At 64.0% G+C, this 112,633-nt stretch overlaps 2 protein-coding genes across 16 annotated transcripts; one reads left to right on the forward strand and one right to left on the reverse strand.

Annotated features, from left to right (window-relative positions):
- Positions 1 to 9,918: 9,918 nt before the first annotated feature.
- Positions 9,919 to 94,008, forward strand: NRXN2 (neurexin 2; the record flags this gene model as incomplete). Of its 15 annotated transcripts, none has more annotated exons than XM_084252542.1 (22): positions 9,919 to 10,648; positions 21,251 to 21,268; positions 25,434 to 25,463; positions 27,565 to 27,636; positions 31,470 to 31,771; positions 36,643 to 36,687; positions 43,489 to 43,650; positions 44,321 to 44,753; positions 48,242 to 48,628; positions 48,761 to 48,964; positions 53,546 to 53,572; positions 54,709 to 54,828; positions 55,133 to 55,514; positions 56,035 to 56,225; positions 57,552 to 57,725; positions 58,044 to 58,163; positions 69,753 to 69,934; positions 73,867 to 74,038; positions 77,148 to 77,237; positions 80,259 to 80,584; positions 82,548 to 82,626; positions 93,122 to 94,008. In XM_084252542.1, the coding sequence occupies 22 exons, from the start codon at positions 9,919 to 9,921 to the stop codon at positions 94,006 to 94,008; spliced, it is 5,133 nt and encodes a 1,710-aa protein (XP_084108668.1). The 15 variants fall into 15 exon arrangements, with proteins under 15 accessions (XP_084108668.1, XP_084108671.1, XP_084108669.1 ...); XM_084252545.1 differs by having other exon boundaries at positions 93,704 to 94,008; XM_084252543.1 differs by having other exon boundaries at positions 36,643 to 36,666.
- A 4,762-nt stretch (positions 94,009 to 98,770) lies between these two features.
- On the reverse strand, positions 98,771 to 105,297 carry SLC22A12 (solute carrier family 22 member 12; the record flags this gene model as incomplete). Its single annotated transcript, XM_084252465.1, has 9 exons — positions 98,771 to 98,978; positions 99,181 to 99,289; positions 99,593 to 99,807; positions 100,283 to 100,398; positions 100,531 to 100,654; positions 103,128 to 103,290; positions 103,504 to 103,658; positions 104,172 to 104,275; positions 104,899 to 105,297. The coding sequence occupies 9 exons, from the start codon at positions 105,295 to 105,297 to the stop codon at positions 98,771 to 98,773; spliced, it is 1,593 nt and encodes a 530-aa protein (XP_084108591.1).
- Between the last annotated feature and the right edge of the window lie 7,336 nt (positions 105,298 to 112,633).

Raw genomic sequence — 112,633 nt, forward strand, 5'->3', positions numbered from 1 at the left:
TCCACCCCGCCCCTCGCGGTCTCTCCCGCCCCGCCGCCTCCGCCGGATCCCAGCAAAGACCCCCGCTCGGGTCTAAGGGCGACCGGGGGCCTCGGGCGGGGGGAGACCGCGGCCGGCCCCGCGCTGGAGGGGCCCCGGCAGCCCCGCCCGCGACGCCTCGGAGCCGGGCCCGGCCCTGGGCGCAGCCGGCAGGGGGCGCTGCGGCCCGGCCCCGCCGCGGCCCGGCCCCGGGGTCCCGAGCGGGCGCCCACGGCCTCCCCGGCTCGCCCGGCCCCGGGCGCGGCCACCGGGCTCGCCGAGGGGGTGCGGGGCCCGAGGGCCCGAGGGCCCGCCCCGGTCGGCGAGAGGCCAGGGCGCCGGGGCCCCGGGACAGGCGCCGGACCGCCGGGGTCGGCCGGGCGGGGGCCCGCGGGCAGGGCCGCGGGGCGCGGGCGAGCGGACGCGGGTCGGGGCGCCTGGGTCCGGGCCGGGCGCGCGGGGCGGGCGGAGGGCCCGGGCCGGGGCTGCCGCGCCCCCGCATTGGCTGCGCGGCCCGCCCGTCACCGCAGCGCGGCCCAATGCGCGCGCCCGGGGGGCGGGCCCGGTGCTGATGCTGCCGTCAGCCGGTGTTGCAGGGATGCGGCGGCGGGAGCAGCCGCCCTGACGAGCGCGCATCCTCCGCGAGCGGCGCCGCGGCGGGCGGCGGGCAGGCGGGCGGGGACGCGGCGGGAGCCGAGCGGCGCGGGGCGATCGACACCGCTGGCCGGGCTCTGCCGCCCGCCGGAGACGGGGCGGCCTTGGGGCGCGGGTCCCCACCCCCAGCTCCTGGACCCCCAGAACCAGGTACTGGGGGGGGCTGCGGCGGAGACGGGCGGGGGGCGGGAGTGGATAGGGGGAGGGGAGCGCCGGAGGGCGGGGGAGGCGGGGAGGATGGATCGGGGGGCGGGGGCGCCGCCGCGCTGAGGGGGCTGGCTGGGTGACAGCGAGGAGGCTGAGCGGCTTGGGGGGTGGGGGTCGGAGGTTCCCCGTGGAAGAGGCACTGGCTCTGAGTTGGGGTGCCTGGAAGGGGTGGGAGGGAGAGTCACTGGGGGAAGGGCTGGGGGGAAGGAGGGGCATCCGGAGGGCCGTGAGTGAGGCTGTGAAGAGGGGGTCCCCGGTGTGTGCCAGCCCCGGGGCTGGAACCCGCTCTGGCTCTGCCCGGGGGACCGGCGGTCAGGGTGGCAGGGAGGGTCTGCCCGGGAGAAGCCAGGGAGGACCTGGGCTTCGTGGGAGGAGAGGCGAGGAGGCTGCAGGGGAATGAGGGACCTGGAAAGGCAAAGGGCAGGGGCCAGGCCGAGGGCTTCCTACTGGGGGGCACCCCTGAGGACCCGGCTCTGCTGGGGGATGGGACCCAAGGGGAGAGGAGGTGATCGGGAGGGAGCAGAGGGGAAGGGAAGGAGGTGCCCCAGGCAGACATGGGTGTCCGCTGCTGGAGAGCTGGGAAGATGGGGGGCCTGAGGGAGAGTCGCGGAAGCTTGCGGGGGAAGCTTGGGGTGATGAGAGAGGGAGACTGGGAAATCGGCAGGAGGGGGCTGTGCTGGGGAGGGAAGGCGCGGGGGGCGGCTTCGGGGTTATGGCCAGAGAGTGCTGCAGGGAGAGGAAGCTGCAGGGCCCTGGGCTGGCTCCCCCACCCCCGAAGAGGAAGGGACCATTTCTCATGTCCCAGCCTCCTCCCCAGCTGAGGGAGCCGTCTGCCCTGGGTGCCGGGGGCTGAGCATGAGCCCGGGAACCCCTGATGGGCCCTTGGAGGCAAAATTGGCTTTGGGGGACTGTTGTCTCCGTCGAGCTCAGCCCCCTCCTGAGTCCTGGGCAGAGGCAGGCGGTGTCTCGTGAAGCAGCCGGGGCTGGGGGCTGGGGCGGGCAGCTTCGTGGTGCCCGGGGTGCCGGGGGAGGCTGTCCAGGCCCGAAGTGATGACATGGATTTAGGGGGTGGGTCTTGGGCCTCCAATCCTCTGGACTGCCTTGGGGGTTCTGGCTGTGTGTGTGCTGGAGAGGTGGGGTGGCTGAGGATCTCCCACTCATTCCTGCCCTGCCTCTTGTCCACCTGCCCTGTGTCTGGCTATTCCTTTGGGGGGGCAGGGAGGACCTCAGCGCTTTGCGTTCTCTCGCTTCTGCCGGAGAAGTAGACAGAGGCCGGGGAGACGGAAGGAAGGGGGCGGGAGGCGGTGGGCAGGTCTGTCCACCGCGAGGTCTTCTGTTTTGTGAGCGCTCCAGCCGCCCTGGTCCCTCGGTCCTTGTCTCCAGGGAGGCCGGCGGCAGCTCCTGGGCTGGGTCTTCCCCAGGGCCGGGGAGAAGGTCTGACCGGGTGTCCCTTCAGCCTGCGCGGCAGGGAGGGGTGCCGAGCCCCATCCTGCCCGCGACCCCACAGGGAGTGAGTGGGACTGACCAACAGGCAGGGCTGGCAGCCACGGGGTGGCCGGGGAGCTCTGTCCAGAGCCCAGGGCTCTCCTGCTCCCGGGTGCCTCCATACCCGGGGCTCCTGACAGAGGGGCGCGGGTCTGGAGGGGCTGCTGGGGCCGCTCTTCCTCTAGGCTCTCCGTCTCCACCCAGGTCCACGGCTCCCTCCTGCCTGCCCTTGCCCGTGACACAGACAACCTGACACTGAGCCATAGGCTCCGTGGCACCCGCCCAGACACACACCTCCACAGGCACACACACCTGCGTACACAATCCTCCCCCCGCGGCGCGCCGCCCACACGCCCCGCCCAGAGGTGCCGCCTCACTGCCTGCCTCAGAGATGCCGCCCCCCACCCTGCCCGGCACATGACACACACAGGCTGCTAGGCGGCCCCCAGGGCCCCCACACCGCACCCTCGGACGTCCACAGCCCCCATCCGGCCGCCCGCCACCGCAGGCTGACACGGCCGTCTCGGTGCATGGAGACTCAGCGCCAGCGCGTGCCCTCCGCTGCCTGGACACGCTGCCCCCAGTACACCTCGCCAGGTCCACCTTCCGGTCCTGGCCCTAGGCACTCCGTCCTGGGTGTTGTGTGTGCACACGTGCACTCATAGCACACGCACATGCGTGCTTACGCCCCCTCTCTACCCTGGCTCACCCCTCAGCACCTCTCTTCCCTTTCATTCACTCGCTTCTCCGCTGCTCTCCTGTCTCAGGAAGCCCCTCCCCAAACCTCAGGCACACCCGCCCCAGCATCTACCCTGCCCAACACCCTGCTGGGTCTAGCCTGGCTGGCAGTCACTCCTGGCCTTCCTTGGGCCCTCTGGCTCCGGGTGCCGCACCCCCACGGGCCTCATCCTCGCATGTGGGGGCCCTCCCTGGCCTGGCCCTGGGGCCACGCTGTCCATTCATGCCCAGTTCCTGGGCCCAGCCCCCTTGGGGACACCCTGGCCGTGTGTCTCACACGCCACCCACCCTGCTGCTCCACCTGCTCACGGCGCCTGCAGGCGCGCAGACTCAACACCTCGCCGGGCACCCCGGGTTAGGTGGAGGGCTAGAGCTGACTTTCCCCTCCAGCCCCACCCACCACCCCGGCCACTGGGGCCACTCTGCTTGGATCTGCTCCTCAGTGAGCCTCAGTTACCTCATCTGTGAAATGGGGTCCTTACACCTAGCACTTGGGGTCCTGGCCGGGACTGGCTGAGCTGAGCGTGAGGACACCCTTTGTGCCGGCTCTGTGCTGAGCACCATGTGGGCTTTCTTGCATGAATGTGTCAGGCCCCTGGAGAGCCGGGGCTGCGGCAGCCACTTCCAGCATGATCACGCCCTTCCCCAGCACGCACACACCTGTCACGGATGCTCCAGGCACCTCATGCTTACGCACGGGCTGCCCCGGAAACCATCTGTCCCTCCGCATCCCTGGGGTGCGCCCACCCGGCTTAGTGTCCCCAGATGTGCACGGCACGCGGGTAGGCATAGGGTGAGCTCACCCCTCCCACCGCTTCCCCACAAGCTCCCAGGCACCTGTGCTCGGCCCCCACTCTGCCAACTCATTCCATCGCACCTCAATCCCCAGCCCACCCATTTCCTGAGCCCCCCACACCTGGCAACAGCCTCGTCATGCACCCCTTGAGCCACGCCTCTTGCGCTCCGGCCTGCTGCTGCCCCTGCACACATGGGGACCTGCTTGGGGCCCTCAGCCTGCCTCACATCCAGTGGGTGCTTCAGGGGATCCCCCACCCCCAACTTTCATACCCCTCCTCCCTCTCCACCTTCCCAGGCAGGAGAAGTTTCCAGCAGAGGGGAGGAGGGCCCAGGAGGTTGAACTTGAGTCCCAGCTCTGCCACTTTTTTTTGTTAAAGATTTACTTATTTATGCACACAAGAACTGGGATGTAAGCCAGAGGTGTGGGGGGGTGGTGAGAAGATTCACCAGGGAGAGTGGGGAGCAGAACAGGCAGATTGAGTGAAATACACTGCTGGGGGGAGCAGCGGGCGAGACAGGAGAGGTCTGCTGCGCCATGTGGGTAGCTCCCTGGCTGGCCGGGGATCGAACTCTTGCTGCAGTGGCTGGCAGTAGCTTGATAGCGCTACTTCAACCCCTGCACCACCAGGGAGGCCCAGCTCTGCCACGTTTAAGCACTGTGACCTTGGGGGTGGGCTTTCTTCCCAAGGGTCAGTTTCCCCATCTGCAAAACGGGACAGTGATGAGACTGCCTGGCTGGCTTCTGTCACCAGGCCCGGGCGGGAATCAAAAGTAACACGAGACAGGTGGTCTGCACACTGCAAGGTGCTGAGAGGAGCTTCTCAAGTTATTATTAACACAACAGCCACTCCTGTCTCCGTGGGGTGCCGGGGCGTTGCCTATATTAACACTAATTGTGACAACACCTATTTTACACAAGGAAAACTGTGGCCCAGAGAAGCCAAGTCACTTGCCTGAGGCCACGCAGCTAGAAAGGGGGCGAGCTGGCATTGGAACCCAGGCCCCCGTGTCAGTGTCTCTCATCATCGCTGAGGTGCTGATGAATGTGGACAAGCCTGAGGTCCCATGTTTTTTTCTGGGTCATCAGCCTGGAAGGAGGGAGCAGGAAGGGGCTTAGGGGTGGGAACTGTTCAAAGCCCACCAGTCCTGCTGAGATTTCGGGAAGTAGAGGGGAGCCTCCAAGGAACACGCATCCTGTGACCGGAAGGCACCTTGGGGCTCAAGGAGCCTGATGTCCCCCACCCATGTGATGCCAGCCCCGCTCCCAGCGCCCCTGAGCAGTCATCATCCGCTTCAGCTCACACACCTCCACTGACGGGGAACTCGCCACCCCCCCGGAGGCAGCCTACTCCACTCTTGGATGCCAGCAAGTTTTTCTTTAGCTCGAGCCAGAATCTCCCCCCATAGCACACACTTCTCCCACCTGTCCACGGGCTGCCTTCTGGGGCCACCAGAATGTGTGTAAACCCAGCTCTTCCTCTCTGGCGCCTGGGGGAGGCCCCTGCTGTCACACTCCCAGCTGGCATGAGAGGGAGCTGGCGTAAGGAGAGGAGAGCCAGAGGGAGCTGGCATTCCCGGGCTGGAGGTGTGTGCGTGTGTGTAGCTGTGGTCAGGGAGGGGGCTGAGTCATGCTTGGAGAGGCCCCCTGGCAGGGGCTCTGCCAGCATGGGCGGGGCCTGGCTCGCCCTGGAATTTGCTCTATCGGTTGGCACTGTGGTGTGGGGGCTGATGAGGCCTTTGGCTGGGTGGGAAGGCCCAGGTCTGGAGTAGTGGGTATGGAGGGAAACATCTAGAATGGAAGGTCCGTGACCTTGGTTCCAGCCTCATTGCGCTGGGGGGCCTAGTCAGAGCTGCATGAGCTCCACATCTCCGTCTCCCAGACCCAGGGCAGGCTCCGAGTCGGGGTCCTCTGCAGAGGGCAGCACCCCTGTGAGGCCCAATCAGAGGAGGGTGGCATGAGCCTGACACCACCTGCTGGCCTGGGGTCAGAGAGGGTAGAAGAAAGGCCACAGACATTGGAGCCAGCTCACCTTTGCTCCCACCTGGGCAGGTGGGCTCCCTGTGCTCAGCCTGTCTCCAAGCCGAGGCTGACAAAACCACCTCCAGCTACTGGAAGATTTGATAAAATAGTGCACACGGCGTTCTGGCCGGGAGCCCGATGCACAGCAGCAGCCCAGAGGCCAGGGGTGCTGGCCTGGAGCCTGGCAGCGGGAGAGGAGGAGGGGGTGGAGACCCGAGTGAGTCTGTGGGAGAGGAGGGGGGGGAAGGAGTAGGAGTGGTCCTGAGAGCTGCCTGGCTACCCCAGGCCCCTCCAGTGCCCATCACCCCGGCTTGGAGTCTACCTGTCAACAGGGGGGCAGTAGGGGTGTAACAGGGTGGTCCCCAGGAAAGGGGGAGGTTCCCTGCCCCTCCCAACTATAACAGGGGGTCGACTGGCTTCAGAGTCCCCATCCAGGTGAGAGGCCAGTTCCCCAGAGGGGCAGGCCCAGGCCCACAGTGGCGGCCATGGGCAGTGCACGATGTCAGCCCGCAGTCTGGACATCCGGAGGCTGCTTGGCCAGTGTTCCTGTACCGGTGTGAGAAAAGGGGGTCTTGGGGAGCAGTGCCTGGACTCTGTGGGTGCAGGGGCTTCCACCACACCGCATGAGCTTGGGGAGGGGCCACCATCAGGTACAACTCCAAGGCACACCGCTGACTTGGGGTAGTTGTGCCAGAGCCAGGGATGGGGAGATCTGAGGCCAGGTGTTGCCTACCAGAGCTGCCCTCAGCAGCTGAGGCAGGAGAGGGCATTCTGAGGCTAGCAGGACCCCCCCTGTGTCCTGGGAGCAAGGGTGGGTTGGAAAAGCTGGGTCCTGGATGGAGGGGGTTAGGGGGCAGAGGCTGAAGGGGGGAAACAGCCATGAAGAGCAGAAGGTCCTCTGGGACATGTAGGGAGGGGTGGGGGGCAGGGACCCAGGTGTCCACTTAGTTCACACTCCCCTTGGGGCTCTCTCTGCCTCAAAAGCCTGAAGCTGCCCCAAGAGTCCTCCGAGTCCCTGGAGAGGACCCAGGGAGGGCTGGGCTTCCTCCTGGCCAACCCTGCAGCCTCTATGCCGGGGGGTGGGGTGGGGTGGGGGGGGTGAGGGGGGTGAGGAAGTGGGGGGGGCTTGCTAGGGGCCACCAGCCCCTCTGGCCTGCGCAACTGCAGCGGGATTGGGGAGAATGAGTAATGATCCTTGAGGGGTTGCAGGCCCAGACCATGCCCCACCCCTCCTGGAAGCCCAGCCTTTGCCCCACCATTGCCCCCTCCAGGGCTGGGGTCATTCCCGTCCTGGACCTCCACCCATATGCCCCCTCCCTGCCCCCCAACCTAGTATCAAACCTTCAGGCTCTCAGGAGCCAGGGGTCTCGCTCCCAGCATCCGGAGGTCTCCCCACCACCCTCCAGTCTGCTCCCCCCCCCCAATTCCTGCCGCAGGAGACGCTGCCTCCAGACTTTCTCAGCAAGAGCCCCCTGCTCTCTCCCCAGAGGGTCCCCGCCCCCAAGTGTGACCGAGACACGGGGTGGGGGTGGGGCGGGGGACCAGATCCTTTCCTGCTCCCAAGCCGGTGGGGGTGAGTAGTGGACAGAAGCACGAAATCCCATTCCCTCTGCCAGTGGAAATCGATAGCTAATTAATTCCCTCCCCAAAATAGTGTCCGCAGGTGGGGGTGGGGCCCGGGATGGAGGCAGAGAGAGGCCCGGCAGGCCCAGGCTGAGAGGAGACCCCAGCAGGGGAGGTCGGTGCTGTCCTTTCCGGAGGAGAGGGGGATTGGCCTTTCCTTCCCCCAAGACAGAGGGTCCCCTCCCCTGCCCTGGGGTGGGGCGGGGGTGCATGTGTGTGGGGCAAGGGCGTCAATCAGGCTGGGAGCAGGTGCTGCATTTAATTTGATTGGCTAATTAGCCCGCGCATGTTAATTATCTCCATTACCCAATGAGGAGAGGCAGTGGCAAAGCTATATATAACCCCACCAGTGTTGGGGGGGCTGCTGGATAGCCTCCTCTCACTGGGAAGGGGTAGCTCTTGGAGGGACGCTGGGGCTGGACACTTAGGTCCCTGCTGCAGCCCATAGGACTGGGGGGGCAGGTGTCAGAGGAACCGGATGGAGGACCTGCAGGCTGGGCTCTGAGGTGGTTCCCCAGCACCACTGCCCGTCTCTGGAGGCCTGCTCTGCCCGTTTCCCTTCTGCACACATGTTCCTCCGACCATTCCTGCTTAACCCCCATCCTGCTCTGGCTTTTCTAGGGGGTTTCTTTCTCTCCCTCCCTTCACACCCCAGCGTCCCTCCATGTGACCATTTCGTGGCTCCCCACACCCTTCCAACCTTCTCTGCGGGTCACCCGCTCCTCTCAGCTTCCACCTCTGAGCGCCACCTGTGGCTGCCCCCCCTCCCTGGATGGGCCGGAGGTGGACAGTGTCTCAGTCCCGGTGACTGACTGTGCGACCTTGGGCGAGTCCCCAGACTTTCTCTACACGGGCTTCCCCGGTGGTTACTGGGAATAATGTGACTTTTCAGAGTGAATCAGAAAAATGACATTTGTGAAACTGCCCAGCACGCAGGGCCTTGGCAAATGCTGTTTGAATTTGGAATTTCATTTTCTCTGTCTCCTCTTCCCCTTTCTCTCGGCCAGGCCGCCTTTCTCCTTCGTCTCTCACTTTCTGGGTGATCCCTTTCCTTTTTCTGCCCCACCCCCTTCATCTTCCTTGCCTCTCCCTAAACTCTGGCCCCTCACTGTTTCTTTCCCAGGCTTCTCCCCACCCCCTTCCCTACCTCCCTCCCCAAAATAAAATCAATGCAATATTCAGGAGGGTTGTTGGATATAAATAATTACGACTCGGAGTTTAACGAGATGCAAATTCCCCTCCCCGGCGTGGGGTATAAATTGCTCTCTGACAGCCCGTTACAAGGGTAATCATTTCAGAAAGGCAATTTTATGCAAATGAGCCTGCCTGCCTCCTGGTGGCTCCCCCAGCCGTGGATGGGGCTGGCGGTGGGACTGAGGGGTGAAGAGAACCCAGGTATGTGGGGCCAGGCCCGAGGCTTAGGGCTGGGGCCTGGAGGGGAGGGCGACCGACCCTGAGGTTCCGGAGGGAGGCGGCTGCTGAGCTGTGTGGGTGGGGCCGGGCAGGGGTGACTGGGTTGTGGGGACGGGAGAGAGGGACTTCCAGCCGGGTCCTTGCAGGGCTGGGGAAGGCCTGGGCCTGGACGTCTGGGTCCCACGGGCGCCTCTTTCTTGCCCCTTCCCAGCCAGGTTACCCAGTGATACCATCGACGAATTGGCATTTAATTAATCCCAATGAATTATTTAGCAACTTCATTATCCAGCATCAGGAGCTGATGAGAGAGGGAGCGCGGGAGAGCGGGAGAGGGCTGCGGGCGCTGGTGGGGGCCGGTGGGGGCCAGCGGGCCCCGGGTCGGGTGGGTCGCCAGGTGGAGGAGTCTCTGCGTCTCCTGCCGAGGGGGCTGGCCCTGGTCCTGACCAGAGTCTGGGGGGAGGCCTCTGGTGTGGGCTCCTCCTGCTGGACACCAAGGTGTTACCTGTCCACCTGTCCACATCTCAAGCAGTAATGCCCCCAGTGAGTGCGTCTCGCCCCTAGTGTGCGGCCCCAGCACCCCCGCCCCTGCCGGTGTCTCCCCTCCCGGGGGTCGTGGCGGCTGCTGTCCAGCTGTGGGCGCCCCAGGGGCGTGGGGAGACGGTCGGGGAGGGCTGCACGCCCCCCACCGCCTCACTGACCCTTCCTTTCTTTCCCACCCGCAGCCGCCCCTCCCCCTTCGTCCGTCGGAGCCCGCAGCGGGGGAGGGGCGCCGCCGCCGCCGGGGGACGCCCGCGCCTGGGCCTCCGAGCGCCTCGCCCCGCGGCCGGGCCCATGGCACAGTGAGGCGGCGAGACAGCCCCGCTCGGCGCGGGGGGCGCCCCGCCCCGTGCCCGCCCCATGAGCCCGCGGCTCTGAGGCCTGCGCGGGGCCGGGGGCCGGGCGGGGCCGGGGCCGCCGACGGCATGGCGCCCGGGAGCCGCCGGGGGCCGCCCGCGCCGCTGCCGCTGCTGCTGCTGCTGCTGGCCCTGGCGGCGGGCGCGGCGGGCCTGGAGTTCGGCGGCGGCCCCGGGCAGTGGGCCCGCTACGCGCGCTGGGCGGGCGCGGCGGGCAGCGGCGAGCTCAGCTTCAGCCTGCGCACCAACGCCTCGCGCGCGCTGCTGCTCTACCTGGACGACGGCGGGGACTGCGACTTCCTGGAGCTGCTGCTGGTGGACGGGCGCCTGCGGCTGCGCTTCACGCTCTCGTGCGCGGAGCCCGCCACGCTGCAGCTGGACACGCCGGTGGCCGACGACCGCTGGCACATGGTGCTGCTGACCCGCGACGCGCGCCGCACGGCGCTGGCGGTGGACGGCGAGGCCCGCGCCGCCGAGGTGCGCTCCAAGCGGCGCGAGATGCAGGTGGCCAGCGACCTGTTCGTGGGCGGCGTGCCCCCCGACGTGCGGCTCTCGGCGCTCACGCTCAGCACGGTCAAGTACGAGCCGCCCTTCCGCGGCCTCCTGGCCAACCTGAAGCTGGGCGAGCGGCCCCCCGCGCTGCTGGGCAGCCAGGGCCTGCGCGGCGTGGCCGCCGACCCGCTGTGCGCGCCCGCGCGCAACCCCTGCGCCAACGGCGGGCTCTGCACCGTGCTGGCCCCCGGCGAGGTGGGCTGCGACTGCAGCCACACGGGCTTCGGCGGCAAGTTCTGCAGCGAAGGTGAGCTCGGGCACCGGCCGGCGCGGGGGGCGGGGGGGGGCGGGGCGGGGAGGGCCGGTTCCCGGGCGGCGCCCGGCTCGCGAGTGCACCGGCCCGCGGGCTCGCGACTCACTCGGGCCGGGAGGGGCGCGGGAGGGGCGGGCCCTGGAGCCGCCGGCGCGGGGTCCTGTGGGCTTACCCGGCGGGGGGGGGGTCCCTGAGCTGAGGTCGGGGCGCAGGAGGCTGGGGTGAGGTGCGCCCTGGAGGGAGGGGCGGCCGCCGCGCTGTGGGCGGGGCTCTGGGGAGTGGGTGGGGCCTTGTGGGTGGGGCTGGGGGAATGTTAGGTCCGGGGGTCCTGGGAGCGAGTCCCGACGACAGCGGGTCGGGTATGGCGCGGGCTGTTCGGGGGTGATGAGTCTGGGAGGTGGGTCCCGAAAGGGCTCGCCAAGGGCCAGGCTCTGGGCCTGCAGGGGCGGGGCCTGTGAGGAAAAGCTCCGGGCAGTGGGCGGGGCCTGCTGGCGGATGGGCGGAGCCGGTGGGCGCATGGGCGGGGCCTGCGGGGGATGGGCGGGGTCTGCGGGGGATGGGCGGGCCTGCGGGGGGATGAGCGGGGCCTGCGGGCGCATGGGCGGGGCCTGCGGGCGCCTGGGTCCTGGAGGCCGAGGCCTTGGCCGCTGCAGCCGGGGGTACCGCGGGCGAGACCCAGTCGGGCGCAGGGCTGGGCGCGAGGGCGGCGGGCATGAGGAGAAGGCCGCGCGGTGTGGGGAGGGGAGTGGGGCCCGCCAGGCCGTGACAGCGCGCCAGGGGGGCGGGAACCGGGGTTTCTCTCTCACCTTGGGCTGGCAGAGCCCCCGGAGAATGCAGGGCGCAGCAGGGAGAGGGTGGCAGAAGCTTCCAGGCGCGTGATGAGGAGGAAAAGGTTGGGTGACAGGCCAAAAAACGGCTGGGGGTCTCCCTCCGGTGAGAGACCGGGTGGAGGACTCTTAAAATCGGAGCCCAGGGCAGCCCGGCGGGAGCCGGGCGGGCGGGGCGGGGCTCGCTCGGATCTGGAATGTGGACTTGCGTGTGGAGCGGGATTTGAGAGGCAGATTTAAGGGCACGAGAGGATCCGCCAGCCGCCCCGTCTCCCCCCTGCAAGAGGCAATGGGGGGTGAAGCCAGGGACAAGGTCGTGGGCTGTGCCAGTTCTGGGGCAGCTGTGGTTTTGGTGGGGATGGGGAAGAGAGAGACCCGCAAGGCACCTGTTGTTCTTGGTCTGCCTGGGGAGTGGGGAGGCGCCCCATCATCTGGGGGGCGGGGCATGTGCAGCTCCTTCATCCCTGCCCTGGAGAGGCAGTTTTGGGGACAGGTGTGTGCAGACTTGCTTTCCTTTTCCCTGTACCCCTAGCAGCTGTGGGCCACTTAGGGGTGTGTGTGCATGTGTGTGTGCACGTGTGCACGCGCCCCTCCAAGAGGGCGACCCTGGGACTGCTTTGGGGGTGGGTGTCCTTGTGGCTGGGAGTGTGTGGCAGCCACCAGAGCAGCCAAGTCTGCAGGTGTGTCCCTGGCTTTGGGAAGTCCCTACTGTGCTGGTGTTTTGCTTGCGTATCTGCAGTTGTGGTGGGGAGTACACAAGGCAGGATTAGGGGTTGCTTCTGTGGGGGTGTCTGTAGGAGGCTGTGGATGCTAGCTTCAGCAATTGTGTGCATTAAGTGAATCTCACGCCTTCTCGCCTCTTCCCCAAGGAGTTCAGGTGCTCCCTAAGCTGTGAAATGGTGTGTCTGGCTGCGTGTGGAGGCCCGTGAGTCTGGCAGTGGGTTTGTGATGTGTGAATGGGCTTGTTTGAATAGTTGTGTTTACAGAGCGATGTCCAGTGCCTACTAGAATGGGGAGTGCCAGTGTGAGCCGTGTGCCGGCGCTGAGTGCTGAGGCCAGGCCTGGCGAGACACCCCTACTCTGAGGAGCCTTTCCCCCCATGACCTTTAACTCCATTCTCTGTGCCCCCGGGCCCCTTCCCTGCAGGCCGTCCTAGGGAAACAGGACAAAGCACTCTTCTAACTTAGCGGAGGGGACATGTCAGCCGCTGAGAGGCTACCGTACCGGCTCCTGGCTGGCGGGGTCTTAGGTGTGTGTGAGGATGGTTGTGTGTATCTTCGGGGAGGGCTGGAGGCGTCTCAGATGAATGCGTCAGCTGTGTTGGGGCTGCGGAAGGCAGCTGCAGATCTGACCCAGCGTGTGTGTGATTCATGAAGCAGAGGGAACGGGAGCTCGGAGGTGGGTGCCGGGAGCTGCTCGGGCAGGTTGCCTGTGTGCCGTGTCTGCTGAGGGCGTGGCGCTTCGTCTGCGATAAAGGGCAGGGACGTGCATCTCCATATTCCCTGCACCTAATATAGCACCTAGCAGGCACTTGGTGGGTGTTTGATAAAGATCGGTGGGGTGAATGAGAGATATTAATAAGTGTTTGAGAGAACAGAGGCTTGGGGGTGAGGCGTATGTGTATATGAACATGTGTGTGTTCTCAGGTCTCGGCGGGGGGCACAGGAGCTGTGGGTGTCTGGAGGTGACAGGCACAGCGAAGGTCCTGCTGATTCCCCTCCCCACCCGTGACCTCAGTCCCTCTCTGCCCCCTTACTTCACCGGCAGTTTTTGTAATAGCTGGTGCTCATTACGCTTCTAGTGCATTCTCCTCCAGCCCGGGAGGACAGGGACCCGGGAGGAGAGGGACGAGCTCCGATCCCTTGGGTACTGGGGCTGGGGGAAGCCTGGCTCCTGGTCTCTGAGGCGGAGCCTGGGGTCGGAGACCTCAAGTGTCCTTGGAAGTTGCAGTCACTTCATTACCATCTGCTTTGAGTGCTGCTCAACATTTTCCGAAATTGAGGACTTAGTAGAAAGTCAGTAATTCACAGCACCCCTTCTAAATAGTAGTTCTTTTCATGTCTGTTTATTGTGAAAATAGATGACTCAAAGCTACTACGAATTCAGGAAGCTTTTAGATGACTTTGATGTTCTACTTGCCGTGGTGGTGAATCAGACGCACATTAGAACAAACAGCTTCACTCTCTACACACGACATACCAATCTGCCTTCAGGTATCAGGGTGACTGGGCTCCTGGGCCCTTTGGAAGCCTCGCTGCCTCCCCGGGGCTGTGGGCGCCCTCCCCCCCCAGTGACAGAGAATTTCCATGTTAGGAAAGTGCCTTTTTCACTTGGGGAGGGGGCGTTGGCACAGGTAATTGAAGACAGAGCTAAGTGGGATTAAGGGGCCTGTGTACCCACTGCCGATCATCTGCCAGAGCTGGGACAGAGGAGACCGGATTTTGTAGCAGAGTGCCTGGGAGCTCCACCCCATGCTGCTCACCTGTGAGCTAGGACTGAAAAGTGGTCAAGGCAGGAGGGTGTGCAGGTGTGCGAGGGCCACTTTCATTAAGGGGGAGAGATCTGTGAAGCTGGCGGGCATGGGTGTGCTCGTGGGGCAATGGCTCAGGCGTTGTTGGTGTGTGGTTTTTTTTTAAACTTTTTTTTAAGATTTATTTATTTATTTATACAAGCACTGGGTACAGTCAGAAGTGCGGGAGGGTGAGAGAATTCACCAGAGCCAGAGCGGGGAGCAGAGCAGGCAGAAGGACCGAAGCACACTGCTGAGGGGAGCAGCGGGCACGGCAGGAGGTCTGCGCGCCATGTGGGACCCTAGCCAGCGGCCAGGGATCGAACTGGCGCTGCAGAGGCTGCGGGCAGCTTTGCAGCCCAGCGCTCAACCGCTGCGCCACTCGGGAGGCCCTGTAGGTGTGTGTTTTGTGACGCTGTGGGTAATTTATTCAACGGGTAGTTAGTTACCAGCGCCTTCACTGTGCCGGGCCTTGTGATGGGGGCTGAAGGGTGTCAGAGATGAAGGTACAGTTCTGGGATTTGACCGTTTCATTGGGGAAGCATCTCGAAACGCCAGCCGGTGTGGGGCTGAGGGGAAATTCTGCCGCCAGACTGCAGTGACCTTGGGTTTAGCGTTTCTGCCTTGATTTCCTAATCTGTAAAATGGAGATAATAGTGGTACTTGCCTTATAGAGTTGTTATGAGAATTAAAGTCACATCAAGTGCTTGGAACAGCACCTGGTGTGTAGAAAATGCTCAATAAATTTAGCAAAAGAGCAGCATGAAAGGGAGGTGGCAGGGCAGTGTGGCTTAGTGGTTAAACCACAGGCTCCCGAGGCTCAGATCCGGGCTACCTCTGACTCCTCTGTGCCCTGAGCCTGTGACCTCAGCAGGACCTGACTTGCAGGCTGATGTTTCCTTCCCTGTAAAATGGGGCTAAGCCCTCCTGTTCCCCTCGCTTCTTTTGGGAAGTAAACAAGTCTGGTGCTTAGTAAGTGGGAATGGTAGTTACTTTACAAGCCAAGTGCTCTTGGGTTTTGAGCAAGGGGAGAGTTTATAAGCGGGGGAGTTGGGTAGCAAGCGCGTGCTGTTTAAGACTGACCTTGAAGGTTGATTTGTAAGCTTGGATAGGGGACGTCCCCTCAAGCAAAGGAAACAATGAGAAGGAAGAGGGGGTGGGGTGGGGGTGGGGGGAACGTGTGTCATGTTCGAGGGGACCCTGGGGATGACGGGGAAAATGGTGGGATCTGAAGCGGGAGCAGCCGTGGAAGCCAGGGCTCGGCTTTTTGACTTGACTCTGTGCTGGAGGCTGTGGAGAGAGCCTCGGCCCGTGGGCCACAGAAGAATTTTGGGCAGGTGTGTGGGTGCGAAGAGCTGTGCTTCGGAAGCTGGGGTGAAATGTGCTGTGGATGCTCGGGGAGGATAGCTCAGGAGAGGGCTGGAGGCCGGGGACTGGGGTTGTCTCTGGCGGTGGTGAGGAGGGGTGGGGGTGATGGTGGGGAGAGCCTGCACCCAGGCCTAGGCTGCGGCCTCGGCCTCTTGGGGCCCGTGGGGGACAGCTCAGGGAGGAAGAGGTTTCAGGCCAGAAGGATGGAGTTGGGCAGGAGAGCAGGCGTGGCCGCTGCTCAGCACACGTCGCGAGTTGCGTTCGCGTGCCCCTGCCTGTGTCGTCCCAGCCGAGCTGCCCGGGTTTTTAAAAAGGTGAGACCAGACTTTGAGCTGAAGGCGCAGCTGTGCTGGAGGCCTGGGTGCCACGTGCGTGGAGAGGTAGTACCCGAAGCCCTGGGATCCGATGAGATGGCTGAGGAGAAGGTGGGCAGACTCCAGAGAGGAGCGTGCAGTTGGGAGGAGGGGGGCGAGGTCTGGCCGCAGACTCAGAGAAGGAGCAGTTGGAACAAAAGGAGACTTGACGGCTGTCAGGGGAGAGCACGGGCTCACCGCCAGGGCTCTTTTATCCCTTTTAGGCCTCATGGCCCCCGGCCCGAGTCGGAGTAGCTGGTGTCTGAGCCCCGAGCTGACCCCCGGCCCGATGCCCCCCTCCTTTCTCCATGCTGCCTCCAGAAAGGAAAGCAGTCAGCTGTGTCCATTGATTACCTGTGTCTGTCCATTACCTGAAAACATCAATTACCTGCATTTGGTTTATTGGGGGGATGTAGGGACCCCTTTCATCAGAAACCAGTAGCCAGCACTTCCCTCAGCCACAGCGTCTCGCTTCAGCCAGTATGGGATGGGCGTGCTCCTACCTGCCGGTCAGTTGTCCCCGCGCCGAGAGAGCGCCCTGGAAATCCACCAGTGGAGTCTCTGTCTTCGGGAGCCCCAGGGAGGAGCTCACCCTGGAAAGCGGGGGACTTGCCCATAAGTGAAAACACATAAGTCACCGACACTGGAAACATTTTGGGTGGAAATTTTTCTCAAGTATGTTGCCTCCGTCTCTGCCTCCCTGAGCATAATATTTGGAAAGTGATTTAACCTTTTCCGGATGACTCAGGGTGTCGTGATTCCCCTCAGGTATTGCCCGGGACTGTCACGCAGTGGTTGCTTCCTTGAGGTTCCTCCCCGCCTGAAACGGAGCCGAGCGTGGTGCGTTGGGTGTTTGATCGGCTTTTCTTAGTTTCTCCACCCCCACCCCAAGGAGGAGTTGTCAGGTAGCGACCGCATCCATCTGCCGCCTTCCCTCCCTCTCCCTGCTCGTGGACTTGGAAACCAGCCTCCCCGCTAGTTGGATTCGAGGCTCCCTATGAGAAAACAGCAGCTTTTAGCGTGTAACTGTTAAAAGTTGGTTTCGACTGCTCAGAACTTGTTCTTTTGCTCTGGTCTTCGCCACCGTCCCTGGGTGGCGTCCCTGGTCACGCGGGCAAAGCTACACCATCGATGCCTCTGCCAGGTGGGTCAGACCTGCGTGTGACAAAGCTGAGAAATGAGAGCCACAAAAGCCGCAAAAACTCTGTCAGCTCCAACATCCCACATTTGGGGGCCTTGCTGTTTCCGGGGTTGGAAATGGCTCCAAGCAGAGCAATATGGGTCACTCAAGAGAGAGCACCCAGGGCCTCCCCTGGTGGTGCAGCGGTTGAGCGCTGGGCTGCGAAGCTGCCTGCAGCCTCTGCAGCGCCGGTTCGATCCCCAGCCACCGGCGAGGGTCTCACATGGCGCACAGACCTCTCCTGCCGTGCCCGCTGCTCCCCTCAGCAGTGTACTTCATCAGTCTGCCTGTTCTGTTCCCCGCTCTGACTCTGGTGAATCCTCTCACCCTCCCGCGCTTCTGACTGTACCCAGTGCTTGTATAAATAAATAAATCACTAAAAAAAAAAAAAAAAAGAGAGAGAGCGCGCACCCAGGTCAGTGCTCCCGAGGGGAACCTCACCTGGCAGAATGGCTGTGAGAAGGGCTGCCTGGCTTTGAGCCGCGGCTCTTCTATGCACTGGCCGTGTGAACGTAGGCGTGTTACTCAATCCCGTTGTTCTTCAGTGTCCTACCCCGTAAAATGGAGAATCTAATGTAGTGGTAAGGATGTATGGAAATCCTTGACAATGTGCCAGGCACTATTCTAGCTGATCAATAAACATGGTTACAATTATTAATCCTAGTGATCAGGGAAGGCTTCAAGGAGGAAGTGAGACTTGGCTGGATCTTGAAGGATGGCTGAGTGAGATTTGTGGAGGCCAAAAGGAAAGGGCAGGACTCCCCCTTCAGGAAAACCTCCTGCACGAGGAGTCTCGGGGTGAGTTGAGTTTATCGGGGCGGGGGTTACTGGGGAGACCAAGATGGTCGTGCTTTGTGGGAATCACCTCAGAACCCTGAAGTCAGCTTCTAGAATTCTTGACTTCAGGGCCCAGAGTGCAGCTCATTGGAAGTTTTAAAACCAGACAGCTGTGGGTGCAGGTTTTGGCAGCCCCTCACCAGCTGCCTGCCCTTACTCCGTTCTTTCACTTTCGGAGCCTTGGTTGCCCCTTCTCTACCGGGGACAAACAGTAGTATCCACTGATGAGGTGGTGGCGATGTGATAAAACAATGGGCGAAGTGAGCCAGGCACACTCGAAGGACTCAGTGTGAGAGGCGTCGTCTGTCACTCATTCAGCAAACACAGGCAAGCCTTTCTCGGAGCCAGGACCAGTGCAAACAATTGCAGAGATGAATACGATATTGTCCTGGCTCTGGGGTGTCTCGCCATCCAGCCAGGAAGCAGGCATGGGAACATGACTTGAAATGGAGATCTGATCAGTGAAGTGATCACACTATGTGCACACGGACACGGGCACCAGGATGGAACGGCCGCTGTCTGGGAGGGCCGCTCAGCACACGGACCTGGCTTCCAGGAAGGGCCAACTCTCCCGGGCAGCTGGGGGTGAGAGGAACGGGGATGCCGAAGAGCCCTTCAAGTCGAGGGGACAGTAGGGGCAGAAATGTGGCCCACTGGGAATCTGGAAGAAGTCGGGGGTGGCTGGAGCCTGGATTGTCCAGGAAAGGAGGGTGCAAGGAGGCACGTTCCAACCTGGGGCGGGCTTTCCGGAGCTCGCCCTGGAGCTATAGGGTGGTGACGGGTGGACCATGTTGGCGCTTGGTGGACTAAGAATAGCAGGATGGAAGACTCGACTGAAGGGGGAGGACACGAGGTTTATTCATGCTCTGAGGAGCGGATCTGAGGAGGGGCTGGCCTAGGGGCTGTGCTGGTGGGGATGGAGGCATGGAAGGGTTTCTAGAAGTTTCATTTAGTTTTTAGAGTCCGAGAAGGTGAAATTGATAGGACTTGGTGATGGGTGTGGAAAAAGTACAGGGCCGGTTTCTGGCGCCCACCCTGACAGGAGAATGCAGGCAGGAGAGGGAAATTAGGTCCATTTTGGGCGTGTTTAGGGGAGAAGCCCCCAAGGACCCAGATGCACATCTCAGAAGCCAGGTGGGTGTACAGCTCAAGAGCACAGAAGAGAGGCGTGTAGTGGAGCTGCTGGAAAGTTCGGATCATGTGCACATGCGTGTGCATGTGAGTGTTGAGGTGCAGCTGACACCGGTGCTGAGCCAGCACGGGTATGGGCAGGGAGACCAGCTGGAGGAGGCTGTTGCTGCACTGGGGTGAGGGGTGAGGATGTGGCTCTGATGATGCAGGAGTGCAGTGGACAAGGCAGAGAAATTGCATGTCCCCGGGCAAGTTTCCTTTCCTATGCAAAGGAAACAGGTAACACCTCCAGTCTGGTAGCTGGCTTTGAGGCCGGCCCCTCCTGGCACAGGGCAGGCTGGTGGGGGAGCTCTCCCGAGTCTGGCAGAGTGGGAGGTAGGGGTAGGGGTGCGCAAGCAGTGTTGGTGGGAGCAGTGCCTTCGCTAAATGCAGGGAAACGGGCACCTTGTGGTGGGGGGTGGAGGAGAGGCTGAGGCCCTAGTGGTGGAATTTGGATGTCAGAAGCTGTCTGAATAGTTGCTGGGTGAGCAGGTGAGGGTGGGGAGGACTCAGGACTGGCACCTGGGGAAGAGCCCAGGGCTGCAAACATAGGTTTGGGAGTCCCTGAGCCACAAAAGTGAGCTATTGCCGAGGGAGGCGGGAGGAGCGTGGAGGGTGTAGGACTGAGCCTGCAGGGGCACCGATAGCCTGATAGCCTGAGGGGGGCACAGGTGCCGAGGCAAGAGCAGCAGTGGGGGAGCCAGCCAGTCTCCAGGTGCATCTCGGAAGCCGGGAGAGGCTGCCGGCAGCTTGGCTGTGGCCTCTTGAGCACAGCCGGGCCTCGTGGGCGGCAGGCGGGTGCATTTTGAAATGGCCGCCATGTCTGCTTCTCTGGAAACCACCCGGCCTCCTTGTTTGTAAAGGTGCCGGGGAGAGGCTGGTGCTGACCCATCAAAGCCTTCGTCCTGGGGCCAAAGAGACCCCACCCGAGACCCCAAGGGTTTTTGAGGCCCCGCTGCCCTCAATGCAGTGTTTCTGTTTACTTAAGACAGTCATTGTGCACACAGCTTTTAGGGGTGCAGCTGGCAGCTGGCAGCTCTGTGTTGTAGAGAAGTGTGTTTGTAACACATGGGGCTGTGTCAAGGCCTGTGTGTGTGTTTCAGTTTAGAAATAGGGGGGATCAATGGGTTGATTGAGGGGTAGGTGAGAGGCCGGCAGGAACCTGGAACTGTGTTCCTGGCCGGTGCGAGTCCCAGCTGCCGAGGGGGTGCAGGGACGTGGTGGCGTGTGCACCCCGTATTATGTAGCAGATTGCTGTGCAGCTATCGATTTCGAGTGAGCCGTGGACGTGCATCGTGGGGGTGGTACAGGTGTGATAAATGAGTGTGTTTCTGGAGTAGCGCTAACCTCCCGAGCACCGAGGCGCAAAGAACAAAATGAGGCAGGAGGTAGGAGCAGCCGTGCGGTGTGCGCTGAGTGGCTGCGTGTGGTGTGAGTCCCGGGCACCTGTGTGTGTGTGCGCCCCCACTAGTCCAGGAGGCCGGGAGGTTGTGCTGCTGGGGCTTCATCCAGAGGCCCCCGGTAGGTAGGTGGGCCTGTCGGACGTTTGGAGAAGGGGCGGACTTGAGCCTGGCCTGCGTGAGGGCTGGTCGCCAGTTGAAGGAAGTGCCTGCGCCTCTCTTCCTTCCCTCTTCTCTCTGGACACTCAGGGCAGGCCTGCAGGACAACAGTGGAGGGCTGACTGCCCTCAGGCTGGGGTGTAACCAGGGGGGCCAGCAGGCACGTGACCCCCCAGTCTGGGTGCATGGCCTCACCCACCAGCTAAGGCGCCTTTATCCTAGACTCAGACCCGGAGCCCAAGGGGGCCTCGAGCCAGCTCGTCCACCGCTCCCATTTTCGCAGGGGAGCGGTTGGGTGACTGGGGTGGGAGTCACACAGCCCTTGGGGGTGGGTGCTGGGTCCTGGGCAGGTGCTGGTGGCACGTGTCCTGGGTGCCTATGTGTGTCAGTGTGACACTGGGCGCCTGGCCCTGGTAATCTGGGTGCGAGCATCCCCAGCTGTCTCCGAGATGCCTGGGGGGGGGGGGCAGGGAGGAGTGCAGGCACAAGCTGGGGAATCTGGGCGCCTGCTGCCTTCTGGCCCTGCCTCCATTTCCCCGCGTGACCTTGAGTTGCACTTCCCTGCCTCAGACTCCTCGATGGAACACGAGGTGGGGGTCCTCTTGGCTGGTGTGACCTCGGAATGGGAGGGACTCCATGTGTCTGTCTTCACCCCAGCTGAGTCTTCCAGGGCAGGAGCCTCATGCCCCAGCCCGGGTGGGTCCGCCACACCCCTTGGAACCCCGGCTAACGACCCTCCTTTTCTTTCTCTCCTCCTGCCTCGCCCCTTCCTGAACCTGCGGCCGGCCTGCAGAGGAGCACCCCATGGAAGGTGAGTCCCCCGTCTGGCCGCTGGGGTGGCGGGCCTGTCGCCGTGGGGCTCTGTGCGGGGGGTGTGGTTGGCCACCTCAGGGCTCCCTCCTGCCCACGCGCGGGCCCCCTGGGTGGATGTCTGGTGTCCTCTTGGCCGCCTCGCCCCACCTCTGGCCCGGCTCCTCTTTAGTGCTTTGCGGGAGAGCTGCCAGGCCCCTGCCGGCGTGGTCTGCCTCCCTCCATCCTCAGCGAGGAGCTGGGGTGGGCAGGAGGATGGGCCGGAGGCTTCTGAAGTGCTGGCGTGCGTGAGCTCACCCTGCTTTGCCCGGCCTGCCTGGGAAGCTTAGGCCAGGCTGCTGGGTGGGCCTGGGGCCGAGGATGGAACTCGGGTCTGCAGTGCAGCAGGGTCCTGGGGCCAGGCGTGTGGGTGCGGCTGAGCGCCCCGCCCCAGGGGCTGCTGGGCAGGGTGGTCGCGTCTCCCTCAGCCCGACCCAGGCCCCAGGGAGCCGGCCTCGCTGGGGGCTTCCCCGCGTGCTCCCGCCCCCTGTCTGGTTGCCTTCTCTTTCTCTGGGTCTGCCTTTGCCTCTTCTCCTCCAGGGCTCTGTCCCTGCCCTCTCTCTGTCCCTGTCCTTTCCCAGCCTCTCTTCAGGCTTCCCTCTCGTCTTGCTCCTCCCGGTGCCCTTTCTCTCTTCAGGAGGACGGGGTCAGAGAGGGGGCCTGGCGCGGCCGGTCTAGGCTGGAAGGCTGGGAGGGCTGCGAGCTCGCACAGCCGCCTCGGAGGAGGCGGGCAGCCGGCGGGTGGGGGACGGCAGGGTCCACCCCAAACCTGTCCTCTTCCAGAGCAGGGGTGGGCGGGATTGGGCAGTGCCCTGGGCCTGCGTAGGCCCCGGATGCAGGTCCTGGGCAAGGGAGCAGGAAGGGCCCGAGAGTGGGGCTGGAACCCCGTTTTCCTCGTGGTGCCCACGGTTTGGCTTCTCTGTCTCACTGGCGTGTCCCCCGGCCCGGCAGGCAGGTGCGTGCGTGTGCGCGTGCGCATGGTGTCTGTCTGTCCCCGTGTGCTGTGTCCGTGCACCTGTGTGGCCCTCTGTGGGTCCCTGTGGCCTGGCCCCCGGCCCCGCAGCCTGCAGGGCGTCTGCATCTGTGTCTGCATCTCCGTGTGCCATGTTTACCTCTGTGTGAGAGACAGAGGGAGCGTCTGCCGTCTGGGTGGACTCAGCCTTCTGAGGCCTGGAGATAAGATTTAGTGCTGATGTGACTTTTACTTGCTCTTGATGTCATGTCTCCTCCGGAACAAAGGCCGAGAAGGAGGGAGGAAGAGAGAGAGAAAAGGGCGGAGGAGAGAGGCTTGGGGGAGGCAGATGGGCAGGAGGGAGGAGAGGGGTGAGTCCAGGAGGGACGGTGGGGTGGGGGGGCAGCCTGGCCGGAGCAGGAAGCAGGAGGGTGGGCTTGGGGGGAGAAGTGAGCTGGAGGTTGGAGGGGAGGAAACAGCCCCGCAGGATGGACGGGGTGGGAAGGCAGCTGGGCTGTGGGGAGCGTGTGGGATGGGACTGGGGGTGCCAGCTTGTGTTCCTTGGGGCAGCCTGGTGCTCTGCTGATTGGGATGTGGCGCTCTGATGCCTGCCTGGCAGTGGTGGTGCATGTGTGCCTGTGTGTGTGTGTGTGTGTGTGTGTGGTGTATGTGTGTGAGAGAGAGTGAGAGAGACACACGTGTCTGCTTGTGTGTCTTGAGGTCTTGTCCCCTCTCCCCGGCTTCCTTCTCCTGAGACTGGGCCTTGTGGGTGTGGGTAGGACAGTGGGGGACAAGACTGAAGGTTTGGCAGGTGGTGGTCTTGGGGTGGGTGGGGGCCCTTGGGGGCGTTACATCTGGACTCTTAGGCCCCCGGTGCACCTTCACCCACTTCTTCGTCCCCCCTCCTGTGCCCCCGGCTTCTTCCCTGGAGTCCTTCCCTCCCCAGGCCAGTATCTCATTTTGGGGATCCCTGTGGCCCCACCTCCTCTCCTCTTGTAGCTGGGAGAGGAGACCCAGATCCAATGCCTGGGGCCCTTGGTGATGTCGGCTCACTGCCAGCCTCTCCCCTGTGGTGGGGGAGGGCTGGTGCCACAGGTGGGGGAGGGCACCCCGAGGTGGGGGCCGGCGCCTAAGGAGGGAGCGGAGATTTCAGGCTGGGGGAGGCAGGCTCTGGGGAGAGCCCCTGAGGTGGGGTTGGGTCAAGCCTGGGGACAGGGCAGGGAGCCGGCCTCCCCTTCACCAAGATGGCTGGCGCTGTCACGCCTGAGAGAGCGGAGCAGCTGGTTGCCGTGGTGACAGAGGGAGAGTGTCGCATGCTAATGAGGCCAGCCAGCGCTGGGCAGTGGAGGGTCTGCCAGGGCCCGGCCTGCCAGGGGAGCTGGCCTGCGGGGCCAGTGGGCGGCCTCCAGGGCCCGGCTCCTGGGCCTGGAATCCAGGTGGGAGCCTGCAGCGAGGCGCTTTCTCTCAGGAAGGTGTGGCTGAGGGCTCAGGGCTCTGGGCTTAGGGGCCTTGGGAGAGAACTTTGGTAGTTCTTGGGGCAAGGGCTGGGGGCCGTTCAGTGAAAGGAGTAAGACTCAGTTGAACACCTGTGTCGCCCCAAGAGCTGTGCTGGCCCCAGGCAGCTCTGAGCAGCAGAGGCCCCTCCCTCCACTGGTCTCAGGCCCAGAGATAGGGCGAGACCAATGCCGGCGAGAGAAGGGAACCTGCCCACGTCCGCCTGGGCCCTGGGTCCTGCCCTCCCCGGCCCCCTAGCTGTCCTTCCAACCAGAACCCAGGTGTCCTGGCCCTCGGCTTCCTCCGAGACACCTGGAACCTCACCCTAGACACCCCATCCTGGTCTCCGCTTTCTACCCTGGGACCACGTCTCACCTCCGGGCCACTGGGTGGTCCCCGGGGAGACCTGGTCCTGGGGGCTGCCCTCTCCCTCCCTCTTGCCTAGACAGGCAGGGCAGGGGTGGGAGAGCTGAAGCTGGAGGCCTGTCTGGTCATCTCAGGAGCCCTGGGGTCTCGGCCCAGCTCTGGGAAGGAGCTTTCCTTGGCCAGGGCCCTCCGGGGGCTGGGAGGCTTGTCCAGTGGGCCAGAGTGTCTCCTCTAAGGCGAAGGAGCCCCGGGTCAGGGCTGGGCAGGCTCTCTCCAGAGGCCAAGGCGACCCTGGATAGAAGTTCAGCTGGTCTTGTTCTCAGACTCAGATGCGGGGCTTCTGTTTTCTATGTTCAAAATTCAGCTTCAGGTCACCTCGGAGAGGGCTGGTCAGAGCGGAGGCCCGCAGGATCTCAAGAGGCTGGACCTCTTGCCTGTGTCTGGGCTGTCCTGACCCTCCCTGGGGCGAGGACAGGTCTCCCTGGGGGGGAGGATCCGGCCCCCGACCTTGCTAGACTCCCTAGATTCTGTCATCTCCCACCCGCTTCTGCTCTGACTTGGCCCCCCCCGAACCCCAGTTTCCTTGTAGAACCCAGGCGTGCAGGATGCTTCCCACCCACACAGGCCTCGTGGGGGAGGCAGGCGGAAGGGCTGGGACTGGACAGACGCCCCCACCCCAAGCCCCCTCAACTGGGGTTCTCCTTTGAGGCCCACGGGCCCCCTCCTCTGCCAGGGGCCCAGGGGCGCGGGGGCCGGGGCTGGGGCGGTGGAGGCCCCTGGCCCGCTCAGCAAACGCTAACAGGACACGCTCTCTCTCTCCAGGTGGCTTTGATTTTTGTGTCGTGTTTTATTTTCTCCTCCATCCGAATCGTTTTTTCTCGTTGACCGTTTTTTTTTCTCTCCGCCTCCCGGAAGAAAAAAAAAAAGAAAAAAAGAAAAAGGAAAAAGCAGCCCCCCAGCCTCCTGCTTCTCCTCCTTTTCCTTTTTTTTTTCCGGCAAGAAGAAAAAAAAGAAACCAAAATCTCCTCTCCCCTGCGGTGCCCCCCCCTCTGGTTCTGCCCCCCCTCGGTGGCCCCCCTCTCTCTCCCTCTCGTGCCTCCACCCTCTGTCCGGCATCGGGCCCCCCTCCTCAGCTTCCGGGCTGGGGGTGTCCCCCGATGTCTGTCACAAGTTAAACAGGGTTTTTAAATTGTGGCAGCAAGAGCTTCTTCTCCCCTCTCTCTGGCTGATTTTGATGACTCGTTGTTTCTTTGTTTCTTTCTTTTTATCTTTTTTTTTTTTTCCTTTCTTTCTTTCTCTCCGCCCCCTTTCCAAGGTCCGGCTCACCTGACGTTAAACAGCGAAGGTATGGTTTGAAGCTCTGGTTTGGTTTGGATTGGATTGGATGGCCCCGACCTGCGCCTGGATTTTCTGTCCTCCTCCCTGCCCCTGCCTCCACCTGCCCCGCCCCCTCCCCGCGCTGCCGCTCCTCCCCTGGGGGTGGGGGGTCCCTCCCTGTCTGTGCTCCCCGCAGCGCCCTCCATCCGCCCTCATCTCTCCTTGGTTTCTGGCATCAAGAGATGTTTGAACTCCTGCCGTTGTCTGGTCTCCTTTTTCCGTTTTCCTGGTAACGTTGCTGGTTTATTTTGCTTTTTCTTTCTCATGCTGGTGTTTTATTTCTTTCCACTCATTCTGATCATTCTCTCTTTTCTGTGAACCCAAATGCAAAGAGAAAAGCGCAGGTCGGGGGAGCAGCCTCATCCCCCTCCCCTGCTGCTGCTGCTGCTGCGGGGGCAAAGCGGGACCGAGGCTGCAGCCCCCTCAGCCGGCCCACTGCACGCCTCCCTGCGCCAGCCCTCCCAGGGCTCTCGGTCCTGTTTCACAGAGAGGGTGTTTAGGCCCAGAGACGTGCAGTGACTTGCTGCCCATCCACAGCCTTTAACCTCGGCCCTGTTAGGCCTGCTCGGCTCTCTTCAGCTGACCAAGTCACTACCATCTTGAAAAGCCCTGGTCTTAAGCAAACCTAGAGACAGAGCCCAGGAGCCCTGGCTGGTCCCCAGCTCTGACCCCCCAGCCCCTCCGTCCCTGACTCCCAGCTCCAGCACTCGGCCTTCCCGACCCTTCGGCTGGCCCCCCGCCCCGGCCACCCCGCGCTGGCCACCCCGCCCTGGCCTCCACCCTCGGCCAGGCGCCTCTTCCTTGGGGATGGGGTGGCCCTTAGCCTAGAGACGGCAGGATGAAGATTGGGCTTCAGGGAGAGACTCAGACCTGGATTGGGGCTGAATTTAGGTCTGGAAGGTGGGTTCTTGCAGAGGGGTGTGAACTTATGGCCAGAAATGGGGGAGAGGATATTCCCCGTGGGGGCTTAGGGCCTGGTCGGTTTCCTCACATCCTTCTTGCCTCTCCATGCCTGGTTCTGGGGGTGCTGACTGGGCTCATTCTTGTCATAGATGAAGGCCTGATGGCTCCCAGGAAGGTGCCCCCATGTTCCCCACCTGACAGTTCCACGGCTCAGGAGTTATTCCAGCTCCAGTTCTGGGGCTTTAGGGTTAGGGTGGGTTTGGAGCCCACTAGGGACCTTCCAACTAATTCTCTGGATCCCCCCATCCCGAAGCCATCCCGTGGGTGTGGCAAGCGGCACAGGAGTGGGGCAGGTGCTGAGTGTACAAGGTCATGGGCAGGGGATGGACCTAGCCATGGCCACACGGGCCTGTGGGGGCCGCTGGGGAGGAGGCCTGGGCGGGAGGGCTGAGTAGAGGGTGGTGGGCAGTGCGCCCTGAGAAAGGCGGACCCCATATGTGCTGAGCTCCAGCCGGGCGGGCCTCCCTGGATGTGGGCAGCCTTGCCGAGGGCACCATGGAGGGACAGAGAACCAACAGAAACCCTGGCCCTGCCCTTGGGAAGCCCCACAGTCTGGCTGGCAGAGAAGTGGATGCAGGTGACACTTAGGACTCACTGTTGTGGGGGAGCCAGGGGCAGGCAGCAGACTGGGTTGGCCTCGAGGACAGGCAAGGACAGAGTGGGGGTTGGGGTGTGAACGGGGAGCTTTTGGAGGAGGGGTGCTTGTGTCAGGCCTTTGCACAGTGGAAGAACATGAACTCTGCAAAGGTGTGTCTGCGGGGCAGGGTGAGCAGGAAGCGGCGTGGGAGCCCTGGGGCCTCTGTCCTGGCCTGTTGCATGCTGTTGGGCATAAGGGGCTCCCGAGCCCGCAGCCAGGCCTCTGCTCCGCCCCCCAGTCCTCCCGCTTCCGCTTCCCGGGCAGAGGGTGGAGATTGGTAATGGTCTGAGTCTGATGGAGTCCGTGGGGCCTGTAGTCCTGGATTCCTTCCCTAGAGGCCCCCAGGCAAGTGAGAACCCACAGCATCCCGTGACCCCCGACTCTCCAAGCAGGACCCCCATTGCCTCAGGCTCGGGTGGGACTGATTGGGTAGCCCCCTGTGCCTGACCCCCCAATTCTGCTTCTCCAGTAGGGTCCTTACTGTTCTCCGAGGGGGGGGCCGGGAGAGGAGGAGCCGGCGAGGTGCACCAGCCAACAAAAGGTCAGTGACCCCACGCACCCCCCAGAAAGCCCATCCTCACGCCCCACAGGCTACTTGCACTACCTGGGGGGCTGCTGAGTCAACAGAGGTGCATCCCCCTGTACCTCTCCAGGCCCAAGGGGACTGGTGGGCCCCCACTCCCAACTGGCCCCTGTGTCGAGGGCCACTAGCCTCCATTTCTTTTCCAAAGCCCAGCTGACCCAAGGGCCTCTTTCTAGAACAAGGATGTCTCTGGCAATTGTCCAGGCCCGTGCCTATAAGGTGTCCGTTTTGCTGGTGGTGTGGCCAGGCAGTGGAGGCCCCTCCTCCATCACTAACTGTCAAGTACTGGAGCCAGCTCGGGCCAGCCCAGGGCCGTTCTGGCTGGAGACGTGACATTCATGGAAGGCGTTGCTCACAGGCACCCCCTAAGTGAGCTGCACCCTGTGTGGGGGCCCAAGGCCGGGTTATAGACGAGGCAGCTGACTCGTGCCAGCTCCAGGCTGGTGCATCAGCCTGTCCTGGGCTTCTTTCCACACTGAGGCTGCCTCTCTTAGGACACTGTCTTTCCAAAGAAGCTTCCAGGGCAGTTAGCAGCCCCTCAGCCGAACACCGGGGCGTCGAGTCCCGCCGGCTGCTTCAGGACGCTCTGTTCTGCCGGCCTGGATCCCCGCCATCCCGCCCTCTCCCCAGCTCTCTGCTCTCTCTTTGAGCTGACGCTTGAGAAAGCAACCACACTGGGTGTCTCCCCTGAGTTCCCCGGCCAGACCGGGCCCTGCGGTGTGTGCCCTGGCCCCACACATCAGTCACGTTGCCCATCACCCTCACCGTCACCGTCGCTGCCCCCGAGGACGGTGAGGGGCTTTCCTGCGTGTGCCCCGCGTCACGTGGGCTCAGGGAGTGTGTTCGGACTGGGCGAATGGCCTGTGTTCTCCAGGGCTCACTGAAGGTCTAACAAATAACCACCGCGAAGCGGGGCCCCGAGAAGTCTACAGACAGTGCAGGCTTTGTCCAGAGGAGCTGATTTATTCCTTGATCGAGAGAGCGAGGCCCTGCTCACAGAGTCACACACCAAAGGGCCATTTATTCGGGCCGCGGCTTACAGCCTCGGAAGCCGCACCCGTCCCTTCTCCTTCCAGATGCCCGCGGCACCTGTGAGGTGGCGGGTGATTAGCCCCTTCTCTGGAGGAGAAAGCTGGGGCTTAGAGATGCTCCGGGGGGCCAAGGTCGGGGAGCGGGTGGAAGAGCCAGCGCGCGTGGCCAGGTCTCCTTTCTCGCATCACACTTCCTCTCCGGGGAGCGGTACAAGATGTTACTAGGCAGTAAGTGCCAAACGAGCAGAACAGACAGCTGGAGAGCAGGGAGGGGCTGGCGGGTGCTGGAGGCCTTCCCAGAGGGGACTGTGAGCTGGGGGGCAGCTGCTCTGTCCCTCATGGCACTTGGAGACCCAGAGCCACAGCAACGGGCCTCTCGCCATGTTCAGCTGGACTGGGGACACTGTGGGCCTCCAGCTCCTCCCCGCTGGCCGAGAGAGAGTGTCAGCCCTTATGCCTCTTCCCTGGAGCTGTCACTGCTGCTCAGACGGGCTGGAGATGGAGTTCCAGGGTGGTCTGCGGGAGGTGGGGGACAGCGCCCCCTGGTGCTTCAGGCCCTCCCAGAGCTGGCTGGCCCCTGGCCATGCAGCCCCCATATCCCTGCCCCTAAAGGGCACACCCAGATCTCTGGTCCCAGGGGGCCCTGCTGCCCCCCTCCCCTCCCAGGGCCTCAGGTGTTCAGGTAAACATTTGTTCATCTCTTTGCTGTCCCTCTCCAGCCCCCTCGGGCTCCCCGGGGCTGCTCCCTGCCTCCGGGCCCGTCTCCCAGGTCTCCGGGCTGGGGTTGGCTCTAGGGCAGCGGGCTCTGCTTCCTTCCCCGGGGATCGGAGGGGGATCCGAGGCAGAGCGGGGCGCCCGGCCTCCACCCGCTTGCTGGGGTGGCAGCGCTGGCCGGCCAGGCCCGCCTCTCTCCTTTTCACTGCTGCTTTTGTTCTGTCCCAGTCACTTTTTCACGTGGTTGCCTTGTTCTCGCCTTTCTTTCTGCTTGACGCTGCCTTTAATGATATTTTCTGTGACTGCAGTGAAGGTGGGGGAACGGGAGGGGAGGCCTGACTTCGGGGAGGGACTCGGACGTGTGGCAAACCCAAGGTCAAACATGTTCCCTCCGCTGGTCCTTGAGACCCCGGCTCTGCCAGCGCCTGGGCAGCAGGCCTGGTTGCTATGGAAACAGTGGGGCCCCGAGGAAGCCTTGGCTTCTGTTCCCTAGAGGTCCCTGTCCCCCTGTCCTTGCTGGTCCTCGCCCCCTCCCCTCTACCTGTCCCCTCCCGCCGCTCCTGTCTTCCTGTCTTTATCCAGGCGGCCTCACTCCATCCCCCACGGCTCCTTGCAGCTCCGCACCTTCTCCACCTTCCTGATCCCCACTGGTCTATCTTTCGCCCCCTCCACTCCGCCTTCCCCTCACCTTCTCCTCTGCCCTCTGCTTGACACCCCATTGCTTTCTGACCCCCCACTAGGTGGGTAGGGGGCGGGGTGCCGCTGTCCCGACATAGCCTAGGCCCCCATGACGTTGGCCGCTCCATGGCCTCAGGAAACCGGCCCTTGCCAGCTGCAGCGAGTGCAGTGCCAGGCTCCGGGGCAGCAGCTGGTGCCTTGGCATCCGGAGGCAGTGAGGACGGAGCCTGTGGGCAGCCTGCCCGGAGGGAGAGAAGCAGGGCTGTTGTATGCTGGGGCGGGGCCTCTGCAGAAAACACGCCCAGAGCTGCCACCCTCCCCTGTGTGGGGCCCCCTGGGGGCCTGGCCCTGCGGTGGACCTTCTGGGTGGGGTGGGTGGGCACCTTGGCATTGCGCCTGGTCCTCCCTGGCCGGGGTCTGTGCTGAGAACTCCCGCTATCCAGGAAGGGCTGGTGCATCCGCCTGTCTCTTGTGAGCTTGTGCCGCCGTGTGCTGCAGCGAGCGGGTCCCGTCAGCCCACATCCTCCACGCCCAGCCACCACCCTCCCACCAGCTACCCCATTACAGAGGCTAAAACTCCCCCCACCAGTTATTTCTGCTTCTGCTTGCAAAGTGCGCGTGGAGGGAGCCCTGTGCCCACACTCACCCGCACAGTGCACGCACATGTGCACACGCAGGCACATACACGTGTGCTCAGGAACCAGGCCTGCCCCAGCCACCTGCCTGCGCCATCACCTTGGCCCATCTGTGTTGTGTTCAGGACAGAGTAGGAAGGCGGGGTGGGGCCGACAGCTGCCCGGTGGCCGCTGGTCCCGTCGCCTGCCCTGCGTCTCCCCTGCCTGCCCCAGCCCACAGCTTCCCAGTGGCCAAGCTGACGCTTGAGAAAGCAGCCACTGTGGGACATGCACTCGGGGCCGCACGACAGGCCAGCTCTTCTGTCCCCTGGGGCGAGGTTGGGAGCTGTCCCCGGGCACCGGGAAAGGTCAGCGCTGGAGAAGAGGCAAAAGTAGATGGGGTGCCCTTGGCACCCCATCTGTGGAGCCTGTGGGCAGCCTCCCCTTGGTTAGGGGGGTGGCAGTGGGGAAGGACACAGAACTGCTCTGCTGGCCAGGTGGCAGCTTAATTGTCAGCTGTCCGTGTGAGGGCCATTAGCCACCTCTCGCCGGGGAAATGGACATGGAGGAAGCTGCCTTCTGACGGCGGAGAGGGCAGGGTCCCCAGAGGCGGGCGAAGGGGCAGGGCAGGGGCTTGCGGCGGGGTGGTGGGCGCCCACGCCAGGGCCTGCGCAGTGACTGGCGGGCTCGCGGCGGGCCTGGGGCGTGCGACCCCACTCAGCTGCTCCCTTTCCCCTCGCCGCCGCCCGTCCAGGCAAGGAGGAGTTTGTGGCGACCTTCAAAGGCAACGAGTTCTTCTGCTACGACCTGTCGCACAACCCGATCCAGAGCAGCACCGACGAGATCACGCTGGCCTTCCGCACACTGCAGCGCAACGGGCTGATGCTGCACACGGGCAAGTCGGCCGACTACGTCAACCTGTCCCTCAAGTCCGGGGCCGTCTGGCTGGTCATCAACCTGGGCTCGGGAGCCTTCGAGGCCCTCGTGGAACCTGTGAATGGCAAGTTCAATGACAACGCCTGGCACGACGTCCGGGTCACCCGAAACCTGCGCCAGGTAGGGGCAGGAGGGCCGGGCCCCACGGGCTGAGCAGCAGGGCCGGCGGGCAGGGCGGCCCAGAGTGCGGGGGCTGCAGAGAGGCTTGGCTGAGCCTAAGGCCCAGAGGGCTGGCCTCCCTTTCGTGGTAGCCACGGGGTCTCCAGATTGGAGGCTGAGTGACCCGGTGATCTGACTGGGGGCGGGGGTGAGGCAGTGCCTGGTCCCGGGGTGCTCTGGGGTGGGGAGACACTGTCTGGTGTGGCATCCCTACAGGAGGGCGGAAGGCACACAGGAAAGCCTGCGGGCGTGGGGTGGATGTGGCTGCCCTCAGCGGCCCTTCCGAGGAGGGTCAGAGAAGGTGGAGGTGGCCCAGGACAGGAGCTGGCGCTTGCTCCCAGAGCCCTCTCTTCTCCCTTCTCATCCTTCAAAGGAGCGCAGTCCGCCCTCTCCTGCCCTTCCCCTGCTCCCCGGTCCCTGCGCGACCTCAGAGGCTCTTGAGTCTGCCCTGCAGGCAGGACAGGCTCCTCTTGGCCGGCTGTGCCCCACGGCTGGTGTTCCCAGGCTCGCCCCCTGGAGAAGCCCCTGCTCCTGGCATCGGCTCTGGCCTCGGCCTGGTGGTCTCTCTAAGGCCAAGGGTGGCCTTTGCAGGTGGGGCCCCTCCCCAGCCAGGTTCCCTCCTGCGGCAGGGTCCAGGCAGACCCGGCTTTAGAGCAGGACCGGCGCTGGGCCTCCACGCCAGCTCCCCCTCCACCACCCAATGCCGCTCCCTGACTCAGCACCTGGTGCCCAGGTGCCAGGCTGTGGCTCATCCTCTCTCTTGGATCCCTGCTCTCTTGCCGGTGGCAGGAAGCTCCTCCAGCGCCACCTCTTGCAGGCTAAATGCTCCAGAAGCGCGGTGCATCCCCGCCGGAGCAATCTCTTGGTCTGCAGCCCTTCTTGTCCTAGTTACCGTCTCTGCTGCCTGGGTGCCGGCAGATCTTCTGTTGTCTCTCCTCCCCCTTCCTTCCTCTGTGGGGTCAGGATTCCGGCTGATCCCGCACTCCCCACCGGCGAGTGATGATCTGATGGGGATTTCTCCTCACCTGGAGCTTCCCCCTCGCTGGGCGGCCGCGTGACTAACCCTGCACGCCTTCCCCCGCCTGCTCTAGTTGGGCTCCTTCCATAGTGCCTATTCTTAGTGCTCTGTGTACTGGAGGGTGGCGTGCCTGGTGGGGGAGGTCCCCCTCCAGGCGGTGTCCCTCTTCCTGTCACACTGGTTGAAGCGCCCAGAGTGTTGCCACCACTGTCTGAGCAAACCTGAGCGTGTCATGGACATGGGTCATAAGTTTGCAGGACACATGCCTTTTACGGTGGTGGGGGGATTTCCTTTGAGCGCTTCCTGCTGCCTTTCCTTCCCCAGGACTGGCGCTGCCACCCCACACTGCCTTCGGCAAGATGCTGCCGGCACAGAGTCCCTGCCCACAGGCCTTTGGTCAGCGACTCTGTGTGTGTGCTTGCTGGGTGCAGACGGGGGAAAGGGCTGGTTCCTGCTCTCCCCAACCTTCAGCTTTTGGGGAGACAGCGAACAGACCCAAGCCAGGCCAGGGCCAACTGAGAGGCAGAAACAGTAACCGTTTGAGGAGCTCAGAGATGGCCGAGGAGGGAGAGGTCTGTGGCTGGAGGAGACGCCTGGCCTCAGCTGCACTGGGGGTGGATGGCGACCCTGCTGGGCTGGGTTCTAGCCCTTTCCAGCTGTGCGGGCCATTTCTCTCCTCTCCTAGATGGCCAGCGCCCAGGGCTCCGTCGCCAGCAGTGACTGGATGTCTTTAGTGGCCTTCCTAGGTTTTTGGGGCTCTTTCTTGAAGAAGCCAGTGGGCAAGGTTTTGGACATCAGGATGACCAAGCAGATCTCTCATGCGGGCACCAGCCCTCTCTTGTCCTCTGGAAAGAACTGTTCACTTTCCTGGGCGGGCAGGCGCAGGCCTATTCCAGGACTTGTCCCTCTTTGACAGTTTCTCCCTGGCTCTGTACCTCTCCCCTCTGCCAGCCCCTCAGTTCAAGGGTCTCATTTCTCTTGTCTCATCTGATTTTCCTAAGTCCTGTGAAATGGGTGAGGGGGAAGGTGGGGAGATTCCCATTCTGCCTCTGAGGAAGTTGTCCAGGCAGCGCATGGTGGCACTAGAAGCCCTTCTGACTCGAGTCGCTCCATTTCTCTGCCTCCCAGCAGCTCCAGGTCACGCCAGCCTGTGTGGCTGGTGCAGCTGTGGCCACAGCTGGGCTGGCAATCCCAGGTCCTGAAGTCATCTGAGCGTTGGGCACCCCCCTCTGAAGCGGGGCCTTCAGAGTGGGTGGCTTGCCTCCTCTTGGTTTGAGCTTCTCTTGCTCAAGCGCCACAGGGGTGGCCTTGGTCGGCTTTTGTGATCTATGCGTGTCAGCTCCCTGCTGGCTTTCTTGAGGGGCCAGAGCTACACCTGGAGTTCAAAGTGAAGACGGGGGCTTGTCATGCCTGGCCTCTCCCACCTCTGCCTTGCTGCCCCATCGTGCACTGTCATTCTCGGGCTCCAGGTCGCAGGGAGAGGTCTTCAGTGCTTTTGGCGGCCTCAGCCTTCCGGAATGGCCTTTGGGGAGGCTGGGCCGCCAGGGCTACGGCCTGCTGTCAGGGCCGCCAGGAAGGCCGTCTAGCCTTTGTCCCCATGGCACGATCATCAGGGTTCTGGATCTGCCCTCCGGGTGGTGGGGCCCATCCCCCCCCCCACTCCAGCCTCCTCGGAAGACGGGTCCCTTGGCCCAGCGGTGGGAGGGAAGCCCGGGCCGCTCCTCCCTCCAGCTCGTGTTCGGCAATCCACTCTTCTCATTGAAAATGAAAGTTGAAAACTAGTTGCTTGCCTTAGTCTCCCCAGCGAGTTCAAATTAAAAACAAGTAGTTGGGTTCCCCCGTCTTACTCAGCGCGTGAGCCCGAGCAGCCCTGCCTTCCAGCTGTTCCGTCCGGGCTGGCCGGGCCGTCCTTCCCGGCAGCTTCCGCATCGATAATAATTAATGTCGGCCATTCAGCACGCCTGGCTGCTCAATATCAGTGTCTTTTGCCTTTAATTTTATGAGCCCCTAGTTAGCTGTCCTGCTGGGTCCGTCTTGGGTCCTCTGGCTGCCACCCCTCCAGCTCCATGGCGGCCCTGAAATACCCCTCCTTTTCACGTCACCCTCTCGGGGTGCACTTCAGGGACGAGCAGTCTTAAGCGAATGTCCCTCCATCTTGACCCCCGAGGGGAAGCTGCCTCAGTCCTTTTCCGCCTCCTCCCCGGAGACCAGGGTCCTTTTGCAGGTGCTGGTGGCTGCTGTTTTTGGCCACGCGAAGAGAAATTAAACGTAGAGCTATGTGGGGGTGAGGCCTCCTGAGGCTGCTGTAGAAAGCTGGTTTTTAGGGAACAGTAAGGGACTGGAGGCAGCTGGGCCTCTGTGTTTCATTTCATGGCAGGGGTGGGGGGTGGATTTCTGGTGCTGGCTGTGGGGAGTGGAGGTCAGGGGGGCGTGGGTGGGGGCTGGCTGGCTGGGAAGCCTCACCAATCCCAGCGACTTGCAGGGGTGGGGGATACTTAATTCTGGGAGCGGAGGCTGACTGGCCAGAGGAGCAAGAGGGAAAGAGTGTGGTGGTTAAAGAGCCCGGAGAATATTTGGGGGAAATGTGGGCTCTGAAAGGTGAAGTGAAGCAGGAAGGGGGAGTCAGCTCTGGTGGGAGAGGGTACGGAGAGGGAGGAGGGCTGGGGTAATTAGAGGTGATTTGAGAGCCAGCCCTTTCGAAGCCCACGGAGGGCAAGGCCTCTTTTTCCCCGTTCTGGTGGCGACTCACCCTCTCCTTTCTCCAGGAACAGAAGCAAATAAAAAGGAGCTCCCCTCCCCCCTCCATGGCCCCCTGAATCCATTTGACTCTTCCCCATCTCCAGGAGAAGCAGACACCCACACCCCCTCCTGTGTTCCTTGGGAAGCCCTCCCCATGGCCACCGAGTGAAGTGACTCTCAGTCTGGCCAGTTCTGCGATGTCCCAGGGGCCTTGGGCACTCTTCTCGCAGCCTGACAGCCAGCTGGCCCATCCCCAGTCAGTTAACCCATTACCTCGACATGGTCACTGGTCAGCCAGTTGGCCAGCACCAACCCACTCCACAGCCAGTTCTCTGGGAAGCCATCTGGTCGGCCAGTTAGCCAGCAAGCCCCGCGGTCCATCCCCCCAGCCAGTGGCCCACCCCTTTCTCACACCCTTGCCCCCACCCTCCTTCCCCTCAACTCCCTCACATTTCCACCTGTAGGACTTACTAATACCGCATAACTGGGTCTGCTTCTTAACCCCCCGCCTTCCCTCTGTCACCCTCTGTTGGAAAACCTGTGAGCGACTCTGTGTGTGTTACTAACACGCTTATAACCCAGGGGGCCAGGGGCTGGGCAGGGACAGGTGGGGCAAGGTATGAGTGAAAAACCGAACTAACCTTTCTGTTTCATCTGCGGAATGTCGGCCATCTTTAAGTCTTTGCTTTCTTGGTCCAGTCCTTTATTCTTTTCCTCTCTACTAACCAAGGTCTTTAACTGTTGCCCTTCTCCGCAGCGGGTCCTCCGGGAGGGGGCTGGGCCGAGGAATCCAGAGGGGCAGGGGAGAGACTGGGAGAAGGGATTCGATTTTCCTGTGTGTTTTATTTCTCCCTCCCCGTTCTGATTTCCTTTTCTTTGAACAAAAGCCTTCCGCTGAACCGAGGGGGGGGGGTGTGAACAAACAACCAAATATATATGGATATATATTTTTCCTCCTTCCTTGAGTTTTACAGTTGGTCATTTTATTTTTCTTTTCTTTTCGTTCTGTTCTTCTGTTGTCTTCGTTTTTGTTTTTTGTTTTTTCCGACCCCCCCCCCCCCCATCTCCGGTGAAGCACGCAGGGATCGGACACGCTATGGTAAACAAACTGCATTATCTGGTAGATATCACTCTAATTGTCTTACCGTTTGGTTTGCCGTGGGTTTTTTTAACTGTTCGATTCTCCCTCTTTTGTTTCCTTTCCCATTTGGTTTCGGTTCTTCTGCTTTTCCAACTGTTTTTTTGTTTTCATTTTTTTTTCCCCCGTGTCCTGGACAATCTGCAGACTTTGCTTCTCTCTCCTTCAGTTTTCGTCTTTCCCTTTTCTTCTTGTTTTGGTTCCAAGTCAAATCCAAAAGACAAATGGAAATCGAGGAATTTGGCCTGTCCCTGCCCTAATTCCGGACTCTTGGACTCAGATTCCTGGCGGGACAGGCCTGGGGGCAGGCGCCAAGCTCATCGGCTCTGGTCAGACCAGCCCCGGTGCCAGGCCGCTTGTTTCTATCGCTTTATTTTCTTCCTTTTAACCCCCTGCCTCGTTTTTGTTTTTGTTTTTTTTCTTTTGATTTGGTTTCTTTCTTGGTCTCCTGAAAATCCATGGAAAACGCCATCCCACGACATGCTGCGCTCTGCTCGTGGCCCCAGGCGGGAGGGGTTGGGCCCTCCGTGGCAGCCAGCCCAGCAGGGCAGGGGGCACAGCAGGGCCAAGGGGCCGGCGGCCTTGGGAGAGGCCTGGGGGCCTGGGACCAGACCAGACCCCCTTCGGATCACCAGCTCATACCAGTGCGGGGGCTGCCCCAGGCTGGCTGCCAGGAGAGAGGTCACATCCCCTCCCTCACCTCTTGGCCTTGAGGGCTCCTGGTTCCATCCCCCCACATTTTGCATGGCATGAATGGTCTCCCCCTACCAGGGACAGCGTCCAGCTCCCCCGCCCTCTGCTGGTCTGACTAACACCGTGTTTCCACGTCTCCCGCTCCCCCTCCCTGCCCTCCCCTGCCCTCCCCTGCCTGTCCTGCCTGGCCTCTGACTGGGTTGGTTTCCTTCCCCAGGAGGGGGTGAGAGGAGACCTGGCCGGGTGCAGTCGGGGGAGGCGTCCCCAGGCTCCTCTGTTTGGGTCGGCCTCGGTGGCGCTGCGTGACGGTGTGGGTGTCTGTGTCGGTGTCTGTGTCGGTGCAGCTGGTGTGTGTTGGTGTGTGGGTGCGACTGTGTGTAAATGTTGGTGTGACATTTAGGGGGTGTTCCCAGGAGCCTGGGCTGTGTCTGTGAGACACAGACTCTGCTGGTAACTGCGTGGACCCGCTGGCGTGCGCTGGCTGCATGCTGGCGAGCCCGCGAGGCTCTGGGCGAGGTGGGCGGCCACGCCTTTGGGGCCTGGGCGGGCAGGACCACAGGAGCAGGGATGGAGCTGGGGCTGGCCCTGCCCTCCTGGCCTCGCCTTGGCGTGTGTGCCGTCCCCTGGGATTCCCTCCAGCCCGCCTGGTAGTGGCTCTGCGGCAGCAGGCGGTTAGTCATCGCCTATTAATAATGCAGAGTGATTGAGCACCAGGCTGGGGACCCTGCCCATGGACGTGTCTGCTCCCGGGGGGCCAGCGCTGCTCGGGGCAGCTGACTGGCCTTCCTGTGCCCAGGCCTGCGAGGCTGCTGCTGGCGAGGAGGGAAGCATGATCACTGGGCTTCCGACCTGAGGGTCCCCCCCGCCTCCCCAGGAGGCTCTGCCTGTGAGGCCACACCTGTGCTGCTTTCCTGCACCCACAGACCCGTGGCAACCTGTCCCCCATCTGGTGCTCAGGTGTGCAGCCATCACTGCCCACCCCCCACCCCATTCAAGGCCTCCCAACACTCCCAGCTGCTGTCCCAGTGTCCGAATGGAGCCCGCTCTCCACGGGCCCTGGTGTCCAGCCGCTGCTCCCAGGACTTAGCCAGCGCCATCCCCAGGCCAGACTTTGATTTTGGGGAGAGAACGGAGGCAAGATAAATCCATGCTGTGTACCCCAAGCACCCGAGGAATTCCACCCGAGAATCAGGACCCTGCACGCCTCCCTTTTAGTCCTGCTTAGTTAAAAGCTGACAGTGTGAACGGAATGAAAAGTCCCTCGTCTCCCAAGTAGGCCGGGCTGCCCTGCAGGACCAACGTCGCGGGTCAGCGCAGAGGAGACCCAGAGGGAAGGGAGTGAAAGCGCCTGTGCTCTGAAAAGGGAATTATAATTGTATTAAGCTTTGCAAAATGTTACCTGATTACCTCCGTGTGTCCAGGGCAGGGATGTTTTGTAAAGAGGGATTCCCTCTGCATAGCAAGCCCTGGGGATGCCTCATCTGGCCCCACTGGAGACCCTATTCCCTTCTTTCTTAGGAATCAGCCCCAAAATAACTTCTTGAACACCCACAATGCCTCAGGAACGGGGCCTGGAGTCGGGGGTGGAGGGAGACGGTGGAGCGACTTGCTAGTTGGTGAAGAAGCCAGGCTCCTGTGTGGCGCAGCCCTGGGGGGAGTTCCCTAAATTCCAAGTCTCCAGTATCTGCGCTTCTCTCGGCTGTTGCTCTGAGCTGGTGGCCCCTGGGGGTCCCAGCAACCTCGGAAGCACCCTCTGCCTCAGGGATTGGCTCTTCTGGCTGAGACTGGAGAGAGAACGGAGCCCCAAGTCCCAAAAGTCACCGGGCTCAGCCTTTCAGATTCCTGGGTCTCCCTCAGCCGGGTCTGCTGGCTTTGTCTTTATATTACTGACTCGTCTAGGAACTTTGGTCTTGTTATTTGAGCGCTTCTCCTTGGGGGAGAGGGTGGAAACAGACCAGAGAGGCCTGCGGCAGGGAGGTTGTCTTAGGCGTGGTCAGGCTGGAGTTTTCTTGAAGAAATAATCCTAGTTAGTCACGCCCTGGAGTCGTGCTCACCTTTGGACGATCACTTATCTGCGCAATGGCTGTGTTGCAGGGTCAGGCAGATGCCTCCCAGGTGGCAGGTGGGCAAACGGGCCTGGAGAGCCTGGGCTCACCGGCGGTTCTGGATGTTGGGTGCTTTCCCCTCAGCTTCCAGATTTCGTCCTCGCAGAGAGCCTGGGAGAAGTAGGGGTGATGTTATACCCCTTTGACAGACGAGAGTCAGGCTGGTAAAAGGAGATGGTTCTGGAAAATGGCTCAGCCTGAATGGGAATGCAGGATATCCTTCCCCAATGCCACCGAGTCAGGATTCCCTGCAGGACCCCCGCGGCGAGGCTCTGCACCTGGGTCTCCACCTGGTTCTCTCCTCAGTCACTCCCCTCCACCCCCCCTGCCCCGGGCCCCCAGACTTTCCCCTGCTCTGCACGCCCACCCCAACCCTAACTGCCCACCCCCACCCTAACCGGCCTAGGGGGAGGCCAGGCCTTTCCCCTAAATAGTTGTTCTTCAGCCACTGGCTCATGGAGCCCTTTGAGGGTTTGATGACAGCGATGGGCCCTCATGGGGAAAAACAAGTGGCCGGTGATTCAGTTCCGCCTCCAGCGACAAGGGCCTTCAGGAACCCCAAGCCCATGCAGCCGGCCCACAGTGAAGACCCCCGTCCCTCAATCTCATCCCCCCCAAATAAATGCTCCTCCCAGGTCAGTGGCCTGTGATCACAGCAGCGAGCTGGGTGCTGCCCAGTCCCCAGCCTTCCTCCCTGGGCCACCGCGGACCCACAGTGCCCTTGTGGGGATGTTTGCACAGGGCCTGGTTTCACGTCCTACCAGCCTCCCTAAGGGAAGCTGAGCCTGCCAAGGAGAGGCAGGGCCAGGAGGGAGGGCTCCCAGCGCCCCTAGCTTGTGGGCTGTGCTTGCAGCCACCTCCCCCCTCCCCACTGGCACGAGTGGAGCAGAGCCTGGGCCCTGGGCCCCTGCCTCTGCTGTGCCCCTCCCCTCCGCCCAGGCGGCCTTGGCTCTTCCAGGAAGAGCTGTGCTCCTCCCTCTGGCCCACGCAGTCCCCATGCAGGGCCCGGCCTGTCTGTGTTGAGTGGGTCAGTATGGGTGGGGTGCAGCTCTCTGCTGAATCTGGGGGTCCTGATGGTCACAAGGATGCTGCTTGCAGGCGAGCCCTTCAAGACCTTTCCCTCTGCCCACGGCGGGGTGTGGCGAGTGAGCAGGAGTGTCTGGGTCATTGATCCGTGGCGAATGGCCGTGGGCTGAGTGTCTGGGTGCCCCTCTGATGACAAAGGTCCAAGCCCAGTGCCCCTTCCCAGTCTTTCTCAAGCCATAAGAGTCTGTCCTAGTGGGGGCTCCTCTCCCCTTCTCTGCGGAAGGAAGCTTCTTCCCGCACCCCATGGCGCTCTTGCCTCCATCTCTGCTCGTCTCCCTCGCCCCTGCCCTGCATGCTGGCCCGCCCCGGCTCCTAACTCGCATGGTCTGGCTGCAGGGCTGCTGTGTGTTGCATGGCCGCGGCCCGCCTCCTCGCTGGCTCCCACCCCTTCCAGAAGCTGTGCGGGGGGGTTGGGAGGCAGGGGCCTCACGTACCCCAGGGTGGAGGGGGACGGGGGATGACCCCCGTGTCCTGCTTTTACTAACTAACCTGCCATTTTTGTGTCTGGATTTTGATTTGTCTGAGGGAACAGTCGGGTTTACTAATCTCAGTCATCTCCCTCCCTGCCTTCCCCAGAGACCTTCCCCTGCCCTGCCCCCAGCATCCCCACCCAGTGCCCAACTCCCTCTCCTCCCCACCCCCTACCCCAGGCTGACCCCTGCCTTTGTGCACCTCCTTATGTCACCTCTGGCCTCCCCCACCCCCCTGGGCCAGGGCTGCTCTAGAATTGGGGGTCCTGACAGGAGGAGGCGCCACGTGGCAGTGGTTGGCCTGGAGCCCGGGGCAGCACGGTCAGGTGTGTGCCCAGGCTGGGGGGGAGTTGAGAAGGGCGCCCCGACCCCAAGTCAGGGCATTCTAACATGCCAGGGCGAAGGCAGGTGAGCGGGCTGGAGGGCGGGGAAGAGGCTCCAGTGGGTGCCCTGGCTGCCGGGGCTTGGTGGTGGGGCTCAGCGGTGGCCCCTTGGGCTGGAGGCCCAGCTTCCTAATGGAGCCTGGAAGAGCTTTGGGCCCGGAGGGCCCAGCTCCTGTGCAGAATTCGGGGTGTCCTGGTCAGGGCACCAAGGCTCTGTCACTGAAGGCTCCTGAGGTGCCGGGTTTACAGGTGAGACCCAGGCGGGGAGAGTGAGGTGTGGCTCTGGGCCCCAGGGGACCTGACACCTTCACTGACCGCGTGTCCTCTGGGCTGTGCTGGGGTGAGTGGGCCACAGGGCCATGTTAGCCGGGGCTGCCCGCCAGGAAGTGAGGCCCAGCAGAGGTGGGCCCAGGTCTTGGTCTCTCAGTGCAGCACCAGGAGGTGGAGGGTGGGATGGAGCTGACTTTGCCCAGGGGGGCCCCCTCACCCTGCCCCCCTCTTTGTCCCATCCCTGTTCCTCTGTCCCAGCCCCGCTCCCCTTTCTCCGGCTCCCTTGTTTGCATGCTCTCGTAACTAATACTGACCCTTCCCGTCCCCCCCAGACCCCACCCCAGCCTCTGGGGGGCGGGGGGAGAGGAAAGGAGACATGACCAGCAGCGGCCAGCCCACCCCCACAAGACTCAAAGACGGTCAAACAGCCCCTTCCACACAACACCCCTTCCCTTCTGTCCTTGAACCCAGTCCCCCAGCACAAGGTTTGATGGTTCCCAGGAGGGGACCCACCAGGCCCCCCGCTTTGCTCGGTCCCATCTGCTCCCTGGGAGGCTCGAGCCCCGCACGAGGGGTCTCGGGGCCTGCACTTGTCCCTTAGGTCCTCCTTACCCTGCCCCGGAGCCCCGCCCCAGGGTGCTGGCTGGCGGCAAGTGCATATGGATAGGTGTAGGTGGGCTGGGAGCCCCCATCCAGACTTTCCTGAGAAGGGGGTGCTGAAGCTTGTCTGGGGAGAGGAAGGTGGGGGTGAGCTGTGACCTGTGGAAGCGCAAGGCTGGTTTCCCTGTGAGTCAGCTCCCTGCCAGCCCCAGGGATGTCTGGCCTCTCTTCCCTGCTGACCTTCCTGAACCACAGCCTTTTGGGGGGGCTTGTTATGGTCTCCCACCCGTGGCTCTTCCTCCGCTGGGGGTGTGTGGCCCTCGTGGGCTGCTCTGTGCTTAGACTTCTCAGGGGCTGGGTGAGCCTTTGCCTGGAGAGGGGGGATCAGAGAGTCAGTCACTCCCCCCACCCCGCCAGGTCATGTCTGCTGTCCCCAGGCCTCAGCTGAGCCCCCTCACCTCCTCAGGACAGTGGGTTACCCCCTCCCCACCGCCACACACACTTTGCTTCTGTCCCTGACTCTTCACCAGGATCAGGGTACAACAAGGTCAGCCCTTCCCTCACCTGCCCTGAGCGGGGAAGGCAGGCTGGTGGAGAGGCAAAGGGTGTGACCCGAATACAGAGGGACCCAGCAGGAGAGGGACAGGCTCGGGAGGGGGCTGTACCAGGGCGCCCCAGGTTAGGATGGTTGTGGTGGGCACGGGCCCGGAGGGGCGTGTGCGGGCCCCAGGAGGTCCCAAGACTCCCCGGGTGTAAGAGCACCTGTTCTGCCCTTGCTCCCCTTCCCGCCCTGCACTGGGGCTGAAAGAGCCTCTCAGCGCCCCGCAGGGAGAGCAGCAGTGAGTCAAGCCCTGGGGCCCCGGAGATATCACACACGTGTCCAGAGAGCACCTGCGGAGGGGCGTTGCGTCCCCCTTTCGGGGGGCCCTGGCCTAGGGTCCTCGCGGTGACTGCTCCTCAAGCCCGGGGCCCTCGGCCACTTCCAGGCACCCTGCAACCATCAAATCTTGTGCTGCTCCTCCCCCCCACTGTTCCTCCTCTGAGACAAGCAGACATAAAAATGGGGGCCCCCTCCCCCGCTGCCCCCTGGCCCCTCCCTGGCCAGCCCGGGGCTCTTCCCAGGGAGTTGATGCCCGTTGTCTCCTTGTGTCTCCCCTCCCTCCCCGGGCTGGGCAGGTGACCATCTCGGTGGACGGCATCCTGACCACCACCGGCTACACGCAGGAGGACTACACCATGCTGGGCTCCGACGACTTCTTCTACATCGGGGGCAGCCCCAACACCGCCGACCTGCCGGGCTCACCCGTCAGCAACAACTTCATGGGCTGCCTCAAGGACGTGAGTGGGACCCGCGGGGGGTCTGGGGCGGCCAGGCACCCGTGGGTGCTGCCTTCAGTGCATTCGGTCTGACCTGGCCCGCCGCTGGTCTTCCATTCCTTCCGAGCCTGCCGTGGGACCTCTCCCCTCTCCCCAGCCCAAGGCCTGGCTCTACCTGGTGTCCGCTTCCCTCCCGCGTCCTCAAGCCTCGGGAGTGCCCCCCATCCCGCCACAGGCCCTCGAGGCAGCTGCGCTAAAGGAGGGAGGTTGGCACGCAGACCCGGCACCTGTGTCTCAGTCCCAGCTCGCTAGCTCTGTGCCCTTGGCCAAGTCCCTTGCCCCGTCTCTGAGTTTCCGCTTCTGTGAAATGAGTGGTCAGTACCTGCTTCCTAGGGGCGGGGAGGAGCAGATGAGAGCGCGACTGAAAACACCCAGTTGTTTGCAGAGCTCAGCCTGCTCGCTGTTCCGATGAACTGCAGTCCAGCGGGTGCCCAGGGTTCGTGCCCGGCTGGACCACGGGACAGAGGAGCTGAGCGGGCACGGGCCGTGCTAGTTCATGGCTCTGTGCCTGAAGTTCCGGAACAGAGGCCTGAGCCCAGGGCCCACGGGTGGGGTGGGTCCCCCAGGGCGGCGGCAGGGCCCCATGTCCCGCTGCTTTGCATCTTCATCCCCTGCCCGCTCATCCCTGCAGGTCGTTTATAAGAACAATGACTTCAAGCTGGAACTCTCCCGTCTGGCCAAGGAAGGGGACCCCAAGATGAAGCTGCAGGGGGACCTGTCCTTCCGCTGCGAGGACGTGGCTGCCCTGGACCCCGTGACCTTCGAGAGCCCCGAGGCCTTCGTGGCGCTGCCCCGCTGGAGTGCCAAGCGCACCGGCTCCATCTCGCTCGACTTCCGCACCACCGAGCCCAACGGGCTGCTGCTGTTCAGCCAGGGCCAGCGGGCGGGGGCCGGCGGCCACAGCTCCATCCAGCGGGCCGACTACTTCGCCATGGAGCTGTTGGACGGCTACCTCTACCTGCTGCTGGACATGGGCTCCGGGGGCATCAAGCTGCGGGCCTCCAGCCGCAAGGTCAATGATGGCGAGTGGTGCCATGTGGACTTCCAGCGGGATGGGCGCAAAGGTCAGCAGCCTCCGACCCCCACCCAGCGGCCACCCCCCTCCGTCTCCACCTCCCGTCTGGTCCCCATTTCTTCAGCTCTGCCTGGCCATTTCTCCCCGCCCCCGGCTCGGCCCCCAGCCCCTTCTTGTCCTGTCGTTGCTGGAAGGAGCACCAGGCTGGGCCGATCAGACTGGCCCCCACTACTGAGTGTGGCCTCAGCCCTGCCGCTCAGCCCCGTGAGCCTGTTTCCTTATCTGTACACCGGGCCGCGGCGGGGAGACCACACGGGACACCTCAGAGGAATCAGGCTCTAACGCAGCACGTCCCATTCGCCTTAAAAAAGCAGAAAAGCTTCCCAGCCACACCGTCCTCCGCTGGCTGCCTCCGGGCCACTGGCCTTTATTAGCTCACGCGAGCGTGTCCCCAGCACCGCCGCGGTGCTGGGCGCTGTCCAGGGTGCTGGCGGGGGCGCCTGGCCCCGGTCCTCTCTGTGGGGCGCTCAAGCTGTGGTGGGGGACGCCGGGCAATGCCCCCCACCCCCGTGAGGTTTCTGGAACCACAGAGTTGCAGGGCGGAGTGCGGGGTCTGGCAGCTCCTATTTCTTGAACACCCTCCCCTGCTTCCCTTTCCGTCCTCCCTCTTGCCTCTGCCTCCCGCCTCCTTCTCTCCTCTGGCCCCTTCTCCATCTTGCTGAACATGAACGAATTCTCCAGGAAAGAGAGAACTGATATAAATGAGAACTGACACGTCATCCGATTTCAGCCCTTACCAACGTCAGCGACATCCTCAGGCTCCCCCAGGGCCTCCGAGGCTACGTGGGGTGACCGTCCCCACACCCGCGAAAGGCGGGCAGGCGGTCGCTGGCTCCCGGAAGGCCTGCTCCAGGGGCCTTGCCTTCCTCCCAGAAGCCTTGGCTTCTCTGGGCTTTGGGTGAATGGCTTCACCCCCTGGTTTTGTCTCACCTGGGGTCCTCCCAGAGGGCTCGTTGGCCCCCGGGTTCCCACCCAGGTGGTCGGTGAAGCCAGGCCAGGGCTCGTCTCTGCCGTCAGGGGTCAGGAGGGGCCCTCAGCCTCGCAGGGGCCTCCAGGGCCTGCACACCAGGGCTGCTGGGTCTGGCCATCGTCAGCTCCAACCACCCTGCTGGCAGAGTTGTTTCAACAAAGCGCCCTTTGACCTCCTCCTGGTCAAAATGGCGGCGAATTATACAGAACGTGAAGCCTCGCATTTTAGCCATTACCAGGTGTCCAGCTCAGTGGCAGCAAGTGCCTCTTTCACATCTGCACCACCCCTCCCAGAACGTGTCCCTCCTCCCCGGGCAGCTCTGAACACTGACCCCGCCCCTCCAGCCCTGGTCCACCACCCTACTCTGGCCTCCCTTAAGTGGAACCCTGTAGCTTTGTCTGATTTCCCTGCTCTCAAGGCTTATCCACGTTGGGACGTGTCCTTTCTCTGGTTGAGTGACCTTCCACATTTTGTTTATCCCACACCCACGGAAGGATGTTTGGGGGGCTCTGTCTCCGTGTTTCAGTGGAATGAGGCCTATGCTCACCTTAATTTCCTCTTGCTCACTCTCTGTTAGATGCCCCCCATCCCCCGTCACCAGCGTTGGGCTCATCTGTTGAGTCCAGGGGGGTAGGTCTTGGTCCAGGGTGGAGCAGACATCTGGGGAGAATGTGGGTGGCCAGGGCCACGCGGGCATCTGGGGTGGGGTCAGGGAGGACGCGCTCGGCCTGGTGTCAGGCTGGGGCATGAGGAGCGGCCTCTCTGGTACTGGGGAAGCTGCTGTGAGTACAGGGCAGCCCCTGGGAGTCCCAGTTCTGCACCCCAGTTTCATGCTCATTGCTCATGTCCCACTGAACCCCAAGTCTCTGACTAGCCAGACTCAATGTGGACCAAGCCCTCCTCTCCTCTCTTTGACCCACTGAGATAGGCCGGCTCTGCATTCTTTTTTTTTTTTTTTAATTTATTTATTTATGCATACAAGAGCTGGGGTGCAGGCCAGAGATGCGGGGGGTGAGAGGACTCATCAGAGACAGAGTGGGGAACAGAACAGGCAGACTGACTGAAATACACTGCTGAGGGGAGCAGCGGGGAGACAGGAGAGGTCTGCTGCACCATGTGGGTAGCTCCCTGGCTGGCCGGGGATTGAACTCGTGCTGCAGAGGCTGCAGATTGCTTCATAGTGCAGTGCTTCATCCCTTGTGCCGCCAGGGAGGCCTCGGCTCTGCATTCTTTTTTTTTTTTTTTTAATTTGTTTCTTCATACAAGCACTGGGTATAGTCAGAAGCGTGGGAGGGTGAGAGAATTCACCAGAGCCAGAGCGGGGAGCAGAGCAGGCAGAAGGACCGAAGTACACTGCTGAGGGGAACAGCGGGCGGCAGGAGAGGTCTGCGCGCCATGCGGGACCCTCCTCCGGTGGCCGGGGAGCAGCCGGGGATCGAACCGGCGCCGCAGAGGCCGCGGGCAGCTTCGCAACCCAGCGCTCAACCACTGCGCCACCAGGGAGGCCTCGGCTCTGCGTTCTTAAGAGAGTTCTTCCACACTTGAGAAAGGAGGAAGGAAAACGCATGAAATAAAAACTACGGGCAGAGGGCTGCCCCCTCAGCAGTGTCCTTCGGTCCTTCTGCCTGCTCTGCTCCCCGCTCTGGCTCTGGTGAATTCTCTCACCCTCCCGCGCTTCTGACTTTACCCAGTGCTTGTATAAACAAAACAAACAAACAAATAAATAAATAACATGCCTCTGTTAAAAAAAAAAATTAAAAAAACAAACAAAAAAACCCAAAAAAACTACGGGCAGAATAAAGCTCGCCCCACCTGAAGCAAATATCTTTTTGAAGACCACCTGCTTCCCCTTCAACTCTCTCCCTGCTCCTCGCTCACGGGCAAGGAGCTGACCTGCCCACCTTCCCCGCCAGCCACGCGCTGGGCCAGGGGCTCTAGGCTGGGGGGAAGCCAGGCTCTGGGGTCCCGCTGCTGGGGTGCTTGGCACTTGACTCTGCTCCTCACTCGGGCAGGACCCTCCGCCCCCATCTCTCTAAGCTTCATTTGCCATTTCAAAATGGGTCATAAACACCAGTTCCATAGGACTCCTGTAACCTCACACACGGGGCGGCTCAGTGCCCAGCAGACTGGGCACTGTAAAAAAACTAAGTAAATGTTATTGGGGGGCCCTTTGGATTCAAACTTTCCGGCCCCCTTAGGATTCTCAGCTTTTGGCTTCTGGTCTGAGGGACTGGGGGGAAATGACCCCGGGAGGACCCAGCCCTTTTGGGGGGGGTCCACCTCCTGCCTTCTCTGAGGACTGGCTCAGTGGGGTGGAGGAACCTGGGCTGGGACTCCGCCCCCAGAAGGCCCTGCTTTGGGGGCCTTTGTCACCTGTTTTCTGCAGCTGGAGAGAGACCCTGCTGGAGCCGCGGCCCAGATGCTGACTTCAAGGGCCCGCGCCCCTTTCTGGCCCAGGGTGTCTCTCCCTCCAACTGCCCCCCTGAGCCACTCCCGTTGCTCCTCAGGCTCCATCTCGGTCAACAGCCGCAGCACGCCGTTCCTGGCCACCGGGGAGAGTGAGATCCTGGACCTGGAGAGCGAGCTGTACCTGGGCGGGCTCCCCGAGAGCGGGCGGGTGGACCTGCCCCTGCCCCCGGAGGTGTGGACGGCGGCGCTCCGGGCCGGCTACGTGGGCTGCGTGCGGGATCTCTTCATCGACGGGCGGAGCCGCGACCTGCGGGGCCTGGCCGAGGCGCAGGGGGCCGCGGGCGTGGCCCCCTTCTGCTCCCGGGAGACTCTGAAGCAGTGCGCGTCCGCCCCCTGCCGCAACGGGGGCGTCTGTCGCGAGGGCTGGAACCGCTTCGTCTGCGACTGCATCGGGACCGGCTTCCTGGGGCGGGTCTGCGAGAGAGGTGAGAGGGGCCCCAGGGCGCCCCTTCCCCCAGGGTGGGCCTCGCGTCCCTGTGGTGTCCTTCCCTGACTCTCTCTCCCTCCCGGCGTCCGCCCGCCCGCCCTCCGCCTGTCCTTCCTCCGTGCCCGGGCAGAGGCCACGGTCCTGAGCTACGACGGCTCCATGTACATGAAGATCATGCTGCCCAGCGCCATGCACACCGAAGCGGAGGACGTGTCTCTGCGCTTCATGTCCCAGCGGGCCTACGGGCTCATGATGGCCACCACCTCCAGGGAGTCCGCCGACACCCTGCGCCTTGAGCTGGACGGGGGCCAGATGAAGCTCACCGTCAACCTCGGTAACCACCGGCCCTGCCCCGGCCTGCCCCGCCCCTGCCTCTGCCCCATGCCCCTCTGTCTGGAGAAGCTGGTGCTGCCGCCAGAGTGAGCCGGGTGGGGAGGACCGGGGCCAGCTGGGTCCTGCCCCCAAGAGCCTGGACCACCGTGTCAGGGTGCTCCCAGCTCCGCGGCACTGAGGGCAGGCGGGCCCCAAGGATGGCTAGCGGCCTGCCGAGTGTGTCTGGGGGTGACGAGCACCCACCCAGGGCTCTTCTGGGGGTCTTGGCAGCGAGTATCCAGCACGCACGTGACCACATGGCTCGTCCTCGGCCGTGGGCGCCTCTGCCCAGTCCCTCACAGCTGGCTCCTTCGTGTGGGGAGCCTTGCGGATGCCTCTGGCCTCTGAGCCAGAGCTTGGCCAGGAGGAGAGCTGGAGGCAGGGCGCCTGCCCCACACAGCCGCCCCGCCGCCCCCTCCGTGTGCGCAGGTGTGCGACGCACACAGGGCCACGCTGCGCTCCCCTGCTGTGTCTCCTGAGACCCGGCCGCCGGTTCACAGCTGGGGGAGCCCCGTTCTCACCCCAGGAGCAGCAAAGCTAGCGGGGCTGTGGTCCCAAGTGTGGGCTTCCTTTCCCCCTAACTGCACGGCGGGGGGGGGGGCGGGGGGCGGGCGGCAGTGACCCCGCCCCATCCCAGCTCTGTGCCTCTGCCGGTGCCGGGAGCCTCAGAGGCGCCACCTGCCCTGGCAGCCCCTGGTGGGGTCTCGAGCCCAGCGGACCCTCCGAGTGGATGTCTCACGGTCAGGGGCAAAAAGAGAACAGCAGCTCCACGCGTTCAGCTGGTCCTCACGGCGCCACGTGAGCATGCAGCGTGCCTGCCCCCGGGCGGCAGTCGCAGACTCCATGTCCACGCCACGGAGCTTTCCGGAACACCAGGGGCGGGAGGCCCTGAGCTGCCCGGGCTGGGCCGCATCTGTCCATCTCGGACCAGCCTCGCCCGTGCTCGGCGAGGGCCTGCTGTGGCGGAAGATCAGGCCCCCAGGGTGTCTTGTCTGGGCCTCGAGGAGGAATCGGCTCCGAGCAGATTAGAAGCCTCCACACGAGCGAACTCAGAGCTCACAAGTTAACCATCTATCCAGAGTCTCTTGCTAACGTGGGCCTCCAGGGTGTCTGTGGCCCTTTGGGAGCCCAGTTACCTTGTCATAAAAGTGCACCACGACCTCTCAGGGGGGCTGGAGGGGGGAGGTGGGCAGGCGCCAGGGCCCCACAGTGGGTTGGGGTTCCTCAAGGTGCTGCTTCTCATGCCACTCCAATCTGCAGAGCTGCAGGCCACAGCAGCTCTGGCAAGCTCCCCAGTCTGCATGATGCCCCTGACCCCCTGAAACTGCCACAGGAGGCAGGGAGCCAGCCCAGACCCTGTGCTTCCAGCTGCTGGGGTCTCTGTGGCTGGTGAGACACCTCGGCCTGCACCCTGGGAGGTGTGCTGGGTGGGGTCCCAGCGGGCACACCTTCTGTGCAGGGGAGGCTGACGCTTCTTCCTTCTCGGATGTCTCAGATCCCCTGAGTTCAGCTCCTTTGCTTGGACAGGAGGCGCCGGTGTCCTTGGCCAGGGGATGCCTCTGGTGGGCCCTGGGCCTTCCACCCCCACCACCCTCTGCTTCCCAGACACCCGTGTTTCTTTCCGAGCCACATAACTACTTGACATTAGAGAATGAGGGGGCCCTGGGCTGAGGTGCTCCTGCTGCCTGCGCCCCATCAGCCCTGGCTGGGCCTGCCCGGTCCACAGAGATGCCGTCTCTTACACGCTCATGGCCGAACCCGGTGACAAAGGGCAGGGAGGCTGCAGCCACTGGGTGACCTGCCTCCAGCTGCAATGGGAGGAGCACTGGGCCTGGGGCCGGAGACCTGGGGCCGGAGACCTGGGGCCTGCCCTGGTCTTCGGCTGGTAAGTCTGTCCCTCTCTGAGCCTCTGTGTGAAAGGAGAGCCCTAGCCCCACTCTGCCTGCTCTGGGGGGGGCGGGGGTCGGGGGCTGTGGGGTCACAGGAACAAGCAGCAGTGCAGGGCCCAGACAAGGGTCTCCGGGCCAGCCGGAGCCGGGCCCGGGGCTGTGTCCATTCCCACCCCTGCCCGCGGGGCCTCAGACGGTGGACACCAAGGCCCTGGGCCTGGGCTCAATGCTGGCAAGCCCGGTGGCCTGTCCCGTGGGGAGGGAAGGCCGACTCCCACAGGCTGGCTCCCGACCAGGGAGCTGACGCCGCCTCTGGGCAGGCAGGGAGGCCCTGGGTTCCAGGCCGGGGAGACGCCGGACAGGAGCTGCTGCCTCCTCGCAGGCAGAGAACCCGGGGCCTGGGCCGCCCCACCCCACCCCTGCCTCCACCTCGTCACAGCCTGAGCAAGTTCCCAGAGCCACGCTGCACAGCGCCAGCGGCGGCTGATGTGTCCCGGGGCTCTTCACCCTGTTCCTGGGTCTCTTCTGCCCCGAGTCTGGCCTCTGGGACCAGTGCCCAGCCTGGCCTGGGCCTCCTCGTCCTCCCAGTTGGCTGCCATCGAGGCTGATGTGAAGCCCCCTTGCTGCAACCCCACTCATAGCCCGAGTTCTGCCTCCTGAGCCCACGGAGCAGGTGGGGTACCCAGGCTGACTGAGGCTTGCGCCAGAGCCCTTCAGGCGGGACCTGGAGGGTGGTCCCAGCTCCTCCATTTCTTTCTTACCCGTCCCACCACGGTCCGGCCCTCACCTGGGCTCTGTCTGGCTGGGGCCTTGGTGTGCCTGTGCACACCCGCAGGCCTCGGGGGCCACCATGGCCTCCTGCCCAGGCTGTGTCCTGGGCCCGTGTGGATGGCCCTCCCCGACGACACTGCCCCCCGCCAGTGCTCATCATCAAGAGGGGTTCGCTCTCCTCAAACCCACTGGAGTGGGGTCTTCAGGGGTGGGGTGATGGGGGTGGGCCTGGAGCGGACACCTCTTCTCTGGACAGACGGGCCCCCCCATTCCTTGTTCTCCTACTGGGGAGGGGACATTAGCTCCTTCCCTGCGCCTTTTCCCCAACAGGGCATCAGCTGCCCTTCCAGCCCCCTTTTTTCTTTTTTGGACCCTTCATTGGTGAAGATTCTGCTGGCCCCGAGAGAGCCCCCGTGACCTGACTCCAGGGCCTGGCACCCATCCCCAGCTTCTCCTTCCCTCTGCTCCCCTTTCTTCCTCTCTTCCCTCTGCACTCTCTCGACCTTCCTCCCGCTGACTGCTGACTTCCCCCATCTGCCCCTTGTCCTTCCTCTGCCCTCTGCCCCTCCCTTGGTGCCAGGCTATGGCTCAGGGTCCCGGCTGCTCCCCCCACTCTTCTGCTGTGGTTGACGACGCGTGTGGAGCTCAGCTGTACTGCCCGAGGGGCCCATGCCCCCCCGAGCCACAGGGGGTCGGTTTACAGTCCCTGCAGGAACCTTCAGGCGCCCAGGGATGCCAGGTGCCCCCCTCCTTTGCTTCCCTGGCCAAGGTGCACGTGGGCAGAACCTGTCTGGGGAGGAGCCATGGGATCAGGGAAATTGCTTACAGAGCCCCCACCCCCTTCTAGAAGGCAGGGCCAACCCAGGGGATGCCTGTTTCTTGCTCCCAGCTCAGGGTCCTCCTGTTCAGGCTCACTGGGAGGGAAGCAGGGCTCAGGGGGAGATTGGTCTGAGGTCATGCACTGAGATGAGGACCCAGTTTCTCAGGCCCCTGGGGCTGAAGGGGTGGCATAGGCCTCCCAGGGCCCTAAGCCCAACCTCATAGCGCCCTCAGCTCTGTCCCTTTGGCCAGGTTGGCCTGGGGCAGGGGGTGGGGGGCTGGGGCCTGGGCTGCAGCAGCTCTGCAGACAGAGGCCTCTGAGCCAGAGCTGGCCAGGGCAGGAGGCTGTGCTCGTGGTGCCTGCTTGTTCCTGGCGGTGTGTCCTCAGAAGTCATACTTGGGGTCTCATGGCGCCTCATCTGTGAGGTCTTGGCCCCTCCCTAGAAGACAGATTGACACCTGCTCCTCTTCAGGTTAAGGCCCCGGCCCCATGGTAGCAGCCTCCTCCAGTTATGGGGGGAAGGTTCCTGCAGAGGTGGTGCTGGCCCCCAGGACTCTGGCGGTGTATGGCCACGGGAGGGGGCTCTGGGGCGGACCCCGCAATTTAGCTCAGACACCCGTAGGGCATGGGGAGCCATGTGCCCCAGCCTGGGCTCTGAGAGGGAGTCGTCCCAGAGCGGGGGTGGCGGGGACTCTGGCCCTCCCCACACAGCTCCCCCCGAGACGGGGAGAGGTGGGGCCGGCCGGACCCTGGACCCCGTGTCCCCTGTACAGCTGGGGTTCTCAAGGTGCCATCTCCCTCAGACGCGAGCGGCCTGACTCTCTTCCCGCTGCCTGCCTGCCGGCCGCCCAGCTCTGGGGTGGGTTGGAGCCCTCCTGGGGCGGAGGGACGGGGTCCCACGGAGGAAGGGGAGAGGGCACCTGGGCACGCGTGGTCCCCGGAAAGTGGCCCCGGGGGGAACCCTGCCTGCAGACACCCCTCCCTGTGAAGGATGTAAAAAAAAAAAAAACTTGTTCTGCCTTTTTGTCTCCCCCCACCCCCGCCCGCCCCATGGCCCCCCCAGACTGCCTGCGCGTCGGCTGCGCACCCAGTAAGTGGCTTCCCTCTTCTGCAGAACCCCAAAGGGCCTGGGACGTTGGACGCTGGGATCTGGGGAGGAGAAGCCCTCACGGTTGGCTTGTGGGGGGCTTGGGCAGAGCGGGTGGAGGTGGGTGGTCGAGGAGGACATGGCCAGAGTGAAGGTGCCCCGGGGGGGCTAGCAGAGGCCGGGCCAGCATGCTCTCCGGGCTTGCTGGGGAACCCGGGGAACCTTGTCGTGACGAGTCCTCAGGTGGGGCCGAGACCCCGCAGCCGCTCAGCGCCCCCGCGAGGGCCGGGGGAGCCGGGCGAGCGGGGCTCTCCCGCGGCGTCGCCAGACGTGGCCACCAGGGGGCGCGCGAGGCCCGCGGAAAAGACGCTAAGGACGGAGCGGGCGGGCGGGCGGGCGTGGGGGGGGGGCGCGGGCGCGGCCAGGGCCGGAGTCAAGCCTGCACAGCCCTGTGTGGGGTGGGGGTCAAGTTTCTGCCAAAGGGGGTGCTTTTAGAGGTGACAGGCTCCCAGCGGGACCGAGATGGGAGTGGTGTGTCCTCACAGCGAGAGTGAGCGGGAGCAGGACAGTGGCTGGGTGCTCCCCGCGCTCCCCTGGGTGCTCCCCACGGTGTGTGCGCACAGTGGGGCCTGGCCAAGTCCAGCCCATCCTGAAGATAAATGTTTCATTCTAGACTTGGAAAGAGAAGTGCTGGCCTTGAGTAGTGGCCCCCACTCCTAGGACACATTCCCGCTGATCACAGCGGCTGGTCTGGCCTGCGTGGGATGCGTGCCCGGGTGGGGGACAGAAAGGCCTTTGGGCCCCTGTAGACGGGGGACCTGCGTCTGTCGGGGCTCCCGGCCAGCCACAGGCTGCGGGTGCAGATGCACGTTTGGGTGCATGACAGCGCTGTCCTCTGCTGAGTCCTTGGCCGTGCCCCTGAGCTGAGGACTTGGCAGCTGCCCCCACATGGACACAGACGGGCCCCGGGGCCCGGGGAGTGCATGCTGGGAGTAGGCCTGAGTGTCCGCTGCAGGATCCACTGCCTTGGGCGCGGGTGCAGCCAGGTGGGGTCTGGGCGCCGGCGGGTGCGGGGGCCCTGGGAGCGGCATCATGGGGGGGCCTGCGGTGCTGTGCTCACGCCCCCCTTGGTGCTGCAGGTAAAGGCCCCGAGACGCTGTTTGCGGGGCAGAAGCTCAATGACAACGAGTGGCACACGGTGAGGGTTGTGCGGCGAGGCCGGAGCCTGCAGCTGTCCGTGGACAATGTGACAGTGGAGGGTAGGTGGCGCGTGACCTCGAGCGGCCTGCGCGGGCCCGACTCTTTGTGGTGACCATGGCCCGGGCTTGCTGTCCGAGGGCGGTGTCCCGAGACCCGCCGCGGCCATTTCTCCCCCCAGGGTGTTGGACCCCGGGGCCCTCTCAACCTCCGCCGAGTCCCACGGCTCCTCCTGGACCAGGGCCTCTGCCTGCGGCCCGCACTGTGGGCGTCTCCCCCACGGGCGCGTGTGGGCGGGGGGGTTCTGGGGCCGGCCCCGGAGTGACCCTTGCTCCGCGCCCCCCGGCCACTGTCCCCTCCGAGCAGGCCAGATGGCGGGCGCCCACACGCGGCTGGAGTTCCACAACATCGAGACGGGCATCATGACCGAGCGGCGCTTCATCTCCGTGGTGCCCTCCAACTTCATCGGGCACCTGAGCGGGCTGGCGTTCAACGGCCAGCACTACATGGACCAGTGCAAGGACGGCGACATCACCTACTGCGAGCTCAACGCCCGCTTCGGGCTGCGCGCCATCGTGGCTGACCCCGTCACCTTCAAGAGCCGCAGCAGCTACCTGGCGCTCGCCACGCTGCAGGCCTACGCCTCCATGCACCTCTTCTTCCAGTTCAAGACCACGGCCCCCGACGGGCTGCTGCTCTTCAACTCGGGCAACGGCAACGACTTCATCGTCATCGAGCTGGTCAAGGGGTGAGGGGCAGGCGCGGCCAGACGTCCGGTCCCCCCCCCCCCGGCCACAGGCCAAGAGTTGGGGGCCTGGACACCAGCCAAGAGGGAGAAGCAACACCCCCTCCCTCCCGCCCCCCCCCCCCCCCCCGACTCCCTGTTATTCTTGGCCAGGCGCCTCCCGCGGAGCGCGCTCTCCGGGTTCTGCCCTGCACCCTGTCCGCAGCGGGTGACGGGGCTCGTCCCTGGGCCTCACTGGCCTCAGGGGGGCCCCCTGTTCGGAGCAGCTCTATCTCTGTTTCCAGAGGCCCCTGCAGCCCCCACAAACCTCTTCCTCCACCAGCTCTTCTTCAGGGGGTCCCAGGACCTGCTCTGGGCCCCCCCCAGCCCCCCCCAGCAGCCTCACGCCCTGGCTTCTGCTGCTGGTTTGGGTCCATCCACGTGGGTCCTCCCGCCCCTCTCCCGTGTTACGAGGGCCCTGCCCGCGCCGGTGCCGCTCCCCTCCGCCGCCCCCCGGACCCAGCATCTCTCCCTCCCGCCGCAGGTACATCCACTACGTGTTCGACCTGGGCAACGGCCCGTCCCTGATGAAGGGCAACTCGGACAAGCCGGTCAATGACAACCAGTGGCACAATGTGGTGGTGTCCCGGGACCCGGGCAACGTGCACACCCTCAAGATCGACTCCCGCACCGTCACGCAGCACTCCAACGGCGCCCGCAACCTGGACCTCAAAGGTGGGGCCCCGGGATGCCTCCCTCAGGGGCCCCTCCGCCTGGCAGCTCTGCCCGTGCTCTTTCCGCAGGCCCCGGCCCCTCCCTGCCCAGGCTTCCCCACCCTGGCTGACGCCTCCCTGTCTAAGTCCCATGGGGGGGCCTGGTGGTGGGAGGCCTCTCTCGGGGGGCTGGGGGCCTCCCTCTTGGCCGGAGGCAGGGAGAGACAGGGAGCCGGCGTCCTGGCAGGTGCAGCCCTGGGCGTGTGGAGGGGGCACAGTGGGGGGGGGGGCTGTCTCTGGGCACCGCCCGGCCACCTCGGGGGACTGCTTTGGGCCTGGGCTTCCCTGTGGGCTCAGTTTCACCCCAGGGCCAGGCAGGCCTCAGGCCTCTTCAGCAGCTACTGACAAGCCCAGGCCTGCTCCGTGGCCAGTGGCTGAGCCGGGACGAGGAGGATGAGCCCCTCGGAGACTGGGTGTTAGAGCAGGAGTGCAGACGGGGCCCGCAGTCCCCCCACCCCAGCCCCAGGGGTGTCACAAATGGCTGTCACGTGCCCAAAGCAGCCAGAGTCCCAGAGGGACCCCTGGGTGTCAGCGTGACGCAGGCTGCCCAAGCTGGGGGACGGTCCTTGGGGGCCTTGGAATCCGCCCCCCTCAGGGAAGGGCTGGGCTGCTCTCCTGAAGTCTCAGGCCGAGCTGGACCCAGATCCTTGGCAAAGAGCCGCCGATCCTCCCTGACGCCAGGAGGGGGCGATGTGTCCCCGATTATCCAAAGAGGCCGCAGCCCCGGGCTGGTCTGGTCTGGGCTGGTCTGGAAGGGCCTGAGCCCCTGGCCTGGGTGGCGGCATTTATGGGTCTTTCTGAAGCTCTGCCGGACTGGCCTGGCCTTCCAGGGTGTGGGGGCCCGTGTGGTCAGGCCGTGAAAGGGGATCAGGGGTCCCCGAGGAGAATGCCCGCTTCATGTCCCCTAGCGTCCTGGGTCAAGCCCTGTTGTGGGGGAGGCTGGGCTGAGAACCCCTGGAGCGCTCTGGGAGCTGGGCGAGGTCTGAAGCAGAGTGGGCTGGAGCGAGCGGGGGGGGGGGGGGGGGGGGTGGAGGGTGCGGGGTGCAGGGCTGTGAAAGGCCCTGATTACGGCCGGAACTGGAATCAGACGTGTGGGAGAGAGCAGGGAGCTGGAGCCTCCAGCTGCTTCCCCCCACCCCCAGGCATCTGGGCTTCTGGGGGCGGGGGGGGGGGGTAGAAGGCAGATGGCAAAGTGGAGAAGGAAGGAGGGGTGGGGCCCGCAGGTTGCAGGCCGTGGGGGTCCCGGCTGGGGACAGGGTGCGAGGGTCTGACCGCACCCCCTTTGCAGGGGAGTTGTACATTGGCGGTCTGAGCAAGAACATGTTCAGCAACCTGCCCAAGCTGGTGGCCTCCCGGGACGGCTTTCAGGGCTGCCTGGCCTCCGTGGACCTCAACGGGCGCCTCCCAGACCTCATCGCGGACGCCCTGCACCGCATCGGGCAGGTGGAGAGGGGCTGTGACGGTGAGTGGGGCGGGAGGAGCAGAGGCCGCAGGTGTCCGGGGCAGCAATGGCCTTCCTTGTCAGGCCTCCCAGGGCCCGCCCAGGGGGTGAAGGGCCACTCCCCAGCCTGCTGCCTCCCGCCCTGGGCCCTGATCACAGTCTTAGGCCGGGCCCAGCGTCCTTGAGCCCACCCGTCTCAGCCCCGGCCCCCCGCCGGTCCTCGGCCTTCTCAGCCTGGCAGAACGGAGGGTGGGACTCCGCTCAGGCCCCGCAGCTTCCGCACATCCTGGGAGGGAGGGCCTGACTGAGCGGGGTGTTCCTCCCTCCCGCCTCCCCCAGGCCCCAGCACCACCTGCACCGAAGAGTCCTGTGCCAACCAGGGCGTCTGCTTGCAGCAGTGGGACGGCTTCACCTGCGACTGCACCATGACGTCCTACGGAGGCCCTGTCTGCAACGACCGTGAGTGCCGGGGCTGGGCCTGGCTTGCTGGCCCTGGGCGTGCGGGGGGAGGGCAGGCCTCTACAGCCTTGCTGCTGCTGCTTTCTTGTCCTGGGGAGCCCCAGGGGAGCTGCTGGCTATGGCCCTTTCTCCAGGATTGCTGCAGCTTGAACCCTGGGGCCATCTCTGACCCCCATCTGGCCCCTCAACTTGCTCTGAGCTGGGGGGGACCCTGTTCCCTTCACCCGAAACCAAAGGCGTCTGCCTCTGCGTGCCCTGTGTGATTTTGGCAGTGACCTTCCATGTTGTACTCATAACTGACGCACAGCTTGGCGCAGGCTGGGGGGCTGGGGTCACCCTGCACCCCTCTCCTCTGGGGCCCTCAGTTGAGTGCAGTGCCAACCTGTTATTTTCTGCCTTGAGTGGACGTGCCCCAGGCAGAGGTGGCCTCGGGGAGATGGGGGGCAGGCCACTGGACACCCTGCGGGCCCTGGTTGTCTCTCCGGGATTCCAGCTGCAGGCTGCCCTGGGCCCACAAGGGCACTGCCCAGGAGGCTCCCTGGCTCTCCTCCCTGCCTGGGCCATCTGCTGCCATTTCCTCTCTTGTTTGGGGCCCAAGACGGCAGCTTTGGTGGCAGTGTCCGGTCCCTGGTGCTCGGTGGCCAGAGCAAGGGCAGCTTGGGCAGGAAGGGGGAGAGCTGAGCTCCTGCTGAGGGCAGCTTGGACCGGCTGGGGCAGTGGCTGCGAGAGCGTGGCCTCCTCGGGCCTCGGTGGGGTAGCCCTGCCAAGAGGCCATGGCCTGGGGAGGGACACATACTCACACAGATGCAGCTGCTTCCTTTTGCAAATATGGCAGCCGAGGCCTGGAGGGTCAGTGCATTTCTGGAGGCAATGGTCACTTAGCTCAGGCTAACCGGAGACCTTGGAGCCGGGGTCAGTGTCTTCGCTTCTTCACCATGTGGCGGAGCCTGGTCCCTGCAAGTCCTGAGTGGCTTCGGGGATTCCAGGCACTGGGCCCCTGGGCCTGCAGCTTCCCCTCACCTCTGGAGGGCCGGTCGGCCCGTGTCCCCAGCACCCACCTGGTGCTGTCCAGCGTGACTGGCCCTGGGGAGCCGCCATATCCCTGTCCTGCCCCCTGGATCTTCCTCCTCGGACCTGGCACTCTCTGTACCTTCCAGAGGAACCCGAGCATAGACAGCTTAGGGCGCCGGGAAGGGAGACCGGGCTGGGCTTGGGCCTCTCCGGCTCACTCGTAAGGGGAGCCGTGGCAACTTGGTCGTAGCAACTGCTGACTGACCACTTGCGTAGCAGGAGCAGCCCCCTCTGGTTAGGGTGGTGCCACTTGCAAAGCCCTTTCAGGCTGCTCCTAAGAGAAGGCGAACCATTCTGTGGAGCCGATGAGGACACTGAGGCCCAGGAAGAGGCAGGCCCTCGCCCTGTCTCTGGGGCTGCAGGCAGAGGTGCTTCCTCTGCTGCTCCTGCGTGGGGGCGGGGCTGGCGGCCCCATGCCCAGGGCATCAGGGTAAAAAGCTGCTCACGGTCACCACACATCACACCTGTGGAGCCTTCTGGAAGGGGCTTAGGGAACCCCACCACCTCTCAGGGGTGCTGGACTAGAGGCCGGAGCCATTTCTCTGGTTCCGGGCAGGTGGGGGGCAGGGAAGTGGGGTTGGGAGCAGGTATTTCACGGGACCGTTGCCATCCCTGAGCTATGGTGACACAGCCGGGGTCCAAGCAGAGCCATGGAGCTAAAGGTGGGTGCAACCTAGAGTCTCGGGGCTCAACATGCTTCTCCTGGAACACCAGCAGGGGCCCCCTGGGAACTCTGCCTCTGAAGGGCAGGGTGGGAATCTGGGGGGGCAGGGGCTCTGCCAGAGCTTCTAAAGCTGTGACCCCTTCCTCCCTCTGGTTGTGCCTCCTTCCACTTGACCCTCCATTCTGGACTGTTTCCCTTCTTGCTGTCTCTCTGGCTGATTTTGGGGGGACAATCTGCGGGGGGAACAGCCCAGGGCCTGCGCTCAGAGGGTGGAAGCTGGCGTAAGAGGGTGAGCTGAGCCCCACCTGCAGGTGGCAGCAGCGCCTCCGTCTGTGCTGTGCGGGTGGGACCGCTGTCCCCCCAAGCCCAGGGATCTCCGGGAAGGCAGGGGAGAGGTCAGAGGGCAGAGCCCACCCTGGCGGGGAGGGAGGGAGAGAGGGAATTTGAAAGGAGAGGAAGGGATGCCAAAAGGAGGGGCACTTGGTGACACGGGGCTGAAACCCCGGGGCTGAGGGTGGGGACCGGCGCCCCCACCCCCAAGGCCTGCTCCGCTCTGTCTTGCGGAGCCCATGGGGCCTGGCCGCCCGCGGGTCTCTGCAGCCCGTCTCTCACCTCACCCTGCTGGGCTGTCCCTGCAGCCTGTGCAGATCTCCGCACACCCCTGGCCCTTCCTTCCTTTTACCCTCGGTCTCCCCTCCCCCCAACTCTCTCCACTTCCCACTCACGGGTATTGATTGGCCTCTAGGCGGTTTCCCTTCCTCTCCTCTCGCCGCCGGCTCCTCCCTCCCTCCCGCCCTCCCGCGCTCCCTCCCTCGGGGGCCATAAATTTTCTGCCAGCTCAGAGCCTTGTCAGTCGACATTCCGGAGCTGGGGGCACAGCAATGGGGTGGAGAGGGCAGGAGGACGAGGCTTGGGGCCCGCCCTGCCTCCGGCCTGCCAGCTCCTCTCTGGCGGGACCCGGTTCTACCTTGGAGCCTTCCCGCGGGGGCCTCCGAGACCCCTTTCTGTGCTTCTCAAGGGCCGGCGCTCCAGCGGCCCCGGCGGCCATGGGGGGGGGGGGGGGGGAGCTGTCCCGGGTCCTGACCGCGCGCGGGCGGCCGCCGCACACGCGGGCTCTGGCGACCGTCGCTGCTCCAGAAAGGAGCTCGGCTCCTGCAAGCGGGAGCCGAGAGCTCTCCCTGCACCTCCCGCCCTCCTCTCTCCCGGCCCCCCCATCTCTGCACCCCCCTTCCCTTGCGCTTCCTTCCCACAGCTCCTCGCTCTGCTACGCTATTTCTCTGGCACCTGCAGACCCTGTCTCGCCTTCCTCCTTCTGTCCCTCCTCTTCCACCTCCGCCCGCTCCCCCAGGCCTAGAGGAGCAGGCCCTAGGGCGCGGGGTGGCATCCACATAGGAGGGGGGACTCCTTGCATTTACCTCTTGGGCTACGACAACTACTTTCCAGAGATCCCTCCCAAGTCTGGGGTGACGACTCCAGTGGGGGGACAGAGGGGGGCAGAGCCGCAGAGGTGGCTATCTCAGCTCCACCGGAGTGCCCAGGAGGGGTGCTGTTCTAAGTGGGGTTCTCGGTGACCGGATGTCCGGGAACCCCCAGTGGAGAGCGAAGTTGAGGCTGGGGAGGGGTCGGGGGAGGGGAGAGGAAGGATTAGAGGCGGGGGCTGTAGGTCTGTGCAGGGAGGTCAGGGGGCACCCTTTGGGGTGGTGGCAACACCCTGTGTGCGTGCGTGTGTGCGCGTGTGCGCGTGTGTGCGCGTGGTGTGTCTTGCTCTTGAGTACTGAGGTGCTGGGCGCACTGTCTGTACGCCTCTGGGTGACTGTTTTTGGAGGGTGAGCGCAGGGGGGCGCGCGCTCCGGACGGCGCCCATCCTTTGCGTGCGACCCGGCTGTGCGCGCGCAGGCCACTAGGAGCGAGGGTGCGCGCTGGGCGTGAGTTCGGGGCCGGGGTCCCCGGCCGCGCGCTGCATGTGTGTGTGAGCCGTGTGTGCGTGCGTGCGTGCGCGCGCCCTGGCGCCTGTATGGGCGCGTGGGCGGCCCCGTCCCCAGGCCGTCCACGTCCTGGCGCGCACGTGCATTCCGGGGGGCGCGTGCAGGGGTGGCCAGTGGCCGCAGCTCTGCGCCCCGGACCGACCAGTTGGCACTACTGGGGCCCGTCCGGGTGCGGGGGAAGGAGGTGGAAGAGGGCGGCCTCCGTCCCCGGCCTCCGTCCCGCTCCGTTATCCGGCAGGGCCCTCCTCGGAGGGGGCGGGCGCGCGCGGGGCGGGGGAGGGGCGGGCGCGCGCAGGGGCGGCGAGCGCCGGGCGGGCGGGCCAGGTGCGCGCGGCGGAGCTGCCCAGCGCCGCCCGCAGCTCGGGAGCCGCTCGGAGCCCTCCGCCCTGCCCCTCCTCCCCCCGCGCTCCCCCTCCCCCCTCCCCCTCCCCGCCCGCCCGCCCGCCCGCCCTCTCCCTCCCAGCCTCGCAGCCTCTGCAGCAACACTCCGCTGCCTCCAGCTCTCCGCCGGAACCTGCGGGCTCGCGCCTTCCCCGCGCTCGGCCCCGCGCCCCCCGCTCCCCCCGCTCCCCCCGCTCCCCCCTCTCCCTCGTCCCCTCACCCGGATTTGCTTCCCTCCCCCGCCCCCTCCCCGGCCGCTCCCTCCTCTCCCCGGCTCCGTCGGGCGGCGGCGGCAGCGCGGCCCGCCCGGTCCCCGCGGCGCTCCCGCTTCCCGCCGGCCCCTCCCCGGCTCGGTTTTTCCGCAGGATTCCCCGCGCCCCCGCCGCCCCTGCCCGCCGCCCGGCGCCATGCCCCCCCCGCCCGGCGCCCCCCCGGGCCTCTGACGGCCCCGCGCGGCCCCGCCGGCCGCGGGCGCCCCGCTCCGCGCGATGGACCCGGGCGTCCTGGACCTCGGCGCCGCCGCCCCGCCGACCCCCGGCTCCCCGGCCGGCTCCAGCTGATTCCGCGCGCTCCGGACCGAGGCCCGGGCTCGGGCTCCCTGCGCTGCACCCCTGCGCCCCTCCCGCGGCTCGGAGCCGGAGGGGGGCTTCGCGGGGCCGCGCCGCCCCGCGCCCCCGCCCCCGGCCATGGGGCTGTGAGGCGGCGCCCCGGGCCGAGATGCCCCCCGGGGGGAGCGGGCCGGGGGGGTGCCCGCGCCGCCCCCCCGCCCTGGCCGGGCCGCCGCCGCCGCTGCTGCTGCTGCTGCTGCTGCTGGGGGCGGCCGAGGGGGCCCGGGTCTCCTCCAGCCTCAGCACCACCCACCACGTCCACCACTTCCACAGCAAGCACGGCACCGTGCCCATCGCCATCAACCGCATGCCCTTCCTCACCCGCGGCGGGCACGGTAAGTGGCGCCCCGGCCCGGCCCGCCCGGCCTCCCGGGAGCGCGCCCCGGGCCTCCGGGCCGCACCCCACCCGCGCGCGCCGGCCCCCGGCCCCCGGCCCCCCGGCCCCGGCCCCGGCCCCCGCCCCACCCGCGCCCCCACCCGCCCGGCGCCGCGGCCGCCCTCCCGGCCTCTCCCGCCGCCCGCGGCTCCTCCCGCCCGGGCCTCTCCTCCCGCCGCCCCCCGTCCTGCCGGCGCCTACCGCCCCCCCGCCGCCCCGGCTCTGCCTCGGTTCCCCGTCCGCCTGCGCCCGCCGGCCCCGCTCACCTCCGGCGTCGCCCCCCGCCCCGTCCCATCTCTGCCCGCTGCACCCCACCTTCGCCGCGGGCCCCGCGCCCCTTCCTCCCGCGTTCCTCCCCGGCCCCCCACCCCCCCGCCCTCCCGGGCCCCTTCCCCAGCTCGGGGTCCTCCACACCCGCGCCGCGGCCCTGCCCCCCCCCCCGTCCGAGCAGCTCCCTGCCCTCCCCCCTCCGAGCAGCTCCCGCGTCCGGGGCCCCCCCACTGCGTCCAGTGTCTCTCCCCTCCCCGCACCTGCCCCCCCAGCTCCCCGCACCTGCCCCTCCAGCTCCCCGCACCTGCCCCCCAGCTCCCCGCACCTGCCCCCCAGCTCCCCGCACCTGCCCCCCCAGTTCCCCATACCTGCCCCCCCAGCTCTTCTCACCTGCTCCCCCAGCTCCCCTCACCTGCTCCTCCAGCTCCCTGCACCTGCCCCCCAGCTCCCCACACCTGCCCCCCAGCTCCCCACACCTGCTTCCCCAGCTCCCCGCAACTGCCCCTCCAGCTCCCTGCACCTGCCCCCCAGCTCCCCACACCTGCCCGCCCAGCTCCCCGCACTCCCAAACCAGGCTCCGGCCACCCCCCAGGCCCCACCGCCCCTTCCCGCACCCCCCACTCTCTGTCTCCTGCCCCCCAGCCCCTGACAACTTTCCATCTCAAAACCGAGCTCCCCTCCCCCTCCGGCCCGCAGCCGGTCCTTTCTGACCCTCTCTCCGCCCTTCTCACCTCCCAGCCCATCTCCTGTCTTCACCTCTGAGACGTGCTCCCTGCTCCCCTCTGTTCCTGCCTCGTCCGTCCTGTCCTCCATGTTCCGTGCCCCCAGCACCGCACCCCGTGCTTCCCGTCTCTGTCTCCCCGCCGCCTCCCTTTGCTCTCCTGACCCCTCACCTGCTAGTTCACCGCCGGCCTGGCAGGCCCCTCGGCCTGTCCCGCCCTCACATGCCAGGGCCAAGTTCCGCCCCTCCCCCCCAGAGCCCCCCAGCCCCTGGCCTTCCACTGAGCCCCCTTCTCACTTCCCTTCCGCGCGCGCCCCGGCCACCTCCCGCTCTGACCTGGCCGCCCCCACCCCCACCCCCACCCCCCATCCCTGGATCCCGTCCCGCAGCCGCCGCTCCACTGACTGCCCCAGCGCCTGCATCACCTCCCATCTGTCCCTCCGCAGGCCTGTCCTGCCCTCCCGTGCCACAGTTCCGCCATCACCCCCACTGGGCCCTCTGCCCTCCCCAAGCTCCCTTCCCCTTTGATCTGGACCCCCCACCTCCTCTCCCCACTGGGCCTTCACCGCTCTCCACTCAGCGCCCTGGTGCCTCCAGTCTCTGCCCTTCCCCACGTCCTGTTCTGTCCTGTTCTGTCCGCCCATCACCTCCTTTGTTGACTCCACGCTGCCTCCCTGGTCTCCCGTGTCTGCTTCACTCCCCCTCCGTGCCCCCACGGCCTCCCCTTTCTGCGCTCACCTTGTCTGTTGTCTGTCTGTCCATTCTTGCCTCCCCCCTTTGCGCCCCCATATCACTTCCAACTTTCCAGCCCTTTCTGTCCTTTTCTCCCGCTGCTGCTCTGTCTCCTCTCCATGCCTCTACTTTCTCTTCGCCCAGTTCCCAGCAGCGGCCCTTCCACCCCGTCTTTCTTGTCTTCAGTCCTTGCTCTGTCTTCCCAGCACGATGCCCCTGTCTGGCCGCTGCCTAGCTGGGATCCTCCCTGCACCCCAACTTGCTCCCAGTCCTCACTTGCTTCTCCCCATGAGCTCTGGCCCATGGAGGCCCTTGCTGCTCCCAAAGGGTCTCCGATAGGACATGGTCTTCTTGGGCCATGAGGAGAGGCGCAACGCAGTGACAGAGGGAAGGGGACCGGGGGTACAGGGGAGACTGTTAGGGGGTGAAGAGGAGAGCAGGTGAAAGGGGAAGGGACTGGAGGGAGCTGCCCTTGTAGCTGAGCAGACAGGCAGGAGCTGAAGGCAGGATGCAAAGGGCTGGCGAAGGAGGAGAGAATGTGGGGACATAGCCTTGGGGCACAGGGACTTCCGGAACAGTAGCATTGGGGTGGCCTCAGACATGGCCGTCCCCTTGCAGTGCAGAGGAGAAAAACAGCCACAGAGGGACACGGTGGCTGCCCAGTGCCAGTGGGAGGCAGAGGAGGGGCTGGAAGGTGCTGCAGGACGGTTTGGGGAGGTGGTGGCCCCTGAGACGGCAGCCCCAGGGGGTCAGGGAGGTGAGAGGAGGAGGCGGGTCAAAGGGCAGCTGAGTAGCAAGGAAGCCCCCGCTGCCTTAACCATGGCGGAGGCGCGGGATGGACTTCTCTTGGCCCTCTTGCTTGACTAGAGGGAGAGGCAGCTTGGGGGGCCTTTGTGGGCCAGGGGAGACCTTCCCTCTCCACCCCAGCATCTCCCCAGTGTCCTCAGAGTGGGGGGGCCTCTCCTGCATCTGCTTCCCTACCTGCCTGCTCATAGCTCTCTCCTTCCTGTCCATCCCCTCCTCCCTTGGCCCCCCACCCCGCCCCCTGTTACATCAAAGCCCTACAGACCTGCCAGACACCCACTCACACTCCTGCCCCTGATGTCGGCCTGGGCCTGGGAGCACCAGTCTACCTGGGTCTCCTAAAAATGGCCCAAGGGGTGACACTTTCCAGTCCTTGACCTCAATTCTGGTTGCAGCGTGCTCAGGGGAGGCCGTTTCAGCCCCTGGCCTTCACTCTGGTACCCCCTGAAGCCAGGAATGGTGGGGTCCGTCCCAGCTCCCTTCTGAGTCAGTGGCTCCCAGGGCTTCTGGCAGTCCTAGAGGAGGCTGGCGTGGACGTTGATTCTGGATATGGGCGTGTGAACTTGGATGGTTTATGGCCAAGAATGGCCAAGAGGAGAGGAGGGGCACTGTTCTGGGATTCTGGACGGAGAGTGAACTGAGGCCAGTGGCCTGGGTCCGAGGGGTCCTCCTGGCGGCTGGGGAGGGCCCAGGTACGAAGGGCTCCTGTGGGCTGTGGGCACGGGGGCTGCGCGGTCTGGACTGTGCAGGGCGTCTGGTCCTCTCTTGACTGTCGCTCTCCCAGGAGATCTCGGTCCTGGCATGTGACGCTGCAGCAGGCCGCCGGGGCTGCCCGCCCATGTCACCTGGGGTCATGGCTGCATGTGTGGCTTTTTACATGGGTTCACGGTGCTGTTTGGGTCTGGGTCAGCAAGTCATTATGTGTTCTGGAAGGCAGAGGTGTGGGCGCTGCGCGGATCATTCTGAGTGTTGACTGGATCAGTGAATTCTGGGTCCGGGCGGCATGGAGGGGCCTTGTGTGTGGGCACAAGGCCGGCCTTCCGGTGGCGGGCACCGGGGCCCGGGCGCCATGTGTGGACCGGGCTCTCGGCCGCCGCCCCCTGGGGTGCTGGAGCTGGACGTGGCTCACGATGTCTTCTGGGGAGGTCAAAGCAGTGGACCCGGCCCCCCTCGGACAGCCTTCTGGGCCTTGGCTGGAGCCTTTCCCGGACGTTTCTGAGGTTCTAGCTGCGGCGTCCGGCCGGGAGTCCTGCGGCCAGTGGCGAGGGCAGCTGGCGGGGTGAGGGGGCCCCCCCGGAGCCCGCGGCCGTGGGGGGGGGTGAGCCGGGCCTCCCCGGGGTGATTATCGCCGCCCCAGCCAATGAACTGTCCATCCTGCGTCTCTCCTGCCCAAGGGGTGTCTGTCCGCGGGTGCCCCCCCCCCCACACCGTAACAAACGCCCTCGGGCCTGACGCGCCCGCCTGGGGTAATGAGCGGCTGCAGCGCGCGAGCAGCGGGGGGTACATCCCGGGGGGAGGCCCCGCCGCGCAGGGCCCCGCCGGGGCTGGGGGGGCGGAGCGCAGGGGCGCCCGGGGCCCCCCGGGCCGGCGGGCGGGGCCGGTGCCGTCTGCTCCTCCCGTCGGGTCCCCCGTCCTCCCGCTGCCCCGGCGCCGCCGAGCTGCCGGCCTCGGGCCCCCTCCGCGCCGCCGCGCCCGGGGCCGCCTCTCCCGCCGCGTCTTTGTGCGCAGGGGTGGGGCGGGCAGGGGGCGGCACCGCCTGGGGGTGGGCCTGGGGGTGGGCTCTGCGGGGCGGCGCCCCGGGACGTGTGGGCTCTGAGCCCCGCGGTCGGGCTGCCCCGCCGCCCCGCCGTGCATCCCGGGCTCCCTCCAGGAGAGGGGCTGCCCGCACCCCCGGGTGCGACAGTGAGGAGAAGGCGCCCCCTCTCTCCTGGCCCCCGAGACTGGGGAGCAGGCGCCTGGGAGATGGGGCTTGGGTCCTGCTCCGAGGCAGGAGGGACGAGAAACGCAATAGGCCCCTGTCCTCCCAGGGGGCGCAGAGGCGGGACAGGGGTGTGTGGAGGAAGGTCAGCCTCTCTGCTCCCCGGCCCCCCCCCCCCCATTTGGACGTGCAGCTTGTGAGTGGAGGGGGGAAGGGAGGACCCTGGGTATTGCAGTTGCCATGGAAACAGCCGATTTTCCAGCGTGCTGCAGTGTTGGGAGAGACTGTGCCGCGAGGCCTAGCCAGCTCCTCCTTCCGGCCCCTGCCCCTTCCAGTCAGGTGACCCGCCGCGGTGGGGGTGCCACTCGCTGTGTACCCCAGTCCTGCCCAACTCTCCACCCCAATCTTGGGGCCCCATCCCGAGGGCTGAATCTTCACCCTGGGACCTGAGGAGACCCACAGGTGAAGGCACACCTGGCTCTGGAGGGACAGAGCCGAGCTCCTCTTAGGGGGTGCTCCCCCGGGGCTGGGCGGAGATGCCAGTTATTAGACATCCAGGCGGTTCTTTCTGGTAGGCCCCGCCCCGGGCTGGGGACGGGACAAGGAGGGCCTTGATGGCAGGTGTGCCCCCTCTGGGCCACTGCCTCTCACCGGCCCCCCAGGCCACAGGCCTCCCCTCTCCCCTTGCTCCCCGGCCCGCAGAGGGTAGCTCCCTCCACGGCTCTCAGGAGTCCCCACTTCTTTGGGGCCTAAGAGCTTCCTGGGATAGAGCCCCTTCTCCCTGACTGCCTGAAGGATCATGGGGTTCCCAGCCCCACCGTGTGGAGGGCCGTCTTGCTGAGCAGGGTGCCTCCCGCCCTGAACCCTCCCACCACCAGGGCCCCCCTTTTCTCCCAGCCTGCTCCAGGCCTTGCCCTCGGGCCCCAACTGCTCCTCTCTCTGGATAAGTCCTCCCTGCAGCCCCTCTTCCCCCACCCCCAGAAGCGCTCTGAGAGGAGTAGTTAGTGGGTAATTATTTAATTAAACATTTTATGAATCTCATCTGCTCCATTTATGTTCTAAAGAATGCAAGATTGTTCTCTTCCCTTCTGCGAGGGCCCCAGAGTACTACTCGTCCTCCCCGGCCTCCCAGACAAGCTCCCTTCCCGGAAACTGGGTGACCAGCCCCCCACCCCCACCCCCAGGGAGCCCAGTCAGCCGCAGGAGGGAACATGGCGACTAATGGGGTTTATTTTGGGGCTGAGATCGTTAGGGACCTCACACCCGCCCCCGGCAGCCGGATGGCGATGAGGAGACAAGGGGGAGAGGGTGGGGTGGGGGAGGCGGGGAGAGGCAGCCTTCGCTTCTGGCTCCTACTCTCCTGCTTTCTCTCACCTACACCTCTCCCTCTGTCCCTCTGCCCATCTGTCTCTGCCTCCTTCCTCCCGCTCAGTCTCTCTGCCCCCCCCCCCCCGCCCGTCTTTCAGGCCGGGCTCCAGGACCCCCTGCTTTGGGACCCAGGCCCCAGGCCGCCCCCTCGTTGGGGGTGGGAGCTGGGCGGCCTGGCGGGGCCCAGGAGGGGGCGGGGCAGGTGCTGGAGGGGCGCCAGCCTGCGGCGGTGAGTCAGACCTGCTGCCTCCCGCACCGCCAGGGGTCCCTTTCGCCTCGGTGAGCGCGCTCGCCAGGCCCTCCTGAAGCGCCCCCGAATCGCTCACCTTCACCAGCCCTGGGCAAGTGCTCTGGGCAGGCCGGCTCCCCGTCCCCGCCTCCTTCCTGCCCCCAAACTCTTCCCTCTTCTCGCTCCCTTGCCGCTCTCCCTGGGCGCTCTCTGCCGCCCTCCAGTCCCTCTCCGTGTTGCTGTAATTAAGGCTGGAATTCTCCACGAGGCAGCTGCATCTGTCTGTGCGCGCGCTCGGCCCGCACCCGGCCCCCGCCTGCCAACTGTTCCCGGGGCTGCGGGCGCGGGGCGCTGTGGTCGCCCCGCTGAACCTGGGCCCCCGAATTCTGGTGGTGGCCCCCGGAGACCTGCTGACCTGGCCTCCTCATGTCTTCTGTCCCTCTCTCCCTCTCCTCTCTGCAGCTGGGACCACATATATCTTCGGCAAGGGGGGGGCGCTCATCACCTACACGTGGCCTCCCAATGACCGGCCCAGCACGAGGATGGACCGCCTGGCCGTGGGCTTCAGCACGCACCAGCGGAGCGCCGTGCTGGTGCGGGTGGACAGCGCCTCCGGCCTCGGGGACTACCTGCAGCTGCACATCGTAAGCACCCAGGGCCCGCCCGGCCCCCAGCCTCCTGGCCCCAAGGCCATCCAGTGCCCGCAGTTGCCCTGGGATCAGCACCTCGTCTTTCCCTCTGGGGTTCCTGCTCCCCGCTGGAGGAGTCTCCCAAGCAGCTTAGCCTCTCAGGCCCCCTCCCCGGCTGGTCACTCACGGAGCGACACCATCAGTGTCCTCTGCCCCCCCAGCGCTGCCGCCAGGGGCCCTTTGAAGGGCCGTTCTCTTGCAGCCGGGGAAGGGTCCCCACACTGACCCCCAGGTTGTGCCCTTTCACTCCGGGACACTGTCCCGCGCCTGTTCCTGCCCTTCCTCCTGGAGCCTCCCCCGCCCCCTCAGGCAGCTTCTAGACTGAGCCGTCCATCCCGTTCCTGCCCCTGCTCTGCCCTTGACCTCTTCCTGTGACCGCGCGGTCCTTCCTGCCGCCCCCTTCCCCTGCCTCCTCTACACCCCCACCTCTGACCCAGCCCCACGCCCCCACCCTGACTGCCACCCCGCAGCTGTCTGCGCCCAGTCCCGCTCCTGCCCCAGGCCCTTTCCCCCACCGGGACTTCTGCCCCTTCCCTGCCCCGCCCGGCTCCTCTCCTGCACACGTTTCACCCAACGCCTTTGTCCCCTACCCGTCCTAGTCCTGCCCCACGCCCTTGACCCTGGCCTGCTCCATTTCAGGTCTGCTCTCAGCCCCCGTCTCGCATTCCTGACCCCTGGGCTCTGATCTCAAGCTCCATTTCCCATGGAGCACCCCACACGCTGACCCCCAGCTGGGGCCCCTGAGCGGGGAGGGCCGAGCGGGCTGGCCAGGCTGTGCGCTGGAAGGTCTTCATGGGACCCTGGACGGGGAGCCCCACGGGAAGCCTGGCTTGTTTGGCTCCTGCCCTCTGTTGGGACGCAGGCTGCTGGCCCCGAAGAGACAGCTCGTTGGGGCTCGCACTGCACACCCCTCCCCCGTGCCCGGCGCGCAGGAGGCCGAGGGAGATGGCCAGCGAGCAGAGGGAGCCGGAGTGCACGTGGCCTCTGAGGGGCGGATGGGCAGGCCAGGCAGGGACGCAGATAGGACAGGGGCGCAGGGCAAAGCGCACGAGCGCTGGACGTTGTCGGGGCGGGGCGACCGCGAGGGGCTGGGTGCGTGGGAGTGTTGGGAGTGGCTGTGGGGCTGTGGGGACCCCGAGAGAGGGCCCTCCGGCTGCGCGTGCCTCTGTGTGTTTCCCGGCTGAGCGGTGGCTGCTGCGGTTTCCGCCTCCTGACCCCATGTGGCAGGCGTGGCTGGCGTTCTGGGGCTCCCGGCCCTCTGGGTGGGGGTCAGGGCTGCGCTCCCTTGCCCCTTTGCCACGAGAGGCTACGTGTGACTTTGGAGCCCATGGTTTTGGCCCCGACTCCCAGCTGCTTCCTTGCTGCCTCTGTGCCGCCACCCCCCTCTCTGAGCCTCGGTCTGCTCCTCTGGGCGCAAGGGGCTGGGAGGTTTCTGAGAGCATATCCCGGGGAAATGCTCCGCACATCGCCCGGCCTGTAGCGCGCGCTGCGCCAGGGAGCGTCCCGTCAGCAGTGTGGCGGGCGGTCTGGGTCTGTGCGCCTGTTGGTTCAGGGGACAGGGCTCCCCTGGTGCTGAGGAGACAGGGTAGGAGGATCAGGGCGCAGAGAGTCTCCTCCTTTGCCCCCAGAGAGAGTCTCCTCCAGCCCTACGCGGTGCAGGGTTGTGGAGGTGTCGGGGCTTACAGAAGGCAAGGCGAGGAGGTGGAGCCTGGCGAGGCTGGGGGGCTCCGGAGGAAGTGTGGGAGCCCCGAGAAAGGCCCCCCGTGAGGGGGGAGAGGGCCCCAGACAGGCTGAAGCCCCCTGGGGCGGCCCCCCAGCCCCTCCTCCCCAGGTGACACATCAGCTCCCACCACAGCGTCATTAGCAGCTCTCAGAGAGCGGGGAGGCGGCAGCAAAATAAGAGAAAAGCAATTTGACGTTTCTAATAAAGCGTCGCTCCACTTTGCCAAATTAATTTTGACTCCCATAATTATTTGCTGTAGGAGCGGCCGCGTTCTCCCCACCGCCGCCTAATGAGGTAATTGGGGAATTAGGAATTAATGACTTTAACAGAAGTGACAACTGACTTCAGTCGGGAGCAGCTCTGGGAGCTGCTGCTCCCCCGGAGTGCAGGGCGGTGCCTCCTAGGAAACCCAGGCGTCCTGCGCCAGCTGCCCCTGCTGGCCCACCGCTGCGGCTGCGCCTCCCCTTGACCATGTGCTGAGCCCCGGGGAGGGGGACCCCTCAGAGGCGGCCAGGGGCTGATGCTATTCTGGGTGGTGTTATTACTAACAATAGTATGGAGGAGCCTCAACTGTTCCCCTTCACGTGCGTGGGGAGCTGATCACCCTGTCTCCCCGGGATGTTGTCAGTCTGTGGGTGGTGGGTAGGTGGGGTTTGCTAGTACGCCGCAGGCAGCCCAGCCTCAGTTTCCCAGCTCCAGCTGAAGAGAGATGCTGCCTGCATGTGTGACTCTGTGTGGCTTCCCCAGGTGCCGGAGGCGGGGAGAACGGGAACCACAAGTGGGGAATGGCCGGGGTGCAGGCCTCCAGGGCCCTCCCCCTGTGCCACCCAGCTTCTCGGCCTTAGAAGCAGGAGGTGGCCCCGCGGAGTGGGTCTGCACGTCCAGGCCAGGCTGGGCCATCTTGCAGGAAACCCCCTGGGGTGTAACACTTTCTGTGATGATCTGGATCCCAGTGACTGTGGGGACCCAGGAGGCTGTGTGCAGGTGCTGCTGGGAGAGGAATAGTGGGACGAGCGCTGGCTTCTCTGGACCCTTTGGGTCAGGAAGACAGGTTGACCTCACTAGTCTGTTACATCACTCCCCACCCACGGTGGCTGGAGTCAGTGTCTCCCCAGACTAGCAGGCCAGCAGGAGAGAGCATGGTTTTGGAGTCAGGGTATAGGGGTTGAATTCTGGGGTTCCTTTCTCACAAGCTGTGTGGCTTGGGGGGTGTTACTAAACCTCCCTAAATCTAAATTTCCTCCTCAATGATACGGGGGTGCTTTTAGCTTCCTTAGAGGGGTGCTGGGGCAGGCAGTGTCTAGAGAGCACACATACAAAGCACCCACAGAGGGTCTGTCCGCCATGTTTCAGGGGTTTGGGCACCCATGATGGGGCTCTTCCTGGCTGGCTTCTACAGGGCTCCCCACATAGGCCCTGTCCAGAGCCCGGTCCTTGAGGTTGCTCAGAACTTTGCTTCCCTTTGCCAGGCCTCAGCTCCCTGCCAGTCCTCCCCAGCCCCACCCTCGAGTCCCACCGCCCCATGCTCCCCTTCTAGTAAATCCAGGGTAGTCTGTCTTTCTCTTCCCATGCCCGCACCCCTCAAACAGGCTCCCTGCCCCCACCTCCACGACGCCCCTTGACTGCAGAGCGGCTGCCCCCACACTCACGCCTGACCTTTGTGAGGCCTGACAGACCCCCAGGAAGTAGCTATGCCCTGGGGTCCCCCCCACACCCCGGGGCTGAGGCGGGACTGCGCTGCTCCGGTGGGGACGCAGGCGGGGCCTGGCTCCACTCCGGAGACGTCCCCGTGGCGGTCACTCAGGCAGGTCTGGCCCTCTGGGTCGCCCAGACCGGGGCCCTGGGAATGTTTGTCACTGTTCCGGCCAGACCAAGAGAAAGGCAGGCGCGGCTCCCGGGGCTCCGGGTCAGGCTCTCACCACCGAGGCTGCCCCGGCCTCGAGCGCCTCGGCTGCGGCCATGGGGTCTGCTCCTGGGGCGGGGGGGGGGGGCAGTTCCGCGCCCCCGCCGCCTCCCCAGGCGCCTGCACAGGCCGCGGGGGGGGGCGGGGGGACGGGAGGTGCAGCGGCAGCGCCGGCCGGGGGTGGGGGTGGGGGTGGGGTGGGGGCCCCAGAAGGGTGCGCGGTGGCCCTGCCGGCGGCTGACGCCCGCGCGCTGTCCCCAGGACCAGGGCACCGTGGGCGTGATCTTTAACGTGGGCACGGACGACATCACCATCGACGAGCCCAACGCCATCGTGAGCGACGGCAAGTACCACGTGGTGCGCTTCACTCGAAGCGGCGGCAACGCCACGCTGCAGGTGGACAGCTGGCCGGTCAACGAGCGCTACCCGGCAGGTAGGCGGCGCGGGCGCGGAGGCGGGGCGGGGCGGGGCCGGGAGGCGGGGCGGCCGCTGATAGGAACGCGGCCGGGGGCGGGGCGGCCGCTGATAGGTGCGCGGCCGGGGAGGCGGGGCCAGGAGGCGGGGCGGCCTCTGATAGGAGCGCGGCCGGGGAGGCGGGGTCACGCAGAGAGGCTTCCGGTCGGGGGCGGGGCGCACCGCAGGAAAGGCGTGGCCTGTGGGGGCGTGGCCTGTGGGGCGGGGCTAAAGGGTGACGCCGGGGCGGGGCGAAGCGGTGGTCTGGGTTGGGGGGTTGGTCAGCTGGGGGGCGGGGCCGGAGCTGAGCAGGGGAGGCTGCAAGGCCAAGGTCCAGTTTGGGGGGTGGGGAGGGGAGGAGGGAGGGTGGAGGTAGGGAGTCTTACCTGGCTGGGGAAGGGATGGATTTAGAAATGAGGAACAGGCAGAAGCCAGGAGGCAGAGGCAGAACCCAGTGGGGAGGATCAAGAAGTAACCGGGCGGCACCTTGGCAAGGAGGGCCGTTCCCAAGGGCAGAGCCAAGGGCTGTACCAAGCGCAAGTTGAAGACACATCTTAGGAGATCTCGAAGGGAAGTCACCACGAAGGTCCAGAGGAAAGGCCCCCCGTGGCTCATGGGGTCGGGACATGAGAGGGAGACAAATAGGGTCTCTGTTTTCAGAGTGGAAAATAGGGTCAGTGCGTTTAACAAACCTGCGTGAGAACACACTAGGCGTCCGGCCTGAGGACACAGAGCAGGGCATGGCCCTCACTTGCCGGGAACTCCCAGCACGGGACTGCAGATGGGCCCAGTGCCGCTGTGGTTGGCCGGCTGAGGACAAACCAAGGCCTGGGAGCACAGGGAAGGATGGGGATGAGGACATGAAAGACAGGAGGAGATGGAGACTCTGCAAGATGCCGAGGGAGGCAGAGAGCAGCCTCTGAGCAAGAGGAAACCGGAGGAGTGATGGAGAGATAGGGAAATAGTTACTGACACATCAGCAAAGACCGGCGGCTCTCAGAGTGATGTGGAGAGATATATGGAGCCGCTGTTGTGTGGATGAGCCAGAGCCTGCGAGAGGAGAGGTGGACCCAGCTCTGGGAGGGAGAGGGCCCAGTGTGGGAGATAAAGAGGGAAAGGTGGAGAATCTGTGGGGGAGAACTGCAGAGACGTGGAGACACGGGCCAGGGACACTGCAGAGGCACATCCCTGGGGCTGCCTGAGGCAGCCGGAGCATCTGCAGCCTCTGCCCTCAGTTTTCAGTCTACCGGTCCCGCCAGAAGGGACAGTTGAGGTGGGGACAGGGAGCCTGCCTCAGGCTGGCTGAAGAGGGGTGTGGGCGGGACAGTGCAGGTGTGCACACCCCCGTGGGCCCCTGGGATAAAGATGCCCGTGGACACTCATAGCTCTCAGTCCTGGAGTTCTGTACCCAAACATTCTCTAGCAGCCCCTGGAGATAAAGAGAACCACATACACCCCTAATAAATATAGCAGCTGATGGACACACGGGCCAATCCCAGACACAGGACCACTGCACAGACTCATGGTCATCCATCCTATGCAGGGAAGGCAGGCCCTGGGGTCGCTCAAGTCCACAAAGGTGCCAGTGCTGAGTCCCTTTCCCCCCTGTCCCCCAGGGTGGGATGGCCTGTGCCACCTCTAATGGAACACAGAACACTGTTGGTCCCAGCCCTGCTGGGGGCCAGGTCCAGCCTTCATCTTTGTGTCCCCAGGACCAGGCACAGGGCAGCCACTCAAGAAGTGTTCGTTGAGTGACTAAATGAATACCAATCCATTTTTGACCTAAATAAACACAAGTGTCCTCAATCTGTAGGGAAGGCAGGTTTCGTCATCTAAGAAACACCGGCGGAGGCGCCTTCTTTGCACACGTGACACTGGGTGCTTGTTCATGGGAGGTGGACACAGGCAGGTGGGAGAGGGCACTGGTGCCCTGGGAGGTGGGAGGGGAAACCTTCTGCCCCACCCCTGCCCCCATGTACACGTTATTAAACAGCATGTAAGTGCTTTCAGTAGGAAGAGAGACCATATTCCAAAGGAAATGGTTTCCATTTTTACTGCTACAGACTCGGATCGCCCACAGCCCATGAGAGCAGGGAGGAGCACCCAGAACCCCCAGGCCCAGGACAGACCCCTCCCTACCAGACACACACAGACAGATGCATGCAGACACAGACATAGGTGGGTGCCCAGATGGGCGGGGAGGAGCATGAGGAGATAGGCTGTGGGGATGAGAGGGTGAGCGAGATGAGTGAGGGGGTTCAGAAGCTGCGCTGTCCCCCAGGGCAGCCGGGAGAGTCTGGGGGTCTTGTCAGGGAGCTGGGATGGGGAAGAGTGTGAGGTATGCCAGGCAGCGGCGGCTGGGGGTGCCTGCAGGGAAGAGAAGGGGTGGAAGAGGCGGTGAGGGGTGATGGTCTTAGTGTGCCTGTGAGACCGGGCGGGGCCAGGCTGGGAAGGCAGAAGTGACCTGAGCGCAGGGGGTGCTGGGGTGCCTGGGGGGGTATGGTGGAAGCCTGGTGGGGTCGGTGTGGGGAAGCTGGCGCTGAGCATGGAAGGTAAGGGGAGCTCAAAGGCGTGGAGAAGTGGCTTAAATCTCACTGTTAAACCTGTGCCGGGTCACCCCCTAAATGCCACATAAACCCCCGCTTAACCGGTCCCTCCCTTCTAAACCACCCTCTAAACCAGTCACCAGCCGGGCCGCTGAGGCCTCCCACCCCCTAACTTAAACCTGCTAAACGCCCCTCCTGGCCCCACCGCCCCCCTTTGGGAGGGGGAAGGAAGCAGGGCTCCAGCTTGAGCGCAGATAAACCCAGCTAACCTCTGCCCTCTGCCCTTCGGCTGCCTTTTCTTTCCCCCCTTTCCTTTCTCTGGTCCTCTTTTCTTTGGGGGGCACCTGCCCGGGGCGGGGCTGGCTCTGGCTGGGAGCCTGGGGGGGCGGCCTCGGGGCCCGGCTTCTCCTGCCGGGGTGGACGTTCCCCTTTCCGGTGGATGTTGCTGCTTTTACTCTGAGTCTCCGGAGAAACGCGTACTTGCTTTTCTGACTCCTTTGGACTTCGCCGCCTGAGAAACCTGTCTTTCTAAACTTTTCCAAGGAAACTTTGATAACGAGCGCCTGGCGATTGCTAGACAGAGAATCCCCTACCGGCTTGGTCGAGTAGTAGATGAGTGGCTGCTCGACAAAGGTAATTAACCAGAATTAATTAATTAATTAATTAATTAACTTTAAAAACACTATCTTAAAGGTGCAGAGCTCTCTCTTTCCCCATGGCCCGCCCCTAGTAAAGGGACGATTGTCCGCCCAGGGCCCTCCTTCCCCCGGGGTTGTGTGTTTTAGAGGGAGGGGGTGCTTCGGGGGCATGGGTGGGGGCTTTCCTAGGAGAGGGAGAGTCCTGGGTCTCCCTAAACTTGGGCCCCGCAGGCTGGGGCCGGGGGGGCAGGGAGCAGCCGAGGCCCAGGGCCAGCTCAGAGGTCTCCTGAAGGGCCAGCTGGGGGCTGCAGAGCATTGGGCCGGGAAGGCTTTGGGAAGCCAGAAATGCTGGTCGGAGGACCCCAAGAAGGCATCAGTGGCTTCCCCAGGGTCAGCTGAAGAGAAGAGGGAGTCTGGGGGCCTCAGATCCTACTGGAAAGACTCCCCCAAGAGAGTCATCAGGACCACGTTTCTGCGTTGGGCCCCTTCTGGTCCAGAAGGCCTTTTAGGAGCAGTGGAGACAGGGGGAGCCTAGAGGGGATGGGGAAGAGCTGGCCATCCCATTGGGGTGTCTGTGCCCGCAGGCTGGAGACAGGAAAGGAAGCATGGAGGCTGAATGAAGTGGGTGCTGCTGGGCGTGAGGGAGGCTGCTTGTCACCCCGTGAAGCTGGGGCCAAGGGCAAAGCCATCCCATTCCCTTTGGAGAAGGGGCGAGCTCTGTACCTCTAAGGCTAAACTCTAAGGGGGCAGTAGAACTGTTAAACCTCCACTAACCAGCTGATAACTGCTTTTAAATGTCCACTGGGGCCTTCCCCAATTAAAACCCCCAAATGTAATTTCCAGCCCCCCACACAGCCAGTGGGGACTAAACATGTTGCTAACCAGATGTGATAAATCCGTAACAGGACAAAAAGTTAAAGGGACTGTAATAGACATCGCTAAAACCTACAGCCCCAGCCACACTGGGCTGCCCTCTCCAGCGGGGCGAACTTTAACCCTTTGAGGAGTTCATGGCGGGTGGGGCCCCAGCCCGAGTTGGCTCAGGCTAGGCAGCTTCCGCTCCATCACTCAACTCCCTCTCCGGGCATCAGAGAGGCCAAGGGAGCAGCGTGGGCTGAGGCCAGGACAACTTGTGACCCCAAGGGTAGGAAGAGCTGGACAGGCCCCAGTGGGGGGGGATGGGTCCCTGGAGCAGGCCAGTGCTCCAGGGGGTGATTTGAAACCCCAGCTGTCCTCTAGCTGTGTGGCCCCGTTCTTGTTAGCCTCTGTCTCCTCTCGTAGAAAGTGAAGGGGGGCCTAGCTCAGTGTCCACAGCGTGCAGCAGGAGCACCCACCCAGTGCCTGGCCTGCCTGCGCCCTCCTCGGAAGCCAGGGTGGTGGATCCTCGCTCTGCCTACCTTGCGCGCAGTGGTGACAGGAAGACAGATGAGGTGAAGGAAGGAGCAGGAAGGAGAGAATGAGGCCTCCCGTTCCTGAAGGACTGTTCTGTGTCCTCCTGGCTTACGGGGGTGCTCGGCAGCTACTGACAGGCCCCGTGCTCCGCTCCCAAGCCGGCTGGTGAAACACAACTCTGGCCAGATGCTTCCCCATCAAGGCACCTGCAGTCCGATGGGTTTGGGGGTACAGAATCCATCTCTTCCTTGTGGAGGGGTGTGGGGACATCAGTTTGAGAAAGTCTCAGAGAAGGCCCTGCAGAAAGAAATGGGTGAAATGTTTGCCCCCCTGATGTCGCTTACCACCTTGAGCCCCCTCGTGGTCTCCCTCATAATCCTTAGCCTGGGGGTGGCCTCTAGACTCAGTGGTCCCAAGGGTCTCCTGTCTGACCTTCCAGCTGTCACTCATTAGTCCTCAGCCCTGTGGGCTCCTCCAGAAGGTTTGGGTTTCACAAGTTGGACTGTCCTCAACCCAGGCTTTGGGGGTAGAACTATGGGCACCTAACTCTAACCAGATCTCTAACGAGGCACTAACCAGAAGCTAACAAGGGCTAAGCCAGGTCTTAAACCCCCCAAGCACCAGCAGCTAAAGGTCTGGGGGAGCAGGGGACGACGTAGCAGTCCCTCTGCCCCTCTCCCCCCCAAAATAAGCAACGCCCAAACCAAAGTTAAATCTAAACTTAAACATAATAAATCTCTTTTCTAAAAAAACCAAAAAAAGCAACAAACTCAGAGGGTTAAACCGACCCCCAGATCCACTAAAACAAACAGAACGCCAAACCCCACCCAGGTGGGATTCTGAGGTGTAACTGCCAAGCGAGGAGTGAGATTGGAGCTGGAGTGGCTTTTTTTGGCTGTCAGCGAGCGAAGCAAGGTCCCTTTAACATTCCCCATCTCCGCTTGCACGTCCTGGCTGGGAGGAGGGCTGGCGCTGGGGCCCGAGGGAGGCCGCCAGGGAGGCCGAGACAGGGAGAGGGCGGAGGGATGAGGGCCTGGAGGTGCTGGGAGGGCCGACCAGGTGCGCCCGCCCCCCCCCACCGCCCCCTCCCCACGCCCGCGCGCCCGCCTCTGTTGGCCTCCCCTGCCCCGCACGCACTGACCGCTGGGCCTGGCAGTGGCCCATCCGGCCTCTGCCTCCTTGTCTCTCTGTTTGCTGCTTCCAGGGGCTCCATGGCTTGGGGCTGGGCACGGGGTGTGGGGTGTTTGGAGGAACAGAGGGAGAAGATGGGGATTAAACCGAGGGACAGAAAGAAGGGGGTCGCTGCCCCTGGAGCAGGAGCGGAGAGGGGTCGGGAAGGTCCCAGGCGTGAGTGGTGGGAGAGGGGGCAGCCCAGCTCCCTTTCCCACCCCAAGTGTGTCCTGGGGACCGTCCCCCGCGGCCCCCGCCTGGCTGGCTGAGGGGCTGTGGCTGATGGGCCTCTCCCTCTGGTGTCTGTCCTGTCCTTGCCCCCCCCTCCCCACTTGCTGGCTTCCGCCTCGACTCCTCTTCCCTCCCCTTGGCTCCTCTCCATCCTGCCTCTCCCTGTCTGGCCCCCCTCCATCTGCCCTTCTCTGCCTGTCACCCCGCCCCCCGCCCTCCCCAGGCCGCCAGCTGACCATCTTCAACAGCCAGGCTGCCATCAAGATCGGGGGCCGGGATCAGGGCCGCCCCTTCCAGGGCCAGGTGTCCGGCCTCTACTACAACGGGCTCAAGGTGCTGGCGCTGGCCGCCGAGAGCGACCCCAACGTGCGGACCGAGGGCCACCTGCGCCTGGTGGGGGAGGGGCCATCCGTGCTGCTCAGCGCGGAGACCACGGCCACCACCCTGCTGGCCGACATGGCCACCACCATCATGGAGACGACCACTACCATGGCGACCACCACCACGCGCCGGGGCCGCTCGCCCACGCTGAGGGACAGCACCACCCAGGTGAGGGCCCTCCCGTGGCAGGGGGCAGGACGGATGTCTGCACAGGACATGCCTGGTGGGAGCTGGGAGGCTGCTGGCCCGTGCTGCGGTCACTGGAGGGAGGGGCCAGGGTCTCCCCTTACAAAGCCACCCTTACCTAGTGACCAGGGCGCCATAGAGGTGGAGAGGCCATTCCCAGAGCTGAGGGGCAGAGTGGTACCCCAGCTGGACCAGGGAAGGCCACCCCGCCTGGTTGGGGGGCTGCTGGGCAGTGAGGGGGTGGGCAATACCAGGACAGCATTGCGGGCAGGGCCCGAGGGGCAGTAGGCCCAGGCAGCCCCTCTGCAGAGGCGGTTGGCGGCTACAAGCAGCTGCTCCTTGATGGCTGGTGTCCCCATAGTGGAGCGGCCTCCGGGGCGGGGGTGCTTGAGCAGGCACCACAGCCTCGCAGGCCTCAGCATCCCCCTCTTGTGCTTCCCAAAGGATGTCGGTGCTGATGGTTCCTGTGAGCACCCCCTACTGCTCAGATGTACCCCCTGGGTCAGCACAGGCCCCATGATTTGAATTTCTCTTCTTTTGCACCCAAGGGAGCCAAAGGGGAGGGTCCGAGAGCCTACAGCTGGGGATGAGGCGTCCCTGGGGCAGGACAGGCCTGACTTTGCTGGAGGCTGAGTTACGTGTTGTCACCCAAGGTGGCTGGCCTAAGAAGGTCCCTCACTCGCAGGCTGATCTCGCTGGAGGTCATCCTGCCCCCCCAAGCCACTTCTGGTCCCCTAGCCCAGAGCTGTTGGGCCTCTGGACCTGGAGGGACCTCTGTCCTCGCAGGATGGGAGAGGGGTCTGGGGGTGCCATGGGGATGTGGCCTACCCTTCTCCTACCAGCCTGCCATAAGCCTCTGTGATGGCAGGTGGGCTCTGAGGCTCCCATCTCTGCCAGCCTATGCTGCAGGGAGCCTGGATGGCAAGAGGGACAAATCTGAACCTCCTCCTCAGCCTTCGCTGCCAAGACAGTTGAGGGGTCCTGAATACCAGGCCTTGCCCCAGAGAGCAGAGGCCTGGCTCTACCCAAGGATGGGCACCTGCCATGCCAGTGCTCCCCAGCATCGGCCCCCCAGTCTCAGGGGCAGGTGACAGGCACACCACGGTGGCGAGAGGGTGGTGCACCAGGGGCTAGCTGTGCTGGAAAAGCCCCCCGGCAGAGTGTGGTGCAGAGAGGGGCCTCCCAGCCCTGCCTTGCTCCTGGGTGAGGGCTGCAGTGTCTGACGATGAAGGGGTGGGGATGGGCAGGACAGGACCAATTCGCACCTCCCCACCCAACTCCTTCCATCCTCGGCTCTCGTTGGATCCCCTCCTCCCCCCACCCCACCCCCCGCCCTCAGTTTCTCAGGCCTTTCCTGCCTGAATTTTGGGCTTCCCTCCCTGGTCTCTTCCCTAACGCTCCCTGAGCACACTGCCCCCTTACACGCACTCGTCTTGGGGATTCTCTTTCTCTGCAATTTGGAGGAGAGAAAATGCTGACAGAGTCGACTCCCGTTGTCATGGCAACCGCAGCCCTAATTATTGTGTGCAGCCCGGTTCTGGGCTCCAGGAAGGGGGCTGGGAGTGAGAAGAGGGTGATGGGGTAGTGAGGCGGGGCCAAGAGCTGCCCCTTCCCCCAGGTCCTGCTCCCCTTCCTTGCCCATGCTCCTCTCCACAGTCCTGCATCTCGCCTGATGCCCCAGATCATGGGCCTGGTGGCCAGACTCTCCAGAATAAAAGCACAGCATGTGCTGTCTCACTGGTCCCCAGGAGCCAGGGATCCCCTGCAGGGTAGGCGCTGTTCAGCCCCCTTGGCACGGGGAGATGGAGACCCACGGCGGGTCACCCAGCCAGCCACGAGAGCTGGATGTGGGCCAGGACCTGTCTCAGCCGGGTCCACCCCAGAGCCATGCGGCGTCTGCTGACCACCCGGGAACCTCGTGTCCCCCCCTTCCTCTCGCCCCCAGAACACAGATGACCTCCTGGTGGCCTCGGCTGAGTGTCCGAGTGATGACGAGGACCTGGAGGAGTGTGAGCCCAGTACTGGTGAGTGCCTTTCCCCCCTCCCCTGCCCCGGGGCCCAAGTGACGCCGAGGGAGGGGGGCGACTGTCCCTCACCCGCCCAGACCCAAGGGGCCTGCTGCCAGGCCGTAGCCTTCCCTGCTAGCCCCCCTCCCTCCCGCCCAGGCCCCTCCAGCGCCCACTGCGGAGGCAGATTCCGGCCCCACCCTTCAGAGGTAGTAAGGTCCTTAGCTTGGGGTCTTGGGGTCGAGAGCCAAGGGATGCTGGGAGGGGAAGAGAAAGGCTTTTCCCTAGAAAGATGAGTTAACTGCAGCTCCCATGAGTTCTTAGGTCAGGTCGGAATGGGGAAAGCAGGCCTGGGAACTACAGCTCCCATCAGCACTGGGGTCCAGAACTACAACTCCCATCAGCCCCTGTGGGTCACTGGTAGAGGACATCCCCAGCCTTGGGAAGGCGTTCTGGCCTGGAGGCTCCCCAGGCCAGACACTGCCAGGGCTGCCAGGCCTCCAGACAGCGGCTACCCAGCAGCTCTGTGCCCGCAGCGTGCTTGCTGGGCAGGAGGCGCCCGGTGGCCAGACAGGTGGGCCCCTGGGGAGGTGGAGCCCTGAGGTTTCGCCCAGAATTCTAGTCGGGGAGCCCGGAGGGAGGGCTCCCTGGGGGTAGCATTCCTGGCCTCTGCTGATACTTCCAGCTGGAGCAAGGGTGCAACCCCAGGGAGAGGGCAGATGGGAAGGCAGGGGCGGGCTTGTGTGCTGGCCGAGAAGTGCGGGGTGTGCGGGGTGTGGAGTGGCGCGGGGTGAGGGCTGCTCCTTTGAGCAGGTGGGGTGGCTGAGGGGAGCTAGCTTGGTGCTTGAGAGTGGAGTGGAGGGGGCCAGGCTTCCCAGTGGGGGAGACGGGCCTTAGCGGGGGCCTGGATGGGCTGTGGGCATCTACCTCCTTTGCTTGGGTTCTCAGGCTTCTCCGCCACTTGCCATGTGCGGCATCTGGGCTGCTGGCACCAGAAAGCTGGAGGCTGGTGCCTCTAGGGCCAGGGGAGTGATGTGGTCAGCTGAGATGGGCCATGTGACCTGGGATGGTCTGGGGGGTCTGCCAGCTGCTGAAGAGATGCTCAAGCCAAGGGTGGACTGCAGCCCTGGGAGGAGCCAGGAGGACCAGGATCCTTGGGCCGGAAGCTCAGGTCCCCAAGACCAAGGACAGGGATTTCTGTGGTGCAGCTCCCAGACCCAGAGAGGGAAGCCTGACTGTCCTCTGTCTCCCCCTGGCAGGCCAGAGTTGTGGGGACCCCCTCCACCTATCCTGGTTGCAGGGGTACCTGGGGGAGCTGCCAGTCTGGAAGGGCCTTCGGGTGCACAGCCAAGGGCCGGCACTTTCTGGCTCAGATGCCTTCCACTGTGGGGGGCTCCTCTGCTGGGAGCTGTGCCACCATCTTGCCATCTCGGCTCAGGGAGGCATCCTCACACCATTGCTCTGGGAAGCTCTGCACCCCCCTTACTCCTGGGGCTAGCCACAGCCCTGTGGGGGCCCTGGGATTGGGCTCTGAGGACAGAGGGTGGCATGGCCATCACAGATGAGTGCTGCTTGCTCCGTCACTCATGTGCCCATGGGCTCACACTCTGGGACAGGAACTGCGGGGAGAGCAGAGTCTCCCCAGCCCCTGGGGAGAGCGGTGTTGGGCTAGATGGTCACTGTGCTGGGACATGCAGTGTGCACAGGGCCACTCACTGCCCTTCCAGGGCCTGGCCTCCCAGCCCGAGTCTTAAGTGAGGCCTGGGGGGCGACACTCAGCGGCCCAGCTCTGGGATGAGAGCTGTGCTGGGACGAGAAGTGAGAAGGAGCAGGGGGTACACCCGACCCCACACCCCCCGCCTTCCCTAGGCCCCCGGAGGCCTCTCATCCCTGGGCAGAGGGCCCAAACTGTGACAGAGGATGCAGGCGGGGGGGGGGCAATGGAAGTTGGGGAATAGGGAGAGGCTGGTGGGGCATTCAGCACCCAGCTTTAAAAATAAGACGGGAGAGAGTGTGGAGTGCTTGGCTGATTCCCCAGAGGCAAGGGGCGACTCCCAGGCCCCCTGCGGGTGTCTGTCACACATATTCACATGTACCCCTCTGGCTGCTGAAGGTTGGATTCTTGTCATCCTGCTGGGAGGCCAGACAAGGGCCAGGATGACTTAGGGTCTCTCAGCCTGAACCTGAACCACCCAAAGGGGAGGGGACCCCTGTCGCAGTCCCTTCTGTGCCACCAGCTCCCACAGGCTTTGCTCTAGCAGAGGCCAGGCCTCCTTGAGCTCCTGGGTCAGCATTTGAGGTGGAGGCAGCCCAGCTGGAGACAGCTGCTGCCCAGGCGCTGACCCCAGGACATTTGCATCCCCCCCCCACCTGCCAGATCCTCCTCCCTGGTTTCAGGTGTGAGACCTGGGATCGTACTGGTTCACCTTTCCTCCCTGTCCCTTGACCTAGGCTGCTCCGCAGACCGCAGGCCCCACACCCCTGCCCCCAGCTTGGTGAAAACATCTAGCAAGGTTGTTGACCTGAGGTTGGCAACTCAGCCAAAGAAGGCTGTTGTGTGAGGGACGCAGAGTTTCAGTTATTTTGAATGGAAGCGCCTTTGGGGAATATGCGCTTGCACCTCCTGTCTTAGCCAGCCGATCTACCCGTTGTGTGTTGGGCCTGACTTGGGTGGGTCCCCGGAGACTCACAGGAAGTGCAGACACCCCACAGGCTCAGGCTACAGAGGCACATGTCTGCATGCACCACATGTGCATGCCTGTGCGCACGTGTCAGGCTGCCGTGCACACGTGTGTTAGGCTAGAGGCGCACACGCCCTCGTGCCCAGGCCAGCAGAGGCACTGGGACGTGGTGGCAGAGACAGCACCCTAGATGTGGGGACATGGGCATGGCTGTGGAGACGCAGAGCACCCTCTGTAAGGGCAGCCCAAGGACATGCGTGTTCTCAGGCCCTCGTCCTGCAGCTGCGTGCTTGGAGCTCCCAGAGCAAGACTCCAGCATATCACAGCTCAGGCCCTCGAGTCTCCCACATCGCTGGGTTCAGCTGTGCAACGAGCACACATCTGAAGCCCAACCAGGCTGCTTGCCGCACACACATCCACTGAGGCACATGCCACGTCCTGCATTGCGCTGTGGGAGCCCTGGTATAGTTCAGGTGCTCATGATGCACATGCGTGCCCACCCTGAGCAGGTGCGCACACATGTCCAGACCCACGCAGCCATGTGCACATGCCCGTCCTTAGTCTCATGGAATTGTGTGTCCATGCTTAGCTCAGCACACACATGCCCAGGTCCACCTAGTAACCCACACTCGTGTGTACTCAGACCACAGAATCTGCCGTGCACGTGCAGGCCGAAAGCTGGCCCCGCTGTTGCAGAATTGCAGTAGCTGTTTCAGGCTCAGAGCAGCGGCACAGGCGCCAGGTGCTTGGAGCATGGGCGAGGGTTGCCACGCTGCCCAGAGGCACAGCTGTCCTCGAGGGGGGTCTCCCGTCCCAGCACCTACCTCACCCCACGAGACACTGCAGGTGCTCACAACGTGCAGCCGTGACCATGCCCCACATGGGCGTGTGCATACTGCTCCCAGAGGTGGACTGTGTACGCCCAGGCCCCCACTCTGCCCCAGAGCATGCCCTCAGGCCCAGCGTTACTCAGACTCACAGATGCTCATTTTTGCACGCACACCCGTGTGCTCACACACATGCTGACACACATGCTCAGAGGCACATGTGCTCAGATCATAAACAGCCCCATGTGTGCCCAGGCACAGTCACACACGTGCTTGGACACACAGCCACCCACATGCTTGGGCACACACAGCCACACGTGCTCAGGCACACATGATCCCACACATGGTCACACATGTGCTCAGGCGCTCACACTCAGGCCTCCACTGGCTTCACTGGTGTGCCCGGCTGCTGGCCTGCTGACTCCTAGGCAGTGACACAGAAGGACCACACGTCCTCAGACGCTCTGGCCACACACGCACATCCAGGCTGGGTAAGACGCCTTTCAGTTCACCCACAGGTGAGCACACAAGGCTGTTGGAAACCAGCAGGGCAGACACACAGCCTCATGCGCTTTCCCCAAGTGGGTGATACGTGTGCAGCCCTTTCAAGCCTGCGACATCTGGGGAAACGAGACCCTCAGGCACACACAGTCTTCCTTCCTGCACTTGCCCTGCAGCACAGAGGCACGACTGCAGCGGGAATCAGGGACTCTGGCTGCTGCAAGGGAAGCCTCTATGGCATTGCCTTCTGCACGCGGACGCGTGTTTCTCACGTGACCTTGTCACAGGTGCCCTATTTGGTGGGCACTGCTGCAGGCTTCTGTCAGTCCCCCTCCTTCCACCTCGAGGGTGCTGGCCCCCACTGCGTGACACCCCAGTTGTGGGAGGGCGGCTTAAGGGAGGGGCTTCTTCCTTCCTTACCTCTCGCTGATTCCGCCATGGCCCAGCCCCAGCCTGGCTGCCGGGGAAGGTCCGGCCTGTCTGGGCCCAGGAGGAAGCGGCCAGCTAGCGATTTATTTGCCACAGTCTGGCTTCAGGTTGCCAGGGAGCCAGTTCATCCCCCCGGCCCCTCCGGAGCACAGCCGTCCTCTCAGGGAGCACCCCAGAACTCCACCCCGTTAGGGCAGGCATCCCAGAGGTGAGGCTGTCTGGGAGGAGGCAGCCAGATCTGGCTCCTGCTTGGCATGTTTATTAATTAAAGGACAGTTGATCTACCTGGCCACACAGTCCAACACCCCCTGGAATCCCAGGGTGGGTCAGACACACCCCCACAGCACAACCTCCCACTCAGGAAAGGGAAAGAAGGGAGGATTAGGGACTGCCCCCCCGCCCCCCCAACCTTATGCCAGGCTCCGCTCTGGGGGTGTGTATTTCCTCAGCCCCTACCCTGCTGCAAGGATGTGCCCCTCCCTTGTGGGGCCCTGGCTCCCCTCTGGGAGGTCCTTTGTCCTCCTCTGGGAAGAGGTGTTGGGAAAATGCCCCTACAGCATCCACAGCCTACTTCCTCCTCATGCACATTCGGGGGTCCAGAATCCTTTATGTCCTTCATTTCCTGCTCCTCGGACGGACTATGTCTTCGTTGAGGAGGGACTATCTTGAGGGCACTGAGACAGTAAGTGGGGAGCCCACGCCCTCCCTCTGACCCTTGAGCAAGGCTGAGCCCCCTCATTCAGGTGAAAGTGTCCTGGGCTGCCGTCCCCCAAAGCCCTTCTCAGCTTTCTCTTAAGATCCGGGATGGGGGCCTCCCCTGGTGGCGCAGCGTTTGAGCGCTGGGCTGTGAGGCTGCCCGCAGCCTCTGCAGCGCCGGTTCGTTCCCCGGCCGCCAGCGAGGGTCCCACAAAAAAAAAAAAAAAAAAAAATCCGGGATGAGACCCAGTGGCCTCCCTGCCATCTGGGGCCCCACTTCCAGGCTCTCCCTGTTCCCTTCGCGTCAGCTTGCAAACGCTCGGGGTCCGCCCGAGCCTGCTCTCCTGTAACACGCCTGCCTGGCTTTGGGGTCTGCACGGGCAGCGCTGGCTCCAGGTGACCTGCGCTGCGCCTGTGGCTCTTCACCTCGAGGCCCCCTGATCCTCTGCCTTGGGTAGTGTGTGGGTGCCAGGAGCTTTTTCCACTCCCTTTCTGGCTCAGGGTCTGTTACGGTAACCCCAGTGGGGGAGCCCAGCCGGTGCCTTGCGGGAGGTTTCTCACCACCTGCTCAGCAGGTACCTCTGCCCCAAGGGGTGCTGTGGCAGCCCAGTGCCCTTCCATCTCGGGCCTCTTCATTGTCAACACCTGGTTTACAAGTTCGCTGGCTGGAGGAGACAGTGGAGGATCACACTCGGGAGGTTTGTGTGCACCAGGCCTGGCCTGGCCACGCCCACTGCTCACATGGCCATGCCGCGTTGCAAGGGATGCTGGGAAATGTAGTCTCCCTGCTGTCAAGGAGGAGAAAGTGTTCTGGGGCAGGAGGCGCTGGCAGAGGCACACTGTGTGCTCAGTCACCCAGGGGTGCACTCGCATGCTTCATGCATTCCCAGGTGCACACACCAGTCACACCCGGGCTCAGAGGTAGGCGGACACACCACAGGCCAGAGGTTCACACCTGTGAACACACACCTGCTCAGATTCGCTGGCACATGTGCTCCCTGGTCCTGGTCCGGTAAGAGCTGTCTACACACGTGTGCACACGTGCTTACAGACATATGCCCAGGTGCACAGAAGCATGCCTTAGGGGCATGTGTTCGGGTGTGAGCACACTGCACGTTTGTCTCTGACCTTGGATGCCCCTGGGCCTTTGCCCTCGCGCGGTTCTGGGTGGGTGGGGGTGAGCGTTGTCCTTCAGGTTGCTTCGCGTGGTGGACAGGTTGCTCTCTCCTGGACCAGGTGAGTAAGGGCTGAGCTCCAGCCAGCACCCTGCTCGCCAGGTCGAGAGCAGGGCTGTGCCCCCAGGAGGACCATGCCCCTCCCCAGTCTTGCACAGAGACGCCTGCCATGTTGTGCACTTGTAGGGCTGTGGCCACGCCAAGGAGCTGCCCTTTTCCTAACCCACAGAGATGGCCTGTAGGCTGGTAGCCTTCCTGCCCTCATGGCCTGGGCAGGGCTCCCAGCGCTGGCGGGTGGGGTCTCATCCAGCTGACTGCTTAGTCTCTGACCCTCAGCCTCCGTTTGGGACTTCCTGTGAGGGTGGGCACATCTGGCTTGGGTGGGAATGGAGCCTTGAGCAGATTACCAGTTGGGCCTTCTGTGCAGCCGCAGGAGTGCGGGAGTTGCTGGAGGAGGAGGCTCAGGAAAGGCTAGTGGCCTCCTTGGCCAGAATGGCATTTTCTCTAGTGAAATGGACATACCAGTTCTCTTGGGGCACGGGGGCGTCTGCATGGTGGGTGGCATCTGTGATAAGTGCACCTGTGAGTATTTCTGTGCTGTGTCTGAAGGCAGGGAGGCAGGGAGGCTTCCTTGGGCCTGGGAGCCTCAGCATGGCTCCCAGGGGGTGGTACCCATTCCAGCAAAGAGCTGGATCCAGGGTCCCAGGTACGACAAGTCTCCATGAGTCTGCCTCCCAAATGGCAATGGGAGGGGCTGCCTGGGGAACTCCAGCTGGACTTCTTTAGTGAGGAGTCCCCAAGGGATCTCCTCTAGATCCTAACTCCTCCCTGGGGCTGTTCTGCAGACCCAGGACCAGTGAGTGACCCCAGCAGTGCCCAGCACCCTGTGGTGCTGCCACAGAGCCAGGGCACCCAGTGAGCATCGAGGGGAGGCAGGCAGCATGGATCTCACAGCATGACCTCTTGTGGTCCAGCGAGGGGTGTGGGGCACCGGGAGCAAGCCATAGAGGAGGTGGAGGTGATGTGCTGGACCATGAGAAGGGGGCCTTGTGGGGTATGGGGGATGTGTCAAAGCCTCAGGCAGAGAAGGGTCCAGGGAGAGCCTGCAGAGGATCTGGGCTCAGGGACAGGGCTGAGACCAGATACGGCAGCCAGGCAGCAGCTGGGGTTGAGGGAAAGGGGATGAGGTCAAGGTGACCAGGCATACGGGGCTGTGGAGCATGGGGAGACCTCAGGGGGACCCTGGGACCCTGTGTCCAAAGGACCTAAAGAACCAATGAATTGGGGCAAATGTTTGGGGGTTCTGACTGGCAGACATGCCCTTCGTCCCAGCATGAAGCAACTCCCCACCATCCTAGGCGGGCTGGGGGTGGGCCAGAGGGTAGAGAACCCTGAGGGGCCCCTCTCATGTGGGGTGTGCCCTGCTTGTGTGGCCCCTGGTCTCGAGGCCCACAGCTGGCCTAGGACAAGCCTTGACGGGGACATTCCCAGGAGCAGCTGGAAGGTGGTGGGAGAGCTGGGCCTGTGGAGCAAGGCGTCTGCTGGGCTAGACTCAGCGGTGCCCACCAGCTGGGGAGGGCTGGGGGATGTGGGCGGGCTGGTGCCCGGAACCAGCTGCTCCAGCCCATGAGAGCCCCCCCCCACCCCCGGTCCCTGTGACACCGAGCCTGGCCTGACGCCTCTCATCCCGGTCAAAACTGAGTGAGTCCCCGCTCATGCTTCCAAGATGGGACAGGGGCCTGCTGTCAGGGGCTCCTCAGGCAGAGATGACCCCTGGGAGTCTGTCTGGAAGAGCAGATATTGACTGGATTTGAAGGATGGGGGAGGTTTCAGTGGGGGAGGTGTTCAGAACAGAAGGTGAAGGTCAGAAGAGGGCAGGTGGTGTGGACCAGCAGTCAGCACCCCAGGGACCTGGGGTGGGCCTGAGGGGATGACTTGTTGACCTGTGGGCTGGAGGCCCGGCTCTGGCCTCACCCTAGGCTGCAGTCCAACACCAGCATTTATCGATGAGGAAACTGAGGTCCAGCGAAACCAAAGACACTTGTCCATGGTCACACAGGGATTCATGACCTAATAGGTCTGTGGCTTCCCGGGTTAACAGCCAAGGCAAGAGTCAGGTGACCTGCATCTTCCTGCAACAGGGGAAGATGCGCCATAGAATGCCACAGGAGAGGCTGGGCAGCCTGCCGCCGGCGCCTTTGACTTTAGAAGTCCTGCCCGCCCCAGGCCTCCGCCTCCGCGTGGCCCAAAGGCAGGCTTCTCTGTTCTCGGCTCAGTGTGAACGAGCCCCTGGGTGCCAGGCACCCCGGCACTTCACAGTCTGGTGGCAGGTGAGCCCCTGCCCGGGGGTGACTGGAGCCTGTTGGAGGGGCAGCCCGGCACTTCCACCAGGCCGTGTGTTCAGCGGCGCGGTCTCTGCTGCGGCCCTGCCGGGTGCTGGCGCTCGTGACCTGGAGGATCAGCAGAGGGAGAAACCAGGGCTTCGGTGGGGCACCAGGAGGAGACCTAATAGGATGTGGTGTCAGGTTGTGGTGGTGGAAGGGCTGGGCGGGGCTGGCTGCAGCGGGATGCCTGCCGTGGGGGTCCGGGGGCTTGTGCAGTGACCTGTAGAGACCACGCCCTGCAGAGGTGCCCCTTCAAGAGGCAGGAGCCCTCCCACCAGCCACCTAGAGTGGGGGCCCAGCCCCCTCCTACCCCAGACCCTTAGGTTGCCCTGCTTCTGTTTGAGAGGGGGCCGGGGAGGCTGATGGGAGTTGTCATTGATCATCCAGGGGCCGGCTGGGAATTGTTGTCCACACCTTCCAAGGGCTAATGGGAGTTGTAGTTCTCACCCTTTGGGGCTGAAGGGAAGTTTCCGCCCCTCCCCCAGCCCCCCAGTTATCAGACCTAGCAAGGCGGGAGTCCTAACAATTTGCCAGGCCCTCCCCACCGGGACCCCGTGTTAGCAAGGGGCTCCTTCCCAGATGGCTGTGTATGTATTTTCTTTTCTTTTTTTGCTTTCTTCTTCTTTCCGTTGTTTCATTATTGTTTTAACAATAACAAGAAGGTCAGAGGCGGTCAAGCCCTGGCCAGGTCCTGGCGGCCCATGGGGGTTCGGGGCGGGGGAGGGGGGAAGCCAGTGGGGGTCAGAGGTGGAGGGTGAAAAGGAGAAAGGCGGGAGTTAGGGTTAGCTCAGGAAGCGTGTCCCTGCCCGCCACCCGCACTCAATCCCGGCCCCGCTCCCTAGCGCCCAGCGCTCCCCCCCCCAAGTCCTGTGGGACGGAACCTCCTTCGGGGGCCTCGCCCTCCTGGGCCACCTCACCTGCCCACAACATCTCCTCCCTCCATGAACAACCTGCCATTCAAACCCCGTGGGGTGACCAGCTCCTCCCCGGCCCTCTCACCCCGCAGCAGTTCCTGCGTGCGGCCCCCCAACACCTCCTTCCCAAGCCCTCCCCACCTCCACACACACACCCCCCCCCCACACACTACACCAAGTGGGGTAACAGGCCCCCCCAGCCTGCACCTGCAGTTTCAGCCTTGTGTGTAGCGAGGGGGAGAGGGCCCAGGTGAGGGCGGAGAGAGTGTTGAGGAGCAGGCGAGACACCCAGGGAGGCCAGAGCGAGGGAGGGCGCGCCCCAAGAGCTAGACAGAAAACGTTGTGCGGAAAAGTTGTTTTTTCTTATTTTTCCCGGGAGAACCCGCTTACACAGCTCTGTTTGTAATTTTTTTCTTCATGCTAAAATCACACGGCCTATTTGTTGATGTAAGTTGCCTGAATTCCGTGGTATGCTATCTTCTTTTTTAAAAAAAAAAAAAAAAAGCAAAAAAAGAGAAAAATCTAGAAAAAGCCCGAAAAGCTGTCGTTGTTAGGCTTGTTTAAATGCTGCTCTTGTATCTGTTTTTAAAACCTTAAACCAGTAGCTTTCTTTTCCGTTTCTTTTCGATTTCCTTTCCTTTCTGTTCCTTTTGGTTCCTTAAGACAAACGAGATGCGCGCCCCGAGAGCCGCAGAGCCCGCGGGGTGCCCAGGGCGCCCGGGAGCCGCCGCCGCGTAGCGCGCAGGGCGGGCCGGGCCTGCGGGCGGGCGGGCGCGGCCCGCGCTGGGGTCCGCCGGGCCGGTGGGACTTTCGGGGGTGTCAGGCTGTTGTTCTCTCTCTGTGCCGGCCGCCCGCGCCCCGGCCCGCGCTGACGCCCCGTCTTCTCTCTTCTCTCTCTTGTTCTAGGAGGAGAGTTAATTTTGCCCATTATCACGGAGGACTCCCTAGACCCCCCTCCCGTGGCCACCCGCTCCCCCTTCGTGCCCCCGCCCCCCACCTTCTACCCCTTCCTCACGGGCGTGGGCGCCACCCAGGACACCCCGCCCCCGCCCGCGGCGCGCCGCCCGCCCGCCGGGGCGCCCTGCCAGGCCGAGCGCGACGACAGCGACTGCGAGGAGCCCATCGAGGCCTCGGGCTTCGCCTCCGGGGAGGTCTTTGACTCCAGCCTTCCCCCGACGGACGACGAGGACTTTTACACCACCTTCCCCCTGGTCACGGACCGCACCACCCTCCTCTCGCCCCGCAAACCCGGCCCCCGGCCCAACCTCAGGACAGACGGGGCCACGGGCGCCCCCGGGGTGCTGCTCGCGCCCTCCGCCCCGGCCCCCAACCTGCCGGCGGGCAAAATGAACCACCGAGACCCGCTGCAGCCCCTGCTGGAGAACCCCCCCCTGGGGCCCGGGGCCCCCACGTCTTTCGAGCCGCGGAGGCCCCCCCCCTTGCGTCCCGGCGTGACCGCGGCGCCCGGCTTCCCCCGTCTGCCCACAGCCAACCCCACGGGGCCCGGGGAGCGGGGCCCGCCGGGCGCCGTGGAGGTGATCCGGGAGTCCAGCAGCACCACGGGCATGGTGGTGGGCATCGTGGCGGCCGCGGCGCTCTGCATCCTCATCCTGCTCTACGCCATGTACAAGTACCGCAACCGCGACGAGGGCTCCTACCAGGTGGACCAGAGCCGCAACTACATCAGCAACTCGGCGCAGAGCAACGGCGCGGTGGTCAAGGAGAAGGCCCCGGCCGCGCCCAAGACGCCCAGCAAGGCCAAGAAGAACAAGGACAAGGAGTACTACGTGTGAGCCCCGACCCCGACGGCGCGGCCCGCGCGCGCGGCGCCCCCCGCCGGCCCCGCGGCCCGCGCGGCCGCCTCCTCGGACTCCTCTCGCCAAGAGGAAATGCAAAAAAATTAGAGATAATAAAGGAGAAGAAGAGCAGGAAAGGAAGGAAGGAAAGGAAAACCCCGCGCTCGCCCGCCCCTCCTCCCGCCGCCCCGCCGGCGCGTCCCGGGCTGCGGCGCCGCGGCCCCGGCCGATTTATTTTTTTAAGGGGGGTAGTTTTAATTTGCTGGGGCCGGGCGGGGAGGAAGGCTGGGGGTTTTGTAAAGTGTCCCCTACTCGTCCTGTTGATTTTCCTTCATTCCGCCCCATCCCCCGCCTTCCTTCCCTCCCCGGGGGCTCCAGCCCCCCCCCACCCCAGGCTCGCCGTGTCTCTCGGTCCCCACCCTGCGCCCCCACTTTTTATGTGTCGATTCCCCCTTCCTTTCCTCCCTTCGGGGTTCGGAGGCGCGGGCGGGCCCGGCGGGGCGGGGCGGGGCGGGGCGGGGCGTGGCCCGAGCGCCCCGACTCCGCCCCGGGGGGCCGCCTGGGCCGCCGCGAGGGGCCGGGCGTGGACGGGGCGCTGCGGGCGGAGCGGGGGGTGGGGGGCGGGGGGCGGCGAACGCGGATATATATCACAGACCACGCGCCGGCCGGCGGCACAGGGGGGAGGCGAGCGGGCGCTGCTCGCGGACTGCTGGGGTCACGTCTCTGCCCGCGGGCTCCCTGCTCCCCCAGTTTTTTTCTCTCTTTGTTAACAAATGTGTCTGAGTCTTGGAAAACACCCCAACCCCGGAAATGTGTGGGAAAAGAAAACAAAAACTTTCCAAATCCCGACGGTCCTGTGCAATTTGTTGTGGGGGGAACCGCCGGGACAGCGGCCCTGGCCCTGGGACGGGGTCTGGGCCCGGCCGGGGCCAGGACGGCGGTAAGTCACCCCCTGAAGTCTGGGCCGGTCACGGGTTTGGGCTCCTCTGGGCCACTTGCCTCCGGCCCCAGGTGGCCCAGCGGTGAGGACCGGCGGGTCGCAGCCCCTGGACGGTGGGCCCTGCTGGTCTGGCCTTGGCGCCGTGGAGTGGAGCCTCAGGCTGGAGAACGACCCTGTGGCTCTGGGGGCCCTGGGTACGGGGTACCGGCCCTGCCGGACCCCGGGCAGGTAGGTTACTCCTACGGGAGCTTCGGTCGCTGCTCCAAATTCAGAAGCTGGTCCAGTTCTGTCTAATTCCCGAGTCTGCTCCTTCTGTCCCTCTAGGAGGCCGGACCTTGGCCTGTCACCCCGCTTCACCCTGCTGACCGCGGCAGTCCAGGGGGTGGCAGGTGGAAGTGGAGCCGACACACCTCAAGCCTCGGGTTGGTGTTGGTCCTGGGGGGGGACACTGGCCCCAGACACGCCAGAGCCTCAGTTGCAGGAGCAGAGACCCCCCAGGTGGGGGCTGTATGTAAGCAACCAAGTGTGCATTGGGGGAAGAGCGGAGAGGGGGCCTGCACCTCCCAGGGGCCGGGTGGATGCCCTGGCCCCAGACATTCGGCCACCTCTGTCCCTCCTCTGCCTTCTGCTTCTCAGGCATCACGCGTGTCCGCGTGCAGTGGCTCTGCTGCTGGTTCATTCCACCAGTTCATGAGCCTGGTCCAGTCGAGGCCTCCCAGGGCTCCTGCTTGCTGGGGCCCCACAGTCCCTTCCTTCTCTGCATCCTGAGAAGCCTTTGTCCGGGGCCCTTGAGTCCCATCAGGGATGACAGAGGGTCAGCTCCTTCCCAGCTGTGCGCATTTCTGTGGCCTCTCCTCTCCCTCCTGGGCTAGATCCTGGAAGGAGGTGCTGCCGCCCCCCACTTAGCCCCCTGCTGCTCACATTCTTGGAACCTGAGGTTGGCATCTCCAAGGTGAGCCCTAAGCGCCTGTGGAAGCCTGGAGTCGTCCAGCCAGGATGTGGGCCTGTGCTGTGATGCCCCCCCCCCCACACACCCCAGGTCTGCTACTGCTGCCTCCGCCCAAGGGGTCAGACTTATCTTGGGCTCTGCTACCCCTCACCAAGAACACCGAAGAAAACAGACAGGAATTCCTTGATGTGCAGAAGGCAAGGGACACTATTATTCCAGAAATTTCTAGAATGGCCCTGAAAAGCCTGCCAGAGAAGGGGCAGAGAGAGGGACAGTGCAGACTGCGCCGTCGCTGGCGTTTTCCTCTCTGCATCCTCAGGCGGCTTAGAGCTCCTGTCACCCAAGAGTGTGTCCCTAAGAGAAGGCCTGCCACCTGGGCTGCAGTACCAGCTGCCCTGCAGGCCTGTGGTCACTGCCAAGGATGCCCTTTCTCCCCGCACAGGGCACCCCCTTGCCTTGGGGAAGCCCAGAGGCCTAGGCCCCAGGCCTCTCAGCTTCCAGGTCCTGTTAAAAGACCCATTGGCAGCAGGTGACCTGTGTCCTGGAAACTGCGGCCACCTGGAGGGGCCAAGAGCATGGTCACTCTGAATGCGGCCAGAGAGATGACACTGATCATTGGGGGCCACCCAGGGGGAGAGTTAGAGCCCTAGATTCTATCTTCTGGAAGCTTCTGGACACCCTGAGGCCCTAAGAATGTTGAGCAAGGACAGGAAAAGCACCTAGGGGTCAGCTTGGCATCAGGGCAACCACTGACAGTCCAGGGCAGGTGGGGACAGTCTCACTCCTGGGCATCTTACAAACATGATTGCCACCCTGCTTTGTCCAGGGGCCTTCGCAGAGGGGTGGCACAGCAGAGGCCTGAAGGACGTGATCCCCAAGAAGCCCAGGAGTACATCTCCCAGGCCAGGGAGCGAGCCGTCTTCCAGGCATGAAGAGTTGCTTTCTGTTCCCCACTGACCTCTGCATGAGCGCCTGTGGACACATGACTCCGTGTGTGTGTGTGTGTGTGTGTGTGTGTGTAGGGGTGCAGCCCTCTGCCCAGCCTCCAGGCCCAGAGGGGCCCAGAGACACCGAGCACAGCTCTGGGCGGCTCAGCAGATGGAGTGGAGGGCGGGGGCCCCGCTGGGCAGCAAGTGGCTCCTGCCTGCTCCTGTATGTGTGGTGGCCAGGCTAGGGTCGCTCGGGACCCCCCTTTCTGTCTGAGCCCTATTCTCTGTTTCCCTAGTGGGGTCCTGGTTGGGACGAGGGGTCCCTGCCCCTGGAAGGTGGCACTGGACACCCAACTTGTGAGGCCTGAGGGTGGGCTACGGGTGTTGTGGCAGAGCGGGGCTCGAACCCCGGTCTTGCCCCTCCCAGCCATGTGCCACAGGCGGCCTGCTGCTCGGAGCTTAGATCCCCGTCTGTAAAATGGGGTGTCGCTCACTTCAGAGGGCTCAGGAAAGATGGGATGAGATGATGCCTTGGGGTGTCCACCCCAGGGCACTCACTTCTGCTTGGCACGTGGGGCAGGGAAGCGGGCCTGGGCCAGGGCCGATTGGTGAGGACCCCGCCAGTGCCCCCCTCCACTGCCCACACCCCCATCCTGGGGCACGTCCCTGGGTTGGTGAGGGCAGTCATGGGTTTGTAGTTTCGTCCTTTATTCACTCTGGTTTCCCACTTGTGTCCCTGTGACCTGGCTCTGTGAGGGAGCCGGGGCCACTGGGCCAAGGACCACCCCAACCCCTGGGCACCCCAACCCCTGGCAGGTGGGGGGACTGTGGCAGGAGCGTCCCTGCAGCCCCAGGCTGGACCCAGAACTGGCCACTGGGTGTGGGAGGCTGGTGGGGTTGCGGGGAAGAGAAGCTGGTGGGGTGGTGGGGGAGGGCTCCGGGTGGAAGCCTGGCCGCAGGACCCGTCACTTGGCTGGAGGGTGGTGTGGGGCGTGGGAGGGGTCGGAGCCACTTCTGGGTGAAGCTGGAGCGTCACCCTCCCGTGTGGGCCCCTCAGGGCGGAGTGAGAGGCTGGGGAGGTTTTCGCCGCCTGCTGAAGTCTGGCCAGCGGCTGAGCCAGGGCCGTGGGCAGCGAGGAGGAACCCCTGGCAGGCCCCTCTCCTGACCTCGTCCCTGATCCTCTTCGCAATCCTGAGGGAGGTCGGGCGACGCTGGGCCAGCAGCCTCCTGCCAGTCAAGTCATCCTTGCCCCTTCCGTGCTGAGGCCGCCATCGGCGGGGCTGGGTGCGCTGGAGGAGCGGCCCTGGGGCCCCTGGAGATCCAATCTTTTGCTCTCCTGCCTTTTGCATAGTGGAGCAGCCTCCGCCCCTCGTTCGGGGCAGCGCCCCGGGAGGCTAAAAGCGTGTGGAATTCAGGACAGGGCCCTCCTGGGTGCGGTGTGCTGCCTTCTTTACCCCCCTGTTCAGGAAAGATAGGAAAGGGTTATGTCTGAGGGGGCACAGAGTGACCCTGGACCTGACCGTGGCCATCCTGAGGACTCGGGAGCCCTTGCTGCCTGCTCTCGGAGGCCTGGGACTCAGCTCCCTGACCGCGTGCCAGGATGGCGGGCACTGGCAGTCCTGACAGTCACCCAGTCACCGGCAGCCCCGTGACAGCGCCTGTGAGCACCCCCAGCAGGGGCCATCCGCCTCCCCCGACCTAGAGGTGGAGCTGGGGCTGGGTGGGCCACTTGGGCTTCACGTGGGGGGACGAGGCGCAGAGGGTACAGTGTCGCTTGGGGGACTCAGCCCTGGGTGTCCACACTCCCAAATAAGTGCTTGTGGCTCTGGGCTGGCCCTGTCCCGCTCTGGGCCTCTGTTTCTCTCCACCCCTGTAGCGGGGCGGGCAGCAGCCCGCCTGTGTCCAGAGGCCCTTGGAGGGGTGCCCCCAGGCCGGGCCCACTCACTGGCTCTGCATTTCCTGCATGGTGTCCGGCAGCGGCAGGCCGCGGGTCTCGGGCAGCAGCAGCGCGGCCAGGCCACTCAGGACCGGCACCGCCCCGTACACCAGCAGGGGCACAGAGGCGCCGTAAACACCCGTCAGCCGGACCAGAGGCCCCAGGATGGCTCCCACGCGGGCCCCCATCTGGCACACGCCCGCTGCGGTCGTCCTGTCCGACAGATGCGCCTGTCAGTTGTTCCGCCCACTCACAGCCTTGACCGCCCGCAATGGCTGCCAGCCCCACTCAGAAGGGCCAGGGTGTGCCTGGGCAGCGCTGGGTCCACGTGGAAAAGAGATGCCCGAGGTTCTGGGCCACGCCTAGCCCCCCCCAGCCCCAGGGTGCCCCCTGCTGGGCCCAGGAACAGCCTCACCTGAGCACGGTGGGGAAGAGCTCACCACTGTAGACGGAGCTGCAGGTGAAGGTGGCCCCCAGCGCCCCGAGTCCCAGCATGGCCAGGGCTGAACGAAGACCCCCCATCTCTGTGGACAGAGGAGGCCTTAGCAGGGCTGTGGTGGGGCCCCAGGGGCAGACGAGGGCTCTGTGTGGCCCCGACCAAATGCCTGCGTATCCACATGGGTGTCCCCAGAGCCCACATTTGCCCTCTTTCCTGAGTGACCGCAGGGCCACATTCCTTACCTGCCTCCCAGGACACCCCGTGCCTGACCCTGGGAGCCCTCCTCACCCCCTCCGCTGCCTTGCCCTCCCCCCACAGTTTCCCTTGCTCTGCTGCTCCCACCATCCTGGCTCCTGCTGCCCCCTGCTGGCATCTCTCCCTGGCTCACCCCGGGGCACCAGTGTGTTGGCCAGGATGCAGAGCCCGGCCAGCACCAGTGAGGCCACCTGCGTGGGCCGCCGTCCCACGCGGCTCAGCAGCAGCAGAGTGGCCATCTTGGCCGGGATGTCCACCCCTCCCACGAGGACCTGGAGCAGGAAGATGTTGCTGCCCAGGGCCTGCAAGTCCAAGGCCAGGCCGTAAAAGGTGAAGCCGAAGGCGAACCTGGGGGCGGAGCAGGGGCATCAGATAGGGAGTGGGGGCAGGGCGTCTCTGGAGAAAGTGTCCCAGGTGCCTTTGCCAACGCTTCTCATGGGGCTTGCCCGATGGGAGGTCCTGGAGGAGGTCGGGCGTGGGGCAGGGAGCAGCGGCTTCTCTCCCTTGCTTGCTGACTGACCCATCTCTGGCTCCAGCTTCCACCGAGCAGGACCCCAACCCCCGCCCTGTAACCTCGGGATCCCTCCAAACAAGGGTGAGTTGCCTCTACCCTTGCTGTTCTCTCGAGCGCCCCTCAGCCTGCTGGGCAGGGCCTGGCAGGGCTCCTCCCTGCTAATCTCTCCTCCCACGCCCCCACCTGAGACCCTGGCTCGTTTCCTGACTGATGTGGGGGGCTGCAGGTCCTAGAGACGCCCAGGCCAGGCCCTGACTCTAGGTTACCTGAGGGTGGGCCAGAGATGGGGGGGAGGGGCGGGGCACCTACCAGCACAGACTGGAGATGCAGATCCGCAGGCCCAGCCCAGGCAAGCGCAGCAGGGTGCCCAGGCCAGCGGGGGCCCTGCCCACACTAAGCTCCGCCTGCATGGTGGAGAGCAGGACCTGCGGGGCGGGGAGGGGGTTGTCCCAGTGCTGGGGGCTCCAGGCAGGCTTCCGCCCCAAGGCCCTCCTCCTGGGAGGCTGGGCCCTGCGTGGAGCAGGTTGAGGGTGTGGGGACAGGCCAGCCCACCTCACCTCAGTGGTCATGGCATCCCCCACGGCTCTCTTCCTGTTGATGGCGGCCACCCTCTGCAGCTCCCGCAGGCCCTGGTCCAGCCTGCCCTTGATGAGGAGCCACTGAGCCGACTCTGCCAGCCACCTGGGAGGGCGGGAGCAGGTGGGTGCTCAGCCCCCGGAGCTCACTGCCCCTCTGTGCTTCTTGCCCAACAGGTCAGTGGGTGGGCAGTGAAAGCCACAGAAGTGGGTAGCCGCCATGCCATCTCCGTCACCCCCGCAACCAGCTGGCCACTCTTTCTGCCCTCTTCCTCCCTCCTCCTGCCTCTCCAGTTGGTGAAGAGGGAGCACAGGGTCCCATTCTCCCCTTCCTGCAACCCGATGGCCCATGCGGTGCCCGCATAGAGTGACCCCAGCAGCTCTGGGCCCACCGTCCTGCAGGCCCAGCACAGCCTGCAAGCCCCTGGGCACCCTGCTGCAGAACCCCCAGTGCCACAGAACCTTCTGTTCACCCACACCTGCTCCTCCCTACCTGAGCTGCCCCTCAGTGCCCCTCCCTGCAAACAGCCTCACACCTGACCAGGGAATCAGGCGACGCACAATGCGAGGGGGTGCGACCTGGCGGTCTCCAATTCCCATACCCTCTAGTGCCCCCGGCATCAGACCAGCCTCCCCACCCCGGCCTCAATTTTGGCCTTTTGTGCATGGCAGAGAAGACCTGTCCCCCTCGGGTGCAGGCGCCCCCCACCCCCTGGACAGGCTCCCCACACAGCAAGCCCAGCCCCCCGTACCTCCTTCCCAGCCTGCTGAACCCCGCAGTACCCACTCCTCTCCTTGGGCTCCTGCCTCCAGGCCCTAGCTCATGCAGTTCCCCCAGACACGCTCCCCAGAGGGGTCACCTGTCCGCTGGGGCCCTGAGGTTCTTGTGGTTTGCAGCACAGGGGAGAGAAGGGACGGAAGGTAGAGGTTGTGTTGATGAGGCCCAGACCTACTGGGCTGGGGGTGCAGGGACAGTGAGGGGGTCTCGGTGACTCTGAGCTTAGGACCTGCGGCTGAGGGGCTGCTGTCAATTCTGGGGACGTCTTGGGGGGAGCCGGTGTCAGGAGAGTCACATTTGTGACCCCCTTCATGGAGGTTGGAGCATGAGGCCGAAGGCGGGGCAGAGGCAGATGAGGGGGCCTGCAGCAGCACAGGGGAGGCGGCCTGGGAGGCGGAGCCCCTAGGTGCTGCAGGGCTCCAGTGTGAGTCCGGGGCCTGGAAGGGGGGCCACCATATGCACACACCTCTGTGAAGGGCCATGGTTTGAAGAGGAGCAAGGAAGCTAGGAGCCGAAGAGGCCGGGGTAACCCTCCTCTGCACCCCCACCCCTCCCTACTCCTCAAGGCTACGCATAGCTTGTGAGTCGTGGCGGCCAGGAGTTCCCACGACTGCTGTGATCCTGTCTGTGCTGCTCTTTGCTGTCACCACTGGCTCAGCGGCTGGGCCAGGAAGTAGTGGCGTGGTATGGGCACTGTGTGCCTGTGCGGAAGGCTACGCGCAGCCCCGGGGCCAGAATCCAGGGGCGCCTGGAATCTGCACCATGGAGCTAGGGCCCCTCTCTGTGTGCAGGTCACCCTGCCAGCCCAGGAGGCCACCTGTGGACGGAATCGTCTCTCAGAGCCATGGTGGGAGACCTAATTGTCCCCTGCTTTGGAGGGTGACTGCAAATTCATTGCTGGGCGCCCAATGGTAAGAACATCTCTGCTCCAAGCTGCTGTGTTGGGCGACACCCGTGGAGGTGCCTCCTCTAGGGCAGGTACGGCTGCCCCTTCTTCACGGGCCTCCTCCTGCAGTGGCTGCGAGGACCAGGCCACTACTGAGTGCTGGACCTGAGCATGAACAGGCCATACTCAGCCCTGCATGCGGGCGCCCAACTGTCCATGCATCCATCCACCTACCCTCTGCCTCTCCATCCATCCATCCAGCCATCTGTCCATCCATCCACCAACCGTCGACCTACCTATTCATCTATCTCTACCCATCCCGCCACCCTCCCACCTACCATCTATCTATCTACTTATCTATCTACCTATCTATCTACCTATCTATCTAACTAACTAACTGTGTACCTACTATGTGCTTGGCAAGGACCACGCCTGATTTATTTCAGGGTGTGCAGACATTCCTTCACCTCCCAGGACGCCAGCCTTAGGGTGGGATGGCCCCAGGCGTCCTCTGTTCACTGGTCACAGTCCCTGTTCTTGAACAGCGCGAGTGTGCCCGGCTGACCGCAGCTGTGTCCTGGGAGTGTGTGTGTGTATTTGCGTCCAGCCCCCCTGCTGCTGTGCCTCCGAGGAGGGGCTCAGATGACGTGCTTGGAGGCACCCATGGCCTGAGAGCAGGGGCAGGAGCGGGGCAGGAAGGACGGGGAGAAGGGTGAGCGTGGGAGACTCAAGGGAGGAAGAGGGCCTTGAGCCCCGGGGTGAGCGGGTGAGTGTGAGGGCCTGGCGCTCCGTGCCAAGCCCCCCGGCTTTCCTCCTGTTGTGCTCCCCAGCCTCCTTCGCCCGCAGTGTCTGCCCGGTGGAGGAGAGCACCCCGTCACCGCCCTAGGCCTTCCTGCAGGGGGGAGGCGCACCCACCAGGAGTACACAAAGCAGAGGAAGAAGGGGGCGGAGACCACCAACTGCAGCAGGGCCCAGTCTCGCACGCCATAGGCCACAGTGGCCATCAGGATGTGTCCGAAGCTGAACCCCAGGGCATTCAGAGTCATTGCCAGGACTCGGGCCGACGTCCACTCCATCACTGTAAGGAGACTGGGTGTGGGTGGCTGCCTGGGCCCTCTGGAGTTGTAGGGGAGACCCTGTGGGGCTGCAAGGTGGTCACCCCTTGCAAGGAGACCACCAGGGTCAGCCTGGGAGCCCGCACGAGCCTCCCACCAGGATCCCAGTAGATGGGCTGGGCCCTGGGCTTCAGGGCTGGAGAGTCACACGCCAGGTCCCACTGGTGGTCACCTACGGAGCGTGCTGGTGCTCATCATGACGCCTGCCACGGCAAAGGCCACCAGGAAGCGGAGCAGGCAGTACACAGGGAAGGTGGGGGCGAAGGCGACTGCTGTGCCCGAGGCGGCGATCTGAAGGTAGCTCCAGCTCAACACCAGCCTGCGCCCCAACCTGCGCCAGACAGACAGACACACCCAGGGAGGGGCGGGTCTGCAGCAAGCCATGCTGGCCGGGGCCCGAGCACTGCCAGCCCGCCCAGGGCTGCCCCTGAAGGAGGCTGGTGCTGAACGCACAGTGGGGGCCGGGCCCCTCTATCCACCCCCGGAGGACTTGTGAGCACAGGCTGAGACCCCGAGGTCCAGGGGTGCTTGTAGGAGCTCTTGACAGGCAGTGAGCGCCCCGTGAGCAGGAGCACTCAAGCAGCAGCTGGAGGCAAGAGTGCGGCCCAGCAGGTGTGAGCAGTGCATGGTCCAAGGAAGCAACGGCCCCGCACGCCCCAGAGGAGAGCTGGTGACACCCTGCCCGAGGGGCTCCAGCCGAGCTCAGAGGCACAGCTGAACTCCACTCCCAGCAGAGGGCCTCCTCCCGGGACCAGAGGCAATGAGAGGCCAGTCAGGGGCAGGGGTCTAGGAGCACGGAGTCAGCGAGGGCAGGGGGCCGCGGTTCCAGGGCCGGGGTACGCACCTGTCCGAGGCATAGCCGCACACGGCAGCTCCCACCAGGATCCCAGACAGGTAGATGGACTGGGCCATGGGCTTCAGGGCCTGAGAGTCACATACCAGGTCCCACTGGTGGTAGCAGGGGGAGGCTGAGGTCAGGAGGCAGGAGAGCCCGCGTGGGTGGGCACAGAGGAACCAGGCAGGAAGACCCAAGGCAGCTGGGTGTGGGTGGCTGGCCTGGCACCTCTAGAGTTGTAGGGAAGACCCTGCGGGGCTGCAAGGGCGGTCACCCCTTGCCGAAGCCCCCATGGGTCTCTTGCCCCACAATCAGAGGGGGGCGCCCTGTTGGCTTCATTTTTCCCCTTCGCTGCCGCTGCCCAGCCCCCTCCCCAGGGTGCTTCCCTCCTGCTCGACAGAGTTTTCCCCACTTCCCAAATCTGTCAACGCTGCCTTGGGGTACCCTGCAAATCCAGTGCAGGGGACTTTCCTCCCAGCCCCCGGGGTCAGGAGCTGGAGAAGGTTGTCCGAATCGGCCAAGTGACGGGGCCGGTTAGGCTCTGGGGCACCCCCTCTTCGTGAGCTGGGGCCAGCTCTGGCCTCCACCACGCACCACCCCCCGCCCCCCGCCCCGAGCGCGATGTGGTGAGGGTAAGGAAGCCTTCAGAGGCGGCCCCCTGGAAGGGGCCATCTGGAGTCCCTTCGACCACGAGCAGTGACTTTGACCTCAAAGGGAAAGCCGCGGGGGGCCTTACCTCGGCCACGATGGTGGAGGTGAAGGTGCTGCGGTCGTACACCCAGCCATCCAGACACGGCTCCGTGGCCGCCGCGCTCCAGTTGGCCGTGGCGTTGGGCTCCAGGAGCTGCCACTGCGGTTGGCGGAAGCGGAGACACTGGTGGGGCCCCTGGTTGGGCCCGGGCGGGATGGAGACGGTCAGGAGGGCCTCGGGGCCTACGGTGCTGGGGGCGCCAGCCTGGGCAGAGCCGTTGTCCAGGAGGGGCACCCAGCAGCGGTGGGCCAGCACCGCGCCCCCGAAGTTCTCCAGCATGTTCTGTGTGGTGAGCCATGTGATGGGGACCACCAGGGCCACCATCTGGAGAACCTGGAACCTGCCCAGGCCCCCCACTTGGTCCAGGAGTTCAGTAAACGCCATGGTCCTGTCCCGGAGGCCCCTTGCAGGGTCACTTCGCAGAGGCCGGCCGGGGCCGAGGGGCTGAGGCGGGTGCTGCTCTCCCTGAGGCAGCTTCCCTGGCCGGGCAGCCGCACAGACCCCACCTGAAGCGTCACTCAGGGTGTGAGGTGTGACCTTGAGGCCCTCGCATCTTCACCCCCCTGGAGAAGCTCAACTTAGGAAGCAAGGAAAGTGGCCTGAAGTCACCAGACTGGATTTAAACTGTGACCAGGTGACATTTATGGAACAGGTTTACTAATGATTTCCTAGGGAAAAGTTTAACCCTGCTCGGAGGGAGGCACCAGGCAGAATATGCTGCTCCCCGTGCTGGGAGACCCTGCCTGGCTGTGCCCTGCACGCCTGCCTCCCCGCTGGGTGGTAGTGAGGAGCCTCCCAGAGTCCCCAGCCCAGGGGCTGGCGTGAGCCTGGAGCGGCCTCTGCATGTGGCCGAGCGTCCAGCTGCCACGGAAGCCCCTGCGGCAGCTCAGTCCTCTGAGGGGCACTTGTGGCGCCAAGACTTAGCTGACGAAACGGGCGCCTCAAGCTTCAGAAATCAAGGGCCCGCATCCCAGCGCGTCCGCGCCTTCTGGAGTGGAGAGCCGCGTACCAGCAATCCAGGCCACACGCGGCAGAGCCCACTAAGGCGGCCTGCTGTAGTTTAATCATTGATGGACACGTGGTCACCCTGGGTGCCCCCAGCACGTGCCTGGTGTGTGTAATGCCGAGCAAGGGAAGAGGGGGTGGAGGGTTGGCCTTGCTTGATAATGTCAGCCCAGAGCGGGGAAAACCAGTCCCAGGCCCCACAGGACGGCGGTGAGGGTGGGAGGCAGCGCCTGGCTCTGCCCTGTGGATGAGCTATCTTGGCCACCTGGGGCCACGCGGTTGTGCGTTTCAGCTTCATCTCACGGTGGGGGGCCCCGCAGCCTGCGTGTGGGCTCATGGAAACCCCTTGCTGAGGGAGACTTGGTGACCGTGCAGGGGAGAGGATGCCGGGGGGAGAAGGGGCAGGTCCTGTGCCCACGAGTTCCCTCTCGGCAGTGGGAGGCCAGGGTCAGATGTAGGCGTGGACCAGACCATCTTGGTAGACATGAGGGTAGGGGACAGGTCTGTGCAATCAGCAGCAAAACTGGCAGTTGAGAGTGGGAGGTGTGGATGGTTCTGGAAGAAGGAATGGACTGGGGAAACTGCAGGCTGCCGGGGTGCCCCTGGAGCATGGGGGTGGAGTATGTGGGCCCACGGGCACGTGGCCTGTTCCCCCAGCCACATCCCACTGCAGGCACAGAGTGAACCAGGGACTGGCTTGGTGAGGAGGAGACTTGGCCAGGTAAGGGGGTGGGGCAGGGAGCAGCTGGGTTTTGTGCAGATGCCTAGGAATGGCTAGAGTGGGGTGGGGGACCCACAAAGGAGGCCACGTGTCCTGGGGATGGCATCACGAGCTGTCCTGCCCAGGGAGGAGGGGTGGGGCATGTGCTTGTTGGCCCAGGGGTGCCTGGGTGCGAGTGTGACTGGAGAAGGCCAGGGAACAGGGAGGAGAGGTGACAGCAGGAGAGATGCGGCGAGGCTCGTGGTGGAAGGCGCCTGCTGGCCTCAAGGAGCAGCCGGGCTCACTGCTCGAGAGGTGGCCTAGGTCCGGAAAGTGGGCACAGGTGAGGTGTTTGCCAATGGGGTTTGTGTTTTTGGACTTGGGAATGCATCTGGCCATCTTTCTGGCCAGATCGTGCGGCAGGTTTTTCGTGGTTCCTCCCAGCCCCTGAGGTCCTGTGGAGACAGCAGCTGCCTCTGGTCCCAGGCCAGGCGGGAGAAAGGGCAGGCTGGCGTGCTCACCCGCCGTGACTCAGCAAAGGCCCTGCTAGAGGGTGGGGGTGGGGCAGCCAGGTGGCTGAATCCAGGCAGGCGGCTGGAGGAGGTGGCAGCCTCAACCAACCAGGTCTGCTCAGGCCTCCAGAGCTTCCAGAACTTGGGACACAGTGTCAGGGAGCTACAGGCCTCCACCCTCCGCCCTCCTTCATTCCTGTAGAGTTCTCTGAGGCCCTCACGCTCCTGGAGGATACTCTGGGTTGGCCCCTTTGAAGGCATCTGCCAGCCTCCAGCTCCTGCTCTTCCTGCAATCCTTCAAAGACTCCTCAGTGCTCCATAGACAAGACAGAGGCCCCAGGCCTCCTCTCTGCAGCTCAGCTTCAGAGCCTTCGCTTGGCTGCCTCCTCCTTCGCATGTCCCAGCCCAGCCCACACGAGCGGCTCTTGCTGAGATGCCCTGAGTCCTTCTCACCAGGTCTGCTCTTCTTTCTGCCCGAGTGCCCGTGCACCAGCCCCTGGCCCAAACCCACCCTCCTCCACTCTTCTCTGTCTCCTGTACCCCAACACTTCCATGCAGCCCTGCCTGCTGGAGGAGCCCCAGGGGCTGGCTGGTGGCCAGTCCCAAGCCAGTGTGTTCCCAGCAGTGCCCGGGCAGGCCGGTGCCCAGGCAGGGCACCTGGGCCCATGGTGTTCATGGCCTCTGAATCTGGGCTAGCTGAGTCTCGATTTGTTCATCCGTGAAAAGGGCACCACAGCTGTAGGGTAAGGTAAAAGGTATCAGGCTTTTCTGCCCTCCTGCCATCAGGATAGATGAGGGAACCCTGTGATCCTGAATGCATGCCTGATGGCGGGCACCTGAAGTGGGTACACCTGCGCTAAGACTGTGCTTTTTTTAAGGGCGGTGTCATGGGGACGCCAATAGAAGCCAAGAAGCCAAAGAGAAGCCGAGAAGGCCGGAGAGCCCAGATAGTGAGGATCTGCTGGGGGCTGGGAGGGCTGCCAGCCTCCTGGCCCCCCAGCACCCCTGCCTGCCATATGCCTGGTGAACCCCAATAAAAAACCTGCAAAACCACTGAGGACTCTGACTCCTCCTTTACCCGGTCTGCATGGGATCAGAAAACCTGCACTGTGGCTAGTCCTGACCTTATAACAGCCCTCCCCCCGCCACTGCAAGGTTGTCTAGGCCAAGATGGCACAGTTCTCTGAGGGGCAATCGCTGGTCAGCAAGTATCCAGGTGTGGACAATGGAAGCCCCAACACACGTGGCACCTGGAACGCCAACTCCTCCAGAACCTCTGAAGAAATGGTCTCCTGGCTGCTGCTTGTTCCAAATGGCTGTTCCTAGCAGTTCTGAAAGTCGGAGCTACTGTCCAGTGGGCAACACAGTAACCCCCACTCATTTCTTCTAAATGTGCCCCAAATGTGGTCACAGCTCAACTCAGGACTCCCCCTCCCCACCAGCTGAGGGTGCTTAACCATGATGGTGGTGGTGAGACCGGTGGTGATGACGACGATAATGACAATGGTGGGGACTGTGCAGGTGATGATGATGGTGTTGGATTTGGCGGAGGTGGTGGTGGTGATGTGTGGTGTTGATTGTGGTGATGATGATGCCAAATGGTCATTGAGTTTTTATCATGTTTTGGTCACTGTCCTAAGCTCTGTCCTGTATTAGCTCATCTACTCCTTCCAACAGCTCTTGCAACGAGGCATGCCATTTTACCCATTTTTATAGTTGTGGAAACTGAGGCACAGAGGGATGAATCTAGGTCACACAGCTACACTGTAGCAGAATCAGGACTCCAACTCCCACCTGACTTCAGGGTGGGCCAAAACCTTGTGGGAGCAAAGGATCCCAGGAAGTCACTGGAAGCCTCCCTGCCTCATCCGTCCCTGTCTCGGCACCGGCCCCTCTGCCGGCTCTGCTCCCCCGAGGTCAGCAGCTGCTTTCCTCACATCCTGTCCTTCTTGAGCTGCAGCACCACCCCTCTCCTAGCTCAGCGTGTCCCTAGGGGGACCCCAAGTCAGAGCCCAATTTCCTGATGTGGCCAGCTCAGCCGCCGCTCCCTCTGGACCCAACTCAGCATCAACTCTGTGTAGCCAGAAGGTTCTCTGGGACAGGAAGCAGTCTTCGCCCTGGTGAATTTCTGGAGTCCCCGTTCCCACCTCTGTGGCAGGACTTGTGGCCCCTCCCCGGGCCCAGCGGGCCCTCAGCTGCGGAGCCTGCTCTGCTTCCGCCGTGGCACTTCCGGGTTGGCTGAGTTGAGAAGTATTTCCCACTGGCCTTGAGGCTGCTGATCCCTGGGAGCAGGAGATGCCGGGCTGCCCACTGCGGCCACCACCCACATGGAGGTGACGAGGGGGAGGTGGGGGAGGGGGTCTGCTGGCTGGGCACCGTCTCGGGCAGGGGGCGAGCGAGCGTATGACTGTAACTGGTGTGAGCTGTCGGGGCCCAGAGCACAGGCCCCTCCTGCCCGGCTACCCTGGAGCCCTGGCCTGGGCTCCTCCAGCTGGGAGCAGATCCCTCTATCTAAGTAGGTCAAGGAGAGCGCCGGGCAGCCCGCCCGGCTCCGGCTCTGCTTCCCTTTCATGTGCCTGGAGGCTCCTACAAGTCTGGCCTGCCTTCACCAAAGGGACTTCGCTCTCCTTGCTGTGTCAAAAAGATATTTCATGTTAAAATTCAACGGAGACATGTTAACCAGCCATCAGAACCAGAGTCGTCAGCACACGAGCTGCTCAGACAGGCTCAACTTTGCCCTGCTCTGAGGAGGGTCTTGCCCGCAGTGAGAAACTGCCACATTTTATAAGGCGGTGTGAGGACTGCGCCCGGCCCTGCAGCCAGTGCCTGCGGCTCCTCCTTGGGCTCCTGGCTGCTGCCCCCGGGGTTCTCAGCTTTATTCCAGGATACCAGCCTCTCGCTGAAGCATTGTGCTGGTTTAGCTGCATCCTTAATCCTCCAGCAGAGCTGTCTCTTTGATTTTGTGAGGTGCAGACTGTTGTTAAGAGGAGGCTGAGGAGGTCCACCTGAAGGCCGGCCCCGAGCACTGCAGCACCTGCACCTTGACTAGGGCTCCCAGGTCGACACGCAGGCCCAGTCAGCACCAGACCAGGGCTCGTTCAGTGGCCAGCGCCCAACACACTAGCCATCGGCGCCTGAGGCCTAGGCCTAGCAGCAGGCATCTCCCAGACTGAGGTCCAGGTCAGCCAGTGAGCACCACCAAAGCAGCCTCAGGCTACAGTTGATAACAAAGCCTTGGGCATGGCAGCACTGGACTTCCAGACACCCCAGCCTCTGCAGAGCAGGGAGCCCTGGGCTCCCAGGTCGACCAGCAGGCCCCACAAGCCACAGCCTGGGGGTCTATGGGAAACTGGTAGCCTCATCCGAACCAGGCTTCCGCAGCCCAGCTCTGTTTGCCAGGATGACCAGACCCCGCCTGGGACACTTCTGAAAACCAGCGATTCCCACTCGAATTGTTAGGGGAAAATGATGCCCTGAGCTAATCCCATACAGGCTTTGTGGACCCCACCCCCACTCCAGACTAAAGCCATCAAGACATTGGGAAAGACACATCCCATCACCACCAAGGGAGGGTGGCTGGGACCTGAGGGTGGAGTTGGGCAGCCAGTTGGGTATAAAAACCAAACACGTGGTTTTTGGGCTGGCTCGCTGTTGCTCGCCTCCTGGCTTCACCACTCCTGGCTGGCGGCCAGCTCTCAGAGCGCCATTTTGGGATTCCTGATTGGCGGATCGGGTAGGACTCATTTAAAACTTTGTCTCCCACTTTTCTCCCTGAGCTGTACATTTCCTCCTTTCCCCTTCCCTTGTCAATAAACCTTTATTAACCTTTCACGTGTGCCTGCAGTAGAGCATGGATAAGTCCTTTTAAGCGCGCGGGTGAGGACCCACAGTCAGGCACCCCATTTTGTATAGGGGTTGCTCTACAACAGAATGACCCTGGTGCTCCATTTCACCTGACAGCCCCACTCGAACCGATGTGGGACTCCCGAGGCCTGGCAGCTGGCAGTGCCTCTAATGAGCTTCTGTTGGGGGGCAGTGGCCAAGCAGCCTAGAAACTGCCAGCCTCATCTTGTGAGCCCCAAGATGCCAATTACCACCTTTTGTTGAAGTCACAAGTTTTATGTGATATCTCCAAAATGCTCAGTGCAGCTCTCCCAGCGTTTCCTGCCCTTTGTCCAGCATTCCCTAGGGGCACCCTCAGCCCAAGCAGCAGGCTCCACCTCAGGCTATTTCCCTTCCCAGTTCCTCCAGGCAAATGTCCCAAGACATGGGCCCCCACGCCCAGCTCCCGCCCCACACCTCCTGGTGTCTTGGCGTCTGCAACTCAACCCAGCCTGCACCAATTCCTGACTCCCCCCTGACCTGGGGCCTGCATTGGCAGAGAAGGGGCAGAGTGGAGGCTGCAAGTGAGCCAGAGGCAGAGGGAGGGCAGCAAGTGGCCACCACTTCCCTACAGGGGCACAAACTTGCCCTCTGTTCTCTCAAACTGTGAGAACTTGGGCTCTGGTGCTGCTGCACATGTTCCAGATACGTGTGTGTATGCACGCGTGCAGGTGTGGGTCTGTGTGAGTAAAGTTGGGTGCTGGCATTCCATGTGCGAGCCCCGAGTCACCCAGAACAGAAACACAGAAAGACACAGCCCTCTCCCCAAGCCTATATGTTTTTCTCAGAGTGTGGATGAGGAGTGAGCCCTCAGGTGCCCTGCGCCTTCTCACACTAGCCCTGGGGGCTGCCACGTGTATCTCACGTGCCTCAGGAATGGTGTTGATGACAGTGATGACTCCATCATTAACAGGCATTCTCTGTTTGCCCAGGACTGGTCTATGTGCTCTACCCAAAGTCGGTGAGTCCTCCTAAAAGCTTATGTGATCAGAACTATGATTGTTCCCCTTGTACACAGGAGGAAACTGAGGCTCGGAGAGGCTGTTTGCAGGACAGTAGCTCGCAGATGAGTGGCAGATGGGGAGGGTTGTGTGGCAGGGAGGATTCTGCAGCTGTCCGTGGACAACATGACCGGGTGGCCTCGAGCCGCCTGTGTAGGCCCAGCTCATCGTGGTGACCATGGCTGGGCTTGCATTCTGAGGGCAGCGTATCCCAAGGCACCACAGCCATTTCTCCCCCCAGGGTGTTGTATAGCGGCGGTCTGGACCCCAGGGCCATCTCAACATCCACAGAGTCCAACGACTCTTCCTGCACCAGGGCTTCTGCTAAATGCCTACACAGTGGGCAAAACAATCGGGGCCCAAGTGGACGACAAAAAGGTCTACCTCACCAGGAGGCTGAGGAGGTCAACTAACAGACTGGCCCAGGCTCAGCCTGGAGGCTGAGGAGGTCCACCAGAGGCAGGCCCCAGATCATCCTGGAGGCTGAGGTGGTGGGCTGCAGGTCTGACCAATGTCCAAGCCCTCAGCCTCCAGGCTAAGCAGGGGCTGGGCTGCGGGTTGACTTTCTCAGTCTACAGGGTAGCAGAGGCAGGCCTGCTGGTCGATTTCCTAAGACTCCA

This window comes from Talpa europaea, assembly GCF_964194135.1.
Source record: "Talpa europaea genome assembly, chromosome: 1".
NCBI lineage: Eukaryota > Metazoa > Chordata > Mammalia > Eulipotyphla > Talpidae > Talpa > Talpa europaea.